Genomic DNA, 135,667 nt, shown 5'->3' on the forward strand with positions numbered 1-135,667 from the left:
AGGCCTATATTTTATGTCCAGGGAAAGAGGTAGACCCCTGGGTAGCTTGCTGGGGTCAGAGGCCCCTAGGTAGAAGGCCAGGGGGTACCCTGGGGCCTCTACTGCAAGTCCAGGGAGAGAGGTGGACCCTTGGGTGGCTTGCTGGGGACAGAGGCCCTTAGGTGGAGGGCCATATGGCACCCTGGGGCCTATACTGCAAGTCCAGGGAGAGAGGTGGATCCCTGGGTAGCTTGCTGGGGTCAGAGGCCCCTAGGTGTACGGGCAAAGGAGCACCCTGGGGCCTCCACTGCAAGTCCAGGGAGAGAGGTGAACACCTGGGTAGATTGCTGGGGTCTTAGGCCCCTAGGTGGAGCTCCAGAGGGCACACTGGGCTCTCTACTGCAAGTCCAGGGAGACAGGTGGACCCCTGGGTAGCTTCCTGGCGTCAGGGGCCCCTATGTGGAGGGCCAGGGCTCACCCTGGGGCATGTGCTGCAAGTCCAGGGAGAGAGGTTGACCCCTGGGTAGCATGCTGGGGTCAGAGGCCACTAGGTGGAGGGCAAGGGGGCACCCTAAGGCCTATACTTTATGTCCAGGGAAAGAGGTAGACCCCTGGGTAGCTCGCTGGGGTCAGAGGCCCCTAGGTAGAAGGCCAGGGGGCACCCTGGGGCCTCTACTGCAAGTCCAGGGAGAGAGGTGGACCCCTGGGTGGCTTGCAGGGATCAGAGGCCCTTAGGTGGAGGGCCATGGGGCACCCTGGGGCCTATACTGCAAGTCCAGGGAGAGAGGTAGACCCCTGCGTAGCTTGCTGGGGTCAGAGGCCCCTAGCTAGAAGGCCAGGGGTTACCCTGGGGCCTCTACTGCAAGTCTAGGGAGAGAGGTGGACCCCTGGGTAGTTTGCAGGGGTCAGAGGCCCTTAGGTGGAGGGCCATGGGGCACCCTGGGGCCTATACTGCAAGTCCAGGGATACAAGTGGACCCCTGGGTAGCTTGCTGGGGTCAGAGGTCCCTAGGTGTAGGGCCAGGGGGCACCCTGGGGCCTATCCTGCAAGTCCAGGGAGAGAGGTGGACCCGTGGGTAGCCTGCTGGGGTCAGAGGCCCATAGGTAGAAGGCCAGGGGGTACCCTGGGGCCTCTACTGCAAGTCCAGGGAGAGAGGTGGAGCCCTGGGTGGCTTGCTGGGGTCAGAGGCCCCTAGGTGGAGGGCAAGGGGGCACCCTGGGGCCTCTACTGCAAGTCCAGGGAGAGAGGTGGACCCATGGGTAGCTTGCTGGGGTCAGAGGCCCCTAGGTGGAGGGCCAGGGGGCACCCTAAGGCCTATATTTTATGTCCAGGGAAAGAGGTAGACCCCTGGGTAGCTTGCTGGGGTCAGAGGCCCCTAGGTAGAAGGCCAGGGGGTACCCTGGGGCCTCTACTGCAAGTCCAGGGAGAGAGGTGGACCCTTGGGTGGCTTGTGGGGACAGAGGCCCTTAGGTGGAGGGCCATGGGGCACCCTGGGGCCTATACTGCAAGTCCAGGGAGAGAGGTGGATCCCTGGGTAGCTTGCTGGGGTCAGAGGCCCCTAGGTGTAGGGCAAGGGAGCACCCTGGGGCCTCCACTGCAAGTCCAGGGAGAGAGGTGGACACCTGGGTAGATTGCTGGGGTCTTAGGCCCCTAGGTGGAGCTCCAGAGGGCACACTGGGCTCTCTACTGCAAGTCCAGGGAGACAGGTGGACCCCTGGGTAGCTTCCTGGGGTCAGGGACCCCTATGTGGAGGGCCAGGGCTCACCCTGGGGCCTGTGCTGCAAGTCCAGGGAGAGAGGTTGACCCCTGGGTAGCATGCTGGGGTCAGAGGCCACTAGGTGGAGGGCAAGGGGGCACCCTAAGGCCTATACTTTATGTCCAGGGAAAGAGGTAGACCCCTGGGTAGCTCGCTGGGGTCAGAGGCCCCTAGGTAGAAGGCCAGGGGGCACCCTGGGGCCTCTACTGCAAGTCCACGGAGAGAGGTGGATCCCTGGGTGGCTTGCAGGGATCAGAGGCCCTTAGGTGGAGGGCCATGGGGCACCCTGGGGCCTATACTGCAAGTCCAGGGAGAGAGGTAGACCCCTGCGTAGCTTGCTGGGGTCAGAGGCCCCTAGCTAGAAGGCCAGGGGTTACCCTGGGGCCTCTACTGCAAGTCTAGGGAGAGAGGTGGACCCCTGGGTAGTTTGCAGGGGTCAGAGGCCCTTAGGTGGAGGGCCATGGGGCACCCTGGGGCCTATACTGCAAGTCCAGGGAGAGAGGTGGACCCCTTGGTAGCTATATGGGGTCAGAGGCCCCTAGGTAGAGGGCCAGGGGGCACCCTGGGGCCTATACTGCAAGTCCAGGGATACAAGTGGACCCCTGGGTAGCTTGCTGGGGTCAGAGGTCCCTAGGTGTAGGGCCAGGGGGCACCCTGGGGCCTATCCTGCAAGTCCAGGGAGAGAGGTGGACCCGTGGGTAGCCTGCTGGGGTCAGAGGCCCCTATGTGGAGGGCCAGGGGGCACCCTGGGGCCTCTTCTGCAAGTCCAGGGAGAGTTGTGGAGCCTTGGGTAATTTGCAGGGGTCAGAGGACCCTAGGTCAAGGGCCAGGGGGCACCCTGGGGCCTCTACTGCAAGTCCAGGGAGAGAGGTGGACCCCTGGGTGTCTTGCTGGGGTCAGAGGCCTCTAGGTGGAGGGCTAGGGCTCACCCTGGGGCCTGTGCTGCAAGTCCAGGGAGAGAGGTGGACCCCTGGGTAGCATGCTGGGGTCATAGGCCTCTAGGTGGAGGGCAAGGGGGCACCCTAAGGTCTATACTTTATGTCCAGGGAAAGAGGTAGACCCCTGGGTAGCTTGCTGGGGTCAGATGCCCCTAGGTAGAAGGCCAGGGGGCACCCTGGGGCCTCTACTGCAAGTCCAGGGAGAGAGGTGGACCCCTGGGTGGCTTGCAGGGATCAGAGGCCCTTTGGTGGAGGGCCATGGGACACCCTGGGGCCTATACTGCAAGTCCAGGGAGAGAGGTAGACCCCTGCGTAGCTTGCAGGGGTCAGAGGCCCTTAGGTGGAGGGCCATGGGGCACCCTGGGGCCTATACTGCAAGTCCAGGGAGAGAGGTGGACCCATGGGTAGCTTGCTGGAGTCAGAGGCCCCTAGGTGTAGGGCCAGGGGGCACCCTGGGTCTATACTGCAAGTCCAGGGAGAGAGGTGGATCCCTGGGTAGCTTGCTGGGGTCAGAGGCCCCTTGGTGTCGGGCAAGGGAGCACCCTTGGGCCTCCACTGCAAGTCCAGGGAAAGAGGTGGACACCTGGGTAGCTTGCAGGGGTCTTAGGCCCCCAGGTGGAGCTCCAGGGGGCACCCTAGGGCCTATACTGCAATTCCAGAGAGAGAGGTGGACCACTGGGTAGCTGGCTGGGGTCAGAGGCCCCTAGGTGTAGGGCCAGGGGGCACCCTGGGGCCTATCCTGCAAGTCCAGGGAGAGAGGTGGACCCGTGGGTAGCTTGCTGGGGTCTTAGGCCCCTAGGTGGAGGGGTAAAAGGCACCCTGGAGCCTATACTGCAAGTCCAGGGATAGAAATGGACCCCTGGGTAGCTTGCTGTAGTCAGAGGCCCCTAGGTGTAGGGCCAGGGGGCACCCTGGGGCCTAACCTGCAAGTCCAGGGAGAGAGGTGGACCCGTGGGTAGCCTGCTGGGGTCAGAGGCCCCTAGGTGGAGGGCCAGGGGGCACCCTAAGGCCTATACTTTATGTCCAGGGAAAGAGGTAGACCCCTGGGTAGCTTGCTGGGGTCGGAGGCCCCTTGGTGTAGGGCAAGGGAGCACCCTGGGGCCTCTAATGCAAGTCCAGGGAGAGACGTGGACCCCTGGGTAGCTTGCAGGGGTCAGAGGCCATTAGGTGGAGGGCCATGGGGCACCCTGGGGCCTATACTGCAAGTCCAGGGAGAGAGGTTGACCCCTGGGTAGCTTGCTGGGGTCAGAGGCCCCTAGGTAGAAGGCCAGGGGGCACCCTGGGGCCTCTACTGCAAGTCCAGGGAAAGAGGTGGACCCTTGGGTGGTTTGCTGGGGTCAGAGGCCCTTAGGTGGAGGGCCATGGGGCACCCTGGGGCCTATACTGCAAGTCCAGGGAGAGAGGTGGACCCATGGGTAGCTTGCTGGGGTCAGAGGCCCCTAGGTGTAGGGCCAGGGGGCACCCTGGGGCCTATACTGCAAGTCCAGGGAGAGAGGTGGATCCCTGGGTAGCTTGCTGGGGTCAGAGGCCCCTAGGTGTAGGGCAAGGGAGCACCCTGGGGCGTCCACTGCAAGTCCAGGGAGAGAGGTGGACACCTGGGTAGATTGCTGGGGTCTTAGGCCCCTAGGTGGAGCTCCAGGGGGCACCCTGGGCTCTCTACTGCAAGTCCAGGGAGACATGTGGACCCCTGGGTAGCTTCCTGGGGTCTTAGGCCCCTATGTGGAGGGCCAGGGCTCACCCTGGGGCCTGTGCTGCAAGTCCAGGGAGAGAGGTTGACCCCTGGGTAGCATGCTGGGGTCAGAGGCCACTAGGTGGAGGGAGAGTGGGCACCCTAAGGCCTATACTTTATGTCCAGGGAAAGAGGTAGACCCCTGGGTAGCTTGCTGGGGTCAGAGACCCCTAGGTAGAAGGCTAGGGGGCACCCTGGGGCCTCTACTGCAAGTCCAGGGAGAGAGGTGGACCCCTAGGTGGCTTGCAGGGATCAGAGGCCCTTAGGTGGAGGGCCATGGGGCACCCTGGGGCCTATACTGCAAGTCCAGGGAGAGAGGTAGACCCCTGCGTAGCTTGCTGGGGTCAGAGGCCCCTAGGTAGAAGGCCAGGGGTTACCCTGGGGCCTCTACTGCAAGTCTAGGGAGAGAGGTGGACCCCTGGGTAGTTTGCAGGGGTCAGAGGCCCTTAGGTGGAGGGCCATGGGGCACCCTGGGGCCTATACTGCAAGTCCAGGGAGAGAGGTGGACCCCTTGGTAGCTATATGGGGTCAGAGGCCCCTAGGTAGAGGGCCAGGGGGCACCCTGGGGCCTATACTGCAAGTCCAGGGATACAAGTGGACCCCTGGGTAGCTTGCTGGGGTCAGAGGTCCCTAGGTGTAGGGCCAGGGGGCACCCTGGGGCCTATCCTGCAAGTCCAGGGAGAGAGGTGGACCCGTGGGTAGCCTGCTGGGGTCAGAGGCCCCTATGTGGAGGGCCAGGGGGCACCCTGGGGCCTATACTGCAAGTCCAGGGAGAGAGGTGGATCCCTGGGTAGCTTACTGGGGTCAGAGGCCCCTAGGTGTAGGGCAAGGGAGCACCCTGGGGCCTCCACTGCAAGTCCAGGGAGAAAGGTGGACACCTGGGTAGATTGCTGGGGTCTTAGGCCCCTAGGTGGAGCTCCAGGGGGCACACTGGGCTCTCTACTGCAAGTCCAGGGAGACAGGTGGACCCCTGGGTAGCTTCCTGGGGTCAGGGGCCCCTATGTGGAGGGCCAGGGCTCACCCTGGGGCCTGTGCTGCAAGTCCAGGGAGAGAGGTTGACCCCTGGGTAGCATGCTGGGGTCAGAGGCCACTAGGTGGAGGGCAAGGGGGCACCCTAAGGCCTATACTTTATGTCCAGGGAAAGAGGTAGACCCCTGGGTAGCTTGCTGGGGTCAGAGACCCCTAGGTAGAAGGCCAGGGGGCACCCTGGGGCCTCTACTGCAAGTCCAGGGAGAGAGGTGGACCCCTAGGTGGCTTGCAGGGATCAGAGGCCCTTAGGTGGAGGGCCATGGGGCACCCTGGGGCCTATACTGCAAGTCCAGGGAGAGAGGTAGACCCCTGCGTAGCTTGCTGGGGTCAGAGGCCCCTAGGTAGAAGGCCGGGGGTTACCCTGGGGCCTCTACTGCAAGTCTAGGGAGAGAGGTGGACCCCTGGGTAGTTTGCAGGGGTCAGAGGCCCTTAGGTGGAGGGCCATGGGGATCCCTGGGGCCTATACTGCAAGTCCAGGGAGAGAGGTGGACCCCTTGGTAGCTATATGGGGTCAGAGGCCCCTAGGTAGAGGGCCAAGGGGCACCCTGGGGCCTATACTGCAAGTCCAGGGATACAAGTGGACCCCTGGGTAGCTTGCTGGGGTCAGAGGTCCCTATGTGGAGGGCCAGGGGGCACCCTGGGGCCTCTACTGCAAGTCCAGGGAGAGAGGTGGACCCGTGGGTAGCCTGCTGGGGTCAGAGGCCCCTATGTGGAGGGCCAGGGGGCACCCTGGGTCCTCTACTGCAAGTCCAGGGAGAGTTGTGGAGCCCTGGGTAATTTGCAGGGGTCAGAGGCCCCTAGGTGGAGGGCCAGGGGGCACCCTGGGGCCTCTACTGCAAGTCCAGGGAGAGAGGTGGACCCCTGGGTAGCATGCTGGGGTCAGAGGCCACTAGGTGGAGGGCCAGGGGGCACCCTAAGGCCTATACTTTATGTCCAGGGAAAGAGGTAGACCCCTGGGTAGCTTGCTGGGGACAGAGGCCTCTAGGTGGAGGGCCAGGGCTCACCCTGGGGCCTGTGCTGCAAGTCCAGGGAGAGAGGTGGACCCCTGGGTAGCATGCTGGGGTCATAGGCCTCTAGGTGGAGGGCAAGGGGGCACCCTAAGGTCTATACTTTATGTCCAGGGAAAGAGGTAGACCCCTGGGTAGCTTGCTAGGGTCAGATGCCCCTAGGTAGAAGGCCAGGGGGCACCCTGGGGCCTATACTGCAAGTCCAGGGAGAGAGGTAGACCCCTGCGTAGCTTGCTGGGGTCAGAGGTCCCTAGGTAGAAGGCCAGGGGGCACCCTGGGGCCTCCACTGCAAGTCCAGGGAGAGAGGTGGACACCTGGGTAGATTGCTGGCGTCTTAGGCCCCTAGGTGGAGCTCCAGGGGGCACCCTGGGCTCTCTACTGCAAGTCCAGGGAGACAGGTGGACCCCTGGGTAGCTTGCTGGGGTCAGGGGCCCCTATGTGGAGGGCCAGAGCTCACCCTGGGGCCTGTGCTGCAAGTCCAGGGAGAGAGGTTGACCCCTGGGTAGCATGCTGGGGTCAGAGGCCACTAGGTGGAGGGCAAGGGGGCACCCTAAGGCCTATACTGCAAGTCCAGGGAGAGAGGTAGACCCCTGCGTAGCTTGCTGGGGTCAGAGGCCCCTAGGTAGAAGGCCAGGGGTTACCCTGGGGCCTCTACTGCAAGTCTAGGGAGAGAGGTGGACCCCTGGGTAGTTTGCAGGGGTCAGAGGCCCTTAGGTGGAGGGCCATGGGGCACCCTGGGGCCTATACTGCAAGTCCAGGGAGAGAGGTGGACCCCTTGGTAGATATATGGGGTCAGAGGCCCCTAGGTAGAGGGCCAGGGGGCACCCTGGGGCCTATACTGCAAGTCCAGGGATACAAGTGGACCCCTGGGTAGCTTGCTGGGGTCAGAGGTCCCTAGGTGTAGGGCCAGGGGGCACCCTGGGGCCTATCCTGCAAGTCCAGGGAGAGAGGTGGACCCGTGGGTAGCCTGCTGGGGTCAGAGGCCCATAGGTAGAAGGCCAGGGGGTACCCTGGGGCCTCTACTGCAAGTCCAGGGAGAGAGGTGGAGCCCTGGGTGGCTTGCTGGGGTCAGAGGCCCCTAGGTAGAAGGCCAGGGGGTACCCTGGGGCCTCTACTGCAAGTCCAGGGAGAGAGGTGGACCCTTGGGTGGCTTGCTGGGGACAGAGGCCCTTAGGTGGAGGGCCATATGGCACCCTGGGGCCTATACTGCAAGTCCAGGGAGAGAGGTGGATCCCTGGGTAGCTTGCTGGGGTCAGAGGCCCCTAGGTGTACGGGCAAAGGAGCACCCTGGGGCCTCCACTGCAAGTCCAGGGAGAGAGGTGGACACCTGGGTAGATTGCTGGGGTCTTAGGCCCCTAGGTGGAGCTCCAGAGGGCACACTGGGCTCTCTACTGCAAGTCCAGGGAGACAGGTGGACCCCTGGGTAGCTTCCTGGCGTCAGGGGCCCCTATGTGGAGGGCCAGGGCTCACCCTGGGGCATGTGCTGCAAGTCCAGGGAGAGAGGTTGACCCCTGGGTAGCATGCTGGGGTCAGAGGCCACTAGGTGGAGGGCAAGGGGGCACCCTAAGGCCTATACTTTATGTCCAGGGAAAGAGGTAGACCCCTGGGTAGCTCGCTGGGGTCAGAGGCCCCTAGGTAGAAGGCCAGGGGGCACCCTGGGGCCTCTACTGCAAGTCCAGGGAGAGAGGTGGACCCCTGGGTGGCTTGCAGGGATCAGAGGCCCTTAGGTGGAGGGCCATGGGGCACCCTGGGGCCTATACTGCAAGTCCAGGGAGAGAGGTAGACCCCTGCGTAGCTTGCTGGGGTCAGAGGCCCCTAGCTAGAAGGCCAGGGGTTACCCTGGGGCCTCTACTGCAAGTCTAGGGAGAGAGGTGGACCCCTGGGTAGTTTGCAGGGGTCAGAGGCCCTTAGGTGGAGGGCCATGGGGCACCCTGGGGCCTATACTGCAAGTCCAGGGATACAAGTGGACCCCTGGGTAGCTTGCTGGGGTCAGAGGTCCCTAGGTGTAGGGCCAGGGGGCACCCTGGGGCCTATCCTGCAAGTCCAGGGAGAGAGGTGGACCCGTGGGTAGCCTGCTGGGGTCAGAGGCCCATAGGTAGAAGGCCAGGGGGTACCCTGGGGCCTCTACTGCAAGTCCAGGGAGAGAGGTGGAGCCCTGGGTGGCTTGCTGGGGTCAGAGGCCCCTAGGTGGAGGGCAAGGGGGCACCCTGGGGCCTCTACTGCAAGTCCAGGGAGAGAGGTGGACCCATGGGTAGCTTGCTGGGGTCAGAGGCCCCTAGGTGGAGGGCCAGGGGGCACCCTAAGGCCTATATTTTATGTCCAGGGAAAGAGGTAGACCCCTGGGTAGCTTGCTGGGGTCAGAGGCCCCTAGGTAGAAGGCCAGGGGGTACCCTGGGGCCTCTACTGCAAGTCCAGGGAGAGAGGTGGACCCTTGGGTGGCTTGTGGGGACAGAGGCCCTTAGGTGGAGGGCCATGGGGCACCCTGGGGCCTATACTGCAAGTCCAGGGAGAGAGGTGGATCCCTGGGTAGCTTGCTGGGGTCAGAGGCCCCTAGGTGTAGGGCAAGGGAGCACCCTGGGGCCTCCACTGCAAGTCCAGGGAGAGAGGTGGACACCTGGGTAGATTGCTGGGGTCTTAGGCCCCTAGGTGGAGCTCCAGAGGGCACACTGGGCTCTCTACTGCAAGTCCAGGGAGACAGGTGGACCCCTGGGTAGCTTCCTGGGGTCAGGGACCCCTATGTGGAGGGCCAGGGCTCACCCTGGGGCCTGTGCTGCAAGTCCAGGGAGAGAGGTTGACCCCTGGGTAGCATGCTGGGGTCAGAGGCCACTAGGTGGAGGGCAAGGGGGCACCCTAAGGCCTATACTTTATGTCCAGGGAAAGAGGTAGACCCCTGGGTAGCTCGCTGGGGTCAGAGGCCCCTAGGTAGAAGGCCAGGGGGCACCCTGGGGCCTCTACTGCAAGTCCACGGAGAGAGGTGGATCCCTGGGTGGCTTGCAGGGATCAGAGGCCCTTAGGTGGAGGGCCATGGGGCACCCTGGGGCCTATACTGCAAGTCCAGGGAGAGAGGTAGACCCCTGCGTAGCTTGCTGGGGTCAGAGGCCCCTAGCTAGAAGGCCAGGGGTTACCCTGGGGCCTCTACTGCAAGTCTAGGGAGAGAGGTGGACCCCTGGGTAATTTGCAGGGGTCAGAGGCCCTTAGGTGGAGGGCCATGGGGCACCCTGGGGCCTATACTGCAAGTCCAGGGAGAGAGGTGGACCCCTTGGTAGCTATATGGGGTCAGAGGCCCCTAGGTAGAGGGCCAGGGGGCACCCTGGGGCCTATACTGCAAGTCCAGGGATACAAGTGGACCCCTGGGTAGCTTGCTGGGGTCAGAGGTCCCTAGGTGTAGGGCCAGGGGGCACCCTGGGGCCTATCCTGCAAGTCCAGGGAGAGAGGTGGACCCGTGGGTAGCCTGCTGGGGTCAGAGGCCCCTATGTGGAGGGCCAGGGGGCACCCTGGGGCCTCTTCTGCAAGTCCAGGGAGAGTTGTGGAGCCTTGGGTAATTTGCAGGGGTCAGAGGACCCTAGGTGGAGGGCCAGGGGGCACCCTGGGGCCTCTACTGCAAGTCCAGGGAGAGAGGTGGACCCCTGGGTGTCTTGCTGGGGTCAGAGGCCTCTAGGTGGAGGGCTAGGGCTCACCCTGGGGCCTGTGCTGCAAGTCCAGGGAGAGAGGTGGACCCCTGGGTAGCATGCTGGGGTCATAGGCCTCTAGGTGGAGGGCAAGGGGGCACCCTAAGGTCTATACTTTATGTCCAGGGAAAGAGGTAGACCCCTGGGTAGCTTGCTGGGGTCAGATGCCCCTAGGTAGAAGGCCAGGGGGCACCCTGGGGCCTCTACTGCAAGTCCAGGGAGAGAGGTGGACCCCTGGGTGGCTTGCAGGGATCAGAGGCCCTTTGGTGGAGGGCCATGGGACACCCTGGGGCCTATACTGCAAGTCCAGGGAGAGAGGTAGACCCCTGCGTAGCTTGCAGGGGTCAGAGGCCCTTAGGTGGAGGGCCATGGGGCACCCTGGGGCCTATACTGCAAGTCCAGGGAGAGAGGTGGACCCATGGGTAGCTTGCTGGAGTCAGAGGCCCCTAGGTGTAGGGCCAGGGGGCACCCTGGGGCCTATACTGCAAGTCCAGGGAGAGAGGTGGATCCCTGGGTAGCTTGCTGGGGTCAGAGGCCCCTTGGTGTCGGGCAAGGGAGCACCCTTGGGCCTCCACTGCAAGTCCAGGGAAAGAGGTGGACACCTGGGTAGCTTGCAGGGGTCTTAGGCCCCCAGGTGGAGCTCCAGGGGGCACCCTAGGGCCTATACTGCAATTCCAGAGAGAGAGGTGGACCACTGGGTAGCTGGCTGGGGTCAGAGGCCCCTAGGTGTAGGGCCAGGGGGCACCCTGGGGCCTATCCTGCAAGTCCAGGGAGAGAGGTGGACCCGTGGGTAGCTTGCTGGGGTCTTAGGCCCCTAGGTGGAGGGGTAAAAGGCACCCTGGAGCCTATACTGCAAGTCCAGGGATAGAAATGGACCCCTGGGTAGCTTGCTGTAGTCAGAGGCCCCTAGGTGTAGGGCCAGGGGGCACCCTGGGGCCTAACCTGCAAGTCCAGGGAGAGAGGTGGACCCGTGGGTAGCCTGCTGGGGTCAGAGGCCCCTAGGTGGAGGGCCAGTGGGCACCCTAAGGCCTATACTTTATGTCCAGGGAAAGAGGTAGACCCCTGGGTAGCTTGCTGGGGTCGGAGGCCCCTTGGTGTAGGGCAAGGGAGCACCCTGGGGCCTCTAATGCAAGTCCAGGGAGAGACGTGGACCCCTGGGTAGCTTGCAGGGGTCAGAGGCCATTAGGTGGAGGGCCATGGGGCACCCTGGGGCCTATACTGCAAGTCCAGGGAGAGAGGTTGACCCCTGGGTAGCTTGCTGGGGTCAGAGGCCCCTAGGTAGAAGGCCAGGGGGCACCCTGGGGCCTCTACTGCAAGTCCAGGGAAAGAGGTGGACCCTTGGGTGGTTTGCTGGGGTCAGAGGCCCTTAGGTGGAGGGCCATGGGGCACCCTGGGGCCTACACTGCAAGTCCAGGGAGAGAGGTGGACCCATGGGTAGCTTGCTGGGGTCAGAGGCCCCTAGGTGTAGGGCCAGGGGGCACCCTGGGGCCTATACTGCAAGTCCAGGGAGAGAGGTGGATCCCTGGGTAGCTTGCTGGGGTCAGAGGCCCCTAGGTGTAGGGCAAGGGAGCACCCTGGGGCGTCCACTGCAAGTCCAGGGAGAGAGGTGGACACCTGGGTAGATTGCTGGGGTCTTAGGCCCCTAGGTGGAGCTCCAGGGGGCACCCTGGGCTCTCTACTGCAAGTCCAGGGAGACATGTGGACCCCTGGGTAGCTTCCTGGGGTCTTAGGCCCCTATGTGGAGGGCCAGGGCTCACCCTGGGGCCTGTGCTGCAAGTCCAGGGAGAGAGGTTGACCCCTGGGTAGCATGCTGGGGTCAGAGGCCCCTAGGTAGAAGGCCAGGGGTTACCCTGGGGCCTCTACTGCAAGTCTAGGGAGAGAGGTGGACCCCTGGGTAGTTTGCAGGGGTCAGAGGCCCTTAGGTGGAGGGCCATGGGGCACCCTGGGGCCTATACTGCAAGTCCAAGGAGAGAGGTGGACCCCTGGGTAACTTGCTGGGGTCAGAGGCCCCTAGGTGGAGGGACAGGGGGCATCCTGGGCTCTCTACTGCAAGTCCAGGGAGACAGGTGGACCCCTGGGTAGCTTGCTGGGGTCAGGGGCCCCTATGTGGAGGGCCGGGGCTCACCCTGGGGCTTGTGCTGAAAGTCCAGGGAGAGAGGTGGACCCCTGGGTAGCATGCTGGGGTCAGAGGCCACTAGGTGGAGGGACAGGGGGCACCCTAAGGCCTATACTTTAAGTCCAGGGAAAGAGGTAGACCCCTGGGTAGCTTGCTGGGGTCAGAGGCCCCTAGGTAGAAGGCAGGGGGCACCATGGGGCCTCTACTGCAAGTCCATGGAGAGAGGTGGACCCCTGGGTAGCTTGCAGGGGTCAGAGGCCCCTAGGTGGAGGGCAAGGGGGCACCCTGGGGCCTCTACTGCAAGTCCAGGGAGAGAGGTGGACCCCTGGGTAGCTTCCAGGGGTCAGAGGCCCTTAGGTGGAGGGCCATGGGGCACGCTGGGGCCTACACTGCAAGTCCAGGGAGAGAGGTAGACCCCTGGGTAGCTTGCTGGGGTCAGAGGCCCCTAGGTAGAAGGCCAGGGGGCACCCTGTGGCCTCTACTGCAAGTCCAGGGAGAGAGGTGGACCCCTGGGTGGCTTGCAGGGGTCAGAGGCCCCTAGGTGTAGGGCAAGGGGGCACCCTGGGGCCTATCCTGCAAGTCCAGGGAGAGAGGTGGACCCATGGGTAGCCTGCTGGGGTCAGAGGCCCCTAGGTAGAAGGCCAGGGGGCACCCTGGGTCCTCTACTGCAAGTCACGGGAGAGAGGTGGACCCCTGGGTGGATTGCTGGGGTCAAAGGCCCCTAGGTGGAGGGCAAGGGGGCACCCTGGGGCCTCTACTGCTAGACCAAGGAGAGAGGTGGACCCCTGGGTAGCATGCTGGGGTCAGAGGCCCCTAGGTGGAGGACCAGGGGGCCCCCTGGGGCCTCTATTGCAAGTCCAGGGAGAGAGGTGGACCCCAGGGTAGCTTGTAGGGGTCAAATGCCCCTAGGTGGAGCTCCAGGGGGCACCCTAGGGCCTATTCTGCAAGTCCAGGGTGAGAGGTGGACCCTGGGTAACTTGCTGGGGTCAGAAGCCCACTGGTTGAGGGCCAGGGGGCACCCTGGGGCCTCTACTGCAAGTCCAGGGAGAGATGTGGACCCCTTGGTAGCTTGCTGGGGTCTTAGGCCCCTAGGTGGAGGGGCAAGAGGCACCCTGGGGCCTGTACTGCAAGTCCAGGGAGAGAGGTGGACCCCAGGGTAGCTTGTAGGGGTCAAATGCCCCTAGGTGGAGGGCCAGGGGACACCCTGGGGCCTATACTGCAAGTCAAGGGAGAGAGGTGGACCCCTGGGTAAGTTGCTGGGGTCAGAGGCCCCTGGGTGGAGGGCAAGGAGGCACCCTGGGACCTATACTGCAAGTCCAGGGAGAGAGGTGGAACCCTGGGTAGCTTGTAGGGGTCAGAGGCCCCTAGGTGGAGGGCCTGTGGGCACCCTGGGGCCTCTACTGCAAGTCCAGGGAGAGATGTGGACCCCTGGGTAGCTTGCTTGGGTATTAGGCCCTTAGGTGGAGGGGCAAAAGGCACCCTGGAGCATATACTGCATGTCCAGGAAGAGAGGTGGACCCCTGGGTAGCTTGCTGGGGTCAGAGGCCCCTAGGTGGAGGGCAAGGGGGCACCCTTGGGCCTCTACTGCAAGTCCAGGGAGAGAGGTGGACACCTAGGTAGCTTGCTGGGCTCTTAGGCCCCTAGGTGGAGCTCCAGGGGCACCCTAGGGCCTAAACTGCAAGTCCAGAGAGAGAGGTGGACCACTGGGTAGCTGGCTGGGGTCAGAGGCCCCTAGGTGTAGGGCCAGGGGGCACCCTAGGGCCTATCCTGCAAGTCAATGGGAGAGAGGTGGACCCGTGGGTAGCTTGCTGGGGTCTTAGGCCCCTAGGTGGCGGGGCAAAAGGCACCCTGGAGCCTATACTGCACGTCCAGGGATAGAAATGGACCCCTGGGTAGCTTGCTGTAGTCAGAGGCCCCTAGGTGTAGGGCCAGGGGGCACCCTGGGGCCTAACCTGCAAGTACAGGGAGAGAGGTGGACCCGTGGGTAGCCTGCTTGGGTCAGAGGCCCCTAGGTGGAGGGCCAGGGGGCACCCTAAGGCCTATACTTTATGTTCAGGGAAAGAGGTAGACCCCTGGGTAGCTTGCTGGGGTCAGAGGCCCCTAGGTAGAAGGCCAGGGGGTACCCTGGGGCCTCTACTGCAAGTCCAGGGAGAGAGGTGGAGCCCTGGGTGGCTTGCTGGGGTCAGAGGCCTCTAGGTGGAGGGCAAGGGGGCACCCTGGGGCCTCTACTGCAAGTCCAGGGAGAGAGGTGGACCCCTGGGTAGCTTGCAGGGGTCAGAGGCCCTTAGGTGGAGGGCCATGGGGCACCCTGGGGCCTATACTGCAAGTCCAGGGAGAGAGGTTGACCCCTGGGTAGCTTGCTGGGGTCAGAGGCCCCTAGGTAGAAGGCCAGGGGGCACCCTGGGGCCTCTACTGCAAGTCCAGGGAGAGAGGTGGACCCCTGGGTGGCTTGCTGGGGTCGGAGGCTGCTAAGTGGAGGGCAAGGGGGCACCCTGGGGCCTCTACTGCAAGTCCAGGGAGAGTTGTGGAGCCCTGGGTAATTTGCAGGGGTCAGGGGCCCTTAGGTGTAGGGCCAGGGGGCACCCTGGGGCCTCTACTGCAAGTCCAGGGAGAGAGGTGGACCCCTGGGTAGCATGCTATGGTCAGAGGCCACTAGGTGGAGGGCCAGGGGGCACCCTAAGGCATATACTTTATGTCCAGGGAAAGAGGTGGACCCCTGGGTGGCTTGCTGGGGTCAGAGGCCCCTAGGTGGAGGGACAGGGGGCACCCTGGGCTCTCTACTGCAAGTCCAGGGAGACAGGTGGACCCCTGGGTAGCTTGCTGGGGTCAGAGGCCGCTAGGTGAAGCTCCAGGGGGCACCCTAGGGCCTATACTGCAAGTCCAGGGTGAGAGGTGGACCACAGGGTAGCTTGCTGGTGTCTTAGGCCCCTAGGTGGAGCTCCAGGGGGCACCCTATTGCCTATACTGCAAGTCCAGGGTGAGAGGTGGAACCCTGAGTAGCTTGCTGGGGTCAGAGGCCCCTAGGTGGAGGGCAATGGAGCACCCTGGAGCCTCCATTGCAAGTCCAGGGAGAGAGGTGGACACCTGGGTAGCTTGCAGGAATCTTAAGCCCCTAGGTGGAGCTCCAGGGGGCACCCTAGGCCCTATACTGCAAGTCCAGGGTGAGAGGTGGACCACTGGGTAGCTTGCTGGGGTCAGAGGCCCCTAGGTGTAGGGCCAGGGGCACCCTGGGGCCTATCCTGCAAGTCCAGGGAGAGAGGTGGACCCCTGGGTAACTTGCTGGGGTCAGAGGCCCCTAGGTGGAGGGACAGGGGGCACCATGGGCTCTCTACTGCAAGTCCAGGGAGACAGGTGGACCCCTGGGTAGCTTGCTGGGGTCAGAGGCCCCTATGTGGAAGGCCAGGGCTCACACTGGGGCTTGTGCTGCAAGTCCAGGGAAAGAGTTGGACCCCTGGGTAGCATGCTGGGGTCAGAGGCCCCTAGGTGTAGGGCCAGGGGGCACCCTGGGGCCTAACCTGCAAGTTCAGGGAGAGAGGTGGACCCGTGGGTAGCTTGCTGGGGTCAGAGGCCCCTAGGTGTAGGGCCAGGGGGCACCCTGGGGCCTATACTGCAAGTCCAGGGAGAGAGGTGGATCCCTGGGTAGCTTGCTGGGGTCAGAGGCCCCTAGGTAGAAGGCCAGGGGGTACCCTGGGGCCTCTACTGCAAGTCCAGGGAGAGAGGTGGAGCCCTGGGTGGCTTGCTGGGGTCAGAGGCCCCTAGGTGGAGGGCAAGGGGGCACCCTGGGGCCTCTACTGCAAGTCCAGGGAGAGAGGTGGACCCCTGGGTAGCTTGCAGGAGTCAGAGGCCCTTAGGTGGAGGGCCAAGGGGCACCCTGGGGCCTATACTGCAAGTCCAGGGAGAGAGGTTGACCCCTGGGTAGCTTGCTGGGGTCAGAGGCCCCTAGGTAGAAGGCCAGTGGGCACCCTGGGGCCTCTACTGCAAGTCCAGGGAGAGAGGTGGACCCCTGGGTAGCTTGCAGGGGTCAGAGGCCCTTAGGTGGAGGGCCATGGGGCACCCTGGGGCCTATACTGCAAGTCCAGGGAGAGAGGTGGACCCATGGGTAGCTTGCTTGGGTCAGAGGCCCCTAGGTGTAGGGCCAGGGGGCACCCTGGGGATTATACTGCAAGTCCATGGAGAGAGGTGGACCCATGGGTAGCTTGCTGGGGTCAAAGGCCCCTAGGTGTAGGGCCAGGGGGCACCCTGGGGCCTATACTGCAAGTCCAGGGAGAGAGGTGGATCCCTGGGTAGCTTGCTGGGGTCAGAGGCCCCTTGGTGTCGGGCAAGGGAGCACCCTGGGGCCTCCACTGCAAGTCCAGGGAGAGAGGTGGACACCTGGGTAGCTTGCAGGGGTCTTAGGCCCCTAGGTGGAGGGCAAGGGGGCACCCTTGGGCCTCTACTGCAAGTCCAGGGAGAGAGGTGGACACCTGGGTAGCTTGCTGGGGTCTTAGGCCCCTAGGTGGAGCTCCAGGGTCACCCTAGGGCCTATACTGCAAGTCCAGAGAGAGAGGTGGACCACTGGGTAGCTGGCTGGGGTCAGAGGCCCCTAGGTGTAGGGCCAGGGGGCACCCTGGGGCCTATCCTGCAAGTCCAGGGAGAGAGGGGGACCCGTGGGTAGCTTGCTGGGGTCTTAGGCCCCTAGGTGGAGGGGTAAAAGGCACCCTGGAGCCTATACTGCAAGTCCAGGGATAGAAATTGACCCCTGGGTAGCTTGCTGTAGTCAGAGGCCCCTAGGTGTAGGGCCAGGGGGCACCCTGTGGCCTAACCTGCAAGTCCAGGGAGAGAGGTGGACCCGTGGGTAGCCTGCTGGGGTCAGAGGCCCCTAGGTGGAGGGCCAGGGGGCACCCTAAGGCCTATACTTTATGTCCAGGGAAAGAGGTAGACCCCTGGGTAGCTTGCTGGGTTCAGAGGCCCCTAGGTAGAAGGCCAGGGGGTACCCTGGGGCCTCTACTGCAAGTCCAGGGAGAGAGGTGGACCCCTGGGTGGCTTGCTGGGGTCAGAGGCCCTTAGGTGGAGGGCCATGGGGCACCCTGGGGCCTATACTGCAAGTCCAGGGAGAGAGGTGGACCCATAGGTAGCTTGCTGGGGTCAGAGGCCCCTAGGTGTAGGGCCAGGGGGCACCCTGGGGCCTATACTGCAAGTCCAGGGAGAGAGGTGGATCCCTGGGTAGCTTGCTGGGGTCAGAGGCCCCTAGGTGTAGGGCAAGGGAGCACCCTGGGGCCTCCACTGCAAGTCCAGGGAGAGAGGTGGACACCTGGGTAGATTGCTGGCGTCTTAGGCCCCTAGGTGGAGCTCCAGGGGGCACCCTGGGCTCTCTACTGCAAGTCCAGGGAGACAGGTGGACCCCTGGGTAGCTTGCTGGGGTCAGGGGCCCCTATGTGGAGGGCCAGAGCTCACCCTGGGGCCTGTGCTGCAAGTCCAGGGAGAGAGGTTGACCCCTGGGTAGCATGCTGGGGTCAGAGGCCACTAGGTGGAGGGCAAGGGGGCACCCTAAGGCCTATACTGCAAGTCCAGGGAGAGAGGTAGACCCCTGCGTAGCTTGCTGGGGTCAGAGGCCCCTAGGTAGAAGGCCAGGGGTTACCCTGGGGCCTCTACTGCAAGTCTAGGGAGAGAGGTGGACCCCTGGGTAGTTTGCAGGGGTCAGAGGCCCTTAGGTGGAGGGCCATGGGGCACCCTGGGGCCTATACTGCAAGTCCAGGGAGAGAGGTGGACCCCTTGGTAGATATATGGGGTCAGAGGCCCCTAGGTAGAGGGCCAGGGGGCACCCTGGGGCCTATACTGCAAGTCCAGGGATACAAGTGGACCCCTGGGTAGCTTGCTGGGGTCAGAGGTCCCTAGGTGTAGGGCCAGGGGGCACCCTGGGGCCTATCCTGCAAGTCCAGGGAGAGAGGTGGACCCGTGGGTAGCCTGCTGGGGTCAGAGGCCCATAGGTAGAAGGCCAGGGGGTACCCTGGGGCCTCTACTGCAAGTCCAGGGAGAGAGGTGGAGCCCTGGGTGGCTTGCTGGGGTCAGAGGCCCCTAGGTGGAGGGCAAGGGGGCACCCTGGGGCCTCTACTGCAAGTCCAGGGAGAGAGGTGGACCCATGGGTAGCTTGCTGGGGTCAGAGGCCCCTAGGTGGAGGGCCAGGGGGCACCCTAAGGCCTATATTTTATGTCCAGGGAAAGAGGTAGACCCCTGGGTAGCTTGCTGGGGTCAGAGGCCCCTAGGTAGAAGGCCAGGGGGTACCCTGGGGCCTCTACTGCAAGTCCAGGGAGAGAGGTGGACCCTTGGGTGGCTTGCTGGGGACAGAGGCCCTTAGGTGGAGGGCCATATGGCACCCTGGGGCCTATACTGCAAGTCCAGGGAGAGAGGTGGATCCCTGGGTAGCTTGCTGGGGTCAGAGGCCCCTAGGTGTACGGGCAAAGGAGCACCCTGGGGCCTCCACTGCAAGTCCAGGGAGAGAGGTGAACACCTGGGTAGATTGCTGGGGTCTTAGGCCCCTAGGTGGAGCTCCAGAGGGCACACTGGGCTCTCTACTGCAAGTCCAGGGAGACAGGTGGACCCCTGGGTAGCTTCCTGGCGACAGGGGCCCCTATGTGGAGGGCCAGGGCTCACCCTGGGGCATGTGCTGCAAGTCCAGGGAGAGAGGTTGACCCCTGGGTAGCATGCTGGGGTCAGAGGCCACTAGGTGGAGGGCAAGGGGGCACCCTAAGGCCTATACTTTATGTCCAGGGAAAGAGGTAGACCCCTGGGTAGCTCGCTGGGGTCAGAGGCCCCTAGGTAGAAGGCCAGGGGGCACCCTGGGGCCTCTACTGCAAGTCCAGGGAGAGAGGTGGACCCCTGGGTGGCTTGCAGGGATCAGAGGCCCTTAGGTGGAGGGCCATGGGGCACCCTGGGGCCTATACTGCAAGTCCAGGGAGAGAGGTAGACCCCTGCGTAGCTTGCTGGGGTCAGAGGCCCCTAGCTAGAAGGCCAGGGGTTACCCTGGGGCCTCTACTGCAAGTCTAGGGAGAGAGGTGGACCCCTGGGTAGTTTGCAGGGGTCAGAGGCCCTTAGGTGGAGGGCCATGGGGCACCCTGGGGCCTATACTGCAAGTCCAGGGATACAAGTGGACCCCTGGGTAGCTTGCTGGGGTCAGAGGTCCCTAGGTGTAGGGCCAGGGGGCACCCTGGGGCCTATCCTGCAAGTCCAGGGAGAGAGGTGGACCCGTGGGTAGCCTGCTGGGGTCAGAGGCCCATAGGTAGAAGGCCAGGGGGTACCCTGGGGCCTCTACTGCAAGTCCAGGGAGAGAGGTGGAGCCCTGGGTGGCTTGCTGGGGTCAGAGGCCCCTAGGTGGAGGGCAAGGGGGCACCCTGGGGCCTCTACTGCAAGTCCAGGGAGAGAGGTGGACCCATGGGTAGCTTGCTGGGGTCAGAGGCCCCTAGGTGGAGGGCCAGGGGGCACCCTAAGGCCTATATTTTATGTCCAGGGAAAGAGGTAGACCCCTGGGTAGCTTGCTGGGGTCAGAGGCCCCTAGGTAGAAGGCCAGGGGGTACCCTGGGGCCTCTACTGCAAGTCCAGGGAGAGAGGTGGACCCTTGGGTGGCTTGTGGGGACAGAGGCCCTTAGGTGGAGGGCCATGGGGCACCCTGGGGCCTATACTGCAAGTCCAGGGAGAGAGGTGGATCCCTGGGTAGCTTGCTGGGGTCAGAGGCCCCTAGGTGTAGGGCAAGGGAGCACCCTGGGGCCTCCACTGCAAGTCCAGGGAGAGAGGTGGACACCTGGGTAGATTGCTGGGGTCTTAGGCCCCTAGGTGGAGCTCCAGAGGGCACACTGGGCTCTCTACTGCAAGTCCAGGGAGACAGGTGGACCCCTGGGTAGCTTCCTGGGGTCAGGGACCCCTATGTGGAGGGCCAGGGCTCACCCTGGGGCCTGTGCTGCAAGTCCAGGGAGAGAGGTTGACCCCTGGGTAGCATGCTGGGGTCAGAGGCCACTAGGTGGAGGGCAAGGGGGCACCCTAAGGCCTATACTTTATGTCCAGGGAAAGAGGTAGACCCCTGGGTAGCTCGCTGGGGTCAGAGGCCCCTAGGTAGAAGGCCAGGGGGCACCCTGGGGCCTCTACTGCAAGTCCACGGAGAGAGGTGGATCCCTGGGTGGCTTGCAGGGATCAGAGGCCCTTAGGTGGAGGGCCATGGGGCACCCTGGGGCCTATACTGCAAGTCCAGGGAGAGAGGTAGACCCCTGCGTAGCTTGCTGGGGTCAGAGGCCCCTAGCTAGAAGGCCAGGGGTTACCCTGGGGCCTCTACTGCAAGTCTAGGGAGAGAGGTGGACCCCTGGGTAGTTTGCAGGGGTCAGAGGCCCTTAGGTGGAGGGCCATGGGGCACCCTGGGGCCTATACTGCAAGTCCAGGGAGAGAGGTGGACCCCTTGGTAGCTATATGGGGTCAGAGGCCCCTAGGTAGAGGGCCAGGGGGCACCCTGGGGCCTATACTGCAAGTCCAGGGATACAAGTGGACCCCTGGGTAGCTTGCTGGGGTCAGAGGTCCCTAGGTGTAGGGCCAGGGGGCACCCTGGGGCCTATCCTGAAAGTCCAGGGAGAGAGGTGGACCCGTGGGTAGCCTGCTGGGGTCAGAGGCCCCTATGTGGAGGGCCAGGGGGCACCCTGGGGCCTCTTCTGCAAGTCCAGGGAGAGTTGTGGAGCCTTGGGTAATTTGCAGGGGTCAGAGGACCCTAGGTGAAGGGCCAGGGGGCACCCTGGGGCCTCTACTGCAAGTCCAGGGAGAGAGGTGGACCCCTGGGTGTCTTGCTGGGGTCAGAGGCCTCTAGGTGGAGGGCTAGGGCTCACCCTGGGGCCTGTGCTGCAAGTCCAGGGAGAGAGGTGGACCCCTGGGTAGCATGCTGGGGTCATAGGCCTCTAGGTGGAGGGCAAGGGGGCACCCTAAGGTCTATACTTTATGTCCAGGGAAAGAGGTAGACCCCTGGGTAGCTTGCTGGGGTCAGATGCCCCTAGGTAGAAGGCCAGGGGGCACCCTGGGGCCTCTACTGCAAGTCCAGGGAGAGAGGTGGACCCCTGGGTGGCTTGCAGGGATCAGAGGCCCTTTGGTGGAGGGCCATGGGACACCCTGGGGCCTATACTGCAAGTCCAGGGAGAGAGGTAGACCCCTGCGTAGCTTGCAGGGGTCAGAGGCCCTTAGGTGGAGGGCCATGGGGCACCCTGGGGCCTATACTGCAAGTCCAGGGAGAGAGGTGGACCCATGGGTAGCTTGCTGGAGTCAGAGGCCCCTAGGTGTAGGGCCAGGGGGCACCCTGGGTCTATACTGCAAGTCCAGGGAGAGAGGTGGATCCCTGGGTAGCTTGCTGGGGTCAGAGGCCCCTTGGTGTCGGGCAAGGGAGCACCCTTGGGCCTCCACTGCAAGTCCAGGGAAAGAGGTGGACACCTGGGTAGCTTGCAGGGGTCTTAGGCCCCCAGGTGGAGCTCCAGGGGGCACCCTAGGGCCTATACTGCAATTCCAGAGAGAGAGGTGGACCACTGGGTAGCTGGCTGGGGTCAGAGGCCCCTAGGTGTAGGGCCAGGGGGCACCCTGGGGCCTATCCTGCAAGTCCAGGGAGAGAGGTGGACCCGTGGGTAGCTTGCTGGGGTCTTAGGCCCCTAGGTGGAGGGGTAAAAGGCACCCTGGAGCCTATACTGCAAGTCCAGGGATAGAAATGGACCCCTGGGTAGCTTGCTGTAGTCAGAGGCCCCTAGGTGTAGGGCCAGGGGGCACCCTGGGGCCTAACCTGCAAGTCCAGGGAGAGAGGTGGACCCGTGGGTAGCCTGCTGGGGTCAGAGGCCCCTAGGTGGAGGGCCAGGGGGCACCCTAAGGCCTATACTTTATGTCCAGGGAAAGAGGTAGACCCCTGGGTAGCTTGCTGGGGTCGGAGGCCCCTTGGTGTAGGGCAAGGGAGCACCCTGGGGCCTCTAATGCAAGTCCAGGGAGAGACGTGGACCCCTGGGTAGCTTGCAGGGGTCAGAGGCCATTAGGTGGAGGGCCATGGGGCACCCTGGGGCCTATACTGCAAGTCCAGGGAGAGAGGTTGACCCCTGGGTAGCTTGCTGGGGTCAGAGGCCCCTAGGTAGAAGGCCAGGGGGCACCCTGGGGCCTCTACTGCAAGTCCAGGGAAAGAGGTGGACCCTTGGGTGGTTTGCTGGGGTCAGAGGCCCTTAGGTGGAGGGCCATGGGGCACCCTGGGGCCTATACTGCAAGTCCAGGGAGAGAGGTGGACCCATGGGTAGCTTGCTGGGGTCAGAGGCCCCTAGGTGTAGGGCCAGGGGGCACCCTGGGGCCTATACTGCAAGTCCAGGGAGAGAGGTGGATCCCTGGGTAGCTTGCTGGGGTCAGAGGCCCCTAGGTGTAGGGCAAGGGAGCACCCTGGGGCGTCCACTGCAAGTCCAGGGAGAGAGGTGGACACCTGGGTAGATTGCTGGGGTCTTAGGCCCCTAGGTGGAGCTCCAGGGGGCACCCTGGGCTCTCTACTGCAAGTCCAGGGAGACATGTGGACCCCTGGGTAGCTTCCTGGGGTCTTAGGCCCCTATGTGGAGGGCCAGGGCTCACCCTGGGGCCTGTGCTGCAAGTCCAGGGAGAGAGGTTGACCCCTGGGTAGCATGCTGGGGTCAGAGGCCACTAGGTGGAGGGAGAGTGGGCACCCTAAGGCCTATACTTTATGTCCAGGGAAAGAGGTAGACCCCTGGGTAGCTTGCTGGGGTCAGAGACCCCTAGGTAGAAGGCTAGGGGGCACCCTGGGGCCTCTACTGCAAGTCCAGGGAGAGAGGTGGACCCCTAGGTGGCTTGCAGGGATCAGAGGCCCTTAGGTGGAGGGCCATGGGGCACCCTGGGGCCTATACTGCAAGTCCAGGGAGAGAGGTAGACCCCTGCGTAGCTTGCTGGGGTCAGAGGCCCCTAGGTAGAAGGCCAGGGGTTACCCTGGGGCCTCTACTGCAAGTCTAGGGAGAGAGGTGGACCCCTGGGTAGTTTGCAGGGGTCAGAGGCCCTTAGGTGGAGGGCCATGGGGCACCCTGGGGCCTATACTGCAAGTCCAGGGAGAGAGGTGGACCCCTTGGTAGCTATATGGGGTCAGAGGCCCCTAGGTAGAGGGCCAGGGGGCACCCTGGGGCCTATACTGCAAGTCCAGGGATACAAGTGGACCCCTGGGTAGCTTGCTGGGGTCAGAGGTCCCTAGGTGTAGGGCCAGGGGGCACCCTGGGGCCTATCCTGCAAGTCCAGGGAGAGAGGTGGACCCGTGGGTAGCCTGCTGGGGTCAGAGGCCCCTATGTGGAGGGCCAGGGGGCACCCTGGGGCCTATACTGCAAGTCCAGGGAGAGAGGTGGATCCCTGGGTAGCTTACTGGGGTCAGAGGCCCCTAGGTGTAGGGCAAGGGAGCACCCTGGGGCCTCCACTGCAAGTCCAGGGAGAAAGGTAGACCCCTGGGTAGCTTGCTGGGGTCAGAGGTCCCTATGTGGAGGGCCAGGGGGCACCCTGGGGCCTCTACTGCAAGTCCAGGGAGAGAGGTGGACCCGTGGGTAGCCTGCTGGGGTCAGAGGCCCCTATGTGGAGGGCCAGGGGGCACCCTGGGTCCTCTACTGCAAGTCCAGGGAGAGTTGTGGAGCCCTGGGTAATTTGCAGGGGTCAGAGGCCCCTAGGTGGAGGGCCAGGGGGCACCCTGGGGCCTCTACTGCAAGTCCAGGGAGAGAGGTGGACCCCTGGGTAGCATGCTGGGGTCAGAGGCCACTAGGTGGAGGGCCAGGGGGCACCCTAAGGCCTATACTTTATGTCCAGGGAAAGAGGTAGACCCCTGGGTAGCTTGCTGGGGACAGAGGCCTCTAGGTGGAGGGCCAGGGCTCACCCTGGGGCCTGTGCTGCAAGTCCAGGGAGAGAGGTGGACCCCTGGGTAGCATGCTGGGGTCATAGGCCTCTAGGTGGAGGGCAAGGGGGCACCCTAAGGTCTATACTTTATGTCCAGGGAAAGAGGTAGACCCCTGGGTAGCTTGCTAGGGTCAGATGCCCCTAGGTAGAAGGCCAGGGGGCACCCTGGGGCCTATACTGCAAGTCCAGGGAGAGAGGTAGACCCCTGCGTAGCTTGCTGGGGTCAGAGGTCCCTAGGTAGAAGGCCAGGGGGCACCCTGGGGCCTCCACTGCAAGTCCAGGGAGAGAGGTGGACACCTGGGTAGATTGCTGGCGTCTTAGGCCCCTAGGTGGAGCTCCAGGGGGCACCCTGGGCTCTCTTCTGCAAGTCCAGGGAGACAGGTGGACCCCTGGGTAGCTTGCTGGGGTCAGGGGCCCCTATGTGGAGGGCCAGAGCTCACCCTGGGGCCTGTGCTGCAAGTCCAGGGAGAGAGGTTGACCCCTGGGTAGCATGCTGGGGTCAGAGGCCACTAGGTGGAGGGCAAGGGGGCACCCTAAGGCCTATACTGCAAGTCCAGGGAGAGAGGTAGACCCCTGCGTAGCTTGCTGGGGTCAGAGGCCCCTAGGTAGAAGGCCAGGGGTTACCCTGGGGCCTCTACTGCAAGTCTAGGGAGAGAGGTGGACCCCTGGGTAGTTTGCAGGGGTCAGAGGCCCTTAGGTGGAGGGCCATGGGGCACCCTGGGGCCTATACTGCAAGTCCAGGGAGAGAGGTGGACCCCTTGGTAGATATATGGGGTCAGAGGCCCCTAGGTAGAGGGCCAGGGGGCACCCTGGGGCCTATACTGCAAGTCCAGGGATACAAGTGGACCCCTGGGTAGCTTGCTGGGGTCAGAGGTCCCTAGGTGTAGGGCCAGGGGGCACCCTGGGGCCTATCCTGCAAGTCCAGGGAGAGAGGTGGACCCGTGGGTAGCCTGCTGGGGTCAGAGGCCCATAGGTAGAAGGCCAGGGGGTACCCTGGGGCCTCTACTGCAAGTCCAGGGAGAGAGGTGGAGCCCTGGGTGGCTTGCTGGGGTCAGAGGCCCCTAGGTAGAAGGCCAGGGGGTACCCTGGGGCCTCTACTGCAAGTCCAGGGAGAGAGGTGGACCCTTGGGTGGCTTGCTGGGGACAGAGGCCCTTAGGTGGAGGGCCATATGGCACCCTGGGGCCTATACTGCAAGTCCAGGGAGAGAGGTGGATCCCTGGGTAGCTTGCTGGGGTCAGAGGCCCCTAGGTGTACGGGCAAAGGAGCACCCTGGGGCCTCCACTGCAAGTCCAGGGAGAGAGGTGGACACCTGGGTAGATTGCTGGGGTCTTAGGCCCCTAGGTGGAGCTCCAGAGGGCACACTGGGCTCTCTACTGCAAGTCCAGGGAGACAGGTGGACCCCTGGGTAGCTTCCTGGCGTCAGGGGCCCCTATGTGGAGGGCCAGGGCTCACCCTGGGGCATGTGCTGCAAGTCCAGGGAGAGAGGTTGACCCCTGGGTAGCATGCTGGGGTCAGAGGCCACTAGGTGGAGGGCAAGGGGGCACCCTAAGGCCTATACTTTATGTCCATGGAAAGAGGTAGACCCCTGGGTAGCTCGCTGGGGTCAGAGGCCCCTAGGTAGAAGGCCAGGGGGCACCCTGGGGCCTCTACTGCAAGTCCAGGGAGAGAGGTGGACCCCTGGGTGGCTTGCAGGGATCAGAGGCCCTTAGGTGGAGGGCCATGGGGCACCCTGGGGCCTATACTGCAAGTCCAGGGAGAGAGGTAGACCCCTGCGTAGCTTGCTGGGGTCAGAGGCCCCTAGCTAGAAGGCCAGGGGTTACCCTGGGGCCTCTACTGCAAGTCTAGGGAGAGAGGTGGACCCCTGGGTAGTTTGCAGGGGTCAGAGGCCCTTAGGTGGAGGGCCATGGGGCACCCTGGGGCCTATACTGCAAGTCCAGGGATACAAGTGGACCCCTGGGTAGCTTGCTGGGGTCAGAGGTCCCTAGGTGTAGGGCCAGGGGGCACCCTGGGGCCTATCCTGCAAGTCCAGGGAGAGAGGTGGACCCGTGGGTAGCCTGCTGGGGTCAGAGGCCCATAGGTAGAAGGCCAGGGGGTACCCTGGGGCCTCTACTGCAAGTCCAGGGAGAGAGGTGGAGCCCTGGGTGGCTTGCTGGGGTCAGAGGCCCCTAGGTGGAGGGCAAGGGGGCACCCTGGGGCCTCTACTGCAAGTCCAGGGAGAGAGGTGGACCCATGGGTAGCTTGCTGGGGTCAGAGGCCCCTAGGTGGAGGGCCAGGGGGCACCCTAAGGCCTATATTTTATGTCCAGGGAAAGAGGTAGACCCCTGGGTAGCTTGCTGGGGTCAGAGGCCCCTAGGTAGAAGGCCAGGGGGTACCCTGGGGCCTCTACTGCAAGTCCAGGGAGAGAGGTGGACCCTTGGGTGGCTTGTGGGGACAGAGGCCCTTAGGTGGAGGGCCATGGGGCACCCTGGGGCCTATACTGCAAGTCCAGGGAGAGAGGTGGATCCCTGGGTAGCTTGCTGGGGTCAGAGGCCCCTAGGTGTAGGGCAAGGGAGCACCCTGGGGCCTCCACTGCAAGTCCAGGGAGAGAGGTGGACACCTGGGTAGATTGCTGGGGTCTTAGGCCCCTAGGTGGAGCTCCAGAGGGCACACTGGGCTCTCTACTGCAAGTCCAGGGAGACAGGTGGACCCCTGGGTAGCTTCCTGGGGTCAGGGACCCCTATGTGGAGGGCCAGGGCTCACCCTGGGGCCTGTGCTGCAAGTCCAGGGAGAGAGGTTGACCCCTGGGTAGCATGCTGGGGTCAGAGGCCACTAGGTGGAGGGCAAGGGGGCACCCTAAGGCCTATACTTTATGTCCAGGGAAAGAGGTAGACCCCTGGGTAGCTCGCTGGGGTCAGAGGCCCCTAGGTAGAAGGCCAGGGGGCACCCTGGGGCCTCTACTGCAAGTCCACGGAGAGAGGTGGATCCCTGGGTGGCTTGCAGGGATCAGAGGCCCTTAGGTGGAGGGCCATGGGGCACCCTGGGGCCTATACTGCAAGTCCAGGGAGAGAGGTAGACCCCTGCGTAGCTTGCTGGGGTCAGAGGCCCCTAGCTAGAAGGCCAGGGGTTACCCTGGGGCCTCTACTGCAAGTCTAGGGAGAGAGGTGGACCCCTGGGTAGTTTGCAGGGGTCAGAGGCCCTTAGGTGGAGGGCCATGGGGCACCCTGGGGCCTATACTGCAAGTCCAGGGAGAGAGGTGGACCCCTTGGTAGCTATATGGGGTCAGAGGCCCCTAGGTAGAGGGCCAGGGGGCACCCTGGGGCCTATACTGCAAGTCCAGGGATACAAGTGGACCCCTGGGTAGCTTGCTGGGGTCAGAGGTCCCTAGGTGTAGGGCCAGGGGGCACCCTGGGGCCTATCCTGCAAGTCCAGGGAGAGAGGTGGACCCGTGGGTAGCCTGCTGGGGTCAGAGGCCCCTATGTGGAGGGCCAGGGGGCACCCTGGGGCCTCTTCTGCAAGTCCAGGGAGAGTTGTGGAGCCTTGGGTAATTTGCAGGGGTCAGAGGACCCTAGGTGGAGGGCCAGGGGGCACCCTGGGGCCTCTACTGCAAGTCCAGGGAGAGAGGTGGACCCCTGGGTGTCTTGCTGGGGTCAGAGGCCTCTAGGTGGAGGGCTAGGGCTCACCCTGGGGCCTGTGCTGCAAGTCCAGGGAGAGAGGTGGACCCCTGGGTAGCATGCTGGGGTCATAGGCCTCTAGGTGGAGGGCAAGGGGGCACCCTAAGGTCTATACTTTATGTCCAGGGAAAGAGGTAGACCCCTGGGTAGCTTGCTGGGGTCAGATGCCCCTAGGTAGAAGGCCAGGGGGCACCCTGGGGCCTCTACTGCAAGTCCAGGGAGAGAGGTGGACCCCTGGGTGGCTTGCAGGGATCAGAGGCCCTTTGGTGGAGGGCCATGGGACACCCTGGGGCCTATACTGCAAGTCCAGGGAGAGAGGTAGACCCCTGCGTAGCTTGCAGGGGTCAGAGGCCCTTAGGTGGAGGGCCATGGGGCACCCTGGGGCCTATACTGCAAGTCCAGGGAGAGAGGTGGACCCATGGGTAGCTTGCTGGAGTCAGAGGCCCCTAGGTGTAGGGCCAGGGGGCACCCTGGGGCCTATACTGCAAGTCCAGGGAGAGAGGTGGATCCCTGGGTAGCTTGCTGGGGTCAGAGGCCCCTTGGTGTCGGGCAAGGGAGCACCCTTGGGCCTCCACTGCAAGTCCAGGGAAAGAGGTGGACACCTGGGTAGCTTGCAGGGGTCTTAGGCCCCCAGGTGGAGCTCCAGGGGGCACCCTAGGGCCTATACTGCAATTCCAGAGAGAGAGGTGGACCACTGGGTAGCTGGCTGGGGTCAGAGGCCCCTAGGTGTAGGGCCAGGGGGCACCCTGGGGCCTATCCTGCAAGTCCAGGGAGAGAGGTGGACCCGTGGGTAGCTTGCTGGGGTCTTAGGCCCCTAGGTGGAGGGGTAAAAGGCACCCTGGAGCCTATACTGCAAGTCCAGGGATAGAAATGGACCCCTGGGTAGCTTGCTGTAGTCAGAGGCCCCTAGGTGTAGGGCCAGGGGGCACCCTGGGGCCTAACCTGCAAGTCCAGGGAGAGAGGTGGACCCGTGGGTAGCCTGCTGGGGTCAGAGGCCCCTAGGTGGAGGGCCAGGGGGCACCCTAAGGCCTATACTTTATGTCCAGGGAGAGACGTGGACCCCTGGGTAGCTTGCAGGGGTCAGAGGCCATTAGGTGGAGGGCCATGGGGCACCCTGGGGCCTATACTGCAAGTCCAGGGAGAGAGGTTGACCCTTGGGTAGCTTGCAGGGGTCAGAGGCCATTAGGTGTAGGGCAAGGGAGCACCCTGGGGCCTCTATTGCAAGTCCAGGGAGAGACGTGGACCCCTGGGTAGCTTGCAGGGGTCAGAGGCCATTAGGTGGAGGGCCATGGGGCACCCTGGGGCCTATACTGCAAGTCCAGGGAAAGAGGTGGACCCTTGGGTGGTTTGCTGGGGTCAGAGGCCCTTAGGTGGAGGGCCATGGGGCACCCTGGGGCCTATACTGCAAGTCCAGGGAGAGAGGTGGACCCATGGGTAGCTTGCTGGGGTCAGAGGCCCCTAGGTGTAGGGCCAGGGGGCACCCTGGGGCCTATACTGCAAGTCCAGGGAGAGAGGTGGATCCCTGGGTAGCTTGCTGGGGTCAGAGGCCCCTAGGTGTAGGGCAAGGGAGCACCCTGGGGCGTCCACTGCAAGTCCAGGGAGAGAGGTGGACACCTGGGTAGATTGCTGGGGTCTTAGGCCCCTAGGTGGAGCTCCAGGGGGCACCCTGGGCTCTCTACTGCAAGTCCAGGGAGACATGTGGACCCCTGGGTAGCTTCCTGGGGTCTTAGGCCCCTATGTGGAGGGCCAGGGCTCACCCTGGGGCCTGTGCTGCAAGTCCAGGGAGAGAGGTTGACCCCTGGGTAGCATGCTGGGGTCAGAGGCCCCTAGGTAGAAGGCCAGGGGTTACCCTGGGGCCTCTACTGCAAGTCTAGGGAGAGAGGTGGACCCCTGGGTAGTTTGCAGGGGTCAGAGGCCCTTAGGTGGAGGGCCATGGGGCACCCTGGGGCCTATACTGCAAGTCCAGGGAGAGAGGTGGACCCCTTGGTAGCTATATGGGGTCAGAGGCCCCTAGGTAGAGGGCCAGGGGGCACCCTGGGGCCTATACTGCAAGTCCAGGGATACAAGTGGACCCCTGGGTAGCTTGCTGGGGTCAGAGGTCCCTAGGTGTAGGGCCAGGGGGCACCCTGGGGCCTATCCTGCAAGTCCAGGGAGAGAGGTGGACCCGTGGGTAGCCTGCTGGGGTCAGAGGCCCCTATGTGGAGGGCCAGGGGGCACCCTGGGGCCTATACTGCAAGTCCAGGGAGAGAGGTGGATCCCTGGGTAGCTTGCTGGGGTCAGAGGCCCCTAGGTGTAGGGCAAGGGAGCACCCTGGGGCCTCCACTGCAAGTCCAGGGAGAAAGGTGGACACCTGGGTAGATTGCTGGGGTCTTAGGCCCCTAGGTGGAGCTCCAGGGGGCACACTGGGCTCTCTACTGCAAGTCCAGGGAGACAGGTGGACCCCTGGGTAGCTTCCTGGGGTCAGGGGCCCCTATGTGGAGGGCCAGGGCTCACCCTGGGGCCTGTGCTGCAAGTCCAGGGAGAGAGGTTGACCCCTGGGTAGCATGCTGGGGTCAGAGGCCACTAGGTGGAGGGCAAGGGGCACCCTAAGGCCTATACTGCAAGTCCAGGGAGAGAGGTAGACCCCTGCGTAGCTTGCTGGGGTCAGAGGCCCCTAGGTAGAAGGCCGGGGGTTACCCTGGGGCCTCTACTGCAAGTCTAGGGAGAGAGGTGGACCCCTGGGTAGTTTGCAGGGGTCAGAGGCCCTTAGGTGGAGGGCCATGGGGATCCCTGGGGCCTATACTGCAAGTCCAGGGAGAGAGGTGGACCCCTTGGTAGCTATATGGGGTCAGAGGCCCCTAGGTAGAGGGCCAAGGGGCACCCTGGGGCCTATACTGCAAGTCCAGGGATACAAGTGGACCCCTGGGTAGCTTGCTGGGGTCAGAGGTCCCTATGTGGAGGGCCAGGGGGCACCCTGGGGCCTCTACTGCAATTCCAGGGAGAGAGGTGGACCCGTGGGTAGCCTGCTGGGGTCAGAGGCCCCTATGTGGAGGGCCAGGGGGCACCCTGGGTCCTCTACTGCAAGCCCAGGGAGAGTTGTGGAGCCCTGGGTAATTTGCAGGGGTCAGAGGCCCCTAGGTGGAGGGCCAGGGGGCACCCTGGGGCCTCTACTGCAAGTCCAGGGAGAGAGGTGGACCCCTGGGTAGCATGCTGGGGTCAGAGGCCACTAGGTGGAGGGCCAGGGGGCACCCTAAGGCCTATACTTTATGTCCAGGGAAAGAGGTAGACCCCTGGGTAGCTTGCTGGGGACAGAGGCCTCTAGGTGGAGGGCCAGGGCTCACCCTGGGGCCTGTGCTGCAAGTCCAGGGAGAGAGGTGGACCCCTGGGTAGCATGCTGGGGTCATAGGCCTCTAGGTGGAGGGCAAGGGGGCACCCTAAGGTCTATACTTTATGTCCAGGGAAAGAGGTAGACCCCTGGGTAGCTTGCTAGGGTCAGATGCCCCTAGGTAGAAGGCCAGGGGGCACCCTGGGGCCTATACTGCAAGTCCAGGGAGAGAGGTAGACCCCTGCGTAGCTTGCTGGGGTCAGAGGTCCCTAGGTAGAAGGCCAGGGGGCACCCTGGGGCCTCTACTGCAAGTCTAGGGAGAGAGGTGGACCCCTGGGTAGTTTGCAGGGGTCAGAGGCCCTTAGGTGGAGGGCCATGGGGCACCCTGGGGCCTATACTGCAAGTCCAGGGAGAGAGGTGGACCCCTTGGTAGCTTGATGTGGTCAGAGGCCCCTAGGTAGAGGGCCAGGGGGCATCGAGGGCCTATACTGCAAGTCCAGGGATAGAAATGGACCCCTGGGTAGCTTGCTGTAGTCAGAGGCCCCTAGGTGTAGGAACAGGGGGCACCCTGGGGCCTATCCTGCAAGTTCAGGGAGAGAGGTGGACCCGTGGGTAGCCTGCTGGGGTCAGAGGCCCCTAGGTGGAGGGCCAGGGGGCACCCTAAGGCGTATACTTTATGTCCAGGGAAAGAGGTAGACCCCTGGGTAGCTTGCTGGGGTCAGAGGCCCCAAGGTAGAAGGCCAGGGGGTACCCTGGGGCCTCTACTGCAAGTCCAGGGAGAGAGGTGGACCCCTGGGTGGCTTGCTGGGGTCAGAGGCCCCTAGGTGGAGGGCAAGGGGGCACCCTGGGGCCTCTACTTCAAGTCCAGGGAGAGAGGTGGACCCCTGGGTAGCTTGCAGGGGTCAGAGGCCCTGAGGTGGAGGGCCATGGGGCACCCTGGGGCCTATACTGCAAGTCCAGGGAGAGAGGTTGACCCCTGGGTAGCTTGCTGGGGTCAGAGGCCCCTAGGTAGAAGGCCAGGGGGCACCCTGGGGCCTCTACTGGAAGTCCAGGGAGAGAGGTTGACCCCTGGGTAGCTTGCTGGGGTCAGAGGCCCCTAGGTAGAAGGCCAGGGGGCACCCTGGGGCCTCTACTGCAAGTCCAGGGAGAGAGATGGACCCCTGGGTGGCTTGCAGGGATCAGAGGCCCTTAGATGGAGGGCCATGGGGCACCCTGGGGCCTATACTGCAAGTCCAGGGAGAGAGGTAGACCCCTGCGTAGCTTGCTGGGGTCAGAGGTCCCTAGTTAGAAGGCCAGGGGGCACCCTGGCGCCTCTACTGCAAGTCTAGGGAGAGAGGTGGACCCCTGGGTAGTTTGCAGGGGTCAGAGGCCCTTAGGTGGAGGGCCATGGGGCACCCTGGGGCCTATACTGCAAGTCCAGGGAGAGAGGAGGACCCCTTGGTAGCTTGATGGGGTCAGAGGCCCCTAGGTAGAGGGCCAGGGGGCACCGAGGGCCTATACTGCAAGTCCAGGGATAGAAATGGACCCCTGGGTAGCTTGCTGTAGTCAGAGGCCCCTAGGTGTAGGAACAGGGGGCACCCTGGGGCCTAACCTGCAAGTTCAGGGAGAGAGGTGGACCCGTGGGTAGCCTGCTGGGGTCAGAGGCCCCTAGGTGGAGGGCCAGGGGGCACCCTGGAGCCTATACTGCATGTCCAGGGAGAGAGGTGGACCCATGGGTAGCCTGCTGGGGTCAGACGCCCCTAGGTAGAAGGCCAGGGGGCACCCTGGGGCCTCTACTGGAAGTCCAGGGAGAGAGCTTGACCCCTGGGTAGCTTGCTGGGGTCAGAGGCCCCTAGGTGGAGGGCAAGGGGGCACCCTGGGGCCTCTACTTCAAGTCCAGGGAGAGAGGTGGACCCCTGGGTAGCTTGCAGGGGTCAGAGGCCCTTAGGTGGAGGGCCATGGGGCACCCTGGGGCCTATACTGCAAGTCCATGGAGAGAGGTTGACCCCTGGGTAGCTTGCTGGGGTCAGAGGCCCCTAGGTAGAAGGACAGGGGGCACCCTGGGGCCTCTACTGGAAGTCCAGGGAGAGAGGTTGACCCCTGGGTAGCTTGCTGGGGTCAGAGGCCCCTAGGTAGAAGGCCAGGGGGCACCCTGGGGCCTCTACTGCAAGTCCAGGGAGAGAGATGGACCCCTGGGTGGCTTGCAGGGATCAGAGGCCCTTAGGTGGAGGGCCATGGGGCACCCTGGGGCCTATACTGCAAGTCCAGGGAGAGAGGTAGATCCCTGCGTAGCTTGCTGGGGTCAGAGGCCCCTAGGTAGAAGGCCAGGGGGCACCCTGGGGCCTCTACTGCAAGTCTAGGGAGAGAGGTGGACCCCTGGGTAGTTTGCAGGGGTCAGAGGCCCTTAGGTGGAGGGCCATGGGGCACCCTGGGGCCTATACTGCAAGTCCAGGGAGAGAGGTGGACCCCTTGGTAGCTATATGGGGTCAGAGGCCCCTAGGTAGAGGGCCAGGGGGCACCCTGGGGCCTATACTGCAAGTCCAGGGACACAAGTGGACCCCTGGGTAGCTTGCTGGGGTCAGAGGTCCCTAGGTGTAGGGCCAGGGGGCACCCTGGGGCCTATACTGCAAGTTCAGGGAGAAAGGTGGACCCGTGGGTAGCCTGCTGGGGTCAGAGGCCCCTATGTGGAGGGCCAGGGGGCACCCTGGGGCCTCTACTGCAAGTCCAGGGAGAGTTGTGGACACCTGTGTAGCTTGCTGGGGTCTTAGGCCCCTAGGTGGAGCTCCAAGGGGCACCCTAGGGCCTATGCTGCAAGTCCAGGGTGAGAGGTGGACCACTGGGTAGCTTGCTGGGGTCAGAGGCCTCTAGGTAGAGGGCCAAGGGGCACCCTGGGGCCTTTACTGCAAGTCCAGGGAGAGAGGTGGACCCCTGGGTGGCTTGCTGGGGTCAGAGGCCTCTAGGTGGAGGGCCAGGGGGCACCCCGGGGCCTATACTGCAAGTCCAGGGAGAGAGATGGACCCCTGAGTAAATTGCTGGGGTCAGAGGCCCCTAAGTGGAGAGCCAGAAGGCACCCTGGAGCCTATACTGTAAGTCCAGGGAGAGAGGTGGACCCCTGGGTAGCTTGCTGGGGACAGAGGCCCCTAGGTGGAGGGCAAGGGAGCACCCTGGGATCTCTACTGCAAGTCCAGGGAGAGAGGTGGTTCCCTGGGTAGCTTGCAGGTGTCAGAGGCCCCTAGGTGGAGGGCCAGGGGGCACCCTGGGGCCTCCAGTGCAAGTCCAGGGAGAGTTGTGGAGCCCTGGGTAACTTGCAGGGGTCAGAGGCCCATAGGTGGAGGGCCTGTGGGCACCCTGGGACCTATACTGCAAGTCCAGGGAGAGAGGTGGACCCCTGAGTAACTTGCTGGGGTCAGAGGCCACTGGGTGGAGGGCCAGGGGGCACCCCGGGGCCTATACTGCAAGTCCAATGAGAGAGGTGGACCCCTGGGTAGCTTGCAGGGGTCAGAGGCCCCTAGGTGGAGGGCCAGGGGGCACCCTGGGGCCTCTACTGCAAGTCCAGGGAGAGAGGTTGACCCCTGGGTAGCTTGCTGGGGTCTTAGGCCCCTAGTTGGAGGGGCAAGGGGCACCCTGGGGCCTATACTAGAAGTCCAGGGAGAAAGGTGGACCCCAGGGTAGCTTGCAGGGGTCAGAGGCCCCTAGGTGGAGGGCCAGGGGGCACCCTGGGGCCTATACTGCAAGTCAAGGGAGAGAGGTGGACCCCTGGGTAGCTTGCTGGGGTCAGAGGCCCCTGGGTGGAGGGCAAGGAGGCACCCTGGGACCTATACTGCAAGTCCAGGGAGAGAGGTGGACCCTGGGTAGCTTGTAGGGGTCAGAGGCCCCTAGGTGGAGGGCCTGTGGGCACCCTGGGGCCTCTACTGCAAGTCCAGGGAGAGATGTGGACCCCTGGGTAGCTTGCTGGGGTATTAGGCCCTTAGGTGGAGGGGCAGAAGGCACCCTGGAGCCTATACTGCATGTCCAGGGAGAGAGGTGGACCCCTGGGTAGCATGCTGGGGTCATAGGCCTCTAGGTGGAGGGCAAGGGGGCACCCTAAGGTCTATACTTTATGTCCAGGGAAAGAGGTGGACCACTGGGTAGCTGGCTGGGGTCAGGGGCCCCTAGGTGTAGGGCCAGGGGGCACCCTGAGGCCTATCCTGCAAGTCCAGGGAGAGAGGTGGACCCGTGGGTAGCTTGCTGGGGTCTTAGGCCCCTAGGTGGAGGGGTAAAAGGCACCCTGTAGCCTATACTGCAAGTCCAGGTATAGAAATGGACCCCTGGGTAGCTTGCTGTAGTCAGAGGCCCCTAGGTGTAGGGCCAGGTGGCACCCTGGGGCCTAACCTGCAAGTCCAGGGAGAGAGGTGAACCCGTGGGTAGCCTGCTGGGGTCAGAGGCCCCTATGTAGAAGGCCAGGGGGCACCCTGGGGCCTCTACTGCAAGTCCAGGGAGAGTTGTGGAGCCCTGGGTAACTTGCAGGGGTCATAGGCCCCTAGGTAGAGGGCCTGTGGGCACCCTGGTGCCTCTACTGCAAGTCCAGGGAGAGATGTGGAACCCTGTGTAGCTTGCTGGGGTCTTAGGCCCTTAGGTGGAAAGGCAGAAGGCACCCTGGAGCCTACACTGCAAGTCCAGGGAGAGAGGTGGACTCCTGGGTAGCTTGCTGGGGTCAGAGGCCCCTAGGTGGAGGGCAAGGGGGCACCCTTGGGCCTCTACTGCAAGTCCAGGGAGAGAGGTGGACACCTGTGTAGCTTGCTGGGGTCTTAGGCCCCTAGGTGGAGCTCCAAGGGGCACCCTAGGGCCTATGCTGCAAGTCCAGGGTGAGAGGTGGACCACTGGGTAGCTTGCTGGGGTCAGAGGCCTCTAGGTAGAGGGCCAAGGGGCACCCTGGGGCCTTTACTGCAAGTCCAGGGAGAGAGGTGGACCCCTGGGTGGCTTGCTGGGGTCAGAGGCCTCTAGGTGGAGGGCCAGGGGGCACCCCGGGGCCTATACTGCAAGTCCAGGGAGAGAGATGGACCCCTGAGTAAATTGCTGGGGTCAGAGGCCCCTAAGTGGAGAGCCAGAAGGCACCCTGGAGCCTATACTGTAAGTCCAGGGAGAGAGGTGGACCCCTGGGTAGCTTGCTGGGGACAGAGGCCCCTAGGTGGAGGGCAAGGGAGCACCCTGGGATCTCTACTGCAAGTCCAGGGAGAGAGGTGGTCCCCTGGGTAGCTTGCAGGGGTCAGAGGCCCTTAGGTGGAGGGCCAGGGGGCACCCTGGGGCCTAACCTGCAAGTACAGGGAGAGAGGTGGACCCCTGGGTGGCATGCTGGGGTCAGAGGCCCCTGAGTCGAGGGCAAGGGGGCACCCTGGGGCCTCTACTGCAAGTCAAGGGAGAGAGGTGGACGCCTGGGTAGCTTGCAGGAGTCAGAGGCCCTTAGGTGGAGGGCCATGGGGCACCCTGGGGAATATACTGCAAGTCCAGGGAGAGAGGTTGACCCCTGGGTAGCTTGCTGGGGTCAGAGGCCCCTATGTAGAAGGCCAGGGGGCACCCTGGGGCCTTTACTGCAAGTCCAGGGAGAGAGGTGGACCCCTGGGTGGCTTACTGGGGTCAGAGGCCCCTAGGTAGAAGGCAAGAGGGCACCCTGTGGCCTCTACTGCAAGTCCAGGGAGAGAGGTGGACCCCTGGGTAGCTTGCTGGTGTCTTAGGCCCCTAGGTGGAGGGCCAGGGGGCACCCTAGTGCCTATGCTGCAAGTCCAGGGAGAGAGGTGGACCCCTGAGTAACTTGCTGGGGTCTGAGGCCCCTAGGTGGAGGGTCAGGGGGCACCCTGGGGCCTCTACCGCAAGTCCAGGGAGAGAGGTGGACCCCTGGGTAACTTGCAGGGATCAGAGGCCCTAGGTAGAAGGCCAAGGGGCACCCTGGGGCCTCTGTTGCAAGTCCAGGGAGGGAGTTGGACCCCTGGGTGGCTTGCTGGGGTCAGAGGCCCCTAGGTGGAGGGCCAAGGGGCAACATAGGGCCTATACTGCAAGTCCAAGAAGAGAGGTGGACCCCTGAGTAATTTGCTGGGGTCCGAGGCCCCTAGGTGGAGAGCCAGAAGGCACCCTGGAGCCTATACTGTAAGTCCAGGGAGAGAGGTGGACCCCTGGGTAGCTTGCTGGGTTCAGAGGCCCCTAGGTGGAGGGCAAGGGAGCACCCTGGGATCTCTACTGTAAGTCCAGGGAGAGAGGTGGATCCCTGGGTAGCTTGCAGGGGTCTTAGGCCCCTAGGTGAAGCTGCAGGGGGCACGCTAGGGCCTATGCTGCAAGTCCAGGGAGATAGGTGGACCCCTGGGTAGCTTGCTGGGGTCAGAGGCCCCTAGGTGGAGCACCAGGGGGTACCCTAGGGCCTATACTGCAAGTCCAGGGTTACAGGTGGACCCCTGGGTAACTTGCTGGGGTCAGAGGCTCCTGGGTGGAGGGACAGGGGGCACCCTGGGGCCTAACCTGCAAGTTCAGGGAGAGAGGTGGACCCGTGGGTAGCCTGCTGGGGTCAGAGGCCCCTTGGTGGAGGGCCAGGGGGCACCCTAAGGCCTATACTTTATGTCCAGGGAAAGAGGTAGACCCCTGGGTAGCTTGCGGGGGTCAGAGCCCCCTAGGTAGAAGGCCAGGGGGCACCCTGGGGCCTCTACTGCAAGTCCAGGGAGAGAGGTGGACCCCTGGGTGGCTTGCTGGGGTCAGAGGCCCCTGAGTCGAGGGCAAGGGGGCACCCTGGGGCCTCTACTGCAAGTCCAGGGAGAGAGGTGGACGCCTGGGTAGCTTGCAGGAGTCAGAGGCCCTTAGGTGGAGGGCCATGGGGCACCCTGGGGAATATACTGCAAGTCCAGGGAGAGAGGTTGACCCCTGGGTAGCTTGCTGGGGTCAGAGGCCCCTAGGTAGAAGGCCAGGGGGCACCCTGGGGCCTTTACTGCAAGTCCAGGGAGAGAGGTGGACCCCTGGGTGGCTTACTGGGGTCAGAGGCCCCTAGGTAGAAGGCAAGAGGGCACCCTGTGGCCTCTACTGCAAGTCCAGGGAGAGAGGTGGACCCCTGGGTAGCTTGCTGGTGTCTTAGGCCCCTAGGTGGAGGGCCAGGGGGCACCCTAGGGCCTATGCTGCAAGTCCAGGGAGAGAGGTGGACCCCTGAGTAACTTGCTGGGGTCTGAGGCCCCTAGGTGGAGGGTCAGGGGGTACCCTGGGGCCTCTACCGCAAGTCCAGGGAGAGAGGTGGACCCCTGGGTAACTTGCAGGGATCAGAGGCCCTAGGTAGAAGGCCAAGGGGCACCCTGGGGCCTCTGTTGCAAGTCCAGGGAGGGAGTTGGACCCCTGGGTGGCTTGCTGGGGTCAGAGGCCCCTAGGTGGAGGGCCAAGGCTCACCCTGGGGCCTGTGCTGCAAGTCCTGGGAGAGAGGTGGTCCCCTGGGTAGCTTGCTGGCGTCTTAGGCCCCTAGGTGGAGGGCCAAGGGGCAACATAGGGCCTATACTGCAAGTCCAAGAAGAGAGGTGGACCCCTGAGTAATTTGCTGGGGTCCGAGGCCCCTAGGTGGAGAGCCAGAAGGCACCCTGGAGCCTATACTGTAAGTCCAGGGAGAGAGGTGGACCCCTGGGTAGCTTGCTGGGGTCAGAGGCCCCTAGGTGGAGGGCAAGGGAGCACCCTGGGATCTCTACTGTAAGTCCAGGGAGAGAGGTGGATCCCTGGGTAGCTTGCAGGGGTCTTAGGCCCCTAGGTGAAGCTGCAGGGGGCACCCTAGGGCCTATGCTGCAAGTCCAGGGAGATAGGTGGACCCCTGGGTAGCTTGCTGGGGTCAGAGGCCCCTAGGTGGAGCACCAGGGGGTACCCTAGGGCCTATACTGCAAGTCCAGGGTTACAGGTGGACCCCTGGGTAACTTGCTGGGGTCAGAGGCTCCTGGGTGGAGGGACAGGGGGCACCCTGGGCTCTCTACTGCAAGTCCAGGGAGAGAGGTGGACCCCTGGGTAGCTTGCAGGGTTCAGAGGCCCCTATGTGGAGGGCCTGTGGGCACCCTAGGGCCTATACTGCAAGTCCAGGCTGAGAGGTGGACCCCTGGGTAACTTGCTGGGTTCAGAGGCCCCTAGGTGGAGGGCCAGGGGGCACCCTGGGGCCTCTACTGCAAGTCCAGGGAGGGAGTTGGACCCCTGGGTGGCTTGCTGGGGTCAGAGGCCCCTAGATGGAGGGCCAAGGCTCACCCTGGGGCCTGTGCTGCAAGTCCAGGGAGAGAGGTGGTCCCCTGGGTAGCTTGCTGGCGTCTTAGGCCCCTAGGTGGAGGGCCAGGGGGCACCATAGGGCCTATACTGCAAGTCCAGAGAGAGAGGTGGACCCCTGGGTAGCTTGCTGGTGTCTTAGACCCTAGGTGGAGGGCCAGGGGGCACCCTAGGGCCTATACTGCAAGTCCAGGGAGAGAGGTGGACCCCTGGATAGCTTGCTGGTCTCTTAGGCCCCTAGGTGGAGGGCCAGGGGGCACCCTAGGGCCTTTACTCCAAGTCCAGGGAGAGAGGTGGACCCCTGAGTAACTTGCTGGGGTCTGAGGCCCCTAGGTGGAGGGTCAGGGGGCACCCTGGGGCCTCTACTGCAAGTCCAGGGAGAGAGGTGGACCCCTGGGTAACTTGCAGGGGTCAGAGGCCCTAGTTAAAAGGCCAGGGGGCACCCTGGGTCCTCTACTGCAAGTCCAGGGAGGGAGTTGGACCCCTGGGTGGCTTGCTGGGGTCAGAGGCCCCTAGATGGAGGGCAAGGGAGCACCCTGGGATCTCTACTGCAAGTCCAGGGAGAGAGGTGGACCCCTGGGTAGCTTGCAGGGGTCTTAGGCCCCTAGGTGGAGCTGCAGGGGGCACCCTAGTGCCTATGCTGCAAGTCCAGGGAGATAGTTGGACCCCTGGGTAGTTTCCTGGGGTCTTAGGCCCCTAGGTGGAGCACCAGGGGGTACCCTAGGGCCTATACTGCAAGTCCAGGGTTACAGGTGGACCCCTGGGTAACTTGCTGGGGTCAGAGGCTCCTAGGTGGAGGGACAGGGGGCACCCTGGGCTCTCTACTGCAAGTCCAGGGAGACAGGTGGACCTCTGGGTAGCTTGCAGGGGTCTGAGGCCCTTAGGTGGAGGGCCTGTGGGCACCCTGGGGCCTCTACTGCAAGTCCAGGGAGAGAGGTGGACCCCTGGGTAGCTTGCAGGGTTCAGAGGCCCCTAGGTGGAGGGTCTGTGGGCACCCTAGGGCCTCTACTGCAAGTCCAGGGAGAGAGGTGGACACCTGGGTAGCTTGCTGGGGTCTTAGGCCCCTAGGTGGAGCTTCAGGGGGCACCCTAGGGCCTATACTGCAAGTCCAGAGAGAGAGGTGGACCACTGGGTAGCTGGCTGGGGTCAGGGGCCCCTATGTGTAGGGCCAGGAGCACCCTGGGGCCTATCCTGCAAGTCCAGGGAGAGAAGTGGACCCGTGGGTAGCTTGCTGGGGTCTTAGGCCCCTAGGTGGAGGGGCAAAAGGCACCCTGGAGCCTATACTGCAAGTCCAGGGATAGAAATGGACCCCAGGGTAGCTTGCTGTAGTCAACGGCCCCTAGGTGTAGGGCCAGGGGGCACCCTGGGGCCTAACCTGCAGGTCCAGGGAGAGAGGTGGACCCGTGGGTAGCCTGCTGGGGTCAGAGGCCCATAGGTGGAGGGCCAGGGGGCACCCTAAGGCCTATACTTTATGTCCAGGGAAAGAGGTAGACCCCTTGGGTAGCTTGCAGGGGTCAGAGGCCCTTAGGTTGAGGGCCATGGGGCACCATGGGGCCTATACTGCAAGTCCAGGGAGAGAGGTTGACCCCTGGGTAGCTTGCTGGGGTCAGAGGCCCCTAGGTAAAGGCCAGGGGGCACCCTGGGGCCTCTACTGCAAGTCTAGGGAGAGAGGTGGACCCCTGGGTGGCTTGCTGGGGTCGGAGGCCGCTAGGTGGAGGGCAAGGGGGCACCCTGGGGCCTCTACTGCAAGTCCATGGAGAGAGGTGGACCCCTGGGTAGCTTGCAGGGGTCAGAGGCCCTTAGGTGGAGGGCCATGGGGCACCCTGGGGCCTATACTGCAAGTCCAGGGAGAGAGGTGGATCCCTGGGTAGCTTGCAGGGGTCTTAGGCCCCTAGGTGGAGCTCCAGGGGGCACCCTGGGCTCTCTACTGCTAGTCCAGGGAGACAGGTGGACCGCTGGGTAGCTTGCTGGGGTCAGGGGCCCCTATGTGGAGGGCCAGGGCTCACCCTAGGGCCTGTGCTGCAAGTCCAGGGAGAGAGGTTGACCCCTGGGTAGCATGCTGGGGTCAGAGGCCACTAGGTGGAGGGCAAGAAGGCACCCTAAGGCCTATACTTTATGTCAAGGGAAAGAGGTAGACCCCTGGGTAGCTTGCTGGGGTCAGATGCCCCTTTGGTAGAAGGCCAGGGGGCACCCTGGGGCCTCTACTGCTAGTCCAGGGAGAGAGGTGGACCCCTGGGTGGCTTGCAGGGATCAGAGGCCCTTAGGTGGAGGGCCAAGGGGATACCCTGGGGCCTATACTGCAAGTCCAGGGAGAGAGGTAGACCCCTGCGTAGCTTGCTGGGGTAAGAGGCCCCTAGGTAGAAGGCCAGGGGGCACCCTGGGGCCTCTACTGCAAGTCTAGGGAGAGAGGTGGACCCCTGTGTAGTTTGCAGGGGTCAGAGGCCCTTAGGTGGAGGGCCATGGGGCACCCTGGGGCCTATACTGCAAGTCCAGGGAGAGAGGTGGACCCTTGGTAGCTATATGTGGTCAGAGGCCCCTAGGTAGAGGGCCAGGGGGCACCCTGGGGCCTATACTGCAAGTCCAGGGATACAAGTGGACCCCTGGGTAGCTTGCTGGAGTCAGAGGTCCCTAGGTGTAGGGCCAGGGGGCACCCTGGGGCCTATCCTGCAAGTCCAGGGAGAGAGGTGGACCCGTGGGTAGCCTGCTGGGGTCAGAGGCCCCTAGGTGAAGGGCCAGGGGGCACCCTGGGGCCTCTACTGCAAGTCCAGGGAGAGTTGTGGAGCCCTGGGTAACTTGCAGGGGTCAGAGGCCCCTAGGTGGAGGGCCAGGGGGCACCCTGGGGCCTCTACTGCAAGTCCAGGGAGAGAGGTGGACCCCTGGTTAGCATGCTGGGGTCAGAGGCCACTAGGTGGAGGGCCAGGGGGCACCCTAAGGCCTATACTTTATGTCCAGGGAAAGAGGTAGACCCCTGAGTAGCTTGCTGGGGACAGAGGCCCCTAGGTAGAAGGCCAGGGGGTACCCTGGGGCCTCTACTGCAAGTCCAAGGAGAGAGGTGGACCCCTGGGTGTCTTGCTGGGGTCAGAGGCCCCTAGGTGGAGGGCCAGGGCTCACCCTTGGGCCTGTGCTGCAAGTCCAGGGAGAGAGGTGGACCCCTGGGTAGCATGCTGGGGTCAGAGGTCACTAGGTAGAGGGCAAGGGGGCACCCTAAGGTCTATACTTTATGTCCTGGGAAAGAGGTAGACCCCTGGGTAGCTTGCTGGGGTCAGATGCCCCTAGGTAGAAGGCCAGGGGGCACCCTGGGGCCTCTACTGCAAGTCCAGGGAGAGTTGTGGAGCCCTGGGTAACTTGCAGGGGTCAGAGGCCCCTAGGTGGAGGGCCAGGGGGCACCCTGGGGCCTCTACTGCAAGTCCAGGGAGAGAGGTGGACCCCTGGTTAGCATGCTGGCGTCAGAGGCCACTAGGTGGAGGGCCAGGGGGTACCCTAAGGCCTATACTTTATGTCCAGGGAAAGAGGTAGACCCCTGAGTAGCTTGCTGGGGACAGAGGCCCCTAGGTAAAAGGCCAGGGGGTACCCTGGGGCCTCTACTGCAAGTCCAAGGAGAGAGGTGGACCCCTGGGTGTCTTGCTGGGGTCAGAGGGCCCCTAGGTGGAGGGCCAGGGCTCACCCTTGGGCCTGTGCTGCAAGTCCAGGGAGAGAGGTGGACCCCTGGGTAGCATGCTGGGGTCAGAGGCCACTAGGTGGAGGGCAAGGGGGCACCCTAAGGTCTATACTTTATGTCCAGGGAAAGAGGTAGACCCCTGGGTAGCTTGCTGGGGTCAGATGCCCCTAGGTAGAAGGCCAGGGGGCACCCTGGGGCCTCTACTGCAAGTCCAGGGAGAGAGGTGGACCCCTGGGTGGCTTGCAGAGATCAGAGGCCCTTAGGTGGAGGGCCATGGGGCACCCTGGGGCCTATACTGCAAGTCCAGGGAGAGAGGTAGACCCCTGCGTAGCTTGCTGGGGTCAGAGGCCCCTAGGTAGAAGGCCAGGGGGCACCCTGGGGCCTCTACTGCAAGTCTAGGGAGAGAGGTGGACCCCTGGGTAGTTTGCAGGGGTCAGAGGCCCTTAGGTGGAGGGCCATGGGGCACCCTGGGGCCTATACAGCAAGTACAGGGATACAAGTGGACCCCTGGGTAGCTTGCTGTGGTCAGAGGTCCCTAGGTGTAGGGCCAGGGGGCACCCTGGGGCCTATCCTGCAAGTCCAGGGAGAGAGGTTGACCCCTGGGTAGCTTGCTGGGGTCAGAAGCCCCAAGGTTAAGCTTCAGAGGGCACCCTAGGGCCTATACTGCAAGTCCAGGGTGAGAGGTGGACCACAGGGTAGCTTGCTGGGGTCTTAGGCCCCTATGTGGATTGCCAGGTCTCACCCTGGGGCCTGTGCTGCAAGTCCAGGGAGAGAGGTGGACCCCTGGGTGGCTTGCAGGGATCAGAGGCCCTTATGTGGAGGGCCAAGGGGATACCCTGTGGCCTATACTGCAAGTCCAGGGAGAGAGGTGAACCCCTGCGTAGATTGCTGGGGTCAGAGGCCCCTAGGTAGAAGGCCAGGGGGCACCCTGGGGCCTCTACTGCAAGTCTAGGGAGAGAGGTGGACCCCTGGGTGGCTTGCTGGGGTCAGAGGCCCCTAGGTGGAGGGCAAGGGGGCACCCTGGGGCCTCTACTTCAAGTCCAGGGAGAGAGGTGGACCCCTGGGTAGCTTGCAGGGGTCAGAGGCCCTGAGGTGGAGGGCCATGGGGCACCCTGGGGCCTATACTGCAAGTCCAGGGAGAGAGGTTGACCCCTGGGTAGCTTGCTGGGGTCAGAGGCCCCTAGGTAGAAGGCCAGGGGGCACCCTGGGGCCTCTACTGGAAGTCCAGGGAGAGAGGTTGACCCCTGGGTAGCTTGCTGGGGTCAGAGGCCCCTAGGTAGAAGGCCAGGGGGCACCCTGGGGCCTCTACTGCAAGTCCAGGGAGAGAGATGGACCCCTGGGTGGCTTGCAGGGATCAGAGGCCCTTAGATGGAGGGCCATGGGGCACCCTGGGGCCTATACTGCAAGTCCAGGGAGAGAGGTAGACCCCTGCGTAGCTTGCTGGGGTCAGAGGTCCCTAGTTAGAAGGCCAGGGGGCACCCTGGCGCCTCTACTGCAAGTCTAGGGAGAGAGGTGGACCCCTGGGTAGTTTGCAGGGGTCAGAGGCCCTTAGGTGGAGGGCCATGGGGCACCCTGGGGCCTATACTGCAAGTCCAGGGAGAGAGGAGGACCCCTTGGTAGCTTGATGGGGTCAGAGGCCCCTAGGTAGAGGGCCAGGGGGCACCGAGGGCCTATACTGCAAGTCCAGGGATAGAAATGGACCCCTGGGTAGCTTGCTGTAGTCAGAGGCCCCTAGGTGTAGGAACAGGGGGCACCCTGGGGCCTAACCTGCAAGTTCAGGGAGAGAGGTGGACCCGTGGGTAGCCTGCTGGGGTCAGAGGCCCCTAGGTGGAGGGCCAGGGGGCACCCTGGAGCCTATACTGCATGTCCAGGGAGAGAGGTGGACCCATGGGTAGCCTGCTGGGGTCAGACGCCCCTAGGTAGAAGGCCAGGGGGCACCCTGGGGCCTCTACTGGAAGTCCAGGGAGAGAGCTTGACCCCTGGGTAGCTTGCTGGGGTCAGAGGCCCCTAGGTGGAGGGCAAGGGGGCACCCTGGGGCCTCTACTTCAAGTCCAGGGAGAGAGGTGGACCCCTGGGTAGCTTGCAGGGGTCAGAGGCCCTTAGGTGGAGGGCCATGGGGCACCCTGGGGCCTATACTGCAAGTCCAGGGAGAGAGGTTGACCCCTGGGTAGCTTGCTGGGGTCAGAGGCCCCTAGGTAGAAGGACAGGGGGCACCCTGGGGCCTCTACTGGAAGTCCAGGGAGAGAGGTTGACCCCTGGGTAGCTTGCTGGGGTCAGAGGCCCCTAGGTAGAAGGCCAGGGGGCACCCTGGGGCCTCTACTGCAAGTCCAGGGAGAGAGATGGACCCCTGGGTGGCTTGCAGGGATCAGAGGCCCTTAGGTGGAGGGCCATGGGGCACCCTGGGGCCTATACTGCAAGTCCAGGGAGAGAGGTAGATCCCTGCGTAGCTTGCTGGGGTCAGAGGCCCCTAGGTAGAAGGCCAGGGGGCACCCTGGGGCCTCTACTGCAAGTCTAGGGAGAGAGGTGGACCCCTGGGTAGTTTGCAGGGGTCAGAGGCCCTTAGGTGGAGGGCCATGGGGCACCCTGGGGCCTATACTGCAAGTCCAGGGAGAGAGGTGGACCCCTTGGTAGCTATATGGGGTCAGAGGCCCCTAGGTAGAGGGCCAGGGGGCACCCTGGGGCCTATACTGCAAGTCCAGGGACACAAGTGGACCCCTGGGTAGCTTGCTGGGGTCAGAGGTCCCTAGGTGTAGGGCCAGGGGGCACCCTGGGGCCTATACTGCAAGTTCAGGGAGAAAGGTGGACCCGTGGGTAGCCTGCTGGGGTCAGAGGCCCCTATGTGGAGGGCCAGGGGGCACCCTGGGGCCTCTACTGCAAGTCCAGGGAGAGTTGTGGACACCTGTGTAGCTTGCTGGGGTCTTAGGCCCCTAGGTGGAGCTCCAAGGGGCACCCTAGGGCCTATGCTGCAAGTCCAGGGTGAGAGGTGGACCACTGGGTAGCTTGCTGGGGTCAGAGGCCTCTAGGTAGAGGGCCAAGGGGCACCCTGGGGCCTTTACTGCAAGTCCAGGGAGAGAGGTGGACCCCTGGGTGGCTTGCTGGGGTCAGAGGCCTCTAGGTGGAGGGCCAGGGGGCACCCCGGGGCCTATACTGCAAGTCCAGGGAGAGAGATGGACCCCTGAGTAAATTGCTGGGGTCAGAGGCCCCTAAGTGGAGAGCCAGAAGGCACCTTGGAGCCTATACTGTAAGTCCAGGGAGAGAGGTGGACCCCTGGGTAGCTTGCTGGGGACAGAGGCCCCTAGGTGGAGGGCAAGGGAGCACCCTGGGATCTCTACTGCAAGTCCAGGGAGAGAGGTGGTTCCCTGGGTAGCTTGCAGGTGTCAGAGGCCCCTAGGTGGAGGGCCAGGGGGCACCCTGGGGCCTCCAGTGCAAGTCCAGGGAGAGTTGTGGAGCCCTGGGTAACTTGCAGGGGTCAGAGGCCCATAGGTGGAGGGCCTGTGGGCACCCTGGGACCTATACTGCAAGTCCAGGGAGAGAGGTGGACCCCTGAGTAACTTGCTGGGGTCAGAGGCCACTGGGTGGAGGGCCAGGGGGCACCCCGGGGCCTATACTGCAAGTCCAATGAGAGAGGTGGACCCCTGGGTAGCTTGCAGGGGTCAGAGGCCCCTAGGTGGAGGGCCAGGGGGCACCCTGGGGCCTCTACTGCAAGTCCAGGGAGAGAGGTTGACCCCTGGGTAGCTTGCTGGGGTCTTAGGCCCCTAGTTGGAGGGGCAAGGGGCACCCTGGGGCCTATACTAGAAGTCCAGGGAGAAAGGTGGACCCCAGGGTAGCTTGCAGGGGTCAGAGGCCCCTAGGTGGAGGGCCAGGGGGCACCCTGGGGCCTATACTGCAAGTCAAGGGAGAGAGGTGGACCCCTGGGTAGCTTGCTGGGGTCAGAGGCCCCTGGGTGGAGGGCAAGGAGGCACCCTGGGACCTATACTGCAAGTCCAGGGAGAGAGGTGGACCCTGGGTAGCTTGTAGGGGTCAGAGGCCCCTAGGTGGAGGGCCTGTGGGCACCCTGGGGCCTCTACTGCAAGTCCAGGGAGAGATGTGGACCCCTGGGTAGCTTGCTGGGGTATTAGGCCCTTAGGTGGAGGGGCAGAAGGCACCCTGGAGCCTATACTGCATGTCCAGGGAGAGAGGTGGAACCCTGGGTAGCTTGCTGGGGTCAGAGGCCCCTAGGTGGAGGGCAAGGGGGCACCCTTGGGCCTCTACTGCAAGTCCAGGGAGAGAGGTGGACACCTGGGTAGCTTGCTGGGGTCTTAGGCCCCTAGGTGGAGCTCCAGGGGGCACCCTAGGGCCTATACTGCAAGTCCAGAGAAAGAGGTGGACCACTGGGTAGCTGGCTGGGGTCAGAGGCCCCTAGGTGTAGGGCCAGGGGGCACCCTAAGGCCTATACTTTATGTCCAGGGAAAGAGGTAGACCCCTGGGTAGCTTGCTGGGGACAGAGGCCCCTAGGTAGAAAGCCAGGGCGTACCCTGGGGCCTCTACTGCAAGTCCAGGGAGAGAGGTGGACCCCTGGGTGTCTTGATGGGGTCAGAGGCCTCTAGGTGGAGGGCCAGGGCTCACCCTCGGGCCTGTGCTGCAAGTCCAGGGAGAGAGGTGGACCCCTGGGTAGCATGCTGGGGTCATAGGCCTCTAGGTGGAGGGCAAGGGGGCACCCTAAGGTCTATACTTTATGTCCAGGGAAAGAGGTGGACCACTGGGTAGCTGGCTGGGGTCAGGGGCCCCTAGGTGTAGGGCCAGGGGGCACCCTGAGGCCTATCCTGCAAGTCCAGGGAGAGAGGTGGACCCGTGGGTAGCTTGCTGGGGTCTTAGGCCCCTAGGTGGAGGGGTAAAAGGCACCCTGTAGCCTATACTGCAAGTCCAGGTATAGAAATGGACCCCTGGGTAGCTTGCTGTAGTCAGAGGCCCCTAGGTGTAGGGCCAGGTGGCACCCTGGGGCCTAACCTGCAAGTCCAGGGAGAGAGGTGAACCCGTGGGTAGCCTGCTGGGGTCAGAGGCCCCTATGTAGAAGGCCAGGGGGCACCCTGGGGCCTCTACTGCAAGTCCAGGGAGAGTTGTGGAGCCCTGGGTAACTTGCAGGGGTCATAGGCCCCTAGGTAGAGGGCCTGTGGGCACCCTGGTGCCTCTACTGCAAGTCCAGGGAGAGATGTGGAACCCTGTGTAGCTTGCTGGGGTCTTAGGCCCTTAGGTGGAAAGGCAGAAGGCACCCTGGAGCCTACACTGCAAGTCCAGGGAGAGAGGTGGACTCCTGGGTAGCTTGCTGGGGTCAGAGGCCCCTAGGTGGAGGGCAAGGGGGCACCCTTGGGCCTCTACTGCAAGTCCAGGGAGAGAGGTGGACACCTGTGTAGCTTGCTGGGGTCTTAGGCCCCTAGGTGGAGCTCCAAGGGGCACCCTAGGGCCTATGCTGCAAGTCCAGGGTGAGAGGTGGACCACTGGGTAGCTTGCTGGGGTCAGAGGCCTCTAGGTAGAGGGCCAAGGGGCACCCTGGGGCCTTTACTGCAAGTCCAGGGAGAGAGGTGGACCCCTGGGTGGCTTGCTGGGGTCAGAGGCCTCTAGGTGGAGGGCCAGGGGGCACCCCGGGGCCTATACTGCAAGTCCAGGGAGAGAGATGGACCCCTGAGTAAATTGCTGGGGTCAGAGGCCCCTAAGTGGAGAGCCAGAAGGCACCCTGGAGCCTATACTGTAAGTCCAGGGAGAGAGGTGGACCCCTGGGTAGCTTGCTGGGGACAGAGGCCCCTAGGTGGAGGGCAAGGGAGCACCCTGGGATCTCTACTGCAAGTCCAGGGAGAGAGGTGGTCCCCTGGGTAGCTTGCAGGGGTCAGAGGCCCTTAGGTGGAGGGCCAGGGGGCACCCTGGGGCCTAACCTGCAAGTACAGGGAGAGAGGTGGACCCCTGGGTGGCATGCTGGGGTCAGAGGCCCCTGAGTCGAGGGCAAGGGGGCACCCTGGGGCCTCTACTGCAAGTCAAGGGAGAGAGGTGGACGCCTGGGTAGCTTGCAGGAGTCAGAGGCCCTTAGGTGGAGGGCCATGGGGCACCCTGGGGAATATACTGCAAGTCCAGGGAGAGAGGTTGACCCCTGGGTAGCTTGCTGGGGTCAGAGGCCCCTATGTAGAAGGCCAGGGGGCACCCTGGGGCCTTTACTGCAAGTCCAGGGAGAGAGGTGGACCCCTGGGTGGCTTACTGGGGTCAGAGGCCCCTAGGTAGAAGGCAAGAGGGCACCCTGTGGCCTCTACTGCAAGTCCAGGGAGAGAGGTGGACCCCTGGGTAGCTTGCTGGTGTCTTAGGCCCCTAGGTGGAGGGCCAGGGGGCACCCTAGTGCCTATGCTGCAAGTCCAGGGAGAGAGGTGGACCCCTGAGTAACTTGCTGGGGTCTGAGGCCCCTAGGTGGAGGGTCAGGGGGCACCCTGGGGCCTCTACCGCAAGTCCAGGGAGAGAGGTGGACCCCTGGGTAACTTGCAGGGATCAGAGGCCCTAGGTAGAAGGCCAAGGGGCACCCTGGGGCCTCTGTTGCAAGTCCAGGGAGGGAGTTGGACCCCTGGGTGGCTTGCTGGGGTCAGAGGCCCCTAGGTGGAGGGCCAAGGGGCAACATAGGGCCTATACTGCAAGTCCAAGAAGAGAGGTGGACCCCTGAGTAATTTGCTGGGGTCCGAGGCCCCTAGGTGGAGAGCCAGAAGGCACCCTGGAGCCTATACTGTAAGTCCAGGGAGAGAGGTGGACCCCTGGGTAGCTTGCTGGGTTCAGAGGCCCCTAGGTGGAGGGCAAGGGAGCACCCTGGGATCTCTACTGTAAGTCCAGGGAGAGAGGTGGATCCCTGGGTAGCTTGCAGGGGTCTTAGGCCCCTAGGTGAAGCTGCAGGGGGCACGCTAGGGCCTATGCTGCAAGTCCAGGGAGATAGGTGGACCCCTGGGTAGCTTGCTGGGGTCAGAGGCCCCTAGGTGGAGCACCAGGGGGTACCCTAGGGCCTATACTGCAAGTCCAGGGTTACAGGTGGACCCCTGGGTAACTTGCTGGGGTCAGAGGCTCCTGGGTGGAGGGACAGGGGGCACCCTGGGGCCTAACCTGCAAGTTCAGGGAGAGAGGTGGACCCGTGGGTAGCCTGCTGGGGTCAGAGGCCCCTTGGTGGAGGGCCAGGGGGCACCCTAAGGCCTATACTTTATGTCCAGGGAAAGAGGTAGACCCCTGGGTAGCTTGCGGGGGTCAGAGCCCCCTAGGTAGAAGGCCAGGGGGCACCCTGGGGCCTCTACTGCAAGTCCAGGGAGAGAGGTGGACCCCTGGGTGGCTTGCTGGGGTCAGAGGCCCCTGAGTCGAGGGCAAGGGGGCACCCTGGGGCCTCTACTGCAAGTCCAGGGAGAGAGGTGGACGCCTGGGTAGCTTGCAGGAGTCAGAGGCCCTTAGGTGGAGGGCCATGGGGCACCCTGGGGAATATACTGCAAGTCCAGGGAGAGAGGTTGACCCCTGGGTAGCTTGCTGGGGTCAGAGGCCCCTAGGTAGAAGGCCAGGGGGCACCCTGGGGCCTTTACTGCAAGTCCAGGGAGAGAGGTGGACCCCTGGGTGGCTTACTGGGGTCAGAGGCCCCTAGGTAGAAGGCAAGAGGGCACCCTGTGGCCTCTACTGCAAGTCCAGGGAGAGAGGTGGACCCCTGGGTAGCTTGCTGGTGTCTTAGGCCCCTAGGTGGAGGGCCAGGGGGCACCCTAGGGCCTATGCTGCAAGTCCAGGGAGAGAGGTGGACCCCTGAGTAACTTGCTGGGGTCTGAGGCCCCTAGGTGGAGGGTCAGGGGGTACCCTGGGGCCTCTACCGCAAGTCCAGGGAGAGAGGTGGACCCCTGGGTAACTTGCAGGGATCAGAGGCCCTAGGTAGAAGGCCAAGGGGCACCCTGGGGCCTCTGTTGCAAGTCCAGGGAGGGAGTTGGACCCCTGGGTGGCTTGCTGGGGTCAGAGGCCCCTAGGTGGAGGGCCAAGGCTCACCCTGGGGCCTGTGCTGCAAGTCCTGGGAGAGAGGTGGTCCCCTGGGTAGCTTGCTGGCGTCTTAGGCCCCTAGGTGGAGGGCCAAGGGGCAACATAGGGCCTATACTGCAAGTCCAAGAAGAGAGGTGGACCCCTGAGTAATTTGCTGGGGTCCGAGGCCCCTAGGTGGAGAGCCAGAAGGCACCCTGGAGCCTATACTGTAAGTCCAGGGAGAGAGGTGGACCCCTGGGTAGCTTGCTGGGGTCAGAGGCCCCTAGGTGGAGGGCAAGGGAGCACCCTGGGATCTCTACTGTAAGTCCAGGGAGAGAGGTGGATCCCTGGGTAGCTTGCAGGGGTCTTAGGCCCCTAGGTGAAGCTGCAGGGGGCACCCTAGGGCCTATGCTGCAAGTCCAGGGAGATAGGTGGACCCCTGGGTAGCTTGCTGGGGTCAGAGGCCCCTAGGTGGAGCACCAGGGGGTACCCTAGGGCCTATACTGCAAGTCCAGGGTTACAGGTGGACCCCTGGGTAACTTGCTGGGGTCAGAGGCTCCTGGGTGGAGGGACAGGGGGCACCCTGGGCTCTCTACTGCAAGTCCAGGGAGAGAGGTGGACCCCTGGGTAGCTTGCAGGGTTCAGAGGCCCCTATGTGGAGGGCCTGTGGGCACCCTAGGGCCTATACTGCAAGTCCAGGCTGAGAGGTGGACCCCTGGGTAACTTGCTGGGTTCAGAGGCCCCTAGGTGGAGGGCCAGGGGGCACCCTGGGGCCTCTACTGCAAGTCCAGGGAGGGAGTTGGACCCCTGGGTGGCTTGCTGGGGTCAGAGGCCCCTAGATGGAGGGCCAAGGCTCACCCTGGGGCCTGTGCTGCAAGTCCAGGGAGAGAGGTGGTCCCCTGGGTAGCTTGCTGGCGTCTTAGGCCCCTAGGTGGAGGGCCAGGGGGCACCATAGGGCCTATACTGCAAGTCCAGAGAGAGAGGTGGACCCCTGGGTAGCTTGCTGGTGTCTTAGACCCTAGGTGGAGGGCCAGGGGGCACCCTAGGGCCTATACTGCAAGTCCAGGGAGAGAGGTGGACCCCTGGATAGCTTGCTGGTCTCTTAGGCCCCTAGGTGGAGGGCCAGGGGGCACCCTAGGGCCTTTACTCCAAGTCCAGGGAGAGAGGTGGACCCCTGAGTAACTTGCTGGGGTCTGAGGCCCCTAGGTGGAGGGTCAGGGGGCACCCTGGGGCCTCTACTGCAAGTCCAGGGAGAGAGGTGGACCCCTGGGTAACTTGCAGGGGTCAGAGGCCCTAGTTAGAAGGCCAGGGGGCACCCTGGGTCCTCTACTGCAAGTCCAGGGAGGGAGTTGGACCCCTGGGTGGCTTGCTGGGGTCAGAGGCCCCTAGATGGAGGGCAAGGGAGCACCCTGGGATCTCTACTGCAAGTCCAGGGAGAGAGGTGGACCCCTGGGTAGCTTGCAGGGGTCTTAGGCCCCTAGGTGGAGCTGCAGGGGGCACCCTAGTGCCTATGCTGCAAGTCCAGGGAGATAGTTGGACCCCTGGGTAGTTTCCTGGGGTCTTAGGCCCCTAGGTGGAGCACCAGGGGGTACCCTAGGGCCTATACTGCAAGTCCAGGGTTACAGGTGGACCCCTGGGTAACTTGCTGGGGTCAGAGGCTCCTAGGTGGAGGGACAGGGGCCACCCTGGGCTCTCTACTGCAAGTCCAGGGAGACAGGTGGACCTCTGGGTAGCTTGCAGGGGTCTGAGGCCCTTAGGTGGAGGGCCTGTGGGCACCCTGGGGCCTCTACTGCAAGTCCAGGGAGAGAGGTGGACCCCTGGGTAGCTTGCAGGGTTCAGAGGCCCCTAGGTGGAGGGTCTGTGGGCACCCTAGGGCCTCTACTGCAAGTCCAGGGAGAGAGGTGGACACCTGGGTAGCTTGCTGGGGTCTTAGGCCCCTAGGTGGAGCTTCAGGGGGCACCCTAGGGCCTATACTGCAAGTCCAGAGAGAGAGGTGGACCACTGGGTAGCTGGCTGGGGTCAGGGGCCCCTATGTGTAGGGCCAGGAGCACCCTGGGGCCTATCCTGCAAGTCCAGGGAGAGAAGTGGACCCGTGGGTAGCTTGCTGGGGTCTTAGGCCCCTAGGTGGAGGGGCAAAAGGCACCCTGGAGCCTATACTGCAAGTCCAGGGATAGAAATGGACCCCAGGGTAGCTTGCTGTAGTCAACGGCCCCTAGGTGTAGGGCCAGGGGGCACCCTGGGGCCTAACCTGCAGGTCCAGGGAGAGAGGTGGACCCGTGGGTAGCCTGCTGGGGTCAGAGGCCCATAGGTGGAGGGCCAGGGGGCACCCTAAGGCCTATACTTTATGTCCAGGGAAAGAGGTAGACCCCTTGGGTAGCTTGCAGGGGTCAGAGGCCCTTAGGTTGAGGGCCATGGGGCACCATGGGGCCTATACTGCAAGTCCAGGGAGAGAGGTTGACCCCTGGGTAGCTTGCTGGGGTCAGAGGCCCCTAGGTAAAGGCCAGGGGGCACCCTGGGGCCTCTACTGCAAGTCTAGGGAGAGAGGTGGACCCCTGGGTGGCTTGCTGGGGTCGGAGGCCGCTAGGTGGAGGGCAAGGGGGCACCCTGGGGCCTCTACTGCAAGTCCATGGAGAGAGGTGGACCCCTGGGTAGCTTGCAGGGGTCAGAGGCCCTTAGGTGGAGGGCCATGGGGCACCCTGGGGCCTATACTGCAAGTCCAGGGAGAGAGGTGGATCCCTGGGTAGCTTGCAGGGGTCTTAGGCCCCTAGGTGGAGCTCCAGGGGGCACCCTGGGCTCTCTACTGCTAGTCCAGGGAGACAGGTGGACCGCTGGGTAGCTTGCTGGGGTCAGGGGCCCCTATGTGGAGGGCCAGGGCTCACCCTAGGGCCTGTGCTGCAAGTCCAGGGAGAGAGGTTGACCCCTGGGTAGCATGCTGGGGTCAGAGGCCACTAGGTGGAGGGCAAGAAGGCACCCTAAGGCCTATACTTTATGTCAAGGGAAAGAGGTAGACCCCTGGGTAGCTTGCTGGGGTCAGATGCCCCTTTGGTAGAAGGCCAGGGGGCACCCTGGGGCCTCTACTGCTAGTCCAGGGAGAGAGGTGGACCCCTGGGTGGCTTGCAGGGATCAGAGGCCCTTAGGTGGAGGGCCAAGGGGATACCCTGGGGCCTATACTGCAAGTCCAGGGAGAGAGGTAGACCCCTGCGTAGCTTGCTGGTGTAAGAGGCCCCTAGGTAGAAGGCCAGGGGGCACCCTGGGGCCTCTACTGCAAGTCTAGGGAGAGAGGTGGACCCCTGTGTAGTTTGCAGGGGTCAGAGGCCCTTAGGTGGAGGGCCATGGGGCACCCTGGGGCCTATACTGCAAGTCCAGGGAGAGAGGTGGACCCTTGGTAGCTATATGTGGTCAGAGGCCCCTAGGTAGAGGGCCAGGGGGCACCCTGGGGCCTATACTGCAAGTCCAGGGATACAAGTGGACCCCTGGGTAGCTTGCTGGAGTCAGAGGTCCCTAGGTGTAGGGCCAGGGGGCACCCTGGGGCCTATCCTGCAAGTCCAGGGAGAGAGGTGGACCCGTGGGTAGCCTGCTGGGGTCAGAGGCCCCTAGGTGAAGGGCCAGGGGGCACCCTGGGGCCTCTACTGCAAGTCCAGGGAGAGTTGTGGAGCCCTGGGTAACTTGCAGGGGTCAGAGGCCCCTAGGTGGAGGGCCAGGGGGCACCCTGGGGCCTCTACTGCAAGTCCAGGGAGAGAGGTGGACCCCTGGTTAGCATGCTGGGGTCAGAGGCCACTAGGTGGAGGGCCAGGGGGCACCCTAAGGCCTATACTTTATGTCCAGGGAAAGAGGTAGACCCCTGAGTAGCTTGCTGGGGACAGAGGCCCCTAGGTAGAAGGCCAGGGGGTACCCTGGGGCCTCTACTGCAAGTCCAAGGAGAGAGGTGGACCCCTGGGTGTCTTGCTGGGGTCAGAGGCCCCTAGGTGGAGGGCCAGGGCTCACCCTTGGGCCTGTGCTGCAAGTCCAGGGAGAGAGGTGGACCCCTGGGTAGCATGCTGGGGTCAGAGGTCACTAGGTAGAGGGCAAGGGGGCACCCTAAGGTCTATACTTTATGTCCTGGGAAAGAGGTAGACCCCTGGGTAGCTTGCTGGGGTCAGATGCCCCTAGGTAGAAGGCCAGGGGGCACCCTGGGGCCTCTACTGCAAGTCCAGGGAGAGTTGTGGAGCCCTGGGTAACTTGCAGGGGTCAGAGGCCCCTAGGTGGAGGGCCAGGGGGCACCCTGGGGCCTCTACTGCAAGTCCAGGGAGAGAGGTGGACCCCTGGTTAGCATGCTGGCGTCAGAGGCCACTAGGTGGAGGGCCAGGGGGTACCCTAAGGCCTATACTTTATGTCCAGGGAAAGAGGTAGACCCCTGAGTAGCTTGCTGGGGACAGAGGCCCCTAGGTAAAAGGCCAGGGGGTACCCTGGGGCCTCTACTGCAAGTCCAAGGAGAGAGGTGGACCCCTGGGTGTCTTGCTGGGGTCAGAGGGCCCCTAGGTGGAGGGCCAGGGCTCACCCTTGGGCCTGTGCTGCAAGTCCAGGGAGAGAGGTGGACCCCTGGGTAGCATGCTGGGGTCAGAGGCCACTAGGTGGAGGGCAAGTGGGCACCCTAAGGTCTATACTTTATGTCCAGGGAAAGAGGTAGACCCCTGGGTAGCTTGCTGGGGTCAGATGCCCCTAGGTAGAAGGCCAGGGGGCACCCTGGGGCCTCTACTGCAAGTCCAGGGAGAGAGGTGGACCCCTGGGTGGCTTGCAGAGATCAGAGGCCCTTAGGTGGAGGGCCATGGGGCACCCTGGGGCCTATACTGCAAGTCCAGGGAGAGAGGTAGACCCCTGCGTAGCTTGCTGGGGTCAGAGGCCCCTAGGTAGAAGGCCAGGGGGCACCCTGGGGCCTCTACTGCAAGTCTAGGGAGAGAGGTGGACCCCTGGGTAGTTTGCAGGGGTCAGAGGCCCTTAGGTGGAGGGCCATGGGGCACCCTGGGGCCTATACAGCAAGTACAGGGATACAAGTGGACCCCTGGGTAGCTTGCTGTGGTCAGAGGTCCCTAGGTGTAGGGCCAGGGGGCACCCTGGGGCCTATCCTGCAAGTCCAGGGAGAGAGGTTGACCCCTGGGTAGCTTGCTGGGGTCAGAAGCCCCAAGGTTAAGCTTCAGAGGGCACCCTAGGGCCTATACTGCAAGTCCAGGGTGAGAGGTGGACCACAGGGTAGCTTGCTGGGGTCTTAGGCCCCTATGTGGATTGCCAGGTCTCACCCTGGGGCCTGTGCTGCAAGTCCAGGGAGAGAGGTGGACCCCTGGGTGGCTTGCAGGGATCAGAGGCCCTTATGTGGAGGGCCAAGGGGATACCCTGTGGCCTATACTGCAAGTCCAGGGAGAGAGGTGAACCCCTGCGTAGATTGCTGGGGTCAGAGGCCCCTAGGTAGAAGGCCAGGGGGCACCCTGGGGCCTCTACTGCAAGTCTAGGGAGAGAGGTGGACCCCTGCGTAGTTTGCAGGGGTCAGAGGCCCTTAGGTGGAGGGCCATGGGGCACCCTGGGGCCTATACTGCAAGTCCAGGGAGAGAGGTGGACCCTCGGTAGCTATATGGGGTCAGAGGCCCCTAGGTAGAGGGTCAGGGGGCACCCTGGGGCCTATACTGCAAGTCCAGGGATACAAGTGGACCCCTGGGTAGCTTACTGGGGTCAGAGGTCCCTAGGTGTAGGGCCAGGGGGCACCCTGGGGCCTATCCTGCAAGTCCTGGGAGAGAGGTTGACCCGTGGGTAGCCTGCTGGGGTCAGAGGCCCCTAGGTGGAGGGCCAGGGGGCACCCTGGGGCCTCTACTGCAAGTCCAGGGAGAGTTGTGGAGCCCTGGGTAACTTGCAGGGGTCAGAGGCCCCTAGGTGGAGGGCCAGGGGGCACCCTGGGGCCTCTACTGCAAGTCCAGGGAGAGAGGTGGACCTCTGGTAAGCATGCTGGGGTCAGAGGCCACTAGGTGGAGGGCCAGGGGGCACCCTAAGGCCTATACTTTATGTCAAGGGAAAGAGGTAGACCCCTGGGTAGCTTGCTGGGGTCAGAGGCCCCTAGGTAGAAAGCCAGGGGGCACCCTGGGGACTCTACTGCAAGTCTAGGGAGAGAGGTGGACCCCTGGGTAGTTAGCAGGTGTCAGAGGCCCTTAGGTGGAGGGCCATGGGGCACCCTGGGGCCTATACTGCAAGTCCAGGGAGAGAGGTGGACCCCTTGGTAGCTTGATGGGGTCAGAGGCCCCTAGGTAGAGGGCCAGGGGGCACCCTGGGGCCTATACTGCAAGTCCAGGGATACAAGTGGACCCCTGGGTAGCTTGCTGGGGTCAGAGGTCCCTAGGTGTAGGGCCAAGGAGCACCCTGGGGCCTATCCTGCAAGTCCAGGGAGAGAGGTGGACCCGTGGGTAGCCTGCTGGGGTCAGAGGCCCCTAGGTGGAGGGCCAGGGGCACCCTGGGACCTCTACTGCAAGTCCAGGGACAGAGGTGGACCCTTGGGTAGCTTGCAGGGGTCAGAAGCCCCTAGGTTAAGCTCCAGAGGGCACCCTAGGGCCTATACTGCAAGTCCAGGGTGAGAGGTGGACCACAGGGTAGCTTGCTGGGGTCTTAGGCCCCTATGTGGAGGGCCAGGTCTCACCCTGGGGCCTGTGCTGCAAGTCCAGGGAGAGAGGTGGACCCCTGGGTGGCTTGCAGAGATCAGAGGCCCTTAGGTGGAGGGCCAAGTGGATACCCTGGGGCCTATACTGCAAGTCCAGGGAGAGAGGTAGACCCCTGCGTAGATTGCTGGGGTCAGAGGCCCCTAGGTAGAAGGCCAGGGGGCACCCTGGGGCCTCTACTGCAAGTCTAGGGAGAGAGGTGGACCCCTGCGTAGTTTGCAGGGGTCAGAGGCCCTTAGATGGAGGGCCATGGGGCACCCTGGGGCCTATACTGCAAGTCCAGGGAGAGAGGTGGACCCTTGGTAGCTATATGGGGTCAGAGGCCCCTAGGAAGAGGGCCAGGGGGCACCCTGGGGCCTATACTGCAAGTCCAGGGATACAAGTGGACCCCTGGGTAGCTTGCTGGGGTCAGAGGTCCCTAGGTGTAGGGCCAGGGGGCACCCTGGGGCCTATCCTGCAAGTCCAGGGAGAGAGGTTGACCCGTGGGTAGCCTGCTGGGGTCAGAGGCCCCTAGGTGGAGGGCCAGGGGGCACCCTGGGGCCTCTAAAGCAAGTCCAGGGAGAGTTGTGGAGCCCTGGAAAACTTGCAGGGGTCAGAGGCCCCTAGGTGGAGGGCCAGGGGGCACCATGGGGCCTCTACTGCAAGTCCAGGGAGAGAGGTAGACCCCTGGTTAGCATGCTGGGGTCAGAGGCCACTAGGTGGAGGGCCAGGGGGCACCCTAAGGCCTATACTTTATGTCCAGGGAAAGAGGTAGACCCCTGGGTAGCTTGCTGGGGACAGAGGCCCCTAGGTAGAAGGCCAGGGGGTACCCTGGGGCCTCTACTGCAAGTCCAAGGAGAGAGGTGGACCCCTGGGTGTCTTGCTGGAGTCAGAGGCCCCTAGGTGGAGGGCCAGGTCTCACCCTTGGGCCTGTGCTGCAAGTCCAGGGAGAGAGGTGGACCCCTGGACAGCATGCTGGGGTCAGAGGCCACTAGGTGGAGGGCAAGGGGGCACCCTAAGGTCTATACTTTGTGTCCAGGGAAAGAGGTAGACCCCTGGGTAGCTTGCTGGGGTCAGAGGCCCCTAGGTAGAAGGCCAGGGGGTACCCTGGGGCCTCTACTGCAAGTCCAGGGAGAGAGGTGGACCCCTGGGTGGCTTGCTGGGGTCAGAGGCCCCTAGGTGGAGGGCAAGGGGGCACCCTGGGGCCTCTACTGCAAGTCCAGGGAGAGAGGTGGACCCCTGGGTAGCTTGCAGGGGTCAGATGCCCTTAGGTGGAGGGCCATGGGGCACCCTGGGGCCTATACTGCAAGTCCAGGGAGAGAGGTTGACCCCTGGGTAGCTTGCTGGGGTCAGAGGCCCCTAGGTAGAAGGCCAAGGGGCACCCTGGGGCCTCTACTGCAAGTCCAGGGAGAGAGGTGGATCCCTGGGTGGCTTGCTGGGGTCGGAGGCCGCTAGGTGGAGGGCAAGGGGGCACCCTTGGGCCTCTACTGCAAGTCCAGGGAGAGAAGTGGACCCCTGGGTAGCTTGCGGGGGTCAGAGGCCCTTAGGTGGAGGGCCATGGGGCACCCTGGGGCCTATACTGCAAGTCCAGGGAGAGAAGTGGACCCATGGGTAGCTTGCTGGGGTCAGAGGCCCCTAGGTGTAGGGCCAGGGGGCACCCTGGGGCCTATACTGCAAGTCCAGGGACAGAGGTGGATCCCTGGGTAGCTTGCTGGGGTCAGAGGCCCCTAGGTGTAGGGCAAGGGAGCACCCTGGGGCCTCCACTGCAAGTCCAGGGAGAGAGGTGGACACCTGGGTAGCTTGCTGGGGTCTTAGGCCCCTAGGTGTAGCTCCAGGGGGCACCCTGGGCTCTCTACTGCAAGTCCAGGGAGACAGGTGGACCCCTGGGTAGCTTGCTGGGGTCAGGGGCCCTTATGTGGAGGGCCAGGGCTCACCCTGGGGCCTATGCTGCAAGTCCAGGGAGAGAGGTTGACCCCTGGGTAGCATGCTGGGGTCAGAGGCCACTAGGTGGAGGGCAAGGGGACACCCTAAGGCCTATACTTTATGTCCAGGGAAAGAGGTAGACCCCTGGGTAGCTTGCTGGGGTCAGATTCCCCTAGGTAGAAGGCCAGGGGGCACCCTGGGGCCTCTACTGCAAGTCCAGGGAGAGAGGTTGACCCCTGGGTAGCTTGCTGGGGTCAGGGGCCCCTATGTGGAGGGCCGGGGCTCACCCTGGGGCTTGTGCTGAAAGTCCAGGGAGAGAGTTGGACCCCTGGGTAGCATGCTGGGGTCAGAGGCCACTAGGTGGAGGGCAAGAGGGCACCCTGGGGCCTCTACTGCAAGTCCAGGGAGAGAGGTGGACCCCTGGGTAGCTTGCAGGGGTCAGAGGCCCTTAGGTGGAGGGCCATGGGGCACGCTGAGGCCTACACTGCAAGTCCAGGGAGAGAGGTAGACCCCTGGGTAGCTTGCTGGGGTCAGAGGCCCCTAGGTAGAAGGCCAGGGGGCACCCTGTGGCCTCTACTGCAAGTCCAGGGAAAGAGGTGGACCCCTGGGTGGCTTGCTGGGGTCAGAGGCCCCTAGGTGTAGGGCAAGGGGGCACCCTGGGGCCTATTCTGCAAGTCCAGGGTGAGAGGTGGACCCTGGGTAACTTGCTGGGGTCAGAAGCCCACTGGTTGAGGGCCAGGGGGCACCCTGGGGCCTCTACTGCAAGTCCAGGGAGAGATGTGGACCCCTGGGTAGCTTGTAGGGGTCAGAGGCCCCTAGGTGGAGGGCAAGAGGGCACCCTGGGGCCTCTACTGCAAGTCCACGGAGAGAGGTGGACCCCTGGGTAGCTTGCTGGGGTCTTAGGCCCATAGGTGGAGGGGCAGAAGGCACCCTGGAGTCTATACTGCAAGTCCAGGGAGAAAGGTGGACCCCTGGGTAGCTTGCAGGGGTCAGAGGCCCCTAGGTGGAGGGCAAGGGGGCACCCTGGGACTTATAATGCAAGTCCAGGGAGAGAAGTGGACCCCTGGGTAGCTTGCAGGGGTCAGAGGCCCCTAGGTGGAGGGCCAGGGGGCACCCTGGGGCCTCCACTAAAAGTCCAGGGAGAGTTGTGGAGCCCTGGGTAGCTTGCAGGGGTCAGAGGCCCCTAGGTGGAGGGCCAGGGGGCACCCTGGGGCCTCTTCTGCAAGTCCAGGGAGAGTTGTGGACCCCTGGGTAAGTTGCTGGGGTCAGAGGCCCCTGGGTGGAGGGCAAGGAGGCACCCTGGGACCTAAACTGCAAGTCCAGGGAGAGAGGTGGAACCCTGGGTAGCTTGTAGGGGTCAGAGGCCCCTAGGTGGAGGGCCTGTGGGCACCCTGGGGCCTCTACTGCAAGTCCATGGAGAGATGTGGACCCCTGGGTAGCTTGCTTGGGTATTAGGCCCTTAGGTGGAGGGGCAAAAGGCACTGTGGAGCATATACTGCATGTCCAGGGAGAGAGGTGGACCCCTGGGTAGCTTGCTGGGGTCAGAGGCCCCTAGGTGGACACCCTAAGACCTATACTTTATGTCCAGGGAAAGAGGTAGACCCCTGGGTAGCTTGCTGGGGTCAGATTCCCCTAGGTAGAAGGCCAGGGGGCACCCTGGGGCCTCTACTGCAAGTCCAGGGAGAGAGGTGGACCCCTGGGTAGCTTGCTGGGGTTAGGGGCCCCTATGTGGAGGGCCGGGGCTCACCCTGGGGCTTGTGCTGAAAGTCCAGGGAGAGAGTTGGACCCCTGGGTAGCATGCTGGGGTCAGAGGCCACTAGGTGGAGGGACAGGGGGCACCCTAAGGCCTATACTTTATGTCCAGGGAAAGAGGTAGACCCCTGGGTAGCTTGCTGGGGTCAGAGGCCCCTAGGTAGAAGCCAGGGGGCACCATGGGGCCTCTACTGCAAGTCCAGGGAGAGAAGTGGACCCCTGAGTAGCTTGCAGGGGTCAGAGGCCCCTAGGTGGAGGGCAAGAGGGCACCCTGGGGCCTCTACTGCAAGTCCAGGGAGAGAGGTGGACCCCTGGGTAGCTTGCAGGGGTCAGAGGCCCTTAGGTGGAGGGCCATGGGGCACGCTGAGGCCTACACTGCAAGTCCAGGGAGAGAGGTAGACCCCTGGGTAGCTTGCTGGGGTCAAAGGCCCCTAGGTAGAAGGCCAGGGGGCACAATGTGGCCTCTACTGCAAGTCCAGGGAAAGAGGTGGACCCCTGGGTGGCTTGCTGGGGTCAGAGGCCCCTAGGTGTAGGGCAAGGGGGCACCCTGGGGCCTATTCTGCAAGTCCAGGGTGAGAGGTGGACCCTGGGTAACTTGCTGGGGTCAGAAGCCCACTGGTTGAGGGCCAGGGGGCACCCTGGGGCCTCTACTGCAAGTCCAGGGAGAGATGTGGACCCCTGGGTAGCTTGTAGGGGTCAGAGGCCCCTAGGTGGAGGGCAAGAGGGCACCCTGGGGCCTCTACTGCAAGTCCAGGGAGAGAGGTGGACCCCTGGGTAGCTTGCTGGGGTCTTAGGCCCATATGTGGAGGGGCAGAAGGCACCCTGGAGTCTATACTGCAAGTCCAGGGAGAAAGGTGGACCCCTGGGTAGCTTGCAGGGGTCAGAGGCCCCTAGGTGGAGGGCAAGGGGGCACCCTGGGACTTATAATGCAAGTCCAGGGAGAGAAGTGGACCCCTGGGTAGCTTGCAGGGGTCAGAGGCCCCTAGGTGGAGGGCCAGGGGGCACCCTGGGGCCTCCACTAAAAGTCCAGGGAGAGTTGTGGAGCCCTGGGTAGCTTGCAGGGGTCAGAGGCCCCTAGGTGGAGGGCCAGGGGGCACCCTGGGGCCTCTTCTGCAAGTCCAGGGAGAGTTGTGGACCCCTGGGTAAGTTGCTGGGGTCAGAGGCCCCTGGGTGGAGGGCAAGGAGGCACCCTGGGACCTATACTGCAAGTCCAGGGAGAGAGGTGGACCCCTGGGTAGCTTGTAGGGGTCAGAGGCCCCTAGGTGGAGGGCCTGTGGGCACCCTGGGGCCTCTACTGCAAGTCCAGGGAGAGATGTGGACCCCTGGGTAGCTTGCTTGGGTATTAGGCCCTTGGGTGGAGGGGCAAAATGCACTCTAGAGCATATACTGCATGTCCAGGGAGAGAGGTGGACCCCTGGGTAGCTTGCTGGGGTCAGAGGCCCCTAGGTGGACACCCTAAGGCCTATACTTTATGTCCAGGGAAAGAGGTAGACCCCTGGGTAGCTTGCTGGGGTCAGATTCCCCTAGGTAGAAGGCCAGGGGGCACCCTGGGGCCTCTACTGCAAGTCCAGGGAGAGAGGTGGACCCCTGGGTAGCTTGCTGGGGTCAAGAGGCCCCTATGTGGAGGGCCGGGGCTCACCCTGGGGCTTGTGCTGAAAGTCCAGGGAGAGAGTTGGACCCCTGGGTAGCATGCTGGGGTCAGAGGCCACTAGGTGGAGGGACAGGGGGCACCCTAAGGCCTATACTTTATGTCCAGGGAAAGAGGTAGACCCCTGGGTAGCTTGCTGGGGTCAGAGGCCCCTAGGTAGAAGCCAGGGGGCACCATGGGGCCTCTACTGCAAGTCCAGGGAGAGAAGTGGACCCCTGGGTAGCTTGCAGGGGTCAGAGGCCCCTAGGTGGAGGGCAAGAGGGCACCATGGGGCCTCTACTGCAAGTCCAGGGAGAGAGGTGGACCCCTGGGTAGCTTGCAGGGGTCAGAGGCCCTTAGGTGGAGGGCCATGGGGCACGCTGAGGCCTACACTGCAAGTCCAGGGAGATGTAGACCCCTGGGTAGCTTGCTGGGGTCAGAGGCCCCTAGGTAGAAGGCCAGGGGGCACCCTGTGGCCTCTACTGCAAGTCCAGGGAAAGAGGTGGACCCCTGGGTGGCTTGCTGGGGTCAGAGGCCCCTAGGTGTAGGGCAAGGGGGCACCCTGGGGCCTATTCTGCAAGTCCAGGGTGAGAGGTGGACCCTGGGTAACTTGCTGGGGTCAGAAGCCCACTGGTTGAGGGCCAGGGGGCACCCTGGGGCCTCTACTGCAAGTCCAGGGAGAGATGTGGACCCCTGGGTAGCTTGTAGGGGTCAGAGGCCCCTAGTTGGAGGGCAAGAGGGCACCCTGGGGCCTCTACTGCAAGTCCAGGGAGAGAGGTGGACCCCTGGGTAGCTTGCTGGGGTCTTAGGCCCATAGGTGGAGGGGCAGAAGGCACCCTGGAGTCTATACTGCAAGTCCAGGGAGAAAGGTGGACCCCTGGGTAGCTTGCAGGGGTCAGAGGCCCCTAGGTGGAGGGCAAGGGGGCACCCTGGGACTTATAATGCAAGTCCAGGGAGAGAAGTGGACCCCTGGGTAGCTTGCAGGGGTCAGAGGCCCCTAGGTGGAGGGCCAGGGGGCACCCTGGGGCCTCCACTAAAAGTCCAGGGAGAGTTGTGGAGCCCTGGGTAGCTTGCAGGGGTCAGAGGCCCCTAGGTGGAGGGCCAGGGGGCACCCTAGGGCCTCTTCTGCAAGTCCAGGGAGAGTTGTGGACCCCTGGGTAAGTTGCTTTGGTCAGAGGCCCCTGGGTGGAGGGCAAGGAGGCACCCTGGGACCTATACTGCAAGTCCAGGGAGAGAGGTGGAACCCTGGGTAGCTTGTAGGGGTCAGAGGCCCCTAGGTGGAGGGCCTGTGGGCACCCTGGGGCCTCTACTGCAAGTCCAGGGAGAGATGTGGACCCCTGGGTAGCTTGCTTGGGTATTAGGCCCTTAGGTGGAGGGGCAAAAGGCACTCTGGAGCATATACTGCATGTCCAGGGAGAGAGGTGGACCCCTGGGTAGCTTGCTGGGGTCAGAGGCCCCTAGGTGGAGGGCAAGGGGGCACCCTTGGGCCTCTACTGCAAGTCCAGGGAGAGAGGTGGACACCTAGGTAGCTTGCTGGGGTCTTAGGCCCCTAGGTGGAGCTCCAGGGGGCACCCTAGGGCCTATACTGCAAGTCCAGAGAGAGAGGTGGACCACTGGGTAGCTTGCTGGGGTCAGAGGCCCCTAGGTGTAGGGCCAGGGGGCACCCTAGGGCCTATCCTGCAAGTCAATGGGAGAGAGGTGGACCCGTGGGTAGCTTGCTGGGGTCTTAGGCCTCTAGGTGGCGGGGCAAAAGGCACCCTGGAGCCTATACTGCAAGTCCAGGGATAGAAATGGACCCCTGGGTAGCTTGCTGTAGTCAGAGGCCCCTAGGTGTAGGGCCAGGGGGCACCCTGGGGCCTAACCTGCAAGTACAGGGAGAGAGGTGGACCCGTGGGTAGCCTGCTGGGGTCAGAGGCCCTTAGGTGGAGGGCCATGGGGCACGCTGAGGCCTACACTGCAAGTCCAGGGAGAGAGGTAGACCCCTGGGTAGCTTGCTGGGGTCAGAGGCCCCTAGGTAGAAGGCCAGGGGGCACCCTGTGGCCTCTACTGCAAGTCCAGGGAAAGAGGTGGACCCCTGGGTGGCTTGCTGGGGTCAGAGGCCCCTAGGTGTAGGGCAAGGGGGCACCCTGGGGCCTATTCTGCAAGTCCAGGGTGAGAGGTGGACCCTGGGTAACTTGCTGGGGTCAGAAGCCCACTGGTTGAGGGCCAGGGGGCACCCTGGGGCCTCTACTGCAAGTCCAGGGAGAGATGTGGACCCCTGGGTAGCTTGTAGGGGTCAGAGGCCCCTAGGTAGAAGGCCAGGGGGCACCCTGGGGCCTAACCTGCAAGTACAGGGAGAGAGGTGGACCCGTGGGTAGCCTGCTGGGGTCAGAGGCCCCTAGGTGGAGGGCCAGGGGGCACCCTAAGGCCTATACTTTATGTTCAGGGAAAGAGGTAGACCCCTGGGTAGCTTGCTGGGGTCAGAGGCCCCTAGGTAGAAGGCCAGGGGGTACCCTGGGGCCTCTACTGCAAGTCCAGGGAGAGAGGTGGACCCCTGGGTAGCTTGCAGGGGTCAAAGGCCCTTAGGTGGAGGGCCATGGGGCACCCTGGGGCCTATACTGCAAGTCCAGGGAGAGAGGTGGACCCATGGGTAGCTTGCTGGGGTCAGAGGCCCCTAGGTGTAGGGCCAGGGGGCACCCTGGGGCCTATACTGCAAGTCCAGGGAGAGAGGGGTATCCCTGGGTAGCTTGCTGGGGTCAGAGGCCCCTAGGTGTAGGGCAAGGGAGCACCCTGGGGCCTCCACTGTAAGTCCAGGGAGAGAGGTGGACACCTGGGTAACTTGCAGGGGTCTTAGGCCCCTAGGTGGAGGGCAAGGGGGCACCCTTGGGCCTCTACTGCAAGTCCAGGGAGAGAGGTGGACACCTGGGTAGCTTGCTGGGGTCTTAGGCCCCTAGGTGGAGCTCCAGGGGGCACCCTAGGGCCTATACTGCAAGTCCAGAGAGAGAGGTGGACCACTGGGTAGCTGGCTGGGGTCAGAGGCCCCTAGGTGTAGGGCCAGGGGGCACCCTAGGGCCTATCCTGCAAGTCCAGGGAGAGAGGTGGACCCGTGGGTAGCTTGCTGGGGTCTAAGGCCCCTAGGTGGAGGGGTAAAAGGCACCCTGGAGCCTATACTGCAAGTCCAGGGATAAAAATGGACCCCTGGGTAGCTTGCTGTAGTCAGAGGCCCCTTGGTGTAAGGCCAGGGGGCACCCTGGGGCCTAACCTGCAAGTCCAGGGAGAGAGGTGGACCCCTGGGTAGCTTGCAGGGGTCAGAGGCCCTTAGGTGGAGGGCCATGGGGCACCCTGGGGCCTATACTGCAAGTCCAGGGAGAGAGGTGGATCCCTGGGTAGCTTGCTGGGGTCAGAGGCCCCTAGGTGTAGGGCAAGGGAGCACCCTGGGGCCTCCACTGCAAGTCCAGGGAGAGAGGTGGACACCTGGGTAGCTTGCTTGGGTCTTAGGCCCCTAGGTGGAGCTCCAGGGGGCACCCTGGGCTCTCTACTGCAAGTCCAGGGAGACAAGTGGACCCCTGGGTAGTTTGTTGGGGTCAAGGGCCCTTATGTGGAGGGCCAGGGCTCACCCTGGGGCCTGTGCTGCAAGTCCAGGGAGAGAGGTTCACCCCTGGGTAACTTGCTGGGGTCAGAGGCCCCTAGGTAGAAGGCCAGGGGGTACCGTGGGGCCTCTACTGCAAGTCCAGGGAGAGAGGTGGACCCCTGGGTGTCTTGCTGGGGTCAGAGGCCTCTAGGTGGAGGGCCAGGGCTCACCCTGGGGCCTGTGCTGCAAGTCCAGGGAGAGAGGTGGACCCCTGGTTAGCATGCTGGGGTCATAGGCCTCTAGGTGGAGGGCAAGGGGGCACCCTAAGGTCTATACTTTATGTCCAGGGAAAGAGGTAGACCCCTGGGTAGCTTGCTGTGGTCAGATGCCCCTAGGTAGAAGGCCAGGGGGCACCCTGGGGCCTCTACTGCAAGTCCAGGGAGAGAGGTGGACCCCTGGGTGGCTTGCAGGGATCAGAGGCCCTTAGGTGGAGGGCCATGGGGCACCCTGGGGCCTATACTGCAAGTCCAGGGAGAGAGGTAGACCCCTGCGTAGCTTGCTGGGGTCAGATGTCCCTAGGTAGAAGGCCAGGTGGCACCCTGGGGCCTCTACTGCAAGTCTAGGGAGAGAGGTGGACCCCTGGGTATTTTGCAGGGGTCAGAGGCCCTTAGGTGGAGGGCCATGGGGCACCCTGGGGCCTATACTGCAAGTCCAGGGAGAGAGGTGGACCCCTTGGTAGCTTGATGGGGTCAGAGGCCCCTAGGTAGAGGGCCAGGGGGAACCGAGGGCCTATACTGCAAGTCCAGGGATAGAAATGGACCCCTGGGTAGCTTGCTGGGGTCAGAGGTCCCTAGGTGTAGGGCCAGGGGGCACCCTGGGGCCTAACCTGCAAGTCCAGGGAGAGAGGTGGGCCCGTGGGTAGCCTGCTGGGGTCAGAGGCCCCTAGGTGGAGGGCCAGGGGGCACCCTAAGGCCTATACTTTATGTCCAGGGAAAGAGGTAGACCCCTGGGTAGCTTGCTGGGGTCGGAGGCCCCTAGGTAGAAGGCCAGGGGTAACCTGGGGCCTCTACTGCAAGTCCAGGGAGAGAGGTGGGCCCTTGGGTGGCTTGCTGGGGTCAGAGGCCCTTAGGTGGAGGGCCATGGGGCACCCTGGGGCCTATACTGCAAGTCCAGGGAGAGAGGTGGACCCATGGGTAGCTTGCTGGGGTCAGAGGCCCCTAGGTGTAGGGCCAGGGGGCACCCTGGGGCCTATACTGCAAGTCCAGGGAGAGAGGTGGATCCCTGGGTAGCTTGCTGGGGTTAGAGGCCCCTAGGTGTAGGGCAAGGGAGCACCCTGGGGCCTCCACTGCAAGTCCAGGGAGAGAGGTGGACACCTGGGTAGATTGCTGGGGTCTTAGGCCCCTAGGTGGAGCTCCAGGGGGCACCCTTTGGCTCTCTACTGCAAGTCCAGGGAGACAGGTGGACCCCTGGGTAGCTTCCTGGGGTCAGGGGCCCCTATGTGGAGGGCCAGGGCTCACCCTGGGGCCTGTGCTGCAAGTCCAGGGAGAGAGGTTGACCCCTGGGTAGCATGCTGGGGTCAGAGGCCACTAGGTGGAGGGCAAGGGGCACCCTAAGGCCTATACTTAATGTCCAGGGAAAGAGGTAGACCCCTGGGTAGCTTGCTGGGGTCAGAGGCCCCTAGGTAGAAGGCCATGGGGCACCCTGGGGCCTATACTGCAAGTCCAGGGAGAGAGGTGGACCCATGGGTAGCTTGCTGGGGTCAGAGGCCCCTAGGTAGAAGGCCAGGGGTTACCCTGGGGCCTCTACTGCAAGTCTAGGGAGAGAGGTTGACCCCTGGGTAGCCTGCTGGGGTCAGAGGCCCCTATGTGGAGGGCCAGGGGGCACCCTGGGGCCTCTACTGCAAGGCCAGGGAGAGAGGTGGACCCCTGGGTAGCATGCTGGGGTCAGAGGCCACTAGGTGGAGGGCCAGGGGGCACCCTAAGGCCTATACTTTATGTCCAGGGAAAGAGGTAGACCCCTGGGTAGCTTGCTGGGGACAGAGGCCCCTAGGTAGAAGGCCAGGGGGTACCGTGGGGCCTCTACTGCAAGTCCAGGGAGAGAGGTGGACCCCTGGGTGTCTTGCTGGGGTCAGAGGCCTCTAGGTGGAGGGCCAGGGCTCACCCTGGGGCCTGTGCTGCAAGTCCAGGGAGAGAAGTGGACCCCTGGGTAGCATGCTGGGGTCATAGGCCTCTAGGTGGAGGGCAAGGGGGCACCCTAAGGTCTATACTTTATGTCCAGGGAAAGAGGTAGACCCCTGGGTAGCTTGCTGTGGTCAGATGCCCCTAGGTAGAAGGCCAGGGGGCACCCTGGGGCCTGTGCTGCAAGTCCAGGGAGAGAGGTGGACCCCTGGTTAGCATGCTGGGGTCATAGGCCTCTAGGTGGAGGGCAAGGGGGCACCCTAAGGTCTATACTTTATGTCCAGGGAAAGAGGTAGACCCCTGGGTAGCTTGCTGTGGTCAGATGCCCCTAGGTAGAAGGCCAGGGGGCACCCTGGGGCCTCTACTGCAAGTCCAGGGAGAGAGGTGGACCCCTGGGTGGCTTGCAGGGATCAGAGGCCCTTAGGTGGAGGGCCATGGGGCACCCTGGGGCCTATACTGCAAGTCCAGGGAGAGAGGTAGACCCCTGCGTAGCTTGCTGGGGTCAGATGTCCCTAGGTAGAAGGCCAGGTGGCACCCTGGGGCCTCTACTGCAAGTCTAGGGAGAGAGGTGGACCCCTGGGTATTTTGCAGGGGTCAGAGGCCCTTAGGTGGAGGGCCATGGGGCACCCTGGGGCCTATACTGCAAGTCCAGGGAGAGAGGTGGACCCCTTGGTAGCTTGATGGGGTCAGAGGCCCCTAGGTAGAGGGCCAGGGGGAACCGAGGGCCTATACTGCAAGTCCAGGGATAGAAATGGACCCCTGGGTAGCTTGCTGGGGTCAGAGGTCCCTAGGTGTAGGGCCAGGGGGCACCCTGGGGCCTAACCTGCAAGTCCAGGGAGAGAGGTGGGCCCGTGGGTAGCCTGCTGGGGTCAGAGGCCCCTAGGTGGAGGGCCAGGGGGCACCCTAAGGCCTATACTTTATGTCCAGGGAAAGAGGTAGACCCCTGGGTAGCTTGCTGGGGTCGGAGGCCCCTAGGTAGAAGGCCAGGGGTAACCTGGGGCCTCTACTGCAAGTCCAGGGAGAGAGGTGGGCCCTTGGGTGGCTTGCTGGGGTCAGAGGCCCTTAGGTGGAGGGCCATGGGGCACCCTGGGGCCTATACTGCAAGTCCAGGGAGAGAGGTGGACCCATGGGTAGCTTGCTGGGGTCAGAGGCCCCTAGGTGTAGGGCCAGGGGGCACCCTGGGGCCTATACTGCAAGTCCAGGGAGAGAGGTGGATCCCTGGGTAGCTTGCTGGGGTTAGAGGCCCCTAGGTGTAGGGCAAGGGAGCACCCTGGGGCCTCCACTGCAAGTCCAGGGAGAGAGGTGGACACCTGGGTAGATTGCTGGGGTCTTAGGCCCCTAGGTGGAGCTCCAGGGGGCACCCTTTGGCTCTCTACTGCAAGTCCAGGGAGACAGGTGGACCCCTGGGTAGCTTCCTGGGGTCAGGGGCCCCTATGTGGAGGGCCAGGGCTCACCCTGGGGCCTGTGCTGCAAGTCCAGGGAGAGAGGTTGACCCCTGGGTAGCATGCTGGGGTCAGAGGCCACTAGGTGGAGGGCAAGGGGCACCCTAAGGCCTATACTTAATGTCCAGGGAAAGAGGTAGACCCCTGGGTAGCTTGCTGGGGTCAGAGGCCCCTAGGTAGAAGGCCATGGGGCACCCTGGGGCCTATACTGCAAGTCCAGGGAGAGAGGTGGACCCATGGGTAGCTTGCTGGGGTCAGAGGCCCCTAGGTAGAAGGCCAGGGGTTACCCTGGGGCCTCTACTGCAAGTCTAGGGAGAGAGGTTGACCCCTGGGTAGCCTGCTGGGGTCAGAGGCCCCTATGTGGAGGGCCAGGGGGCACCCTGGGGCCTCTACTGCAAGGCCAGGGAGAGAGGTGGACCCCTGGGTAGCATGCTGGGGTCAGAGGCCACTAGGTGGAGGGCCAGGGGGCACCCTAAGGCCTATACTTTATGTCCAGGGAAAGAGGTAGACCCCTGGGTAGCTTGCTGGGGACAGAGGCCCCTAGGTAGAAGGCCAGGGGGTACCGTGGGGCCTCTACTGCAAGTCCAGGGAGAGAGGTGGACCCCTGGGTGTCTTGCTGGGGTCAGAGGCCTCTAGGTGGAGGGCCAGGGCTCACCCTGGGGCCTGTGCTGCAAGTCCAGGGAGAGAAGTGGACCCCTGGGTAGCATGCTGGGGTCATAGGCCTCTAGGTGGAGGGCAAGGGGGCACCCTAAGGTCTATACTTTATGTCCAGGGAAAGAGGTAGACCCCTGGGTAGCTTGCTGTGGTCAGATGCCCCTAGGTAGAAGGCCAGGGGGCACCCTGGGGCCTCTACTGCAAGTCCAGGGAGAGAGGTGGACCCCTGGGTGGCTTGCAGGGATCAGAGGCCCTTAGGTGGAGGGCCATGGGGCACCCTGGGGCCTATACTGCAAGTCCAGGGAGAGAGGTAGACCCCTGCGTAGCTTGCTGGGGTCAGATGTCCCTAGGTAGAAGGCCAGGGGCACCCTGGGGCCTCTACTGCAAGTCTAGGGAGAGAGGTGGACCCCTGGGTAGTTTGCAGGGGTCAGAGGCCCTTAGGTGGAGGGCCATGGGGCACCCTGGGGCCTATACTGCAAGTCCAGGGAGAGAGGTGGACCCCTTGGTAGCTTGATGGGGTCAGAGGCCCCTAGGTAGAGGGCCAGGGGGCACCGAGGGCCTATACTGCAAGTCCAGGGATAGAAATGGACCCCTGGGTAGCTTGCTGTAGTCAGAGGCCCCTAGGTGTAGGAACAGGGAGCACCCTGGGGCCTAACCTGCAAGTTCAGGGAGAGAGGTGGACCCGTGGGTAGCCTGCTGGGGTCAGAGGCCGCTAGGTGGAGGGCCAGGGGGCACCCTAAGGCCTATACTTTATGTCCAGGGAAAGAGGTAGACCCCTGGGTAGATTGCTGGGGTCAGAGGCCCCTAGGTAGAAGGCCAGGGGGTACCCTGGGGCTTCTACTGCAAGTCCAGGGAGAGAGGTGGACCCCTGGGTGGCTTGCTGGGGTCAGAGGCCCTTAGGTGGAGGGCCATGGGGCACCCTGGGGCCTATACTGCAAGTCCAGGGAGAGAGGTTGACCCCTGGGTAGCTTGCTGGGGTCAGAGGCCCCTAGGTAGAAGGCCAGGGGGCACCCTAGGGCCTCTACTGCAAGTCCAGGGAGAGAGGTGGACCCCTGGGTGGCTTGCTGGGGTCGGAGGCCGCTAGGTGGAGGGCAAGAGGGCACCCTGGTGCCTCTACTGCAAGTCCAGGGAGAGTGGTGGACCCCTGGGTAGCTTGCAGGGGTCAGAGGCCCTTAGGTGGAGGGCCATGGGGCACCCTGGGGCCTATACTGCAAGTCCATGGAGAGAGGTGGACCCATGGGTAGCTTGCTGGAGTCAGAGGCCCCTAGGTGTAGGGCCAGGGGGCACCCTGGGGCCTATACTGCAAGTCCAGGGAGAGAGGTGGATCCCTGGGTAGCTTGCTGGGGTCAGAGGCCCCTAGGTGTAGGGCAAGGGAGCACCCTGGGGCCTCCACTGCAAGTCCAGGGAGAGAGGTGGACACCTGGGTAGCTTGCAGGGGTCTTAGGCCCCTAGGTGGAGGGCAAGGGGGCACCCTTGGGCCTCTACTGCAAGTCCAGGGAGAGAGGTGGACACCTGGGTAGCTTGCTGGGGTCTTAGGCCCCTAGGTGGAGCTCCAGGGGGCACCCTAGGGAATATACTGCAAGTCCAGAGAGAGAGGTGGACCACTGGGTAGCTGGCTGGGGTCAGAGGCCCCTAGGTGTAGGGCCAGGGGGCACCCTGGGGCCTATCCTGCAAGTCCAGGGAGAGAGGTGGACCCGTGGGTAGCTTGCTGGGGTCTTAGGCCCCTAGGTGGAGGGGTAAAAGGCACCCTGGAGCCTATACTGCAAGTCCAGGGATAGAAATGGACCACTGGGTAGCTTGCTGTAGTCAGAGGCCCCTAGGTGTAGGGCCAGGGGGCACCCTGGGGCCTAACCTGCAAGTCCAGGGAGAGAGGTGGGCCCGTGGGTAGCCTGCTGGGGTCAGAGGCCCCTAGGTGGAGGGCCAGGGGGCACCCTAAGGCCTATACTTTATGTCCAGGGAAAGAGGTAGACCCCTGGGTAGCTTGCTGGGGTCGGAGGCCCCTAGGTAGAAGGCCAGGGGTACCCTGGGGCCTCTACTGCAAGTCCAGGGAGAGAGGTGGACCCTTGGGTGGCTTGCTGGGGTCAGAGGCCCTTAGGTGGAGGGCCATGGGGCACCCTGGGGCCTATACTGCAAGTCCAGGGAGAGAGGTGGACCCATGGGTAGCTTGCTGGGGTCAGAGGCCCCTAGGTGTAGGGCCAGGGGGCACCCTGGGGCCTATACTGCAAGTCCAGGGAGAGAGGTGGATCCCTGGGTAGCTTGCTGGGGTCAGAGGCCCCTAGGTGTAGGGCAAGGGAGCACCCTGGGGCCTCCACTGCAAGTCCAGGGAGAGAGGTGGACACCTGGGTAGATTGCTGGGGTCTTAGGCCCCTAGGTGGAGCTCCAGGGGGCACCCTGGGCTCTCTACTGCAAGTCCAGGGAGACAGGTGGACCCCTGGGTAGCTTCCTGGGGTCAGGGGCCCCTATGTGGAGGGCCAGGGCTCACCCTGGGGCCTGTGCTGCAAGTCCAGGGAGAGAGGTTGACCCCTGGGTAGCATGCTGGGGTCAGAGGCCACTAGGTGGAGGGCAAGGGGCACCCTAAGGCCTATACTTTATGTCCAGGGAAAGAGGTAGACCCCTGGGTAGCTTGCTGGGGTCAGAGGCCCCTAGGTAGAAGGCCAGGGGGCACCCTGGGGCCTCTACTGCAAGTCCAGGGAGAGAGGTGGACCCCTGGGTGGCTTGCAGGGATCAGAGGCCCTTAGGTGGAGAGCAATGGGGCACCCTGGGGCCTATACTGCAAGTCCAGGGAGAGAGGTAGACCCCTGCGTAGCTTGCTGGGGTCAGAGGCCCCTAGGTAGAAGGCCAGGGGTTACCCTGGGGCCTCTACTGCAAGTCTAGGGAGAGAGGTTGACCCCTGGGTAGCCTGCTGGGGTCAGAAGCCCCTATGTGGAGGGCCAGGGGGCACCCTGGGGCCTCTACTGCAAGGCCAGGGAGAGAGGTGGACCCCTGGGTAGCATGCTGGGGTCAGAGGCCTCTAGGTGGAGGGCAAGGGGGCACCCTAAGGTCTATACTTTATGTCCAGGGAAAGAGGTAGACCCCTGGGTAGCTTGCTGGGGTCAGATGCCCCTAGGTAGAAGGCCAGGGGGCATCCTGGGGCCTCTACTGCAAGTCTAGGGAGAGAGGTGGACCCCTGGGTAGTTTGCAGGGGTCAGAGGCCCTTAGGTGGAGGGCCATGGGGCACCCTGGGGCCTATACTGCAAGTCCAGGGAGAGAGGTGGACCCCTTGGTAGCTTGATGTGGTCAGAGGCCCCTAGGTAGAGGGCCAGGGGGCACCGAGAGCCTATACTGCAAGTCCAGGGATAGAAATGGACCCCTGGGTAGCTTGCTGTAGTCAGAGGCCCCTAGGTGTAGGAACAGGGAGCACCCTGGGGCCTAACCTGCAAGTTCAGGGAGAGAGGTGGACCCTTGGGTAGCCTGCTGGGGTCAGAGGCCCCTAGGTGGAGTGCCAGGGGGCACCCTAAGGCCTATACTTTATGTCCAGGGAAAGAGGTAGAACCCTGGGTAGATTGCTGGGGTCAGAGGCCCCTAGGTAGAAGGCCAGGGGGTACCCTGGGGCCTCTACTGCAAGTCCAGGGAGAGAGGTGGACCCCTGGGTGGCTTGCTGTGGTCAGAGGCCCTTAGGTGGAGGGTGATGGGGCACCCTGGGGCCTATACTGCAAGTCCAGGGAGAGAGGTAGACCCCTGCGTAGCTTGCTGGGGTCAGAGGCCCCTAGGTAGAAGGCCAGGGGGCACCCTGGGGCCTCTACTGCAAGTCTAGGGAGAGAGGTGGACCCCTGGGTGGCTTGCAGGGGTCGGAGGCCACTAGGTGGAGGGCAAGAGGGCACCCTGGTGCCTCTACTGCAAGTCCAGGGAGAGTGGTGGACCCCTGGGTAGCTTGCAGGGGTCAGAGGCCCTTAGGTGGAGTTCCATGGGGCACCCTGGGGCCTATACTGCAAGTCCATGGAGAGAGGTGGACCCATGGGTAGCTTGCTGGAGTCAGAGGCCCCTAGGTGTAGGGCCAGGGGGCACCCTGGGGCCTATACTGCAAGTCCAGGGAGAGAGGTGGATCCCTGGGTAGCTTGCTGGGGTCAGAGGCCCCTAGGTGTAGGGCAAGGGAGCACCCTGGGGCCTCCACTGCAAGTCCAGGGAGAGAGGTGGACACCTGGGTAGCTTGCAGGGGTCTTAGGCCCCTAGGTGGAGGGCAAGGGGGCACCCTTGGGCCTCTACTGCAAGTCCAGGGAGAGAGGTGGACTCCTGGGTAGCTTGCTGGGGTCTTAGGCCCCTAGGTGGAGCTCCAGGGGGCACCCTAGGGCCTATACTGCAAGTCCAGAGAGAGAGGTGGACCACTGGGTAGCTGGCTGGGGTCAGAGGCCCCTAGGTGTAGGGCCAGGGGGCACCCTGGGGCCTATCCTGCAAGTCCAGGGAGAGAGGTGGACCCATGGGTAGCTTGCTGGGGTCTTAGGCCCCTAGGTGGAGGGGTAAAAGGCACCCTGGAGCCTATACTGCAAGTCCAGGGATAGAAATGGACCCCTGGGCAGCTTGCTGTAGTCAGAGGCCCCTAGGTGTAGGGACAGGGGGCACCCTGGGGCCTAACCTGCAAGTCCAGGGAGAGAGGTGGACCCGTGGGTAGCCTGCTGGGGTCAGAGGCCCCTAGGTGGAGGGCCAGGGGGCACCCTAAGGCCTATACTTTATGTCCAGGGAAAGAGGTAGACCCCTGGGTAGCTTGCTGGGGTCGGAGGCCCCTAGGTAGAAGGCCAAGGGGTACCCTGGGGCCTCTACTGCAAGTCCAGGGAGAGAGGTGGACCCCTGGGTGGCTTGCTGGGGTCAGAGGCCCCTAGGTGGAGGGCAAGGGGGCACCTTGGGGCCTCTAATGCAAGTCCAGGGAGAGACAGGGACCCCTGGGTAGCTTGCAGGGGTCAAAGGCCATTAGGTGGAGGGCCATGGGGCAACCTGGGGCCTATACTGCAAGTCCAGGGAGAGAGGTTGACCCCTGGGTAGCTTGCTGGGGTCAGAGGCCCTTAGGTGGAGGGCCAGCGGGCACCCTGGGGCCTATATTGCAAGTCCAGGGAGAGAGGTGGACCCATGGGTAGCTTGCTGGGGTCAGAGGCCCCTAGGTGTAGGGCCAGGGGGCACCCTGGGGCCTATACTGCAAGTCCAGGGAGAGAGGTGGATCCCTGGGTAGCTTGCTAGTGTCAGAGGCCTCTAGGTGTAGGGCAAGGGAGCACCCTGGGGCCTCCACTGCAAGTCCAGGGAGAGAGGTGGACACCTGGGTAGATTGCTGGGATCTTAGGCCCCTAGGTGGAGCTCCAGGGGGCACCCTGGGCTCTCTACTGCAAGTCCAGGGAGACAGGTGGACCCCTGGGTAGCTTCCTGGGGTCAGGGGCCCCTATGTGGAGGGCCAGGGCTCACCCTGGGGCCTGTGCTGCAAGTCCAGGGAGAGATGTTGACCCCTGGGTAGCATGCTGGGGTCAGAGGCCACTAGGTGGAGGGCAAGGGGGCACCCTAGGGCCTATACTTTATGTCCAGGGAAAGAGGTAGACCCCTGGGTAGCTTGCTGGGTTCAGAGGCCTCTAGGTAGAAGGCCAGCGGGCACCCTGGGGCCTCTACTGCAAGTCCAGGGAGAGAGGTGGACCCCTGGGTGGCTTGCAGGGATCAGAGGCCCTTAGGTGGAGGGCCATGGGGCACCCTGGGGCCTATACTGCAAGTCCAGGGAGAGAGGTAGACCCCTGCGTAGCTTGCTGGGGTCAGAGGCCCCTAGGTAGAAGGCCAGGGGTTACCCTGGGGCCTCTACTGCAAGTCTAGGGAGAGAGGTGGACCCCTGGGTAGTTTGCAGGAGTCAGAGGCCATTAGGTGGAGGGCCATGGGGCACCCTGGGGCCTATACTGCAAGTCCAGGGAGAGAGGTGGACCCCTTGGTAGCTATATGGGGTCAGAGGCCCCTAGGTAGAGGGCCAGGGGGCACCCTGGGGCCTATACTGCAAGTCCAGGGATACAAGTGGACCCCTGGGTAGCTTGCTGGCGTCAGAGGTCACTAGGTGTATGGCCAGGGGGCACCCTGGGGCCTATCCTGCAAGTCCAGGGAGAGAGGTGGACCCGTGGGTAGCCTGCTGGGGTCAGAGGCCCCTATGTGGAGGGCCAGGGGGCACCCTGGGGCCTCTATTGCAAGTCCAGGGAGAGTTGTGGAGCCCTGGGTAATTTGCAGGGGTCAGAGGCCCCTAGGTGGAGGGCCAGGGGCCACCCTGGGGCTTCTACTGCAAGTCCAGGGAGAGAGGTGGACCCCTGGGTAGCTTGCTGGGGTCAGGGGCCCCTATGTGGAGGGCCGGGGCTCACCCTGGGGCTTGTGCTGAAAGTCCAGGGAGAGAGTTGGACCCCTGGGTAGCATGCTGGGGTCAGAGGCCACTAGGTGGAGGGACAGGGGGCACCCTAAGGCCTATACTTTATGTCCAGGGAAAGAGGTAGACCCCTTTGTAGCTTGCTGGGGTCAGAGGCCCCTAGGTAAAAGCCAGGGGGCACCATGGGGCCTCTACTGCAAGTCCAGGGAGAGAAGTGGACCCCTGGGTAGCTTGCAGGGGTCAGAGGCCCCTAGGTGGAGGGCAAGAGGGCACCCTGGGGCCTCTACTGCAAGTCCAGGGAGAGAGGTGGACCCCTGGGTAGCTTGCAGGGGTCAGAGGCCCTTAGGTGGAGGGCCATGGGGCACGCTGGGGCCTACACTGCAAGTTCAGGGAGAGAGGTAGACCCCTGGGTAGCTTGCTGGGGTCAGAGGCCCCTAGGTAGAAGGCCAGGGGGCACCCTGTGGCCTCTACTGCAAGTCCAGGGAGAGAGGTGGACCCCTGGGTGGCTTGCTGGGGTCAGAGGCCCCTAGTTGTAGGGCAAGGGGGCACCCTGGGGCCTATTCTGCAAGTCCAGGGTGAGAGGTGGACCCTGGGTAACTTGCTGGGGTCAGAAGCCCACTGGTTGAGGGCCAGGGGGCACCCTGGGGCCTCTACTGCAAGTCCAGGGAGAGATGTGGACCCCTGGGTAGCTTGTAGGGGTCAGAGGCCCCTAGGTGGAGGGCAAGAGGGCACCCTGGGGCCTCTACTGCAAGTCCAGGGAGAGAGGTGGACCCCTGGGTAGCTTGCTGGGGTCTTAGGCCCCTAAGAGGAGCTCCAGGGGGCACCCTATAGCCTATACTGCAAGTCCAGGGTGAGAGGTGGACCCCTGGGTAACTTGCTGTGGTCAGAGGCCCCTAGGTGGAGGGACAGGGGGCACCCTGGGCTTTCTACTGCATGTGCAGGGGGACAGGTGGACCCCGGGGTAGCTTGCTGTGGTCAGAGGCCCCTAGGTGGAGGGCCAGGGGGACCTTCGGGCCTAAATTGCAAGTCCAGGGAGAGAGGTGGACCCCTGATTAACTTGCAGGGGTCAGAGGCCCCTAGGTGGAGGGCTTGTGGGCACCCTGGGGCCTCTACTGCAAGTCCAGGGAGAGAAGTGGACCCCTGGGTAGCTTGCAGGGGTCAGAGGCCCCTAGGTGGAGGGCCAGGGGGCACCCTGGGGCCTCCACTAAAAGTCCAGTGAGAGTTGTGGAGCCCTGGGTAGCTTGCTGGGGTCTTAGGCCCATAGGTGGAGGGGCAGAAGGCACCCTGGAGTCTATACTGCAAGTCCAGGGAGAAAGGTGGACCCCTGGGTAGCTTGCAGGGGTCAGAGGCCCCTAGGTGGAGGGCCAGGGGGCACCCTGGGGCCTCTTCTGCAAGTCCAGGGAGAGTTGTGGACCCCTGGGTAAGTTGCTGGGGTCAGAGGCCCCTGGGTGGAGGGCAAGGAGGCACCCTGGGACCTATACTGCAAGTCCAGGGAGAGAGGTGGAACCCTGGGTAGCTTGTAGGGGTCAGAGGCCCCTAGGTGGAGGGCCTGTGGGCACCCTGGGGCCTCTACTGCAAGTCCAGGGAGAGATGTGGACCCCTGGGTAGCTTGCTTGGGTATTAGGCCCTTAGGTGGAGGGGCAAAAGGCACCCTGGAGCATATACTGCATGTCCAGGGAGAGAGGTGGACCCCTGGGTAGCTTGTTGGGGTCAGAGGCCCTTAGGTGGAGGGCAAGGGGGCACCCTTGGGCCTCTACTGCAAGTCCAGGGAGAGAGGTGGACACCTAGGTAGCTTGCTGGGGTCTTAGGCCCCTAGGTGGAGCTCCAGGGGGCACCCTAGGGCCTATACTGCAAGTCCAGAGAGAGAGGTGCACCACTGAGTAGCTGGCTGGGGTCAGAGGCCCCTAGGCCCCTAGGTGTAGGGCCAGGGGGCACCCTAGGGCCTATCCTGCAAGTCAATGGGAGAGAGGTGGACCCGTGGGTAGCTTGCTGGGGTCTTAGGCCCCTAGGTGGCGGGGCAAAAGGCACCCTGGAGCCTATACTGCAAGTCCAGGGATAGAAATGGACCCCTGGGTAGCTTGCTGTAGTCAGAGGCCCCTAGGTGTAGGGCCAGGGGGCACCCTGGGGCCTAACCTGCAAGTACAGGGAGAGAGGTGGACCAGTGGGTAGCCTACTGGGGTCAGAGGCCCCTAGGTGGAGGGCAAGGGGGCACCCTAAGGCCTATACTATATGTTCAGGGAAAGAGGTAGACCCCTGGGTAGCTTGCTGGGGTCAGAGGCCCCTAGGTAGAAGGCCAGGGGGTACCCTGGGGCCTCTACTGCAAGTCCAGGGAGAGAGGTGGACCCCTGGGTGGCTTGCTGGGGTCAGAGGCCCCTAGGTGGAGGGCAAGGGGGCACCCTGGGGCCTCTACTGCAAGTCCAGGGAGAGAGGTGGACCCCTGGGTAGCTTGCAGGGGTCAGAGGCCCTTAGGTGGAGGGCCATGGGGCACCCTGGGGCCTATACTGCAAGTCCAGGGAGAGAGGTTGACCCCTGGGTAGCTTGCTGGGGTCAGAGGCCCCTAGGTAGAAGGCCAGGGGGCACCCTGGGGCCTCTACTGCAAGTCCAGGGAGAGAGGTGGACCCCTGGGTGGCTTGCTGGGGTCGGAGGCCGCTAGGTGGAGGGCAAGGGGGCACCCTGGGGCCTCTACTGCAAGTCCAGGGAGAGAGGTGGACCCCTGGGTAGCTTGCAGGGGTCAGAGGCCCTTAGGTGGAGGGCCATGGGGCACCCTGGGGCCTATACTGCAAGTCCAGGGAGAGAGGTGGACCCATGGGTAGCTTGCTGGGGTCAGAGGCCCCTAGGTGTAGGGCCAGGGGGCACCCTGGGGCCTATACTGCAAGTCCAGGGAGAGAGGTGGATCCCTGGTTAGCTTGCTGGGGTCAGAGGCCCCTAGGTGTAGGGCAAGGGAGCACCCTGGGGCCTCCACTGTAAGTCCAGGGAGAGAGGTGGACACCTGGGTAACTTGCAGGGGTCTTAGGCCCCTAGGTGGAGGGCAAGGGGGCACCCTTGGGCCTCTACTGCAAGTCCAGGGAGAGAGGTGGACACCTGGGTAGCTTGCTGGGTTCTTAGGCCCCTAGGTGGAGCTCCAGGGGGCACCCTAGGGCCTATACTGCAAGTCCAGAGAGAGAGGTGGACCACTGGGTAGCTGGCTGGGGTCAGAGGCCCCAAGGTGTTGGGCCAGGGGGCACCCTGGGGCCTATCCTGCAAGTCCAGGGAGAGAGGTGGACCCGTGGGTAGCTTGCTGGGGTCTAAGGCCCCTAGGTTGAGGGGTAAAAGGCACCCTGGAGCCTATACTGCAAGTCCAGGGATAAAAATGGACCCCTGGGTAGCTTGCTGTAGTCAGAGGCCCCTAGGTGTAGGGCCAGGGAGCACCCTGGGGCCTAACCTGCAAGTCCAGGGAGAGAGTTGGACCCCTGGGTAGCTTGCAGGGGTCAGAGGCCCTTAGGTGGAGGGCCATGGGGCACCCTGGGGCCTATACTGCAAGTCCAGGGAGAGAGGTGGACCCATGGGTAGCTTGCTGGGGTCAGAGGCCCCTAGGTGTAGGGCAAGGGAGCACCCTGGGGCCTCCACTGCAAGTCCAGTGAGAGAGGTGGACACCTGGGTAGCTTGCTGGGGTCTTAGGCCCCTAGGTGGAGCTCCAGGGGGCACCCTGGGCTCTCTACTGCAAGTCCAGGGAGACAGGTGGACCCCTGGGTAGCTTGTTGGGGTCAGGGGCCCTTATGTGGAGGGCCAGGGCTCACCCTGGGGCCTGTGCTGCAAGTCCAGGGAGAGAGGTTCACCCCTGGGTAGCATGCTGGGGTCAGAGGCCACTAGGTGGAGGGCAAGGGGGCACCCTAAGGCCTATACTTTATGTCCAGGGAGAGAGGTGGACCCCTGGGTAGCTTGCTGGGGTCAGAGGTCCCTAGGTGTAGGGCCAGGGGGAACCCTGGGGCCTATCCTGCAAGTCCAGGGAGAGAGGTGGACCCGTGGGTAGCCTGCTGGGGTCAGAGGCCCCTATGTGGAGGGCCAGGGGGCACCCTGGGGGCTCTACTGCAAGTCCAGGGAGAGTTGTGGAGCCCTGGGTAACTTGCAGGGGTCAGAGGCCCCTAGGTGGAGGGCCAGGGGGCACCCGGTGGCCTCTACTGCAAGTCCAGGGAGAGAGGTGGACCCCTGGGCAGCATGCTGGGGTCAGAGGCCACTAGGTGGAGGGCCAGGGGGCACCCTAAGGCCTATACTTTATGTCCAGGGAAAGAGGTGGACCCCTGGGTGGCTTGCTGGGGTCAGAGGCCCCTAGGTGGAGGGACAGACGGCACCCTGGGCTCTCTACTGCAAGTCCAGGGAGACAGGTGGACCCCTGGGTAGCTTGCTGGGGTCAGAGGCCCCTAGGTGAAGCTCCAGGGGGCACCCTAGGGCCTATACTGCAAGTCCAGGGTGAGAGGTGAACAACAGGGTAGCTTGCTGGTGTCTTAGGCCCCTAGGTAGAGCTCCAGGGGGCACCCTAGGGCCTATACTGCAAGTCCAGGGTGAGAGGTGGACCACTGGGTAGCTTGCTGGGGTCAGAGGCCCCTAGGTGGAGGGCAAGGGAGCACCCTGGAGCCTCCATTGCAAGTCCAGGGAGAGAGGTGGACACCTGGGTAGCTTGCAGGAGTCTTAGGCCCCTAGGTGGAGCTCCAGGGGGCACCCTAGGCCCTATTAGGCAAGTCCAGGGTGAGAGGTGGACCACTGGGTAGCTTGCTGGGGTCAGAGGCCCCTAGGTGTAGCGCTAGGGGGCACCCTGGGGCCTATCCTGCAAGTCCAGGGAGAGAGGTGGACCCCTGGGTAACTTGCTGGGGTCAGAGGAACCTAGGTGGAGGGACAGGGGGCACCATGGGCTCTCTACTGCAAGTCCTGGGAGACAGGTGGACCCCTGGGTAGCTTGCTGGGGTCAGAGGCCCCTATGTGGTGGGCCAGGGCTCACCCTGGGGCTTGTGCTGCAAGTCCAGGGAGAGAGTTGGACCCCTGGGTAGCATGCTGGGGTCAGAGGCCCCTAGGAGTAGGGCCAGGGGGCACCCTGGGGCCTAACCTGCAAGTTCAGGGAGAGAGGTGGACCCGTGGGTAGCCTGCTGGGGTCAGAGGCCCCTAGGTGGAGGGCCAGGGGGCACCCTAAGGCCTATACTTAATGTCCAGGGAAAGAGGTAGACCCCTGGGTAGCTTGCTGGGGTCAGAGGCCCCTAGGTAGAAGGCCAGGGGGTACCCTGGGGCCTCTACTGCAAGTCCAGGGAGAGAGGTGGAGCCCTGGGTGGCTTGCTGGGGTCAGAGGCCCCTAGGTGGAGGGCAAGGGGGCACCCTGGGGCCTCTACTGCAAGTCCAGGGAGAGGTGGACCCCTGGGTAGCTTGCAGGGGTCAGAAGCCCTTAGGTGGAGGGCCATGGGGCACCCTGGGGCCTATACTGCAAGTCCAGGGAAAGAGGTTGACCCCTGGGTAGATTGCTGGGGTCAGAGGCCCCTAGGTAGAAGGCCAGTGGGCACCCTGGGGCCTCTACTGCAAGTCCAGGGAGAGAGGTGGACCCCTGGGTAGCTTGCAGGGGTCAGAGGCCCTTAGGTGGAGGGCCATGGGGCACCCTGGGGCCTATACTGCAAGTCCAGGGAGAGAGGTGGACCCATGGGTAGCTTGCTGGGGTCAGAGGCCCCTAGGTGTAGGGCCAGGGGGCACCCTGGGGCCTGTACTGCAAGTCCAGGGAGAGAGGTGGACCCATGGGTAGCTTGCTGGGGTCAGAGGCCCCTAGGTGTAGGGCCAGGGGGCACCCTGGGGCCTATACTGCAAGTCCAGGGAGAGAGGTGGATCCCTGGGTAGCTTGCTGGGGTCAGAGGCCCCTTGGTGTCGGGCAAGGGAGCACCCTGGGGCCTCCACTGCAAGTCCAGGGAGAGAGGTGGACACCTGGGTAGCTTGCAGGGGTCTTAGGCCCCTAGGTGAATGGCAAGGGGGCACCCTTGGGCCTCTACTGCAAGTCCAGGGAGAGAGGTGGACACCTGGGTAGCTTGCTGGGGTCTTAGGCCCCCAGGTAAAGCTCCAGGGGGCACCCTAGGGCCTATACTGCAAGTCCAGAGAGAGAGGTGGACCACTGGGTAGCTGGCTGGGGTCAAAGGCCCCTAGGTGTAGGGCCAGGGGGCACCCTGGGGCCTATCCTGCAAGTCCAGGGAGAGAGGTGGACCCGTGGGTAGCTTGCTGGGGTCTTAGGCCCCTAGGTGGAGGGGTAAAAGGCACCCTGGAGCCTATACTGCAAGTCCAGGGATAGAAATGGACCCCTGGGTAGCTTGCTGGGGTCAGAGGCCCCTAGGTGTAGAGCCAGGGGGTACCCTGGGGCCTAACCTGCAAGTCCAGGGAGAGAGGTGGACCCATGGGTAGCCTGCTGGGGTCAGAGGCCCCTAGGTGGAGGGCCAAGGGGCACCCTAAGGCCTATACTTTATGTCCAGGGAAAGAGGTAGACTCCTGGGTAGCTTGCTGGGGTCAGAGGCCCCTAGGTAGAAGGCCAGGGGTACCCTGGGGCCTCTACTGCAAGTCCAGGGAGAGAGGTGGACCCTTGGGTGGCTTGCTGGGGTCAGAGGCCCTTAGGTGGAGGGCCATGGGGCACCCTGGGGCCTTTACTGCAAGTCCAGGGAGAGAGGTGGACCCATGGGTAGCTTGCTGGGGTCAGAGGCCCCTAGGTGTAGGGCCAGGGGGCACCCTGGGGCCTATACTGCAAGTCCAGGGAGAGAGGTGGATCCCTGGGTAGCTTGCTGGGGTCAGAGGCCCCTAGGTGTAGGGCAAGGGAGCACCCTGGGGCCTCCACTGCAAGTCCAGGGAGAGAGGTGGACACCTGGGTAGATTGCTGGGGTCAGGGGCCCCTAGGTGGAGCTCCAGGGGGCACCCTGGGCTCTCTACTGCAAGTCCAGGGAGACAGGTGGACCCCTGGGTAGCTTCCTGGGGTCAGGGGCCCCTATGTGGAGGGCCAGGGCTCACCCTGGGGCCTGTGCTGCAAGTCCAGGGAGAGAGGTTGACCCCTGGGTAGCATGCTGGGGTCAGAGGCCACTAGGTGGAGGGCAAGGGGCACCCTAAGGCCTATACTTTATGTCCAGGGAAAGAGGTAGACCCCTGGGTAGCTTGCTGGGGTCAGAGGCCCCTAGGTAGAAGGCCAGGGGCCACCCTGGGGCCTCTACTGCAAGTCCAGGGAGTGAGGTGGACCCCTGGGTGGCTTGCAGGGATCAGAGGCCCTTAGGTGGAGGGCCATGGGGCACCCTGGGCCCTATACTGCAAGTCCAGGGAGAGAGGTAGACCCCTGCGTAGCTTGCTGGGGTCAGAGGCCCCTAGGTAGAAGGCCAGGGGTTACCCTGGGGCCTCTACTGCAAGTCTAGGGAGAGAGGTGGACCCCTGGGTAGCCTGCTGGGGTCAGAGGCCCCTATGGGGAGGGCCAGGGGGCACCCTGGGGCCTCTACTGCAAGGCCAGGGAGAGAGGTGGACCCCTGGGTAGCATGCTGGGGTCAGAGGCCACTAGGTGGAGGGCCAGGGGGCACCCTAAGGCCTATACTTTATGTCCAGGGAAAGAGGTAGACCCCTGGGTAGCTTGCTGGGGACATAGGCCCCTAGGTAGAAGGCCAAGGGGTACCGTGGGGCCTCTACTGCAAGTCCAGGGAGAGAGGTGGACCCCTGGGTGTCTTGCTGGGGTCAGAGGCCTCTAGGTGGAGGGCCAGGGGGCACCCTAAGGCCTATACTTTATGTCCAGGGAAAGAGGTAGACCCCTGGGTAGCTTGCTGGGGTCAGAGGCCCCTAGGTAGAAGGCCAGGGGGCACCCTGGGGCCTCTACTGCAAGTCCAGGGAGAGAGGTGGACCCCTGGGTGGCTTGCAGGGATCAGAGGCCCTTAGGTGGAGGGCCATGGGGCACCCTGGGGCCTATACTGCAAGTCCAGGGAGAGAGGTAGACCCCTGCGTAGCTTGCTGGGGTCAGAGGCCCCTAGGTAGAAGGCCAGGGGTTACCCTGGGGCCTCTACTGCAAGTCTAGGGAGAGAGGTGGACCCCTGGGTAGCCTGCTGGGGTCAGAGGCCCCTATGTGGAGGGCCAGGGGGCACCCTGGGGCCTCTACTGCAAGGCCAGGGAGAGAGGTGGACCCCTGGGTAGCATGCTGGGGTCAGAGGCCACTAGGTGGAGGGCCAGGGGGCACCCTAAGGCCTAAACTTTATGTCCAGGGAAAGAGGTAGACCCCTGGGTAGCTTGCTGGGGACAGAGGCCCCTAGGTAGAAGGCCAGGGGGTACCGTGGGGCCTCTACTGCAAGTCCAGGGAGAGAGGTGGACCCCTGGGTGTCTTGCTGGGGTCAGAGGCCTCTAGGTGGAAGGCCAGGGCTCACCCTGGGGCCTGTGCTGCAAGTCCAGGGAGAGAGGTGGACCCCTGGGTAGCATGCTTGGGTCATAGGCCTCTAGGTGGAGGGCAAGGGGGCACCCTAAGGTCTATACTTTATGTCCAGGGAAAGAGGTAGACCCCTGGGTAGCTTGCTGGGGTCAGATGCCCCTAGGTAGAAGGCCAGGGGGCACCCTGGGGCCTCTACTGCAAGTCCAGGGAGAGAGGTGGACCCCTGGGTGGCTTGCAGGGATCAGAGGCCCTTAGGTGGAGGGCCATGGGGCACCCTGGGGCCTATACTGCAAGTCCAGGGAGAGAGGAAGACCCCTGCGTAGCTTGCTGGGGTCAGATGTCCCTAGGTAGAAGGCCAGGGGGCACCCTGGGGCCTCTATTGCAAGTCTAGGGAGAGAGGTGGACCCCTGGGTAGTTTGCAGGGTTCAGAGGCCCTTAGGTGGAGGGCCATGGGGCACCCTGGGGCCTATACTGCAAGTCCAGGGAGAGAGGTGGACCCCTTGGTAGCTTGATGGGGTCAGAGGCCCCTAGGTAGAGGGCCAGGGGGCACCGAGGGCCTATACTGCAAGTCCAGGGATAGAAATGGACCCTTTGGTAGCTTGCTGTAGTCAGAGGCCCCTAGGTGTAGGAACAGGGAGCACCCTGGGGCCTAACCTGCAAGTTCAGGGAGAGAGGTGGACCCGTGGGTAGCCTGCTGGGGTCAGAGGCCCCTAGGTGGAGGGCCAGGGGGCACCCTAAGGCCTATACTTTATGTCCAGGGAAAGAGGTAGACCCCTGGGTAGCTTGCTGGGGACAGAGGCCCCTAGGTAGAAGGCCAGGGGGTACTGTGGGGCCTCTACTGCAAGTCCAGGGAGAGAGGTGGACCCCTGGGTGTCTTGCTGGGGTCAGAGGCCTCTAGGTGGAAGGCCAGGGCTCACCCTGGGGCCTGTGCTGCAAGTCCAGGGAGAGAGGTGGACCCCTGGGTAGCATGCTTGGGTCATAGGCCTCTAGGTGGAGGGCAAGGGGGCACCCTAAGGTCTATACTTTATGTCCAGGGAAAGAGTTAGACCCCTGGGTAGCTTGCTGGGGTCAGATGCCCCTAGGTAGAAGGCCAGGGGGCACCCTGGGGCCTCTACTGCAAGTCCAGGGAGAGAGGTGGACCCCTGGGTGGCTTGCAGGGATCAGAGGCCCTTAGGTGGAGGGCCATGGGGCACCCTGGGGCCTATACTGCAAGTCCAGGGAGAGAGGAAGACCCCTGCGTAGCTTGCTGGGGTCAGATGTCCCTAGGTAGAAGGCCAGGGGGCACCCTGGGGCCTCTATTGCAAGTCTAGGGAGAGAGGTGGACCCCTGGGTAGTTTGCAGGGTTCAGAGGCCCTTAGGTGGATGGCCGTGGGGCACCCTGGGGCCTATACTGCAAGTCCAGGGAGAGAGGTGGACCCCTTGGTAGCTTGATGGGGTCAGAGGCCCCTAGGTAGAGGGCCAGGGGGCACCGAGGGCCTATACTGCAAGTCCAGGGATAGAAATGGACCCCTTGGTAGCTTGCTGTAGTCAGAGGCCCCTAGGTGTAGGAACAGGGAGCACCCTGGGGCCTAACCTGCAAGTTCAGGGAGAGAGGTGGACCCGTGGGTAGCCTGCTGGGGTCAGAGGCCCCTAGGTGGAGGGCCAGGGGGCACCCTAAGGCCTATACTTTATGTCCAGGGAAAGAGGTAGACCCCTGGGTAGATTGCTGGGGTCAGAGGCCCCTAGGTAGAAGGCCAGGGGGTACCCTGGGGCCTCTACTGCAAGTCCAGGGAGAGAGGTGGACCCCTGGGTGGCTTGCTGGGGTCAGAGGCCCTTAGGTGGAGGGCCATGGGGCACCCTGGGGCCTATACTGCAAGTCCAGGGAGAGAGGTTGACCCCTGGGTAGCTTGCTGGGGTCAGAGGCCCCTAGGTAGAAGGCCAGGGGGCACCCTGGGGCCTCTACTGCAAGTCCAGGGAGAGAGGTGGACCCCTGGGTGGCTTGCTGGGGTCGGAGGCCGCTAGGTGGAGGGCAAGAGGGCACCCTGGTGCCTCTACTGCAAGTCCAGGGAGAGTGGTGGACCCATGGGTAGCTTGCTGGAGTCAGAGGCCCCTAGGTGTAGGGCCAGGGGGCACCCTGGGGCCTATACTGCAAGTCCAGGGAGAGAGGTGGATCCCTGGGTAGCTTGCTGGGGTCAGAGGCCCCTAGGTGTAGGGCAAGGGAGCACCCTGGGGCCTCCACTGCAAGTCCAGGGAGAGAGGTGGACACCTGGGTAGCTTGCAGGGGTCTTAGGCCCCTAGGTGGAGGGCAAGGGGGCACCCTTGGGCCTCTACTGCAAGTCCAGGGAGAGAGGTGGACACCTGGGTAGCTTGCTGGGGTCTTAGGCCCCTAGGTGGAGCTCCAGGGGGCACCCTAGGGCCTATACTGCAAGTCCAGAGAGAAAGGTGGACCACTGGGTAGCTGGCTGGGGTCAGAGGCCCCTAGGTGTAGGGCCAGGGGGCACCCTGGGGCCTATCCTGCAAGTCCAGGGAGAGAGGTGGACCCGTGGGTAGCTTGCTGGGGTCTTAGGCCCCTAGGTGGAGGGGTAAAAGGCACCCTGGAGCCTATACTGCAAGTCCAGGGATAGAAATGGACCCCTGGGTAGCTTGCTGTAGTCAGAGGCCCCTAGGTGTAGGGCCAGGGGGCACCCTGGGGCCTAACCTGCAAGTCCAGGGAGAGAGGTGGACCCGTAAGTAGCCTCCTGGGGTCTTAGGCCCCTAGGTGGAGGGCAAGGGGGCACCCTTGGGCCTCTACTGCAAGTCCAGGGAAAGAGGTAGACCCCTGGGTAGCTTGCTGGGGTCGGAGGCCCCTAGGTAGAAGGCCAAGGGGTACCCTGGGGCTTCTACTGCAAGTCCAGGGAGAGAGGTGGACCCTTGGGTGGCTTGCTGGGGTCAGAGGCCCCTAGGTGGAGGGCAAGGGGGCACCTTGGGGCCTCTAATGCAAGTCCAGGGAGAGACAGGGACCCCTGGGTAGCTTGCAGGGGTCAGAGGCCATTAGGTGAAGGGCCATGGGGCAACCTGGGGCCTATACTGCAAGTCCAGGGAGAGAGGTTGACCCCTGGGTAGCTTGCTGGGGTCAGAGGCCCTTAGGTGGAGGGCCATGGGGCACCCTGGGGTCTATACTGCAAGTCCAGGGAGAGAGGTGGACCCATGGGTAGCTTGCTGGGGTCAGAGGCCCCTAGGTGTAGGGCCAGGGGGTACCCTGGGGCCTATACTGCAAGTCCAGGGAGAGAGGTGGATCCCTGGGTAGCTTGCTGGGGTCAGAGGCCTCTAGGTGTAGGGCAAGGGAGCACCCTGGGGCCTCCACTGCAAGTCCAGGGAGAGAAGTGGACACCTGGGTAGCTTGCAGGGGTCTTAGGCCCCTAGGTGGAGCTCCAGGGGGCACCCTGGGCTCTCTACTGCAAGTCCAGGGAGACAGGTGGACCCCTGGGTAGCTTCCTGGGGTCAGGGGCCCCTATGTGGAGGGCCAGGGCTCACCCTGGGGCCTGTGCTGCAAGTCCAGGGAGAGATGTTGACCCCTGGGTAGCATGCTGGGGTCAGAGGCCACTAGGTGGAGGGCAAGGGGGCACCCTAGGGCCTATACTTTATGTCCAGGGAAAGAGGTAGACCCCTGGGTAGCTTGCTGGGGTCAGAGGCCCCTAGGTAGAAGGCCAGGGGGCACCCTGGGGCCTCTACTGCAAGTCCAGGGAGAGAGGTGGACCCCTGGGTGGCTTGCAGGGATCAGAGGCCCTTAGGTGGAGGGCCATGGGGCACCCTGGGGCCTATACTGCAAGTCCAGGGAGAGAGGTAGACCCCTGCGTAGCTTGCTGGGGTCAGAGGCCCCTAGGTAGAAGGCCAGGGGTTACCCTGGGGCCTCTACTGCAAGTCTAGGGAGAGAGGTGGACCCCTGGGTAGTTTGCAGGGGTCAGAGGCCATTAGGTGGAGGGCCATGGGGCACCCTGGGGCCTATACTGCAAGTCCAGGGAGAGAGGTGGACCCCTTGGTAGCTATATGGGGTCAGAGGCCCCTAGGTAGATGGCCAGGGGGCACCCTGGGGCCTATACTGCAAGTCCAGGGATACAAGTGGACCCCTGGGTAGCTTGCTGGGGTCAGAGGTCCCTAGGTGTATGGCCAGGGGGCACCCTGGGGCCTATCCTGCAAGTCCAGGGAGAGAGGTGGACCCGTGGGTAGCCTGCTGGGGTCAGAGGCCCCTATGTGGAGGGCCAGGGGGCACCCTGGGGCCTCTACTGCAAGTCCAGGGAGAGTTGTGGAGCCCTGGGTAATTTGCAGGGGTCAGAGGCCCCTAGGTGGAGGGCCAGGGGCCACCCTGGGGCTTCTACTGCAAGTCCAGGGAGAGAGGTGGACCCCTGGGTAGCATGCTGGGGTCAGAGGCCACTAGGTGGAGGGCCAGGGGGCACCCTAAGGCCTATACTTTATGTCCAGGGAAAGAGGTAGACCCCTGGGTAGCTTGCTGGGGACAAAGGCCTCTAGGTGGAGGGCCAGGGCTCACCCTGGGGCCTGTGCTGCAAGTCCAGGGAGAGAGGTGGACCCCTGGGTAGCATGCTGGGGTCATAGGCCTCTAGGTGGAGGGCAAGGGGGCACCCTAAGGTCTATACTTTATGTCCAGGGAAAGAGGTTGACCCCTGGGTAGCTTGCTGGGGTCAGAGGCCCCTAGGTAGAAGGCCAGTGGGCACCCTGGGGCCTCTACTGCAAGTCCAGGGAGAGAGGTGGACCCCTGGGTAGCTTGCAGGGGTCAGAGGCCCTTAGGTGGAGGGCCATGGGGCACCCTGGGGCCTATACTGCAAGTCCAGGGAGAGAGGTGGACCAATGGGTAGCTTGCTGGGGTCAGAGGCCCCTTGGTGTCGGGCAAGGGAGCACCCTTGGGCCTCTACTGCAAGTCCAGGGAGAGAGGTGGACACCTGGGTAGCTTGCTGGGGTCTTAGGCCTCCAGGTGGAGGGCAAGGGGGCACCCTTGGGCCTCTACTGCAAGTCCAGGGAGAGAGGTGGACACCTGGGTAGCTTGCTGGGGTCTTAGGCCTCCAGGTGGAGCTCCAGGGGGCACCCTAGGGCCTATACTGCAAGTCCAGAGAGAGAGGTGGACCACTGGGTAGCTGGCTGGGGTCAAAGGCCCCTAGGTGTAGGGCCAGGGGGCACCCTGGGGCCTATCCTGCAAGTCCAGGGAGAGAGGTGGACCCGTGGGTAGCTTGCTGGGGTCTTAGGCCCCTAGGTGGAGGGGTAAAAGGCACCCTGGAGCCTATACTGCAAGACCAGGGATAGAAATGGACCCCTGGGTAGCTTGCTGTAGTCAGAGGCCCCTAGGTGTAGGGCCAGGGGGTACCCTGGGGCCTAACCTGCAAGTCCAGGGAGAGAGGTGGACCCAAGGGTAGCCTGCTGGGGTCAGAGGCCCCTAGGTGGAGGGCCAAGGGGCACCCTAAGGCCTATACTTTATGTCCAGGGAAAGAGGTAGACCACTGGGTAGCTTGCTGGGGTCAGAGGCCCCTAGGTAGAAGGCCAGGGGTACCCTGGGGCCTCTACTGCAAGTCCAGGAAGAGAGGTGGACCCTTGGGTGGCTTGCTGGGGTCAGAGGCCCTTAGGTGGAGGGCCATGGGGCACCCTGGGGCCTATACTGCAAGTCCAGGGAGAGAGGTGGACCCATGGGTAGCTTGCTGGGGTCAGAGACCCCTAGGTGTAGGGCCAGGGGGCACCCTGGGGCCTATACTGCAAGTCCAGGGAGAGAGGTGGATCCCTGGGTAGCTTGCTGGGGTCAGAGTCCCCTAGGTGTAGGGCAAGGGAGCACCCTGGGGCCTCCACTGCAAGTCCAGGGAGAGAGGTGGACACCTGGGTAGATTGCTGGGGTCTTAGGCCCTTAGGTGGAGCTCCAGGGGGCACCCTGGGCTCTCTACTGCAAGTCCCGGGAGACAGGTGGACCCCTGGGTAGCCTGCTTTTGTCAGAGGCCCCTATGTGGAGGGCCAGGGGGCACCCTGGGGCCTCTACTGCAAGGCCAGGGAGAGAGGTGGACCCCTGGGTAGCATGCTGGGGTCAGAGGCCACTAGGTGGAGGGCAAGGGGCACCCTAAGGCCTATACTTTATGTCCAGGGAAAGAGGTAGACCACTGGGTAGCTTGCTGGGGTCAGAGGCCCCTAGGTAGAAGGCCAGGGGGCACCCTGGGGCCTCTACTGCAAGTCCAGGGAGAGAGGTGGACCCCTGGGTGGCTTGCAGGGATCAGAGGCCCTTAGGTGGAGGGCCATGGGGCACCCTGGGGCCTATACTGCAAGTCCAGGGAGAGAAGTAGACCCCTGCGTAGCTTGCTGGGGTCAGAGGCCCCTAGGTAGAAGGCCAGGGGTTACCCTGGGGCCTCTACTGCAAGTCTAGGGAGAGAGGTGGACCCCTGGGTAGCCTGCTTTTGTCAGAGGCCCCTATGTGGAGGGCCAGGGGGCACCCTGGGGCCTCTACTGCAAGGCCAGGGAGAGAGGTGGACCCCTGGGTAGCATGCTGGGGTCAGAGGCCACTAGGTGGAGGGCCAGGGGGCACCCTAAGGCCTATACTTTATGTCCAGGGAAAGAGGTAGACCCCTGGGTAGCTTGCTGGGGACAGAGGCCCCTAGGTGTAGGAACAGGGGGCACCCTGGGGCCTAACCTGCAAGTCCAGGGAGAGAGGTGGACCCCTGGGTAGCTTGCAATGGTCAGAGGCCCTTAGGTGGAGGGCCATGGGGCACCCTGGGGCCTCTACTGCAAGTCCAGGGAGAGAGGTTGACCCCTGGGTAGCTTGCTGGGGTCAGAGGCCCCTAGGTAGAAGGCCAGGGGGCACCCTGGGGCCTCTACTGCAAGTCCAGGGAGAGAGGTGGACCCCTGGTTGGCTTGCAGGGATCAGAGGCCCTTAGGTGGAGGGCCATGGGGCACCCTGGGGCCTATACTGCAAGTCCAGGGAGAGAGGCGGACCCCTGGTTGGCTTGCAGGGATCAGAGGCCCTTAGGTGGAGGGCCATGGGGCACCCTGGGGCCTATACTGCAAGTCCAGGGAGAGAGGTAGACCCCTGCGTAGCTTGCTGGGGTCAGAGGCCCCTAGGTAGAAGGCCAGGGGGCACCCTGGGGCCTCTACTGCAAGTCTAGGGAGAGAGGTGGACCCCTGGGTAGTTTGCAGGGGTCAGAGGCCCTTAGGTAGAGGGCCAGGGGGCACCCTGGGGCCTATACTGCAAGTCCAGGGATACAAGTGGACCCTAGGGTAGCTTGCTGGGTTCAGAGGTCCCTAGGTGTAGGGCCAGGGGGCACCCGGGGCCTATCCTGCAAGTCCAGGGAGAGAGGTGGACCCGTGGGTAGCCTGCTGGGGTCAGAGGCCCCTATGTGGAGGGCCAGGGGGCACCCTGGGGCCTCTACTGCAAGTCCAGGGAGAGTTGTGGAGCCCTGGGTAATTTGCAGGGGTCAGAGGCCCCTAGGTGGAGGGCCAGGGGGCACCCTGGGGCCTCTACTGCAAGTCCAGGGAGAGAGGTGGACCCCTGGGTAGCATGCTGGGGTCAGAGGCCACTAGGAGGAGGGCCAGGGGGCACCCTAAGGCCTATACTTTATGTCCAGGGAAAGAGGTAGACCCCTGGGTAGCTTGCTGGGGACAGAGGCCACTAGGTAGAAGGCCAGGGGGTACCCTGGGGCCTCTACTGCAAGTCCAGGGAGAGAGGTGGACCCCTGGGTGTCTTGCTGGGGTCAGAGGCCTCTAGGTGGAGGGCCAGGGCTCACCCTGGGGCCTGTGCTGCAAGTCCAGGGAGAGAGGTGGACCCCTTGGTAGCTATATGGGGTCAGAGGCCCCTAGGTAGATGGCCAGGGGGCACCCTGGGGCCTATACTGCAAGTCCAGGGATACAAGTGGACCCCTGGGTAGCTTGCTGGGGTCAGAGGTCCCTATGTGGAGGGCCAGGGCTCACCCTGGGGCCTGTGCTGAGGTTGACCCCTGGGTAGCTTGCTGGGGTTAGAGGCCCCTAGGTAGAAGGCCAGGGGGCACCCTGGGGCCTCTACTGCAAGTCCAGGGAGAGAGGTGGACCCCTGGGTGGCTTGCAGGGATCAGAGGCCCTCAGGTGGAGGGCCATGGGGCACCCTGGGAACTATACTGCAAGTCCAGGGAGAGAGGTAGACCCCTGCGTAGCTTGCTGGGGTCAGAGGCCCCTAGGTAGAAGGCCAGGGGGCACCCTGGGGCCTCTACTGCAAGTCTAGGGAGAGAGGTGGACCCCTGGGTAGTTTGCAGGGGTCAGAGGCCCTTAGGTGGAGGGCCATGGGGCAGCCTGGGGCCTATACTGCAAGTCCAGGGAGAGAGGTGGACCCCTTGGTAGCTACATGGGGTCAGAGGCCCGTAGGTAGAGGGCCAGGGGGCACCCTGGGGCCTATACTGCAAGTCCAGGGATACAAGTGGACCCCTGGGTAGCTTGCTGGGGTCAGAGGTCCCTAGGTGTAGGGCCAGGGGGCACCCTGGGGCCTATCCTGCAAGTCCAGGGAGAGAGGTGGACCCGTGGGTAGCCTGCTGGGGTCAGAGGCCCCTATGTGGAGGGCCAGGGGGCACCCTGGGGCCTCTACTGCAAGTCCAGGGAGAGTTGTGGAGCCCTGGGTAATTTGCAGGGGTCAGAGGCCCCTAGGTGGAGGGCCAGGGGGCACCCTGGGGCCTCTACTGCAAGTCCAGGGAGAGAGGTGGACCCCTGGGTAGCATGCTGGGGTCAGAGGCCACTAGGTGGAGGGCCAGGGGGCACCCTAAGGCCTATACTTTATGTTCAGGGAAAGAGGTAGACCCCTGGGTAGCTTGCTGGGGACAGAGGCCCCTAGGTAGAAGGCCAGGGGGTACCCTGGGGCCTCTACTGCAAGTCCAGGGAGAGAGGTGGACCCCTGGGTGTCTTGCTGGGGTCAGAGGCCTCTTGGTGGAGGGCCAGGGCTCACCCTGGGGCCTGTGCTGCAAGTCCAGGGAGAGAGGTGGACCCCTGGGTAGCTTGCTGGGGTCATAGGCCTCTAGGTGGAGGGCAAGGGGGCACCCTAAGGTCTATACTTTATGTCCAGGGAAAGAGGTAGACCCCTGGGTAGCTTGCTGGGGTCAGATGCCCCTAGGTAGAAGGCCAGGGGGCACCCTGGGGCCTCTACTGCAAGTCCAGGGAGCAAGGTGGACCCCTGGGTGGCTTGCAGGGATCAGAGGCTCTTAGGTGGAGGGCCATGGGGCACCCTGGGGCCTATACTGCAAGTCCAGAGAGAGGTAGACCCCTGCGTAGCTTGCTGGGGTCAGAGGTCCCTAGGTAGAAGGCCAGGGGGCACCCTGGCGCCTATACTGCAAGTCTAGGGAGAGAGGTGGACCCCTGGGTAGTTTGCAGGGGTCAGAGGCCCTTAGGTGGAGGGCCATGGGGCACCCTGGGGCCTATAATGCAAGTCCAGGGATAGAAATGGACCCCTGGGTAGCTTGCTGTAGTCAGAGGCCCCTAGGTGTAGGAACAGGGGGCACCCTGGGGCCTAACCTGCAAGTTCAGGGAGAGAGGTGGACCCGTGGGTAGCCTGCTGGGGTCAGAGGCCCCTAGGTGGAGGGCCAGGGGGCACCCTAAGGCCTATACTTTATGTCCAGGGAAAGAGGTAGACCTCTGGGTAGCTTGCTGGGGTCAGAGGCCCCTAGGTAGAAGGCCAGGGGGCACCCTGGGGCCTATACTGCAAGTCCAGGGAGAAAGGTGGACCCATGGGTAGTTAGCTGGAGTCAGAGGCCCCTAGGTGTAGGGCCAGGGGCACCCTGGGGCCTATACTGCAAGTCCAGGGAGAGAGGTGGATCCCTGGGTAGCTTGCTGGGGTCAGAGGCCCCTAGGTGTAGGGCAAGGGAGCACCCTGGGGCCTCCACTGCAAGTCCAGGGAGAGAGGTGGACACCTGGGTAGCTTGCAGGGGTCTTAGGCCCCTAGGTGGAGGGCAAGGGGGCACCCTTGGGCCTCTACTGCAAGTCCAGGGAGAGAGGTGGACACCTGGGTAGCTTGCTGGGGTCTTAGGCCCCTAGGTGGAGCTCCAGGGGGCACCCTAGGGCCTATACTGCAAGTCCAGAGAGAGAGGTGGACCACTGGGTAGCTGGCTGGGGTCAGAGGCCCCTAGGTGTAGGGCCAGGGGGCACCCTGGGGCCTATCCTGCAAGTCCAGGGAGAGAGGTGGACCCGTGGGTAGCTTGCTGGGGTCTTAGGCCCCTAGGTGGAGGGGTAAAAGGCACCCTGGAGCCTATACTGCAAGTCCAGGGATAGAAATGGACCCCTGGGTAGCTTGTTGTAGTCAGAGGCCCCGAGGTGTAGGGCCAGGGGGCACCCTGGGGCCTAACCTGCAAGTCCAGGGAGAGAGGTGGACCCGTGGGTAGCCTGCTGGGGTCAGAGGCCCCTAGGTGGAGGGCCAGGGGGCACCCTAAGGCCTATACTTTATGTCCAGGGAAAGAGGTAGACCCCTGGGTAGCTTGCTGGGGTCAGAGGCCCCTAGGTAGAAGGCCAGGGGGTACCCTGGGGCCTCTAATGCAAGTCCTGGGAGAGAGGTGGACCCCTGGGTAGCTTGCAGGGGTCAGAAGCCATTAGGTGGAGGGCCATGGGGCACCCTGGGGCCTATACTGCAAGTCCAGGGAGAGAGGTTGACCCCTGGGTGGCTTGCTGGGGTCAGAGGCCCCTAGTTAGAAGGCCAGGGGGCACCCTGGGGCCTCTACTGCAAGTCCAGGGAAAGAGGTGGACCCCTGGGTGGCTTGCTGGGGTCGGAGGCCGCTAGGTGGAGGGCAAGGGGGCACCCTGGGGCCTCTACTTCAAGTCCAGGGAGAGAGGTGGACCCATGGGTAGCTTGCTGGGGTCAGAGGCCCCTAGGTGTAGGGCCAGGGGGCACCCTGGGGCCTATACTGCAAGTTCAGGGAGAGAGGTGGATCCCTGGGTAGCTTGCTGGGGTCAGAGGCCCCTAGGTGTAGGGCAAGGGAGCACCCTGGGGCCTCCACTGCAAGTCCAGGGAGAGAGGTGGACACCTGGGTAGCGTCCTGGGGTCTTAGGCCCCTAGGTGGAGCTCCAGGGGGCACCCTGGGCTCTCTACTGCAAGTCCAGGCAGACAGGTGGACCCCTGGGTAGCTTGCTGGGGTCAGGGGCCCCTATGTGGAGGGCCAGGGCTCACCCTGGGGTCTGTGCTGCAAGTCCAGGGAGAGAGGTTGACCCCTGGGTAGCATGCTGGGGTCAGAGGCCACTAGGTGGAGGGCAAGGGGGCACCCTAAGGCCTATACTTTATGTCCAGGGAAAGAGGTAGACCCCTGGGTAGCTTGCTGGGGTCAGAGGCCCCTAGGTAGAAGGCCAGGGGGAAACCTGGGGCCTCTACTCCAAGTCCAGGGAGAGAGGTGGACCCCTGGGTGGCTTGCAGGGATCAGAGGCCCTTAGGTGGAGGGTCATGGGGCACCCTGGGGCCTATACTGCAAGTCCAGGGAGAGAGGTAGACCCCTGCGTAGCTTGCTGGGGTCAGAGGCCCCTAGGTAGAAGGCCAGGGGGCACCCTGGGGCCTCTACTGCAAGTCTAGGGAGAGAGGTGGACCCCTGGGTAGTTTGCAGGGGTCAGAGGCCCTTAGGTGGAGGGCCATGGGGCACCCTGGGGCCTATACTGCAAGTCCAGGGAGAGAGGTGGACCCCTTGGTAGCTATATGGGGTCAGAGGCCCCTAGGTAGAGGGCCAGGGGGCACCCTGGGGCCTCTACTGCAAGTCCAGGGAGAGAGGTGGACCCCTGGTTGGCTTGCAGGGATCAGAGGCCCTTAGGTGGAGGGCCATGGGGCACCCTGGGGCCTATACTGCAAGTCCAGGGAGAGAGGTAGACCCCTGCGTAGCTTGCTGGGGTCAGAGGCCCCTAGGTAGAAGGCCAGGGGGCACCCAGGGGCCTCTACTGCAAGTCTAGGGAGAGAGGTGGACCCCTGGGTAGTTTGCAGGGGTCAGAGGCCCTTAGGTGGAGGACCATGGGGCACCCTGGGGCCTTTTCTGCAAGTCCAGGGAGAGAGGTGGACCCCTTGGTAGCTATATGGGGTCAGAGGCCCCTAGGTAGAGGGCCAGGGGGCACCCTGGGGCCTATACTGCAAGTCCAGGGATACAAGTGGACCCCTGGGTAGCTTGCTGGGGTCAGAGGTCCCTAGGTGTAGGGCCAGGGGGCACCCGGGGCCTATCCTGCAAGTCCAGGGAGAGAGGTGGACCCGTGGGTAGCCTGCTGGGGTCAGAGGCCCCTATGTGGAGGGCCAGGGGGCACCCTGGGGCCTCTACTGCAAGTCCAGGGAGAGTTGTGGAGCCCTGGGTAATTTGCAGGGGTCAGAGGCCCCTAGGTGGAGGGCCAGGGGGCACCCTGGGGCCTCTACTGCAAGTCCAGGGAGAGAGGTGGACCCCTGGGTAGCATGCTGGGGTCAGAGGCCACTAGGAGGAGGGCCAGGGGCACCCTTAGGCCTATACTTTATGTCCAGAGAACGAGGTAGACCCCTGGGTAGCTTGCTGGGGACAGAGGCCACTAGGTAGAAGGCCAGGGGGTACCCTGGGGCCTCTACTGCAAGTCCAGGGAGAGAGGTGGACCCCTGGGTGTCTTGCTGGGGTCAGAGGCCTCTAGGTGGAGGGCAAGGGGGCACCCTAAGGTCTATACTTTATGTCCAGGGAAAGAGGTGGACCACTGGGTAGCTGGCTGGGGTCAGAGGCCCCTAGGTGTAGGGCCAGGGGGCACCCTGGGGCCTATCCTGCAAGTCCAGGGAGAGAGGTGGACCCGTGGGTAGCTTGCTGGGGTCTTAGGCCCCTAGGTGGAGGGGTAAAAGGCACCCTGGAGCCTATACTGCAAGTCCAGGGATAGAAAAGGACCCCTGGGTAGCTTGCTGTAGTCAGAGGCCCCTAGGTGTAGGGCCAGGGGGCACCCTGGGGCCTAACCTGCAAGTCCAGGGAGAGAGGTGGACCCCTGGGTAGCTTGCAGGGGTCAGAGGCCCTTAGGTGGAGGGCCATGGGACACCCTGGTGCCTATACTGCAAGTCCAGGGAGAGAGGTGGATCCCTGGGTAGCTTGCTGGGGTCAGAGGCCCCTAGGTGTAGGGCAAGGGAGCACCCTGGGGCCTCCACTGCAAGTCCAGGGAGAGAAGTGGACACCTGGGTAGCTTGAAGGGGTCTTAGGCCCCTAGGTGGAGCTCCAGGGGGCACCCTGGGCTCTCTACTGCAAGTCCAGGCAGACAGGTGGACCCCTGGGTAGCTTGCAGGGATCAGAGGCCCTTAGGTGGAGGGCCATGGGGCACCCTGGGGCCTATACTGCAAGTCCAGGGAGAGAGGTGGACCCCTTGGTAGCTACATGGGGTCAGAGGCCCCTAGGTAGAGGGCCAGGGGGCACCCTAGGGCCTATTCTGCAAGTCCAGGGATACAAGTGGACCCCTGGGTAGGTTGCTGGGGTCAGAGGTCCCTAGGTGTAGGGCCAGGGGGCACCCTGGGGCCTATCCTGCAAGTCCAGGGAGAGAGGTGGACCCGTGGGTAGCCTGCTGGGGTCAGAGGCCCCTATGTGGAGGGCCAGGGGGCACCCTGGGGCCTCTACTGCAAGTCCAGGGAGAGTGTTGGAGCCCTGGGTAATTTGCAGGGGTCAGAGGCCCCTAGGTGGAGGGCCAGGGGGCACCCTGGGGCCTCTACTGCAAGTCCAGGGAGAGAGGTGGACCCCTGGGTAGCATGCTGGGGTCAGAGGCCACTAGGTGGAGGGCCAGGGGGCACCCTGAGGCCTATACTTTATGTCCAGGGAAAGAGGTAGACCCCTGGGTAGCTTGCTGGGGACAGAGGCCCCTAGGTAGAAGGCCAGGGGGTACCCTGGGGCCTCTACTGCAAGTCCAGGGAGAGAGGTGGACCCCTGGGTGTCTTGCTGGGGTCAGAGGCCTCTAGGTGGAGGGCCAGGGCTCACCCTGGGGCCTGTGCTGCAAGTCCAGGGAGAGAGGTGGACCCCTGTGTAGCATGCTGGGGTCATAGGCCTCTAGGTGGAGGGCAAGGGGGCACCCTAAGGTCTATACTTTATGTCCAGGGAAAGAGGTAGACCCCTGGGTAGCTTGCTGGGGTCAGATGCCCCTAGGTAGAAGGCCAGGGGGCACCCTGGGGCCTCTACTGCAAGTCCAGGGAGAGAGGTGGACCCCTGGGTGGCTTGCAGGGATCAGAGGCCCTTAGGTGGACGGCCATGGGGCAACCCTGGGGCCTATACTGCAAGTCCAGGGAGAGAGGTGGACCCCTGGGTGGCTTGCTATGGTCAGAGGTCTCTAGGTAGAAGGCCAGGGGGCACCCTGGGGCCTCTACTGCAAGTCTAGGGAGAGAGGTGGACCCCTGGGTAGTTTGCAGGGGTCAGAGGCCCTTAGGTGGAGGGCCATGGGGCACCCTGGGGCCTATACTGCAAGTCCAGGGAGAGAGGTGGACCCTTGGGTGGCTTGCTGTGGTCAGAGGCCCTTAGGTGGAGGGCCATGGGGCACCCTGGGGCCTATACTGCAAGTCCAGGGAGAGAGGTGGACCCATGGGTAGCTTGCTGGGGTCAGAGGCCCCTAGGTGTAGGGCCAGGGAGCACCCTGGGGCCTCCACTGCAAGTCCAGGGAGAGAGGTGGACACCTGGGTAGATTGCTGGGGTCTTAGGCCCCTAGGTGGAGCTCCAGGGGGCACCCTGGGCTCTCTACTGCAAGTCCTGGGAGACAGGTGGACCCCTGGGTAGCTTCCTGGGGTCAGGGGCCCCTATGTGGAGGGCCAGGGCTCACCCTGGGGCCTGTGCTGCAAGTCCAGGGAGAGAGGTTGACCCCTGGGTAGCATGCTGGGGTCAGAGGCCACTAGGTGGAGGGCAAGGGGGCACCCTAAGGCCTATACTTTATGTCCAGGGAAAGAGGTAGACCACTGGGTTGCTTGCTGGGGTCAGAGGCCCCTAGGTAGAAGGCCAGGGGGCACCCTGGGGCCTCTACTGCAAGTCCAGGGAGAGAGGTGGACCCCTAGGTGGCTTGCAGGGATCAGAGGCCCTTAGGTGGGGGGCCATGGGGCACCCTGGGGCCTATACTGCAAGTCCAGGGAGAGAGGTAGACCCCTGCGTAGCTTGCTGGGGTCAGAGGCCCCTAGGTAGAAGGCCAGGGGTTACCCTGGGGCCTCTACTGCAAGTCTAGGGAGAGAGGTGGACCCCTGGGTAGTTTGCAGGAGTCAGAGGCCCTTAGGTGGAGGGCCATGGGGCACCCTGGGGCCTATACTGCAAGTCCAGGGAGAGAGGTGGACCCCTAGGTAGCTATATGGGGTCAGAGGCCCCTAGGTAGAGGGCCAGGGGGCACCCTGGGGCCTATACTGCAAGTCCAGGGATACAAGTGGACCCCTGGGTAGCTTGCTGGGGTCAGAGGTCGATAGGTGTAGGGCCAGGGGGCACCCTGGGGCCTATCCTGCAAGTCCAGGGAGAGAGGTGGACCCGTGGGTAGCCTGCTGGGGTCAGAGACCTCTATGTGGAGGGCCAGGGGGTACCCTGGGGCCTCTACTGCAAGTCCAGGGAGAGTTGTGGAGCCCTGGGTAATTTGCAGGGGTCAGAGGCCCCTAGGTGGAGGGCCAGGGGGCACCCTGGGGCCTCTACTGCAAGTCCAGGGAGAGAGGTGGACCCCTGGGTAGCATGCTGGGGTCAGAGGCCACTAGGTGGAGGGCCAGGGGGCACCCTAAGGCCTATACTTTATGTCCAGGGAAAGAGGTAGACCCCTGGGTAGCTTGCTGGGGACAGAGGCCTCTAGGTGGAGGGCCAGGGCTCACCCTGGGGCCTGTGCTGCAAGTCCAGGGAGAGAGGTGGACCCCTGGGTAGCATGCTGGGTTCATAGGCCTCTAGGTGGAGGGCAAGGGGGCACCCTAAGGTCTATACTTTATGTCCAGGGAAAGAGGTAGACCCCTGGGTAGCTTGCTGGGGTCAGATGCCCCTAGGTAGAAGGCCAGGGGGCACCCTGGGGCCTATACTGCAAGTCCAGGGAGAGAGGTGGACCCCTTGGTAGCTTGCTGTAGTCAGAGGCCCCTAGGTGTAGGAACAGGGGGCACCCTGGGGCCTAACCTGCAAGTTCAGGGAGAGAGGTGGACCCCTGGGTAGCATGCTGGGGTCATAGGCCTCTAGGTGGAGGGCAAGGGGGCACCCTAAGGTCTATACTTTATGTCCAGGGAAAGAGGTAGACCCCTGGGTAGCTTGATGGGGTCAGAGGCCCCTAGGTAGAGGGCCAGGGGGCACCGAGGGCCTATACTGCAAGTCCAGGGATAGAAATGGACCCCTGGGTAGCTTGCTGTAGTCAGAGGCCCCTAGGTGTAGGAACAGGATGCACCCTGGGGCCTAACCTGCAAGTTCAGGGAGAGAGGTGGACCCGTGGGTAGCCTGCTGGGGTCAGAGGCCCCTAGGTGGAGGGCCAGGGGGCACCCTAAGGCCTATACTTTATGTCCAGGGAAAGAGGTAGACCCCTGGGTAGCTTGCTGGGGTCAGAGGCCCCTAGGTAGAAGGCCAGGGGGTACCCTGGGGCCTCTACTGCAAGTCCAGGGAGAGAGGTGGACCCCTGGGTGGCTTGCTGGGGTCAGAGGCCCCTAGGTGGAGGGCAAGGGGGCACCCTGGGGCCTCTACTGCAAGTCCAGGGAGAGAGGTGGACCCCTGGGTAGCTTGCAGGGGTCAGAGGCCCATAGGTGGAGGACCATGGGGCACCCTGGGGCCTATACTGCAAGTCCAGGGAGAGACGTTGACCCCTGGGTAGCTTGCTGGGGTCAGAGGCCCCTAAGTAGAAGGCCAGGGGGCACCCTGGGGCCTCTACTGCAAGTCCAGGGAGAGAGGTTGACCCCTGGGTAGCTTGCTGGGGTCAGAGGCCCCTAGGTAGAAGGCCAGGGGGCACCCTGGGGCCTCTACTGCAAGTCCAGGGAGAGAGATGGACCCCTGGGTGGCTTGCAGGGATCAGAGGCCCTTAGGTGGAGGGCCATGGGGCACCCTGGGGCCTATACTGCAAGTCCAGGGAGAGAGGTAGACCCCTGGGTGGCTTGCTGGGGTCAGAGGCCCCTAGGTGGAGGGCAAGGGGGCACCCTGGGGCCTCTACTGCAAGTCCAGGGAGAGAGGTGGACCCCTGGGTAGCTTGCTGGGGTCTTAGGCCCCTAAGAGGAGCTCCAGGGGGCACCCTATAGCCTATACTGCAAGTCCAGGGTGAGAGGTGGACCCCTGGGTAACTTGCTGTGGTCAGAGGCCCCTAGGTGGAGGGACAGGGGGCACCCTGGGCTTTCTACTGCATGTGCAGGGGGACAGGTGGACCCCGGGGTAGCTTGCTGTGGTCAGAGGCCCCTAGGTGGAGGGCCAGGGGGACCTTCGGGCCTAAATTGCAAGTCCAGGGAGAGAGGTGGACCCCTGATTAACTTGCAGGGGTCAGAGGCCCCTAGGTGGAGGGCTTGTGGGCACCCTGGGGCCTCTACTGCAAGTCCAGGGAGAGAAGTGGACCCCTGGGTAGCTTGCAGGGGTCAGAGGCCCCTAGGTGGAGGGCCAGGGGGCACCCTGGGGCCTCCACTAAAAGTCCAGTGAGAGTTGTGGAGCCCTGGGTAGCTTGCTGGGGTCTTAGGCCCATAGGTGGAGGGGCAGAAGGCACCCTGGAGTCTATACTGCAAGTCCAGGGAGAAAGGTGGACCCCTGGGTAGCTTGCAGGGGTCAGAGGCCCCTAGGTGGAGGGCCAGGGGGCACCCTGGGGCCTCTTCTGCAAGTCCAGGGAGAGTTGTGGACCCCTGGGTAAGTTGCTGGGGTCAGAGGCCCCTGGGTGGAGGGCAAGGAGGCACCCTGGGACCTATACTGCAAGTCCAGGGAGAGAGGTGGAACCCTGGGTAGCTTGTAGGGGTCAGAGGCCCCTAGGTGGAGGGCCTGTGGGCACCCTGGGGCCTCTACTGCAAGTCCAGGGAGAGATGTGGACCCCTGGGTAGCTTGCTTGGGTATTAGGCCCTTAGGTGGAGGGGCAAAAGGCACCCTGGAGCATATACTGCATGTCCAGGGAGAGAGGTGGACCCCTGGGTAGCTTGTTGGGGTCAGAGGCCCTTAGGTGGAGGGCAAGGGGGCACCCTTGGGCCTCTACTGCAAGTCCAGGGAGAGAGGTGGACACCTAGGTAGCTTGCTGGGGTCTTAGGCCCCTAGGTGGAGCTCCAGGGGGCACCCTAGGGCCTATACTGCAAGTCCAGAGAGAGAGGTGCACCACTGAGTAGCTGGCTGGGGTCAGAGGCCCCTAGGCCCCTAGGTGTAGGGCCAGGGGGCACCCTAGGGCCTATCCTGCAAGTCAATGGGAGAGAGGTGGACCCGTGGGTAGCTTGCTGGGGTCTTAGGCCCCTAGGTGGCGGGGCAAAAGGCACCCTGGAGCCTATACTGCAAGTCCAGGGATAGAAATGGACCCCTGGGTAGCTTGCTGTAGTCAGAGGCCCCTAGGTGTAGGGCCAGGGGGCACCCTGGGGCCTAACCTGCAAGTACAGGGAGAGAGGTGGACCAGTGGGTAGCCTACTGGGGTCAGAGGCCCCTAGGTGGAGGGCAAGGGGGCACCCTAAGGCCTATACTATATGTTCAGGGAAAGAGGTAGACCCCTGGGTAGCTTGCTGGGGTCAGAGGCCCCTAGGTAGAAGGCCAGGGGGTACCCTGGGGCCTCTACTGCAAGTCCAGGGAGAGAGGTGGACCCCTGGGTGGCTTGCTGGGGTCAGAGGCCCCTAGGTGGAGGGCAAGGGGGCACCCTGGGGCCTCTACTGCAAGTCCAGGGAGAGAGGTGGACCCCTGGGTAGCTTGCAGGGGTCAGAGGCCCTTAGGTGGAGGGCCATGGGGCACCCTGGGGCCTATACTGCAAGTCCAGGGAGAGAGGTTGACCCCTGGGTAGCTTGCTGGGGTCAGAGGCCCCTAGGTAGAAGGCCAGGGGGCACCCTGGGGCCTCTACTGCAAGTCCAGGGAGAGAGGTGGACCCCTGGGTGGCTTGCTGGGGTCGGAGGCCGCTAGGTGGAGGGCAAGGGGGCACCCTGGGGCCTCTACTGCAAGTCCAGGGAGAGAGGTGGACCCCTGGGTAGCTTGCAGGGGTCAGAGGCCCTTAGGTGGAGGGCCATGGGGCACCCTGGGGCCTATACTGCAAGTCCAGGGAGAGAGGTGGACCCATGGGTAGCTTGCTGGGGTCAGAGGCCCCTAGGTGTAGGGCCAGGGGGCACCCTGGGGCCTATACTGCAAGTCCAGGGAGAGAGGTGGATCCCTGGTTAGCTTGCTGGGGTCAGAGGCCCCTAGGTGTAGGGCAAGGGAGCACCCTGGGGCCTCCACTGTAAGTCCAGGGAGAGAGGTGGACACCTGGGTAACTTGCAGGGGTCTTAGGCCCCTAGGTGGAGGGCAAGGGGGCACCCTTGGGCCTCTACTGCAAGTCCAGGGAGAGAGGTGGACACCTGGGTAGCTTGCTGGGTTCTTAGGCCCCTAGGTGGAGCTCCAGGGGGCACCCTAGGGCCTATACTGCAAGTCCAGAGAGAGAGGTGGACCACTGGGTAGCTGGCTGGGGTCAGAGGCCCCAAGGTGTTGGGCCAGGGGGCACCCTGGGGCCTATCCTGCAAGTCCAGGGAGAGAGGTGGACCCGTGGGTAGCTTGCTGGGGTCTAAGGCCCCTAGGTTGAGGGGTAAAAGGCACCCTGGAGCCTATACTGCAAGTCCAGGGATAAAAATGGACCCCTGGGTAGCTTGCTGTAGTCAGAGGCCCCTAGGTGTAGGGCCAGGGAGCACCCTGGGGCCTAACCTGCAAGTCCAGGGAGAGAGTTGGACCCCTGGGTAGCTTGCAGGGGTCAGAGGCCCTTAGGTGGAGGGCCATGGGGCACCCTGGGGCCTATACTGCAAGTCCAGGGAGAGAGGTGGACCCATGGGTAGCTTGCTGGGGTCAGAGGCCCCTAGGTGTAGGGCAAGGGAGCACCCTGGGGCCTCCACTGCAAGTCCAGGGAGAGAGGTGGACACCTGGGTAGCTTGCTGGGGTCTTAGGCCCCTAGGTGGAGCTCCAGGGGGCACCCTGGGCTCTCTACTGCAAGTCCAGGGAGACAGGTGGACCCCTGGGTAGCTTGTTAGGGTCAGGGGCCCTTATGTGGAGGGCCAGGGCTCACCCTGGGGCCTGTGCTGCAAGTCCAGGGAGAGAGGTTCACCCCTGGGTAGCATGCTGGGGTCAGAGGCCACTAGGTGGAGGGCAAGGGGGCACCCTAAGGCCTATACTTTATGTCCAGGGAGAGAGGTGGACCCCTGGGTAGCTTGCTGGGGTCAGAGGTCCCTAGGTGTAGGGCCAGGGGGAACCCTGGGGCCTATCCTGCAAGTCCAGGGAGAGAGGTGGACCCGTGGGTAGCCTGCTGGGGTCAGAGGCCCCTATGTGGAGGGCCAGGGGGCACCCTGGGGGCTCTACTGCAAGTCCAGGGAGAGTTGTGGAGCCCTGGGTAACTTGCAGGGGTCAGAGGCCCCTAGGTGGAGGGCCAGGGGGCACCCGGTGGCCTCTACTGCAAGTCCAGGGAGAGAGGTGGACCCCTGGGCAGCATGCTGGGGTCAGAGGCCACTAGGTGGAGGGCCAGGGGGCACCCTAAGGCCTATACTTTATGTCCAGGGAAAGAGGTGGACCCCTGGGTGGCTTGCTGGGGTCAGAGGCCCCTAGGTGGAGGGACAGACGGCACCCTGGGCTCTCTACTGCAAGTCCAGGGAGACAGGTGGACCCCTGGGTAGCTTGCTGGGGTCAGAGGCCCCTAGGTGAAGCTCCAGGGGGCACCCTAGGGCCTATACTGCAAGTCCAGGGTGAGAGGTGAACAACAGGGTAGCTTGCTGGTGTCTTAGGCCCCTAGGTAGAGCTCCAGGGGGCACCCTAGGGCCTATACTGCAAGTCCAGGGTGAGAGGTGGACCACTGGGTAGCTTGCTGGGGTCAGAGGCCCCTAGGTGGAGGGCAAGGGAGCACCCTGGAGCCTCCATTGCAAGTCCAGGGAGAGAGGTGGACACCTGGGTAGCTTGCAGGAGTCTTAGGCCCCTAGGTGGAGCTCCAGGGGGCACCCTAGGCCCTATTAGGCAAGTCCAGGGTGAGAGGTGGACCACTGGGTAGCTTGCTGGGGTCAGAGGCCCCTAGGTGTAGCGCCAGGGGGCACCCTGGGGCCTATCCTGCAAGTCCAGGGAGAGAGGTGGACCCCTGGGTAACTTGCTGGGGTCAGAGGAACCTAGGTGGAGGGACAGGGGGCACCATGGGCTCTCTACTGCAAGTCCTGGGAGACAGGTGGACCCCTGGGTAGCTTGCTGGGGTCAGAGGCCCCTATGTGGTGGGCCAGGGCTCACCCTGGGGCTTGTGCTGCAAGTCCAGGGAGAGAGTTGGACCCCTGGGTAGCATGCTGGGGTCAGAGGCCCCTAGGAGTAGGGCCAGGGGGCACCCTGGGGCCTAACCTGCAAGTTCAGGGAGAGAGGTGGACCCGTGGGTAGCCTGCTGGGGTCAGAGGCCCCTAGGTGGAGGGCCAGGGGGCACCCTAAGGCCTATACTTAATGTCCAGGGAAAGAGGTAGACCCCTGGGTAGCTTGCTGGGGTCAGAGGCCCCTAGGTAGAAGGCCAGGGGGTACCCTGGGGCCTCTACTGCAAGTCCAGGGAGAGAGGTGGAGCCCTGGGTGGCTTGCTGGGGTCAGAGGCCCCTAGGTGGAGGGCAAGGGGGCACCCTGGGGCCTCTACTGCAAGTCCAGGGAGAGGTGGACCCCTGGGTAGCTTGCAGGGGTCAGAAGCCCTTAGGTGGAGGGCCATGGGGCACCCTGGGGCCTATACTGCAAGTCCAGGGAAAGAGGTTGACCCCTGGGTAGATTGCTGGGGTCAGAGGCCCCTAGGTAGAAGGCCAGTGGGCACCCTGGGGCCTCTACTGCAAGTCCAGGGAGAGAGGTGGACCCCTGGGTAGCTTGCAGGGGTCAGAGGCCCTTAGGTGGAGGGCCATGGGGCACCCTGGGGCCTATACTGCAAGTCCAGGGAGAGAGGTGGACCCATGGGTAGCTTGCTGGGGTCAGAGGCCCCTAGGTGTAGGGCCAGGGGGCACCCTGGGGCCTGTACTGCAAGTCCAGGGAGAGAGGTGGACCCATGGGTAGCTTGCTGGGGTCAGAGGCCCCTAGGTGTAGGGCCAGGGGGCACCCTGGGGCCTATACTGCAAGTCCAGGGAGAGAGGTGGATCCCTGGGTAGCTTGCTGGGGTCAGAGGCCCCTTGGTGTCGGGCAAGGGAGCACCCTGGGGCCTCCACTGCAAGTCCAGGGAGAGAGGTGGACACCTGGGTAGCTTGCAGGGGTCTTAGGCCCCTAGGTGAATGGCAAGGGGGCACCCTTGGGCCTCTACTGCAAGTCCCGGGAGAGAGGTGGACACCTGGGTAGCTTGCTGGGGTCTTAGGCCCCCAGGTAAAGCTCCAGGGGGCACCCTAGGGCCTATACTGCAAGTCCAGAGAGAGAGGTGGACCACTGGGTAGCTGGCTGGGGTCAAAGGCCCCTAGGTGTAGGGCCAGGGGGCACCCTGGGGCCTATCCTGCAAGTCCAGGGAGAGAGGTGGACCCGTGGGTAGCTTGCTGGGGTCTTAGGCCCCTAGGTGGAGGGGTAAAAGGCACCCTGGAGCCTATACTGCAAGTCCAGGGATAGAAATGGACCCCTGGGTAGCTTGCTGGGGTCAGAGGCCCCTAGGTGTAGGGCCAGGGGGTACCCTGGGGCCTAACCTGCAAGTCCAGGGAGAGAGGTGGACCCATGGGTAGCCTGCTGGGGTCAGAGGCCCCTAGGTGGAGGGCCAAGGGGCACCCTAAGGCCTATACTTTATGTCCAGGGAAAGAGGTAGACTCCTGGGTAGCTTGCTGGGGTCAGAGGCCCCTAGGTAGAAGGCCAGGGGTACCCTGGGGCCTCTACTGCAAGTCCAGGGAGAGAGGTGGACCCTTGGGTGGCTTGCTGGGGTCAGAGGCCCTTAGGTGGAGGGCCATGGGGCACCCTGGGGCCTTTACTGCAAGTCCAGGGAGAGAGGTGGACCCATGGGTAGCTTGCTGGGGTCAGAGGCCCCTAGGTGTAGGGCCAGGGGGCACCCTGGGGCCTATACTGCAAGTCCAGGGAGAGAGGTGGATCCCTGGGTAGCTTGCTGGGGTCAGAGGCCCCTAGGTGTAGGGCAAGGGAGCACCCTGGGGCCTCCACTGCAAGTCCAGGGAGAGAGGTGGACACCTGGGTAGATTGCTGGGGTCAGGGGCCCCTAGGTGGAGCTCCAGGGGGCACCCTGGGCTCTCTACTGCAAGTCCAGGGAGACAGGTGGACCCCTGGGTAGCTTCCTGGGGTCAGGGGCCCCTATGTGGAGGGCCAGGGCTCACCCTGGGGCCTGTGCTGCAAGTCCAGGGAGAGAGGTTGACCCCTGGGTAGCATGCTGGGGTCAGAGGCCACTAGGTGGAGGGCAAGGGGCACCCTAAGGCCTATACTTTATGTCCAGGGAAAGAGGTAGACCCCTGGGTAGCTTGCTGGGGTCAGAGGCCCCTAGGTAGAAGGCCAGGGGCCACCCTGGGGCCTCTACTGCAAGTCCAGGGAGTGAGGTGGACCCCTGGGTGGCTTGCAGGGATCAGAGGCCCTTAGGTGGAGGGCCATGGGGCACCCTGGGGCCTATACTGCAAGTCCAGGGAGAGAGGTAGACCCCTGCGTAGCTTGCTGGGGTCAGAGGCCCCTAGGTAGAAGGCCAGGGGTTACCCTGGGGCCTCTACTGCAAGTCTAGGGAGAGAGGTGGACCCCTGGGTAGCCTGCTGGGGTCAGAGGCCCCTATGGGGAGGGCCAGGGGGCACCCTGGGGCCTCTACTGCAAGGCCAGGGAGAGAGGTGGACCCCTGGGTAGCATGCTGGGGTCAGAGGCCACTAGGTGGAGGGCCAGGGGGCACCCTAAGGCCTATACTTTATGTCCAGGGAAAGAGGTAGACCCCTGGGTAGCTTGCTGGGGACAGAGGCCCCTAGGTAGAAGGCCAAGGGGTACCGTGGGGCCTCTACTGCAAGTCCAGGGAGAGAGGTGGACCCCTGGGTGTCTTGCTGGGGTCAGAGGCCTCTAGGTGGAGGGCCAGGGGGCACCCTAAGGCCTATACTTTATGTCCAGGGAAAGAGGTAGACCCCTGGGTAGCTTGCTGGGGTCAGAGGCCCCTAGGTAGAAGGCCAGGGGGCACCCTGGGGCCTCTACTGCAAGTCCAGGGAGAGAGGTGGACCCCTGGGTGGCTTGCAGGGATCAGAGGCCCTTAGGTGGAGGGCCATGGGGCACCCTGGGGCCTATACTGCAAGTCCAGGGAGAGAGGTAGACCCCTGCGTAGCTTGCTGGGGTCAGAGGCCCCTAGGTAGAAGGCCAGGGGTTACCCTGGGGCCTCTACTGCAAGTCTAGGGAGAGAGGTGGACCCCTGGGTAGCCTGCTGGGGTCAGAGGCCCCTATGTGGAGGGCCAGGGGGCACCCTGGGGCCTCTACTGCAAGGCCAGGGAGAGAGGTGGACCCCTGGGTAGCATGCTGGGGTCAGAGGCCACTAGGTGGAGGGCCAGGGGGCACCCTAAGGCCTAAACTTTATGTCCAGGGAAAGAGGTAGACCCCTGGGTAGCTTGCTGGGGACAGAGGCCCCTAGGTAGAAGGCCAGGGGGTACCGTGGGGCCTCTACTGCAAGTCCAGGGAGAGAGGTGGACCCCTGGGTGTCTTGCTGGGGTCAGAGGCCTCTAGGTGGAAGGCCAGGGCTCACCCTGGGGCCTGTGCTGCAAGTCCAGGGAGAGAGGTGGACCCCTGGGTAGCATGCTTGGGTCATAGGCCTCTAGGTGGAGGGCAAGGGGGCACCCTAAGGTCTATACTTTATGTCCAGGGAAAGAGGTAGACCCCTGGGTAGCTTGCTGGGGTCAGATGCCCCTAGGTAGAAGGCCAGGGGGCACCCTGGGGCCTCTACTGCAAGTCCAGGGAGAGAGGTGGACCCCTGGGTGGCTTGCAGGGATCAGAGGCCCTTAGGTGGAGGGCCATGGGGCACCCTGGGGCCTATACTGCAAGTCCAGGGAGAGAGGAAGACCCCTGCGTAGCTTGCTGGGGTCAGATGTCCCTAGGTAGAAGGCCAGGGGGCACCCTGGGGCCTCTATTGCAAGTCTAGGGAGAGAGGTGGACCCCTGGGTAGTTTGCAGGGTTCAGAGGCCCTTAGGTGGAGGGCCATGGGGCACCCTGGGGCCTATACTGCAAGTCCAGGGAGAGAGGTGGACCCCTTGGTAGCTTGATGGGGTCAGAGGCCCCTAGGTAGAGGGCCAGGGGGCACCGAGGGCCTATACTGCAAGTCCAGGGATAGAAATGGACCCTTTGGTAGCTTGCTGTAGTCAGAGGCCCCTAGGTGTAGGAACAGGGAGCACCCTGGGGCCTAACCTGCAAGTTCAGGGAGAGAGGTGGACCCGTGGGTAGCCTGCTGGGGTCAGAGGCCCCTAGGTGGAGGGCCAGGGGGCACCCTAAGGCCTATACTTTATGTCCAGGGAAAGAGGTAGACCCCTGGGTAGCTTGCTGGGGACAGAGGCCCCTAGGTAGAAGGCCAGGGGGTACTGTGGGGCCTCTACTGCAAGTCCAGGGAGAGAGGTGGACCCCTGGGTGTCTTGCTGGGGTCAGAGGCCTCTAGGTGGAAGGCCAGGGCTCACCCTGGGGCCTGTGCTGCAAGTCCAGGGAGAGAGGTGGACCCCTGGGTAGCATGCTTGGGTCATAGGCCTCTAGGTGGAGGGCAAGGGGGCACCCTAAGGTCTATACTTTATGTCCAGGGAAAGAGTTAGACCCCTGGGTAGCTTGCTGGGGTCAGATGCCCCTAGGTAGAAGGCCAGGGGGCACCCTGGGGCCTCTACTGCAAGTCCAGGGAGAGAGGTGGACCCCTGGGTGGCTTGCAGGGATCAGAGGCCCTTAGGTGGAGGGCCATGGGGCACCCTGGGGCCTATACTGCAAGTCCAGGGAGAGAGGAAGACCCCTGCGTAGCTTGCTGGGGTCAGATGTCCCTAGGTAGAAGGCCAGGGGGCACCCTGGGGCCTCTATTGCAAGTCTAGGGAGAGAGGTGGACCCCTGGGTAGTTTGCAGGGTTCAGAGGCCCTTAGGTGGATGGCCGTGGGGCACCCTGGGGCCTATACTGCAAGTCCAGGGAGAGAGGTGGACCCCTTGGTAGCTTGATGGGGTCAGAGGCCCCTAGGTAGAGGGCCAGGGGGCACCGAGGGCCTATACTGCAAGTCCAGGGATAGAAATGGACCCCTTGGTAGCTTGCTGTAGTCAGAGGCCCCTAGGTGTAGGAACAGGGAGCACCCTGGGGCCTAACCTGCAAGTTCAGGGAGAGAGGTGGACCCGTGGGTAGCCTGCTGGGGTCAGAGGCCCCTAGGTGGAGGGCCAGGGGGCACCCTAAGGCCTATACTTTATGTCCAGGGAAAGAGGTAGACCCCTGGGTAGATTGCTGGGGTCAGAGGCCCCTAGGTAGAAGGCCAGGGGGTACCCTGGGGCCTCTACTGCAAGTCCAGGGAGAGAGGTGGACCCCTGGGTGGCTTGCTGGGGTCAGAGGCCCTTAGGTGGAGGGCCATGGGGCACCCTGGGGCCTATACTGCAAGTCCAGGGAGAGAGGTTGACCCCTGGGTAGCTTGCTGGGGTCAGAGGCCCCTAGGTAGAAGGCCAGGGGGCACCCTGGGGCCTCTACTGCAAGTCCAGGGAGAGAGGTGGACCCCTGGGTGGCTTGCTGGGGTCGGAGGCCGCTAGGTGGAGGGCAAGAGGGCACCCTGGTGCCTCTACTGCAAGTCCAGGGAGAGTGGTGGACCCATGGGTAGCTTGCTGGAGTCAGAGGCCCCTAGGTGTAGGGCCAGGGGGCACCCTGGGGCCTATACTGCAAGTCCAGGGAGAGAGGTGGATCCCTGGGTAGCTTGCTGGGGTCAGAGGCCCCTAGGTGTAGGGCAAGGGAGCACCCTGGGGCCTCCACTGCAAGTCCAGGGAGAGAGGTGGACACCTGGGTAGCTTGCAGGGGTCTTAGGCCCCTAGGTGGAGGGCAAGGGGGCACCCTTGGGCCTCTACTGCAAGTCCAGGGAGAGAGGTGGACACCTGGGTAGCTTGCTGGGGTCTTAGGCCCCTAGGTGGAGCTCCAGGGGGCACCCTAGGGCCTATACTGCAAGTCCAGAGAGAAAGGTGGACCACTGGGTAGCTGGCTGGGGTCAGAGGCCCCTAGGTGTAGGGCCAGGGGGCACCCTGGGGCCTATCCTGCAAGTCCAGGGAGAGAGGTGGACCCGTGGGTAGCTTGCTGGGGTCTTAGGCCCCTAGGTGGAGGGGTAAAAGGCACCCTGGAGCCTATACTGCAAGTCCAGGGATAGAAATGGACCCCTGGGTAGCTTGCTGTAGTCAGAGGCCCCTAGGTGTAGGGCCAGGGGGCACCCTGGGGCCTAACCTGCAAGTCCAGGGAGAGAGGTGGACCCGTAAGTAGCCTCCTGGGGTCTTAGGCCCCTAGGTGGAGGGCAAGGGGGCACCCTTGGGCCTCTACTGCAAGTCCAGGGAAAGAGGTAGACCCCTGGGTAGCTTGCTGGGGTCGGAGGCCCCTAGGTAGAAGGCCAAGGGGTACCCTGGGGCTTCTACTGCAAGTCCAGGGAGAGAGGTGGACCCTTGGGTGGCTTGCTGGGGTCAGAGGCCCCTAGGTGGAGGGCAAGGGGGCACCTTGGGGCCTCTAATGCAAGTCCAGGGAGAGACAGGGACCCCTGGGTAGCTTGCAGGGGTCAGAGGCCATTAGGTGAAGGGCCATGGGGCAACCTGGGGCCTATACTGCAAGTCCAGGGAGAGAGGTTGACCCCTGGGTAGCTTGCTGGGGTCAGAGGCCCTTAGGTGGAGGGCCATGGGGCACCCTGGGGTCTATACTGCAAGTCCAGGGAGAGAGGTGGACCCATGGGTAGCTTGCTGGGGTCAGAGGCCCCTAGGTGTAGGGCCAGGGGGTACCCTGGGGCCTATACTGCAAGTCCAGGGAGAGAGGTGGATCCCTGGGTAGCTTGCTGGGGTCAGAGGCCTCTAGGTGTAGGGCAAGGGAGCACCCTGGGGCCTCCACTGCAAGTCCAGGGAGAGAAGTGGACACCTGGGTAGCTTGCAGGGGTCTTAGGCCCCTAGGTGGAGCTCCAGGGGGCACCCTGGGCTCTCTACTGCAAGTCCAGGGAGACAGGTGGACCCCTGGGTAGCTTCCTGGGGTCAGGGGCCCCTATGTGGAGGGCCAGGGCTCACCCTGGGGCCTGTGCTGCAAGTCCAGGGAGAGATGTTGACCCCTGGGTAGCATGCTGGGGTCAGAGGCCACTAGGTGGAGGGCAAGGGGGCACCCTAGGGCCTATACTTTATGTCCAGGGAAAGAGGTAGACCCCTGGGTAGCTTGCTGGGGTCAGAGGCCCCTAGGTAGAAGGCCAGGGGGCACCCTGGGGCCTCTACTGCAAGTCCAGGGAGAGAGGTGGACCCCTGGGTGGCTTGCAGGGATCAGAGGCCCTTAGGTGGAGGGCCATGGGGCACCCTGGGGCCTATACTGCAAGTCCAGGGAGAGAGGTAGACCCCTGCGTAGCTTGCTGGGGTCAGAGGCCCCTAGGTAGAAGGCCAGGGGTTACCCTGGGGCCTCTACTGCAAGTCTAGGGAGAGAGGTGGACCCCTGGGTAGTTTGCAGGGGTCAGAGGCCATTAGGTGGAGGGCCATGGGGCACCCTGGGGCCTATACTGCAAGTCCAGGGAGAGAGGTGGACCCCTTGGTAGCTATATGGGGTCAGAGGCCCCTAGGTAGATGGCCAGGGGGCACCCTGGGGCCTATACTGCAAGTCCAGGGATACAAGTGGACCCCTGGGTAGCTTGCTGGGGTCAGAGGTCCCTAGGTGTATGGCCAGGGGGCACCCTGGGGCCTATCCTGCAAGTCCAGGGAGAGAGGTGGACCCGTGGGTAGCCTGCTGGGGTCAGAGGCCCCTATGTGGAGGGCCAGGGGGCACCCTGGGGCCTCTACTGCAAGTCCAGGGAGAGTTGTGGAGCCCTGGGTAATTTGCAGGGGTCAGAGGCCCCTAGGTGGAGGGCCAGGGGCCACCCTGGGGCTTCTACTGCAAGTCCAGGGAGAGAGGTGGACCCCTGGGTAGCATGCTGGGGTCAGAGGCCACTAGGTGGAGGGCCAGGGGGCACCCTAAGGCCTATACTTTATGTCCAGGGAAAGTGGTAGACCCCTGGGTAGCTTGCTGGGGACAAAGGCCTCTAGGTGGAGGGCCAGGGCTCACCCTGGGGCCTGTGCTGCAAGTCCAGGGAGAGAGGTGGACCCCTGGGTAGCATGCTGGGGTCATAGGCCTCTAGGTGGAGGGCAAGGGGGCACCCTAAGGTCTATACTTTATGTCCAGGGAAAGAGGTTGACCCCTGGGTAGCTTGCTGGGGTCAGAGGCCCCTAGGTAGAAGGCCAGTGGGCACCCTGGGGCCTCTACTGCAAGTCCAGGGAGAGAGGTGGACCCCTGGGTAGCTTGCAGGGGTCAGAGGCCCTTAGGTGGAGGGCCATGGGGCACCCTGGGGCCTATACTGCAAGTCCAGGGAGAGAGGTGGACCAATGGGTAGCTTGCTGGGGTCAGAGGCCCCTTGGTGTCGGGCAAGGGAGCACCCTTGGGCCTCTACTGCAAGTCCAGGGAGAGAGGTGGACACCTGGGTAGCTTGCTGGGGTCTTAGGCCTCCAGGTGGAGGGCAAGGGGGCACCCTTGGGCCTCTACTGCAAGTCCAGGGAGAGAGGTGGACACCTGGGTAGCTTGCTGGGGTCTTAGGCCTCCAGGTGGAGCTCCAGGGGGCACCCTAGGGCCTATACTGCAAGTCCAGAGAGAGAGGTGGACCACTGGGTAGCTGGCTGGGGTCAAAGGCCCCTAGGTGTAGGGCCAGGGGGCACCCTGGGGCCTATCCTGCAAGTCCAGGGAGAGAGGTGGACCCGTGGGTAGCTTGCTGGGGTCTTAGGCCCCTAGGTGGAGGGGTAAAAGGCACCCTGGAGCCTATACTGCAAGACCAGGGATAGAAATGGACCCCTGGGTAGCTTGCTGTAGTCAGAGGCCCCTAGGTGTAGGGCCAGGGGGTACCCTGGGGCCTAACCTGCAAGTCCAGGGAGAGAGGTGGACCCAAGGGTAGCCTGCTGGGGTCAGAGGCCCCTAGGTGGAGGGCCAAGGGGCACCCTAAGGCCTATACTTTATGTCCAGGGAAAGAGGTAGACCACTGGGTAGCTTGCTGGGGTCAGAGGCCCCTAGGTAGAAGGCCAGGGGTACCCTGGGGCCTCTACTGCAAGTCCAGGAAGAGAGGTGGACCCTTGGGTGGCTTGCTGGGGTCAGAGGCCCTTAGGTGGAGGGCCATGGGGCACCCTGGGGCCTATACTGCAAGTCCAGGGAGAGAGGTGGACCCATGGGTAGCTTGCTGGGGTCAGAGACCCCTAGGTGTAGGGCCAGGGGGCACCCTGGGGCCTATACTGCAAGTCCAGGGAGAGAGGTGGATCCCTGGGTAGCTTGCTGGGGTCAGAGTCCCCTAGGTGTAGGGCAAGGGAGCACCCTGGGGCCTCCACTGCAAGTCCAGGGAGAGAGGTGGACACCTGGGTAGATTGCTGGGGTCTTAGGCCCTTAGGTGGAGCTCCAGGGGGCACCCTGGGCTCTCTACTGCAAGTCCCGGGAGACAGGTGGACCCCTGGGTAGCCTGCTTTTGTCAGAGGCCCCTATGTGGAGGGCCAGGGGGCACCCTGGGGCCTCTACTGCAAGGCCAGGGAGAGAGGTGGACCCCTGGGTAGCATGCTGGGGTCAGAGGCCACTAGGTGGAGGGCAAGGGGCACCCTAAGGCCTATACTTTATGTCCAGGGAAAGAGGTAGACCACTGGGTAGCTTGCTGGGGTCAGAGGCCCCTAGGTAGAAGGCCAGGGGGCACCCTGGGGCCTCTACTGCAAGTCCAGGGAGAGAGGTGGACCCCTGGGTGGCTTGCAGGGATCAGAGGCCCTTAGGTGGAGGGCCATGGGGCACCCTGGGGCCTATACTGCAAGTCCAGGGAGAGAAGTAGACCCCTGCGTAGCTTGCTGGGGTCAGAGGCCCCTAGGTAGAAGGCCAGGGGTTACCCTGGGGCCTCTACTGCAAGTCTAGGGAGAGAGGTGGACCCCTGGGTAGCCTGCTTTTGTCAGAGGCCCCTATGTGGAGGGCCAGGGGGCACCCTGGGGCCTCTACTGCAAGGCCAGGGAGAGAGGTGGACCCCTGGGTAGCATGCTGGGGTCAGAGGCCACTAGGTGGAGGGCCAGGGGGCACCCTAAGGCCTATACTTTATGTCCAGGGAAAGAGGTAGACCCCTGGGTAGCTTGCTGGGGACAGAGGCCCCTAGGTGTAGGAACAGGGGGCACCCTGGGGCCTAACCTGCAAGTCCAGGGAGAGAGGTGGACCCCTGGGTAGCTTGCAATGGTCAGAGGCCCTTAGGTGGAGGGCCATGGGGCACCCTGGGGCCTCTACTGCAAGTCCAGGGAGAGAGGTTGACCCCTGGGTAGCTTGCTGGGGTCAGAGGCCCCTAGGTAGAAGGCCAGGGGGCACCCTGGGGCCTCTACTGCAAGTCCAGGGAGAGAGGTGGACCCCTGGTTGGCTTGCAGGGATCAGAGGCCCTTAGGTGGAGGGCCATGGGGCACCCTGGGGCCTATACTGCAAGTCCAGGGAGAGAGGTGGACCCCTGGTTGGCTTGCAGGGATCAGAGGCCCTTAGGTGGAGGGCCATGGGGCACCCTGGGGCCTATACTGCAAGTCCAGGGAGAGAGGTAGACCCCTGCGTAGCTTGCTGGGGTCAGAGGCCCCTAGGTAGAAGGCCAGGGGGCACCCTGGGGCCTCTACTGCAAGTCTAGGGAGAGAGGTGGACCCCTGGGTAGTTTGCAGGGGTCAGAGGCCCTTAGGTAGAGGGCCAGGGGGCACCCTGGGGCCTATACTGCAAGTCCAGGGATACAAGTGGACCCTAGGGTAGCTTGCTGGGTTCAGAGGTCCCTAGGTGTAGGGCCAGGGGGCACCCGGGGCCTATCCTGCAAGTCCAGGGAGAGAGGTGGACCCGTGGGTAGCCTGCTGGGGTCAGAGGCCCCTATGTGGAGGGCCAGGGGGCACCCTGGGGCCTCTACTGCAAGTCCAGGGAGAGTTGTGGAGCCCTGGGTAATTTGCAGGGGTCAGAGGCCCCTAGGTGGAGGGCCAGGGGGCACCCTGGGGCCTCTACTGCAAGTCCAGGGAGAGAGGTGGACCCCTGGGTAGCATGCTGGGGTCAGAGGCCACTAGGAGGAGGGCCAGGGGGCACCCTAAGGCCTATACTTTATGTCCAGGGAAAGAGGTAGACCCCTGGGTAGCTTGCTGGGGACAGAGGCCACTAGGTAGAAGGCCAGGGGGTACCCTGGGGCCTCTACTGCAAGTCCAGGGAGAGAGGTGGACCCCTGGGTGTCTTGCTGGGGTCAGAGGCCTCTAGGTGGAGGGCCAGGGCTCACCCTGGGGCCTGTGCTGCAAGTCCAGGGAGAGAGGTGGACCCCTTGGTAGCTATATGGGGTCAGAGGCCCCTAGGTAGATGGCCAGGGGGCACCCTGGGGCCTATACTGCAAGTCCAGGGATACAAGTGGACCCCTGGGTAGCTTGCTGGGGTCAGAGGTCCCTATGTGGAGGGCCAGGGCTCACCCTGGGGCCTGTGCTGAGGTTGACCCCTGGGTAGCTTGCTGGGGTTAGAGGCCCCTAGGTAGAAGGCCAGGGGGCACCCTGGGGCCTCTACTGCAAGTCCAGGGAGAGAGGTGGACCCCTGGGTGGCTTGCAGGGATCAGAGGCCCTCAGGTGGAGGGCCATGGGGCACCCTGGGAACTATACTGCAAGTCCAGGGAGAGAGGTAGACCCCTGCGTAGCTTGCTGGGGTCAGAGGCCCCTAGGTAGAAGGCCAGGGGGCACCCTGGGGCCTCTACTGCAAGTCTAGGGAGAGAGGTGGACCCCTGGGTAGTTTGCAGGGGTCAGAGGCCCTTAGGTGGAGGGCCATGGGGCAGCCTGGGGCCTATACTGCAAGTCCAGGGAGAGAGGTGGACCCCTTGGTAGCTACATGGGGTCAGAGGCCCGTAGGTAGAGGGCCAGGGGGCACCCTGGGGCCTATACTGCAAGTCCAGGGATACAAGTGGACCCCTGGGTAGCTTGCTGGGGTCAGAGGTCCCTAGGTGTAGGGCCAGGGGGCACCCTGGGGCCTATCCTGCAAGTCCAGGGAGAGAGGTGGACCCGTGGGTAGCCTGCTGGGGTCAGAGGCCCCTATGTGGAGGGCCAGGGGGCACCCTGGGGCCTCTACTGCAAGTCCAGGGAGAGTTGTGGAGCCCTGGGTAATTTGCAGGGGTCAGAGGCCCCTAGGTGGAGGGCCAGGGGGCACCCTGGGGCCTCTACTGCAAGTCCAGGGAGAGAGGTGGACCCCTGGGTAGCATGCTGGGGTCAGAGGCCACTAGGTGGAGGGCCAGGGGGCACCCTAAGGCCTATACTTTATGTTCAGGGAAAGAGGTAGACCCCTGGGTAGCTTGCTGGGGACAGAGGCCCCTAGGTAGAAGGCCAGGGGGTACCCTGGGGCCTCTACTGCAAGTCCAGGGAGAGAGGTGGACCCCTGGGTGTCTTGCTGGGGTCAGAGGCCTCTTGGTGGAGGGCCAGGGCTCACCCTGGGGCCTGTGCTGCAAGTCCAGGGAGAGAGGTGGACCCCTGGGTAGCTTGCTGGGGTCATAGGCCTCTAGGTGGAGGGCAAGGGGGCACCCTAAGGTCTATACTTTATGTCCAGGGAAAGAGGTAGACCCCTGGGTAGCTTGCTGGGGTCAGATGCCCCTAGGTAGAAGGCCAGGGGGCACCCTGGGGCCTCTACTGCAAGTCCAGGGAGCAAGGTGGACCCCTGGGTGGCTTGCAGGGATCAGAGGCTCTTAGGTGGAGGGCCATGGGGCACCCTGGGGCCTATACTGCAAGTCCAGAGAGAGGTAGACCCCTGCGTAGCTTGCTGGGGTCAGAGGTCCCTAGGTAGAAGGCCAGGGGGCACCCTGGCGCCTATACTGCAAGTCTAGGGAGAGAGGTGGACCCCTGGGTAGTTTGCAGTGGTCAGAGGCCCTTAGGTGGAGGGCCATGGGGCACCCTGGGGCCTATAATGCAAGTCCAGGGATAGAAATGGACCCCTGGGTAGCTTGCTGTAGTCAGAGGCCCCTAGGTGTAGGAACAGGGGGCACCCTGGGGCCTAACCTGCAAGTTCAGGGAGAGAGGTGGACCCGTGGGTAGCCTGCTGGGGTCAGAGGCCCCTAGGTGGAGGGCCAGGGGGCACCCTAAGGCCTATACTTTATGTCCAGGGAAAGAGGTAGACCTCTGGGTAGCTTGCTGGGGTCAGAGGCCCCTAGGTAGAAGGCCAGGGGGCACCCTGGGGCCTATACTGCAAGTCCAGGGAGAAAGGTGGACCCATGGGTAGTTAGCTGGAGTCAGAGGCCCCTAGGTGTAGGGCCAGGGGCACCCTGGGGCCTATACTGCAAGTCCAGGGAGAGAGGTGGATCCCTGGGTAGCTTGCTGGGGTCAGAGGCCCCTAGGTGTAGGGCAAGGGAGCACCCTGGGGCCTCCACTGCAAGTCCAGGGAGAGAGGTGGACACCTGGGTAGCTTGCAGGGGTCTTAGGCCCCTAGGTGGAGGGCAAGGGGGCACCCTTGGGCCTCTACTGCAAGTCCAGGGAGAGAGGTGGACACCTGGGTAGCTTGCTGGGGTCTTAGGCCCCTAGGTGGAGCTCCAGGGGGCACCCTAGGGCCTATACTGCAAGTCCAGAGAGAGAGGTGGACCACTGGGTAGCTGGCTGGGGTCAGAGGCCCCTAGGTGTAGGGCCAGGGGGCACCCTGGGGCCTATCCTGCAAGTCCAGGGAGAGAGGTGGACCCGTGGGTAGCTTGCTGGGGTCTTAGGCCCCTAGGTGGAGGGGTAAAAGGCACCCTGGAGCCTATACTGCAAGTCCAGGGATAGAAATGGACCCCTGGGTAGCTTGTTGTAGTCAGAGGCCCCTAGGTGTAGGGCCAGGGGGCACCCTGGGGCCTAACCTGCAAGTCCAGGGAGAGAGGTGGACCCGTGGGTAGCCTGCTGGGGTCAGAGGCCCCTAGGTGGAGGGCCAGGGGGCACCCTAAGGCCTATACTTTATGTCCAGGGAAAGAGGTAGACCCCTGGGTAGCTTGCTGGGGTCAGAGGCCCCTAGGTAGAAGGCCAGGGGGTACCCTGGGGCCTCTAATGCAAGTCCTGGGAGAGAGGTGGACCCCTGGGTAGCTTGCAGGGGTCAGAAGCCATTAGGTGGTGGGCCATGGGGCACCCTGGGGCCTATACTGCAAGTCCAGGGAGAGAGGTTGACCCCTGGGTGGCTTGCTGGGGTCAGAGGCCCCTAGTTAGAAGGCCAGGGGGCACCCTGGGGCCTCTACTGCAAGTCCAGGGAAAGAGGTGGACCCCTGGGTGGCTTGCTGGGGTCGGAGGCCGCTAGGTGGAGGGCAAGGGGGCACCCTGGGGCCTCTACTTCAAGTCCAGGGAGAGAGGTGGACCCATGGGTAGCTTGCTGGGGTCAGAGGCCCCTAGGTGTAGGGCCAGGGGGCACCCTGGGGCCTATACTGCAAGTTCAGGGAGAGAGGTGGATCCCTGGGTAGCTTGCTGGGGTCAGAGGCCCCTAGGTGTAGGGCAAGGGAGCACCCTGGGGCCTCCACTGCAAGTCCAGGGAGAGAGGTGGACACCTGGGTAGCGTCCTGGGGTCTTAGGCCCCTAGGTGGAGCTCCAGGGGGCACCCTGGGCTCTCTACTGCAAGTCCAGGCAGACAGGTGGACCCCTGGGTAGCTTGCTGGGGTCAGGGGCCCCTATGTGGAGGGCCAGGGCTCACCCTGGGGTCTGTGCTGCAAGTCCAGGGAGAGAGGTTGACCCCTGGGTAGCATGCTGGGGTCAGAGGCCACTAGGTGGAGGGCAAGGGGGCACCCTAAGGCCTATACTTTATGTCCAGGGAAAGAGGTAGACCCCTGGGTAGCTTGCTGGGGTCAGAGGCCCCTAGGTAGAAGGCCAGGGGGAAACCTGGGGCCTCTACTCCAAGTCCAGGGAGAGAGGTGGACCCCTGGGTGGCTTGCAGGGATCAGAGGCCCTTAGGTGGAGGGTCATGGGGCACCCTGGGGCCTATACTGCAAGTCCAGGGAGAGAGGTAGACCCCTGCGTAGCTTGCTGGGGTCAGAGGCCCCTAGGTAGAAGGCCAGGGGGCACCCTGGGGCCTCTACTGCAAGTCTAGGGAGAGAGGTGGACCCCTGGGTAGTTTGCAGGGGTCAGAGGCCCTTAGGTGGAGGGCCATGGGGCACCCTGGGGCCTATACTGCAAGTCCAGGGAGAGAGGTGGACCCCTTGGTAGCTATATGGGGTCAGAGGCCCCTAGGTAGAGGGCCAGGGGGCACCCTGGGGCCTCTACTGCAAGTCCAGGGAGAGAGGTGGACCCCTGGTTGGCTTGCAGGGATCAGAGGCCCTTAGGTGGAGGGCCATGGGGCACCCTGGGGCCTATACTGCAAGTCCAGGGAGAGAGGTAGACCCCTGCGTAGCTTGCTGGGGTCAGAGGCCCCTAGGTAGAAGGCCAGGGGGCACCCAGGGGCCTCTACTGCAAGTCTAGGGAGAGAGGTGGACCCCTGGGTAGTTTGCAGGGGTCAGAGGCCCTTAGGTGGAGGACCATGGGGCACCCTGGGGCCTTTTCTGCAAGTCCAGGGAGAGAGGTGGACCCCTTGGTAGCTATATGGGGTCAGAGGCCCCTAGGTAGAGGGCCAGGGGGCACCCTGGGGCCTATACTGCAAGTCCAGGGATACAAGTGGACCCCTGGGTAGCTTGCTGGGGTCAGAGGTCCCTAGGTGTAGGGCCAGGGGGCACCCGGGGCCTATCCTGCAAGTCCAGGGAGAGAGGTGGACCCGTGGGTAGCCTGCTGGGGTCAGAGGCCCCTATGTGGAGGGCCAGGGGGCACCCTGGGGCCTCTACTGCAAGTCCAGGGAGAGTTGTGGAGCCCTGGGTAATTTGCAGGGGTCAGAGGCCCCTAGGTGGAGGGCCAGGGGGCACCCTGGGGCCTCTACTGCAAGTCCAGGGAGAGAGGTGGACCCCTGGGTAGCATGCTGGGGTCAGAGGCCACTAGGAGGAGGGCCAGGGGCACCCTTAGGCCTATACTTTATGTCCAGAGAACGAGGTAGACCCCTGGGTAGCTTGCTGGGGACAGAGGCCACTAGGTAGAAGGCCAGGGGGTACCCTGGGGCCTCTACTGCAAGTCCAGGGAGAGAGGTGGACCCCTGGGTGTCTTGCTGGGGTCAGAGGCCTCTAGGTGGAGGGCAAGGGGGCACCCTAAGGTCTATACTTTATGTCCAGGGAAAGAGGTGGACCACTGGGTAGCTGGCTGGGGTCAGAGGCCCCTAGGTGTAGGGCCAGGGGGCACCCTGGGGCCTATCCTGCAAGTCCAGGGAGAGAGGTGGACCCGTGGGTAGCTTGCTGGGGTCTTAGGCCCCTAGGTGGAGGGGTAAAAGGCACCCTGGAGCCTATACTGCAAGTCCAGGGATAGAAAAGGACCCCTGGGTAGCTTGCTGTAGTCAGAGGCCCCTAGGTGTAGGGCCAGGGGGCACCCTGGGGCCTAACCTGCAAGTCCAGGGAGAGAGGTGGACCCCTGGGTAGCTTGCAGGGGTCAGAGGCCCTTAGGTGGAGGGCCATGGGGCACCCTGGTGCCTATACTGCAAGTCCAGGGAGAGAGGTGGATCCCTGGGTAGCTTGCTGGGGTCAGAGGCCCCTAGGTGTAGGGCAAGGGAGCACCCTGGGGCCTCCACTGCAAGTCCAGGGAGAGAAGTGGACACCTGGGTAGCTTGAAGGGGTCTTAGGCCCCTAGGTGGAGCTCCAGGGGGCACCCTGGGCTCTCTACTGCAAGTCCAGGCAGACAGGTGGACCCCTGGGTAGCTTGCAGGGATCAGAGGCCCTTAGGTGGAGGGCCATGGGGCACCCTGGGGCCTATACTGCAAGTCCAGGGAGAGAGGTGGACCCCTTGGTAGCTACATGGGGTCAGAGGCCCCTAGGTAGAGGGCCAGGGGGCACCCTAGGGCCTATTCTGCAAGTCCAGGGATACAAGTGGACCCCTGGGTAGGTTGCTGGGGTCAGAGGTCCCTAGGTGTAGGGCCAGGGGGCACCCTGGGGCCTATCCTGCAAGTCCAGGGAGAGAGGTGGACCCGTGGGTAGCCTGCTGGGGTCAGAGGCCCCTATGTGGAGGGCCAGGGGGCACCCTGGGGCCTCTACTGCAAGTCCAGGGAGAGTGTTGGAGCCCTGGGTAATTTGCAGGGGTCAGAGGCCCCTAGGTGGAGGGCCAGGGGGCACCCTGGGGCCTCTACTGCAAGTCCAGGGAGAGAGGTGGACCCCTGGGTAGCATGCTGGGGTCAGAGGCCACTAGGTGGAGGGCCAGGGGGCACCCTGAGGCCTATACTTTATGTCCAGGGAAAGAGGTAGACCCCTGGGTAGCTTGCTGGGGACAGAGGCCCCTAGGTAGAAGGCCAGGGGGTACCCTGGGGCCTCTACTGCAAGTCCAGGGAGAGAGGTGGACCCCTGGGTGTCTTGCTGGGGTCAGAGGCCTCTAGGTGGAGGGCCAGGGCTCACCCTGGGGCCTGTGCTGCAAGTCCAGGGAGAGAGGTGGACCCCTGTGTAGCATGCTGGGGTCATAGGCCTCTAGGTGGAGGGCAAGGGGGCACCCTAAGGTCTATACTTTATGTCCAGGGAAAGAGGTAGACCCCTGGGTAGCTTGCTGGGGTCAGATGCCCCTAGGTAGAAGGCCAGGGGGCACCCTGGGGCCTCTACTGCAAGTCCAGGGAGAGAGGTGGACCCCTGGGTGGCTTGCAGGGATCAGAGGCCCTTAGGTGGACGGCCATGGGGCAACCCTGGGGCCTATACTGCAAGTCCAGGGAGAGAGGTGGACCCCTGGGTGGCTTGCTATGGTCAGAGGTCTCTAGGTAGAAGGCCAGGGGGCACCCTGGGGCCTCTACTGCAAGTCTAGGGAGAGAGGTGGACCCCTGGGTAGTTTGCAGGGGTCAGAGGCCCTTAGGTGGAGGGCCATGGGGCACCCTGGGGCCTATACTGCAAGTCCAGGGAGAGAGGTGGACCCTTGGGTGGCTTGCTGTGGTCAGAGGCCCTTAGGTGGAGGGCCATGGGGCACCCTGGGGCCTATACTGCAAGTCCAGGGAGAGAGGTGGACCCATGGGTAGCTTGCTGGGGTCAGAGGCCCCTAGGTGTAGGGCCAGGGAGCACCCTGGGGCCTCCACTGCAAGTCCAGGGAGAGAGGTGGACACCTGGGTAGATTGCTGGGGTCTTAGGCCCCTAGGTGGAGCTCCAGGGGGCACCCTGGGCTCTCTACTGCAAGTCCTGGGAGACAGGTGGACCCCTGGGTAGCTTCCTGGGGTCAGGGGCCCCTATGTGGAGGGCCAGGGCTCACCCTGGGGCCTGTGCTGCAAGTCCAGGGAGAGAGGTTGACCCCTGGGTAGCATGCTGGGGTCAGAGGCCACTAGGTGGAGGGCAAGGGGGCACCCTAAGGCCTATACTTTATGTCCAGGGAAAGAGGTAGACCACTGGGTTGCTTGCTGGGGTCAGAGGCCCCTAGGTAGAAGGCCAGGGTGCACCCTGGGGCCTCTACTGCAAGTCCAGGGAGAGAGGTGGACCCCTAGGTGGCTTGCAGGGATCAGAGGCCCTTAGGTGGGGGGCCATGGGGCACCCTGGGGCCTATACTGCAAGTCCAGGGAGAGAGGTAGACCCCTGCGTAGCTTGCTGGGGTCAGAGGCCCCTAGGTAGAAGGCCAGGGGTTACCCTGGGGCCTCTACTGCAAGTCTAGGGAGAGAGGTGGACCCCTGGGTAGTTTGCAGGAGTCAGAGGCCCTTAGGTGGAGGGCCATGGGGCACCCTGGGGCCTATACTGCAAGTCCAGGGAGAGAGGTGGACCCCTAGGTAGCTATATGGGGTCAGAGGCCCCTAGGTAGAGGGCCAGGGGGCACCCTGGGGCCTATACTGCAAGTCCAGGGATACAAGTGGACCCCTGGGTAGCTTGCTGGGGTCAGAGGTCGATAGGTGTAGGGCCAGGGGGCACCCTGGGGCCTATCCTGCAAGTCCAGGGAGAGAGGTGGACCCGTGGGTAGCCTGCTGGGGTCAGAGACCTCTATGTGGAGGGCCAGGGGGTACCCTGGGGCCTCTACTGCAAGTCCAGGGAGAGTTGTGGAGCCCTGGGTAATTTGCAGGGGTCAGAGGCCCCTAGGTGGAGGGCCAGGGGGCACCCTGGGGCCTCTACTGCAAGTCCAGGGAGAGAGGTGGACCCCTGGGTAGCATGCTGGGGTCAGAGGCCACTAGGTGGAGGGCCAGGGGGCACCCTAAGGCCTATACTTTATGTCCAGGGAAAGAGGTAGACCCCTGGGTAGCTTGCTGGGGACAGAGGCCTCTAGGTGGAGGGCCAGGGCTCACCCTGGGGCCTGTGCTGCAAGTCCAGGGAGAGAGGTGGACCCCTGGGTAGCATGCTGGGTTCATAGGCCTCTAGGTGGAGGGCAAGGGGGCACCCTAAGGTCTATACTTTATGTCCAGGGAAAGAGGTAGACCCCTGGGTAGCTTGCTGGGGTCAGATGCCCCTAGGTAGAAGGCCAGGGGGCACCCTGGGGCCTATACTGCAAGTCCAGGGAGAGAGGTGGACCCCTTGGTAGCTTGCTGTAGTCAGAGGCCCCTAGGTGTAGGAACAGGGGGCACCCTGGGGCCTAACCTGCAAGTTCAGGGAGAGAGGTGGACCCCTGGGTAGCATGCTGGGGTCATAGGCCTCTAGGTGGAGGGCAAGGGGGCACCCTAAGGTCTATACTTTATGTCCAGGGAAAGAGGTAGACCCCTGGGTAGCTTGATGGGGTCAGAGGCCCCTAGGTAGAGGGCCAGGGGGCACCGAGGGCCTATACTGCAAGTCCAGGGATAGAAATGGACCCCTGGGTAGCTTGCTGTAGTCAGAGGCCCCTAGGTGTAGGAACAGGATGCACCCTGGGGCCTAACCTGCAAGTTCAGGGAGAGAGGTGGACCCGTGGGTAGCCTGCTGGGGTCAGAGGCCCCTAGGTGGAGGGCCAGGGGGCACCCTAAGGCCTATACTTTATGTCCAGGGAAAGAGGTAGACCCCTGGGTAGCTTGCTGGGGTCAGAGGCCCCTAGGTAGAAGGCCAGGGGGTACCCTGGGGCCTCTACTGCAAGTCCAGGGAGAGAGGTGGACCCCTGGGTGGCTTGCTGGGGTCAGAGGCCCCTAGGTGGAGGGCAAGGGGGCACCCTGGGGCCTCTACTGCAAGTCCAGGGAGAGAGGTGGACCCCTGGGTAGCTTGCAGGGGTCAGAGGCCCATAGGTGGAGGACCATGGGGCACCCTGGGGCCTATACTGCAAGTCCAGGGAGAGACGTTGACCCCTGGGTAGCTTGCTGGGGTCAGAGGCCCCTAAGTAGAAGGCCAGGGGGCACCCTGGGGCCTCTACTGCAAGTCCAGGGAGAGAGGTTGACCCCTGGGTAGCTTGCTGGGGTCAGAGGCCCCTAGGTAGAAGGCCAGGGGGCACCCTGGGGCCTCTACTGCAAGTCCAGGGAGAGAGATGGACCCCTGGGTGGCTTGCAGGGATCAGAGGCCCTTAGGTGGAGGGCCATGGGGCACCCTGGGGCCTATACTGCAAGTCCAGGGAGAGAGGTAGACCCCTGGGTGGCTTGCTGGGGTCAGAGGCCCCTAGGTGGAGGGCAAGGGGGCACCCTGGGGCCTCTACTGCAAGTCCAGGGAGAGAGGTGGACCCCTGGGTAGCTTGCTGGGGTCTTAGGCCCCTAAGAGGAGCTCCAGGGGGCACCCTATAGCCTATACTGCAAGTCCAGGGTGAGAGGTGGACCCCTGGGTAACTTGCTGTGGTCAGAGGCCCCTAGGTGGAGGGACAGGGGGCACCCTGGGCTTTCTACTGCATGTGCAGGGGGACAGGTGGACCCCGGGGTAGCTTGCTGTGGTCAGAGGCCCCTAGGTGGAGGGCCAGGGGGACCTTCGGGCCTAAATTGCAAGTCCAGGGAGAGAGGTGGACCCCTGATTAACTTGCAGGGGTCAGAGGCCCCTAGGTGGAGGGCTTGTGGGCACCCTGGGGCCTCTACTGCAAGTCCAGGGAGAGAAGTGGACCCCTGGGTAGCTTGCAGGGGTCAGAGGCCCCTAGGTGGAGGGCCAGGGGGCACCCTGGGGCCTCCACTAAAAGTCCAGTGAGAGTTGTGGAGCCCTGGGTAGCTTGCTGGGGTCTTAGGCCCATAGGTGGAGGGGCAGAAGGCACCCTGGAGTCTATACTGCAAGTCCAGGGAGAAAGGTGGACCCCTGGGTAGCTTGCAGGGGTCAGAGGCCCCTAGGTGGAGGGCCAGGGGGCACCCTGGGGCCTCTTCTGCAAGTCCAGGGAGAGTTGTGGACCCCTGGGTAAGTTGCTGGGGTCAGAGGCCCCTGGGTGGAGGGCAAGGAGGCACCCTGGGACCTATACTGCAAGTCCAGGGAGAGAGGTGGAACCCTGGGTAGCTTGTAGGGGTCAGAGGCCCCTAGGTGGAGGGCCTGTGGGCACCCTGGGGCCTCTACTGCAAGTCCAGGGAGAGATGTGGACCCCTGGGTAGCTTGCTTGGGTATTAGGCCCTTAGGTAGAGGGGCAAAAGGCACCCTGGAGCATATACTGCATGTCCAGGGAGAGAGGTGGACCCCTGGGTAGCTTGTTGGGGTCAGAGGCCCTTAGGTGGAGGGCAAGGGGGCACCCTTGGGCCTCTACTGCAAGTCCAGGGAGAGAGGTGGACACCTAGGTAGCTTGCTGGGGTCTTAGGCCCCTAGGTGGAGCTCCAGGGGGCACCCTAGGGCCTATACTGCAAGTCCAGAGAGAGAGGTGCACCACTGAGTAGCTGGCTGGGGTCAGAGGCCCCTAGGCCCCTAGGTGTAGGGCCAGGGGGCACCCTAGGGCCTATCCTGCAAGTCAATGGGAGAGAGGTGGACCCGTGGGTAGCTTGCTGGGGTCTTAGGCCCCTAGGTGGCGGGGCAAAAGGCACCCTGGAGCCTATACTGCAAGTCCAGGGATAGAAATGGACCCCTGGGTAGCTTGCTGTAGTCAGAGGCCCCTAGGTGTAGGGCCAGGGGGCACCCTGGGGCCTAACCTGCAAGTACAGGGAGAGAGGTGGACCAGTGGGTAGCCTACTGGGGTCAGAGGCCCCTAGGTGGAGGGCAAGGGGGCACCCTAAGGCCTATACTATATGTTCAGGGAAAGAGGTAGACCCCTGGGTAGCTTGCTGGGGTCAGAGGCCCCTAGGTAGAAGGCCAGGGGGTACCCTGGGGCCTCTACTGCAAGTCCAGGGAGAGAGGTGGACCCCTGGGTGGCTTGCTGGGGTCAGAGGCCCCTAGGTGGAGGGCAAGGGGGCACCCTGGGGCCTCTACTGCAAGTCCAGGGAGAGAGGTGGACCCCTGGGTAGCTTGCAGGGGTCAGAGGCCCTTAGGTGGAGGGCCATGGGGCACCCTGGGGCCTATACTGCAAGTCCAGGGAGAGAGGTTGACCCCTGGGTAGCTTGCTGGGGTCAGAGGCCCCTAGGTAGAAGGCCAGGGGGCACCCTGGGGCCTCTACTGCAAGTCCAGGGAGAGAGGTGGACCCCTGGGTGGCTTGCTGGGGTCGGAGGCCGCTAGGTGGAGGGCAAGGGGGCACCCTGGGGCCTCTACTGCAAGTCCAGGGAGAGAGGTGGACCCCTGGGTAGCTTGCAGGGGTCAGAGGCCCTTAGGTGGAGGGCCATGGGGCACCCTGGGGCCTATACTGCAAGTCCAGGGAGAGAGGTGGACCCATGGGTAGCTTGCTGGGGTCAGAGGCCCCTAGGTGTAGGGCCAGGGGGCACCCTGGGGCCTATACTGCAAGTCCAGGGAGAGAGGTGGATCCCTGGTTAGCTTGCTGGGGTCAGAGGCCCCTAGGTGTAGGGCAAGGGAGCACCCTGGGGCCTCCACTGTAAGTCCAGGGAGAGAGGTGGACACCTGGGTAACTTGCAGGGGTCTTAGGCCCCTAGGTGGAGGGCAAGGGGGCACCCTTGGGCCTCTACTGCAAGTCCAGGGAGAGAGGTGGACACCTGGGTAGCTTGCTGGGTTCTTAGGCCCCTAGGTGGAGCTCCAGGGGGCACCCTAGGGCCTATACTGCAAGTCCAGAGAGAGAGGTGGACCACTGGGTAGCTGGCTGGGGTCAGAGGCCCCAAGGTGTTGGGCCAGGGGGCACCCTGGGGCCTATCCTGCAAGTCCAGGGAGAGAGGTGGACCCGTGGGTAGCTTGCTGGGGTCTAAGGCCCCTAGGTTGAGGGGTAAAAGGCACCCTGGAGCCTATACTGCAAGTCCAGGGATAAAAATGGACCCCTGGGTAGCTTGCTGTAGTCAGAGGCCCCTAGGTGTAGGGCCAGGGAGCACCCTGGGGCCTAACCTGCAAGTCCAGGGAGAGAGTTGGACCCCTGGGTAGCTTGCAGGGGTCAGAGGCCCTTAGGTGGAGGGCCATGGGGCACCCTGGGGCCTATACTGCAAGTCCAGGGAGAGAGGTGGACCCATGGGTAGCTTGCTGGGGTCAGAGGCCCCTAGGTGTAGGGCAAGGGAGCACCCTGGGGCCTCCACTGCAAGTCCAGGGAGAGAGGTGGACACCTGGGTAGCTTGCTGGGGTCTTAGGCCCCTAGGTGGAGCTCCAGGGGGCACCCTGGGCTCTCTACTGCAAGTCCAGGGAGACAGGTGGACCCCTGGGTAGCTTGTTGGGGTCAGGGGCCCTTATGTGGAGGGCCAGGGCTCACCCTGGGGCCTGTGCTGCAAGTCCAGGGAGAGAGGTTCACCCCTGGGTAGCATGCTGGGGTCAGAGGCCACTAGGTGGAGGGCAAGGGGGCACCCTAAGGCCTATACTTTATGTCCAGGGAGAGAGGTGGACCCCTGGGTAGCTTGCTGGGGTCAGAGGTCCCTAGGTGTAGGGCCAGGGGGAACCCTGGGGCCTATCCTGCAAGTCCAGGGAGAGAGGTGGACCCGTGGGTAGCCTGCTGGGGTCAGAGGCCCCTATGTGGAGGGCCAGGGGGCACCCTGGGGGCTCTACTGCAAGTCCAGGGAGAGTTGTGGAGCCCTGGGTAACTTGCAGGGGTCAGAGGCCCCTAGGTGGAGGGCCAGGGGGCACCCGGTGGCCTCTACTGCAAGTCCAGGGAGAGAGGTGGACCCCTGGGCAGCATGCTGGGGTCAGAGGCCACTAGGTGGAGGGCCAGGGGGCACCCTAAGGCCTATACTTTATGTCCAGGGAAAGAGGTGGACCCCTGGGTGGCTTGCTGGGGTCAGAGGCCCCTAGGTGGAGGGACAGACGGCACCCTGGGCTCTCTACTGCAAGTCCAGGGAGACAGGTGGACCCCTGGGTAGCTTGCTGGGGTCAGAGGCCCCTAGGTGAAGCTCCAGGGGGCACCCTAGGGCCTATACTGCAAGTCCAGGGTGAGAGGTGAACAACAGGGTAGCTTGCTGGTGTCTTAGGCCCCTAGGTAGAGCTCCAGGGGGCACCCTAGGGCCTATACTGCAAGTCCAGGGTGAGAGGTGGACCACTGGGTAGCTTGCTGGGGTCAGAGGCCCCTAGGTGGAGGGCAAGGGAGCACCCTGGAGCCTCCATTGCAAGTCCAGGGAGAGAGGTGGACACCTGGGTAGCTTGCAGGAGTCTTAGGCCCCTAGGTGGAGCTCCAGGGGGCACCCTAGGCCCTATTAGGCAAGTCCAGGGTGAGAGGTGGACCACTGGGTAGCTTGCTGGGGTCAGAGGCCCCTAGGTGTAGCGCCAGGGGGCACCCTGGGGCCTATCCTGCAAGTCCAGGGAGAGAGGTGGACCCCTGGGTAACTTGCTGGGGTCAGAGGAACCTAGGTGGAGGGACAGGGGGCACCATGGGCTCTCTACTGCAAGTCCTGGGAGACAGGTGGACCCCTGGGTAGCTTGCTGGGGTCAGAGGCCCCTATGTGGTGGGCCAGGGCTCACCCTGGGGCTTGTGCTGCAAGTCCAGGGAGAGAGTTGGACCCCTGGGTAGCATGCTGGGGTCAGAGGCCCCTAGGAGTAGGGCCAGGGGGCACCCTGGGGCCTAACCTGCAAGTTCAGGGAGAGAGGTGGACCCGTGGGTAGCCTGCTGGGGTCAGAGGCCCCTAGGTGGAGGGCCAGGGGGCACCCTAAGGCCTATACTTAATGTCCAGGGAAAGAGGTAGACCCCTGGGTAGCTTGCTGGGGTCAGAGGCCCCTAGGTAGAAGGCCAGGGGGTACCCTGGGGCCTCTACTGCAAGTCCAGGGAGAGAGGTGAAGCCCTGGGTGGCTTGCTGGGGTCAGAGGCCCCTAGGTGGAGGGCAAGGGGGCACCCTGGGGCCTCTACTGCAAGTCCAGGGAGAGGTGGACCCCTGGGTAGCTTGCAGGGGTCAGAAGCCCTTAGGTGGAGGGCCATGGGGCACCCTGGGGCCTATACTGCAAGTCCAGGGAAAGAGGTTGACCCCTGGGTAGATTGCTGGGGTCAGAGGCCCCTAGGTAGAAGGCCAGTGGGCACCCTGGGGCCTCTACTGCAAGTCCAGGGAGAGAGGTGGACCCCTGGGTAGCTTGCAGGGGTCAGAGGCCCTTAGGTGGAGGGCCATGGGGCACCCTGGGGCCTATACTGCAAGTCCAGGGAGAGAGGTGGACCCATGGGTAGCTTGCTGGGGTCAGAGGCCCCTAGGTGTAGGGCCAGGGGGCACCCTGGGGCCTGTACTGCAAGTCCAGGGAGAGAGGTGGACCCATGGGTAGCTTGCTGGGGTCAGAGGCCCCTAGGTGTAGGGCCAGGGGGCACCCTGGGGCCTATACTGCAAGTCCAGGGAGAGAGGTGGATCCCTGGGTAGCTTGCTGGGGTCAGAGGCCCCTTGGTGTCGGGCAAGGGAGCACCCTGGGGCCTCCACTGCAAGTCCAGGGAGAGAGGTGGACACCTGGGTAGCTTGCAGGGGTCTTAGGCCCCTAGGTGAATGGCAAGGGGGCACCCTTGGGCCTCTACTGCAAGTCCCGGGAGAGAGGTGGACACCTGGGTAGCTTGCTGGGGTCTTAGGCCCCCAGGTAAAGCTCCAGGGGGCACCCTAGGGCCTATACTGCAAGTCCAGAGAGAGAGGTGGACCACTGGGTAGCTGGCTGGGGTCAAAGGCCCCTAGGTGTAGGGCCAGGGGGCACCCTGGGGCCTATCCTGCAAGTCCAGGGAGAGAGGTGGACCCGTGGGTAGCTTGCTGGGGTCTTAGGCCCCTAGGTGGAGGGGTAAAAGGCACCCTGGAGCCTATACTGCAAGTCCAGGGATAGAAATGGACCCCTGGGTAGCTTGCTGGGGTCAGAGGCCCCTAGGTGTAGGGCCAGGGGGTACCCTGGGGCCTAACCTGCAAGTCCAGGGAGAGAGGTGGACCCATGGGTAGCCTGCTGGGGTCAGAGGCCCCTAGGTGGAGGGCCAAGGGGCACCCTAAGGCCTATACTTTATGTCCAGGGAAAGAGGTAGACTCCTGGGTAGCTTGCTGGGGTCAGAGGCCCCTAGGTAGAAGGCCAGGGGTACCCTGGGGCCTCTACTGCAAGTCCAGGGAGAGAGGTGGACCCTTGGGTGGCTTGCTGGGGTCAGAGGCCCTTAGGTGGAGGGCCATGGGGCACCCTGGGGCCTTTACTGCAAGTCCAGGGAGAGAGGTGGACCCATGGGTAGCTTGCTGGGGTCAGAGGCCCCTAGGTGTAGGGCCAGGGGGCACCCTGGGGCCTATACTGCAAGTCCAGGGAGAGAGGTGGATCCCTGGGTAGCTTGCTGGGGTCAGAGGCCCCTAGGTGTAGGGCAAGGGAGCACCCTGGGGCCTCCACTGCAAGTCCAGGGAGAGAGGTGGACACCTGGGTAGATTGCTGGGGTCAGGGGCCCCTAGGTGGAGCTCCAGGGGGCACCCTGGGCTCTCTACTGCAAGTCCAGGGAGACAGGTGGACCCCTGGGTAGCTTCCTGGGGTCAGGGGCCCCTATGTGGAGGGCCAGGGCTCACCCTGGGGCCTGTGCTGCAAGTCCAGGGAGAGAGGTTGACCCCTGGGTAGCATGCTGGGGTCAGAGGCCACTAGGTGGAGGGCAAGGGGCACCCTAAGGCCTATACTTTATGTCCAGGGAAAGAGGTAGACCCCTGGGTAGCTTGCTGGGGTCAGAGGCCCCTAGGTAGAAGGCCAGGGGCCACCCTGGGGCCTCTACTGCAAGTCCAGGGAGTGAGGTGGACCCCTGGGTGGCTTGCAGGGATCAGAGGCCCTTAGGTGGAGGGCCATGGGGCACCCTGGGGCCTATACTGCAAGTCCAGGGAGAGAGGTAGACCCCTGCGTAGCTTGCTGGGGTCAGAGGCCCCTAGGTAGAAGGCCAGGGGTTACCCTGGGGCCTCTACTGCAAGTCTAGGGAGAGAGGTGGACCCCTGGGTAGCCTGCTGGGGTCAGAGGCCCCTATGGGGAGGGCCAGGGGGCACCCTGGGGCCTCTACTGCAAGGCCAGGGAGAGAGGTGGACCCCTGGGTAGCATGCTGGGGTCAGAGGCCACTAGGTGGAGGGCCAGGGGGCACCCTAAGGCCTATACTTTATGTCCAGGGAAAGAGGTAGACCCCTGGGTAGCTTGCTGGGGACAGAGGCCCCTAGGTAGAAGGCCAAGGGGTACCGTGGGGCCTCTACTGCAAGTCCAGGGAGAGAGGTGGACCCCTGGGTGTCTTGCTGGGGTCAGAGGCCTCTAGGTGGAGGGCCAGGGGGCACCCTAAGGCCTATACTTTATGTCCAGGGAAAGAGGTAGACCCCTGGGTAGCTTGCTGGGGTCAGAGGCCCCTAGGTAGAAGGCCAGGGGGCACCCTGGGGCCTCTACTGCAAGTCCAGGGAGAGAGGTGGACCCCTGGGTGGCTTGCAGGGATCAGAGGCCCTTAGGTGGAGGGCCATGGGGCACCCTGGGGCCTATACTGCAAGTCCAGGGAGAGAGGTAGACCCCTGCGTAGCTTGCTGGGGTCAGAGGCCCCTAGGTAGAAGGCCAGGGGTTACCCTGGGGCCTCTACTGCAAGTCTAGGGAGAGAGGTGGACCCCTGGGTAGCCTGCTGGGGTCAGAGGCCCCTATGTGGAGGGCCAGGGGGCACCCTGGGGCCTCTACTGCAAGGCCAGGGAGAGAGGTGGACCCCTGGGTAGCATGCTGGGGTCAGAGGCCACTAGGTGGAGGGCCAGGGGGCACCCTAAGGCCTAAACTTTATGTCCAGGGAAAGAGGTAGACCCCTGGGTAGCTTGCTGGGGACAGAGGCCCCTAGGTAGAAGGCCAGGGGGTACCGTGGGGCCTCTACTGCAAGTCCAGGGAGAGAGGTGGACCCCTGGGTGTCTTGCTGGGGTCAGAGGCCTCTAGGTGGAAGGCCAGGGCTCACCCTGGGGCCTGTGCTGCAAGTCCAGGGAGAGAGGTGGACCCCTGGGTAGCATGCTTGGGTCATAGGCCTCTAGGTGGAGGGCAAGGGGGCACCCTAAGGTCTATACTTTATGTCCAGGGAAAGAGGTAGACCCCTGGGTAGCTTGCTGGGGTCAGATGCCCCTAGGTAGAAGGCCAGGGGGCACCCTGGGGCCTCTACTGCAAGTCCAGGGAGAGAGGTGGACCCCTGGGTGGCTTGCAGGGATCAGAGGCCCTTAGGTGGAGGGCCATGGGGCACCCTGGGGCCTATACTGCAAGTCCAGGGAGAGAGGAAGACCCCTGCGTAGCTTGCTGGGGTCAGATGTCCCTAGGTAGAAGGCCAGGGGGCACCCTGGGGCCTCTATTGCAAGTCTAGGGAGAGAGGTGGACCCCTGGGTAGTTTGCAGGGTTCAGAGGCCCTTAGGTGGAGGGCCATGGGGCACCCTGGGGCCTATACTGCAAGTCCAGGGAGAGAGGTGGACCCCTTGGTAGCTTGATGGGGTCAGAGGCCCCTAGGTAGAGGGCCAGGGGGCACCGAGGGCCTATACTGCAAGTCCAGGGATAGAAATGGACCCTTTGGTAGCTTGCTGTAGTCAGAGGCCCCTAGGTGTAGGAACAGGGAGCACCCTGGGGCCTAACCTGCAAGTTCAGGGAGAGAGGTGGACCCGTGGGTAGCCTGCTGGGGTCAGAGGCCCCTAGGTGGAGGGCCAGGGGGCACCCTAAGGCCTATACTTTATGTCCAGGGAAAGAGGTAGACCCCTGGGTAGCTTGCTGGGGACAGAGGCCCCTAGGTAGAAGGCCAGGGGGTACTGTGGGGCCTCTACTGCAAGTCCAGGGAGAGAGGTGGACCCCTGGGTGTCTTGCTGGGGTCAGAGGCCTCTAGGTGGAAGGCCAGGGCTCACCCTGGGGCCTGTGCTGCAAGTCCAGGGAGAGAGGTGGACCCCTGGGTAGCATGCTTGGGTCATAGGC

Source organism: Danio rerio, chromosome 8 (assembly GCF_049306965.1).
Source record: "Danio rerio strain Tuebingen ecotype United States chromosome 8, GRCz12tu, whole genome shotgun sequence".
NCBI classification, from domain to species: domain Eukaryota; kingdom Metazoa; phylum Chordata; class Actinopteri; order Cypriniformes; family Danionidae; genus Danio; species Danio rerio.